At 43.7% G+C, this 121,896-nt stretch overlaps 1 protein-coding gene and 2 long non-coding RNA genes across 8 annotated transcripts; 2 read left to right on the top strand and 1 right to left on the bottom strand.

The window, feature by feature from the left end:
- Positions 1 to 1,319: 1,319 nt before the first annotated feature.
- On the bottom strand, positions 1,320 to 48,243 carry NT5E (5'-nucleotidase ecto). 6 transcript variants are annotated; one of them, XM_073336586.1, is made up of 9 exons: positions 47,458 to 48,243; positions 42,862 to 43,084; positions 32,758 to 32,946; positions 26,852 to 27,049; positions 19,439 to 19,593; positions 17,751 to 17,859; positions 15,753 to 15,902; positions 7,118 to 7,318; positions 1,320 to 2,507 (listed from the first exon to the last, which is right to left on the bottom strand). In XM_073336586.1, the coding sequence occupies exons 1-9, from the start codon at positions 47,812 to 47,814 to the stop codon at positions 2,344 to 2,346; spliced, it is 1,746 nt and encodes a 581-aa protein (XP_073192687.1). In that variant the 5' UTR covers positions 47,815 to 48,243; the 3' UTR covers positions 1,320 to 2,343. The 6 variants fall into 6 exon arrangements, 5 of the variants coding, with proteins under 5 accessions (XP_073192687.1, XP_073192688.1, XP_073192689.1 ...); XR_012157985.2 differs by having other exon boundaries at positions 2,418 to 2,507; positions 15,760 to 15,902; positions 47,458 to 48,241; XM_073336587.1 differs by lacking the exon at positions 7,118 to 7,318 and having other exon boundaries at positions 1,409 to 2,507; positions 47,458 to 48,242.
- Positions 17,356 to 23,452, top strand: LOC140908749 (uncharacterized). Its single transcript, XR_012157987.1, has 3 exons — positions 17,356 to 21,150; positions 21,927 to 22,013; positions 22,752 to 23,452. It is a non-coding gene; the product is annotated as an uncharacterized LOC140908749 (long non-coding RNA).
- Positions 47,395 to 68,270, top strand: LOC140908748 (uncharacterized). The gene is made up of 3 exons (XR_012157986.2): positions 47,395 to 47,722; positions 64,733 to 64,889; positions 65,137 to 68,270. It is a non-coding gene; the product is annotated as an uncharacterized LOC140908748 (long non-coding RNA).
- The last annotated feature ends 53,626 nt before the right edge of the window (positions 68,271 to 121,896 follow it).

Genomic DNA, 121,896 nt, shown 5'->3' with positions numbered 1-121,896 from the left:
GGTAGTGGTGGCTGAACCCCCTACAAATGGCATGCAGCTCATCATAGAAGCGGCATGTTTGGGGCTCTGACCCAGAGCAGCTGTTCGCCTCTCTGGTTTTCTGGTAGGCTTGCCTCAGCTCCTTCAGTTTCACGCGGCACTGCTTCGGGTCCCTGTTATGGCCTCTGTCCTTCATGCCCTGGGAGATTTTCACAAAGGTTTTGGCATTTCGCAAACTGGAACGGAGTTCTGATAGCATGGATTCCTCTCCCCAAACAGCGATCAGATCCCGTACCTCCCGTTCGGTCCATGCTGGAGCTCTTTTGCGATTCTGGGACTCCATCATGGTCACCTGTGCTGATGAGCTCTGCATGGTCACCTGCAGCTTGCCACGCTGGCCAAACAGGAAATGAGATTCAAAAGTTTGCGGTTCTTTTCCTGTCTACCTGGCCAGTGCATCTGAGTTGAGAGTGCTGTCCAGAGCGGTCAGAATGGAGCACTCTGGGATAGCTCCCGGAGGCCAATACCATTGAATTGTGTCCACAGTACCCCAAATTCGAGCCGGGAACGTCGATTTAAGCGCTAATCCACTTGTCAGGGGTGGAGTAAGGAAATCGATTTTAAGAGCCCTTTAAGTCAAAATAAAGGGCTTCACTGTGTGGACGGGTGCAGGTTTAAATCGATTTAACGTTGCTAAATTCGACCTAAAGTCCTAGTGTAGACCAGGGCTTAATCTCCTAGTTTAAGAGGAGCTTATGTCTGGTTTAAACACTGAAGCATAGTCAATCTCCATAAGAGGGGGCAAATTATCTCCTATTTGCTTCCTGTGTGGTTCTGCACCATCTGTGGCGTGTGGTGCTGGCCACTGTCACAGACTACAGGACTAACTGGACCCCAGGTCTCATTCAGTATGTTAATTCTTATGTTCCTATGCATATTTAGCAAAAGATATGAGCTGTCTCTCCCAACCCACCCTGGAAGGTTTTGGGGATGAGGATAAATATTGTTTGAGAAGGCTGGATCTGAGATGGATAAACAAGTAACAACTAACTTGTAACTAAATGTCTTAAGCGTACAAGAAGGTGGTAGCTATGCTAATATTTTACCTTATCAGAAGTTTAAAAATGCCTCTCTTAGAAACAGTGAGATGCAACCCCACATAGCTCAAGGTTTTTCCAGAACTACCTTATGTTGGAAGTTACCGATTTGAGAAGTAAATATTGACCATACAGAATAATTTATTTCCTGTTCATAATTTGCCTCTAGTATTAAATGTCCCATGTATGTAGTTCCTAGATAAAATGATTGGTTGTAATATAAATAGGTTCTGATTAACGTGGTGCCATCAGTTCATTTTTATTTTCTGGAAAACAGATTAAGTGAATTGAAAATCAATTACATACAGCTACACACAAACCATATGGAAACGTTTTGATATTAAGTTCCTTTATTAGTGGGAAGGTGATGGAAGGGTTTGCAATATCTGTAACTAAAAATTGTAACTAAAGCTGGTGCGGAAATGAGCTGATGTCATGCAATAATAGTGGTAAACTTGGTCCAGTTATTTCAGGCACTGACATAGCTAAGACAAGTGTTATTGAAAACTGGATACAGTTGTCACATTTAAGTTTTCAACCCTGCATAGGGGACAGAGGAAAGTAGTAATGCATCTATAAGTAGGAATTTACTTACACTACTGAAAAAAAGATTGTTTTCACTGTTTCAGCGTGCATGGGAAGAGTTGGAGGGAAAATTTTACACTGAGATGCTTGTAAATATTTCTATATAATACAAATTATTTTCTCCATGGAATAGGATGTTTTTCCTTTAATGCTTTGCTCTTTGGAACTTGAGTTTGAGGGTAGAAACATCAAGGAAGTGCACTTAAACCTGCTGTATCAAATTTGGAAACCGACTACCTGCCAAAATGTCCCATCATTCTGTATAGTATGCTTCACAGCTTTTTTTCAGAGCCAAGCATTGATAGCCAGATCTGGGCTAAAAACCTGTTAGAATGTGTCAACCTTCAGCAAAGCTGTTTTGTTTGTTCCCCAGAGAGATACATCTCAGGAAGCCCTTGGTCAAATGACCCCAAATTTGGATCAGTATTCCTACCTCAAACCCCTACAAAGCACACCAAATTTTAAGGCAACCTAGGTAACCAAGCACATAATACAGCATTTAGAAGAGCCGTGTTTTAGAGAGAGCTCGTCTCAATCTTGACTGTAGTACAGCTGCCCCTCCACTGTAATTACTGAATGCCTGCCGAGACCTAGGACCTGTTTAAACGTGTGCTGGGAGGTGCAGGCAAAGGGGAGGGGAGCAGGCATTCTAGCAGCAGTCTAAAAGCATCGCAAATAAGAATTAAAAAATAAAGTGCAGGAATGTCACAGTGAATAGTCCAGCAATCAGAGTAATACTTCCTTGGATGAAATTTCCTGCAGAAAACTTTACTCGACCTTCAACTGCTGGAAAAACACGTCCCATTTTAGAGATGTAATTGGAAACTACTTCAACATCGAGATCACCTAGATAAACAGAAGTTATACATAGATAGTGAAATTACAATTAATGTTAAATAGCACCCTCAAACTTTGTTTTCTTGATTCTCATTTTTAACTATAATTTCCCTTGAAGGAGGCATTGCTTTCTACTACATTTTCATATTCAGGAGAGCACAATTATTTATGACAGTGGTTTTCAACCTGTGGTCTGCAGACCCCTGGGAGTCCACAGACTATGTCTAAGATTTCCAAAGGGTTCCACACCTCCACTTGAAAATGTTTAAGGTTGCAAACCACTGGTTTAGGACATCAATGAACTGGGAAATCACAACTGATTATAAATGTGTGTTCTACAGGGATGGACAGCTAGAACAGTAAAACTTTTCACAATAGTTGTTCCTAGAATGTCCAAGGTGGGCATCTGAAAGTTTAGTGGGAGTGCATTGCCCCTGCCATAGTTACTCTGGTTTATCTTTGTAGGGTTCCTAGGGCATATCGAGTTTCCTGGCATGTTTACACAAAGAGTGATCCTGAGTTCCATTTCCAAAGGATTCTCTAACACTGTGCATTGTTATGCTGGTAACAGGTATGCATAGCTGACAGGTTATGCACTGTACCTTTCCACTGTTAAATCTTTAGTATGTTTAGGAGCTGTGCACTTCCTTCTACACACAGACTCCTTGTGAATTTTCCTTCAATATGTTAATTTATTTCTGTAGAGGGTTTTACTGGGAGTTGTTTTAACATTACAAAATAAGTGATAATTATGCAAATATGTTCACCTAATGACACTATAGATTAACTGACTTTGAAATAGCTATGGCTCAAAAGATCCCATCTGTGAGGGATGCAAAAACCATAGATTCTCAGACTAAGGTCAGAAAGGACCACCACTGAACTCTTGCACATTGCAGGCTACAGAACCTCACCCCCCCTTCCCCCAACAGACCCCTAGCCTCTGGCTGAGTTACTGAAGTCCTCAAATCATGGTTTAACGACTTCAAGTTACAGACACTCCACCATTTACACTAGTTTAAACCTGCAAGTGTCCTAGGCCCTATTCTGAAGGGGAAGGTGAAAAACTCCCAGGGTCTCTGCCAATCTGACTCAGGGGAAAATTCCTTCCCAACCCAAATATGGTGATCAGTTAGACCCTGAGCATGTGAGCAAGACCCACCAGCCAGACACATGGGAAAGAATTCTCTGTAGTAACTCAGAGCTCTCTCCAGCTAGTGTCCCATCTCCAGCTGTTGGGGATTTTTGCTACTGGCAGTTGCCAATAGGCCACATGCCATTGTAGGCAGTCCTGTCATACCAGTCCCTCCATAAACCTATCAAGCTCAGTCTTGCAGGGTTTTTGTCCCCACTGCTCCCCTTGGGAGATGGCTCCAGAATGTCACCCCTCTGATTATTAGAAACTTTTACCTAATTTCAAGCCTAAACTTGTTGATGGCTAGTTTATATCCCATTTGTTCTTGTGTCCACACTGGTGCTTAACTTTAAGTCCTCTCCCATGCTGGTATTTATACCTCTGATGTATTTATAGAGAACAATCTCCCTTCAGCCTTCCTTTGGTTAGGCTAAACAAGCCAAGCTCTTTGAGTCTCCCCTCGTAAAGTAGGTTTTCCATTCCTTAGATAATCCGAGTAGCCCTTCTCTGCATCTGTTCCAGTTTGAATTCATCTTTCTTAAACATGGGCAACCAGAACTGCACACAGTATTCCAGATGAGGTATGACCTGTGCCTTATATAATGGTACTAACATTTCCCTGTCTCTATGGGAAATACTTCACCTGATGGATCATAGGACTGCATTAGTCTTTTTCACAGCCACATCACATTGACAGCTCATAGTCATCCTGTGATCAACCAATACACACGTCTTTCTCCTCCTCTGTCACTTCCAACTGACATAAGTCCCTAGCTTATAGCAAAAGTTCTTCTTCTTAATCTCTAAACGCATGACCTTGCACTTTGTATTATTAAATTTCATCTAATTTCTATTACTCGAGTTTACAAGGTCATCCAGATCTCATACGATATTACAGTTCTTCCCCCTATTCATAGTATCTCCCACCTTTGTGTCATCCACAAATTTTATTAGCTCACTTTTTGTGCCAAAGTCAGTAACAAAAAATGTTAAATAAGATTGGTCCCAAGACCGCTCCCTGAAGAACTCCACTACTCCCTGAGGAACCTCCCTCCAGCCAGACAGTTCACCTTTCAGTATGACCCATTGTAGTCTCCCCTTTAACCAGTTCCTTATCCACCTTTCAAGTCTCATATTAACCCCCATCTTCTCCAATTTAGTAATTTCTCATGTGGAACTGTATTGAATGCCTTAGTGAAATCCAGGAAGCTAAAATTTGCATTTCTATTGTCTAAAAAAAACCCCCCAGGTATCTTCTCAAAGAAGATCAGGTTGCTCTGGCATTATCTACTTTTTGTAAAACCATGTTGTATTTTATCCCAATTATCGTTCACCTTTATGTCCTTAACTACTTCCTCTTTCAAAATTTGTTCCAAGACCTTGAATACAATTGAGGTCAAACTAACAGGTCTGTAGTTTCCTAGATCACATTTTTCCCCCTTTCTTAAAAATAGGATCTATATTAGCAATTCTCCAGACATAGGGAACAACTACCGAGTTTACAGATTCATTAAAATCTGTGCTATTGGACTTGCAATTTCATGTGCCACTTCCTTTAATATTCTTGGATGGAGATTATCCAGACCCCCCCCCCCCCCCCGAGTTAGCCCCATTAAGCTATTTGAATTTGACTTCCACCTCAGATGTGTAATTTCTACCTCCATATCCTCATTGCCATTAGCCACCCTGCCACTACTCCAAGCTCTTCATTTGCCTCATTAAAAACGGAGGCAAAATATTTGGACCATGCCTAGATAATTCTTCATCTCCACCTCATCCTCAGCGGTCCCACTTCTTCCCGTACTTATATGGCTATAAACCTTTTACTATTAGTTTTAATTTCCTTAGCAAAGTCCAACTCTGCTGGACTTTGGGCAGGTCTCACTTTATCCCTACACTCTCTGACCTCCAAGAAGTAGCTTTCATTACTGATCCCTCCCAGCTTCCATTGCTTGTAGGCCTTCTGCTTTCTTTTAATCACCTGTTTGAAATACTCAACCAGCTTGGTCTGCAACCCTTCCCTACAAATTTTTCCCCTTGCTTGGGATACAGGCTTCAGATAGTTTCTGCAGCTTTGGACTTAAGTAATTCAAAGCCTCCTCCACATTCAGATCTTTCAGTGCTTCAGTCCAGTTTACTTCCCTAACCAATTCCCTTCTTTTGAAATCAAGGACCCTTACTGCAGATCTATTTTTGTTTATCCTTCCATTTAGTTTAAATTGAATTAGCACATAATCACTCAAAACAAGGTTGTCCTCTACAATCAATTCTTATGAGGTCCTCACTACTCACCAATACCAAATCTAAAATGGCATCACCTTTTGTTGAAAATCAAAAGGGAACTTTCTTTATATTTTTGTGAATTGAGCTAACAGGACAGTAGCCAGTCTGGAACTGGGAGACCCATCAGTCAGATAACATTACAGACCAAATGAAAACTTGTGCTAGATCTAGAAGCATGCCTTTACCCAGGTACTCTGTTTTATGGGAGGCTCTGTCCTTTGTGTATCTTCAGAAATGAATTTGAATAAATAAGTGGCTGTTAACTATATATGTTAAACATTAAATCCTTTAAAAGTTTTCTTCCTAACAGATTTGGATGGCAGCTATACAGGGCAGAGTAGTGTACTTGGTAAACACTTAAATGCTGTTTTAAAATGGTGTTAGAAAAATCCATTCATTTTCTTTCCCTCGGGTGCTGGTTTGGCTTCTATTCTGGTATCATCAGCTGTGTGTTGATGCTATATACTCGTACGTGACTAGTCATCATCTGATACAAGGCTCCAATAGGAGCAAAAGACGCAGCACCAGCTTTTAAAATGCTGGCTCTGTTATGTATGGCATAAGGATTTTTTTCCCCCCTTTCTATAACTTGTTTCCATGTTGTCCGGTGGATGCCTCAGTACCTGGCGATGCAGCTTTGGTGATCCACACACAACAGACTCTCCTTTAGATTTTGGACTAACCTTTTTGGTAAAAGCTACTTGAGCAAATATATTTCTAGTTGGTAGCATGTTTGAGGTGTAGATGAAAGCAGCCACTCTCTCTTCGTTTATTACAAGCTGCATGGTGTACCTAGTGCAGATACCACCTGTGGCCCCTCCGGCACGCTTCTGCTTATTTCCGTAAAATGATACGTTAGTGACACTGTTTCCTGCTCTGTGCTAAACTAAGCTGTTACATGCAGCCAGAGAACCTGATTCTGAGAGATGCTGATTTCAGTGGAAGTTGCAGGTGCTTAGTTTCTCTCAGGATCTGGCTTAACACTTATCAACTGAAAGAGAAGGAGTTAAATCTGGATGATTAGCCCTCAGTGTTTAGCGACTCAAAAGCAAATTATATCCATTCTATTTAAGATTCAGCCGTGTGGTCTCATACTATAGAACATCTTTAACATTCTTAAAACTAGGGGGATGTTAGTCTTCGATGTCCACTACACAGCTAATAGCTTGCTACATGTTCAATATGGAGTGCCTATGCTTACCCTGATTGTGACTCAGTGATTTATTTTTTAGCATAGAATATCCATCTCCTCCCTGCTGCAGAAAAGAAGGAAGAATCACTTTGTATGTTTCATCCATTTGGAGTGGTACATAGGCTGGTACTCTACAGGCTGTGCAAAGAACTTCTGTACTGACAACTCTGCTTCCTGGTGGTCTGGAAAGATCATAGACCACGTGAATGCCTAGGAGAAAACACATTTTTAGACATCACTTTAAATAGCCCCAACGGAGCACCTCAGACCAATAAAATCGTTAAACTGACTACACTTCCGCATGTGAGAATTAGGCCTGACTTTTGAAAGAGAACATTCTTATTGTAAAAAGCTTCCTGCCCTGTCCCCCTCTTACACACAAATCAGCTCTTACTCTTTACTCCAGAAAATTCATGGTTACTGGAACTGTGAGAACAGAGGGAGCATCCCAGCTCAAGCTCCATACCCTTTTTCTTTTCCCAGTTCCCTCCTGGCTGCTGACACACACAAACAGTTCATTGGTGAGATTATGATATCGGAGGTCAGATACCTCCCCTCCTCACCTTATTCCTAGTCTGCCTCCTTGTCATGCATTTGTTTACATACTATTATCTTCCTGGTTGAAATGAGCTCGTATGAAGACACATGCTGACAACTATGCCAACACTATGGTTATTACAGATAATGGCTATCTTCTTCATTCTTTTTGTACCGTAGCTACTAACTCAAATTGATCTAGGCTCTGTGGACTTCTTGGCCTCATTGTACACTATGTACGGAAGTTGAAGTAGTGATGGTGTAACTCCGGCCATAACTCATTAATACAGTACTAAAATGCAGAACCATACAATGAAACCTACCAACCATGCAATTACATTAAGGTGTGTCTTAATATGAGGGCAGCAGCATGAGTGAGCAGTAGAGCTAGCATTAAAGGAAGTACAAATAGGTCAAGATAATCGCCGATCTAGTATAGGAAACAATTCCCTTCAAAAGGATTAGTAATCCAATCAATATAGTTATTAGGGTACCTCACAGTTAGATCATAGCACAGTGACACTGTGACAAACTGATGAGAGAAAGGACAGTTGAGGTAATCCACTGGACTGATTTAGCGCAGTTTGTTTACCAAAGGACTGAAAAGAGGAAATAGGAGTCTGCAGGGAAACCAGACACAATTTTAGGCAGAATGTCATTTTACCCTCCTTAGAGGCAGGCACCCTAATTAGTCCAAAGTGCCAGTCAAGCCATTGCTATAACAAACAGATTATTGAAATAAACGTGAGTACCCTACTCACTGCTCTGCTCTGGAACTGCTACAGCACAAGATGTATTACAGAATCTGGTGCAGCTGCTCCCACGTCTCCTCAGGATAGTTAAGAATGTTCTTATTTGAACAGACATGAATGAGATGTTTCTTATCTGGTCATTCTCTTCCTGTTAGCAGTTTCTATCCTCATTTATTACTAACGGGTTAATGCCCCCCATCTATGGTATTTGGAGGTGGTCCGGTGTTGTTGCTGAAGGCTCTAGAACTAAGCCCTGCCCTTCAGATCAGGCCACTTGAAGAGTTGTTCCAAAGCTAGAGAAATGCTCCAACAACCTATTATTAGCATTAAGAGAACAACTTGATATAGTGTATTAACATGAAGACAATACATGTCTAAGTCACCCGTCAGAGAAAATTTTCAATTTTGTATTCTGGTCATTTACCAGATTATCAAGCCAGGTTGAATTCAGAGAAAAGTTGTTAACAGAAAAAATTATCTGGTAAGAAGTTTCTTATTCTGTTTCACAGCTTCTGTCCTCATTCATCATTAATGGGAAGTAGTAAGTAGTAAATCCTAGAAGTGGGGGGGAGGGAATCATAGGGTTAGAAGGGACCACAAGGGTCATCTAGTCTAACCCCCAATTTTAGGAATAATTAAAAAACTCTGCTCATCCTTATTACATAGAATAATAGTCAGGGATGGATGCTCTTACTATATAAAGCAAGAGATTTGTAAGCGAACGAGTTACATGGGAATCAACCTAGTAGCACCTTCCTATCAAAGGATGCTGCGGTCGAGGAATGGAAACTTACTTTGCACGTCTTCCTCAGATAAGGCTCAGACATATATTCCCCAGTGCCCACAGGGACTTCTGGGAATAGTTTCCCAGACGCTCAGCATGCAAACTGGTGCAGAATTTAATGTCTTGCCTGTGGCAAACTTGAGGCCCAAAGGCCCTGGCTTTTTGGACGGCCAAAATGATGGCACTATCTCCCGGAAATTGTGGAAAGAACTTACCTTGAATAGAAAAGGTTCTGGAGTTCTAAGAATAACCTTTTCTTCATGACATCATCAGTGTGGTTCTTGTATAGATTGAGCAACAAATTCCAAAGCTTGCCTTTCAGAGGTAATAGCAATTATTAAAACCAGCCACAGGACTGGTCTAATGTGTCATTGACTCATTTTGGCATCTGATGATACTCACATGGAGAGTCCAGTGAGCCTACCTACAGAATGCCACTAGGGCTGGTACCTGTTTTTATGGTGCTTGGGCTGTAGGACTCCAACCTATCATCCTGAAGAAACCCTAATGTAGCTCAGATCACCAGGACTTTGTAACTATTTTAATGTGTATCACAATAGCATCCAGAGGTTATGATCCCGATGTGCTGGGCACTGCACAAAGAGGCAGTTTCTGCTGCTTCCCCTTGCATTAGAAACATACATTTGACCAGATCAATACATGATCCTGGCTGAGTTCTGTCAAGATACCAAACTGTAATGGAGAATCCATGCTGAACTACAGTTTTCTTCGGATGCCCAGGCTGTTAACTGTAAGTGTTCCTGGTCTGAATGAAGGAAGAGATTTGGTCTCTTCATCAGGTACAATGTGGGGTCCTTGACTATCTAGCAAGTCCAAAGTGCCTTCTGGGCCAATGGAGACCTTCAGCTCTCCCTTTAGCTTTATGTAAGCTGTCCTGAAAGACAGCAGATTGTTTTCTAACCAGGACATTATTTCCATTCCCACAGAGAAACTTTGACTTCTGGTTACTCCCTGGTTTTGGAAGGGATACAATCAATCATAAGACAACCTTGAATGGAAGGTAGTAAGAGACTTCTGCGTGAATGCCTGCTAGGTGGTCTCTGACACCTTCTACTGGTGCAGCTGGACTAGCCACTGTCACAGGCAATAATGGACTTAATGGACTATTGGTCCAATTCCATATGACCATGTTTGTGGTTTTTAGTTTTTTGTCCAGACACATTCTGACAGTGCTATCAAAGTGAACTAAAGGGATGTGTACTCTGTGATTTTGGAAGTCTGTCTTCCATATATGCTTCCCGCTCAGGCTTGCTTCCAGAGTGAGTATGCAAGGTCTAGAGTGAAAATTGGGTTGACTCTCAGCATGTTGCTTGCACCTACCTGCGCACAAAGGGGCCTTCAGATGTGATCTCAGAATGACACCTCATTTTCCACTGCATCAATAGCATGTTTCTAGGTCCTCAAAGAATTTCTTCAGGCACATTTTCAGAAACCTACTCGGGATGGAACTGATGGACGATACCAGCAATCCTACTCATTGGAGATAACTGGCTACTGATGACCCCCTCAGGATGTGATTGATGCAAAGTTTTGGATCTTTGCAAATCTTTACCATTATGGTAAAATTATAACCAGAGCCATGTCTGTTTTGACATCTGGGTGAGCAATTTTCTGCATTGGGATCAAAAGCTCTTCTTGATTTTGAAGGACTTGTAGCTATGAATCCTTTCCAGCAGCTTTCCAGTTATGACTGAGTCTGTGTAAGGCGATGAGTCATCCCTGAACCAGAGCCTGATTAAACCAGATGCGTAGATGACTCATTCTTGTGCTAGTTTCCAGCCAAGCCACATGCCAGGAGTTGGTTTTGTGACTCTCAGGACAGCCTCACAAGAGAAACAGCAACTCAGTCCGCTCAGCATCACTTCATGAGTTGGAACTCTTCTCTACCTGATAGCGGAGACAGAATCCACAAGCCTTAGCCTGCTCCAGGCTTCCTCTTGCTCCAGCCTTGTTCCTCATCCTGTCCCTGCCTTGCTCTTACTCTGGCCTTGTTCCAACACTGTTCTTGACTCCTGATCTTGGCTCTGTCCCCCTGGCTCCAACCACTAGGCTGCCACAGCTCAGACTATCAGAAACTGTGATGGGGATGGTCAGGCCTAGTGGTCAATTTCCCTGCACAGGGTACTGATTGGTATGCTATCTATGCAGGGGTATAGGATTAATGTGTGACCTGTGCTTTGCTGTGACTACTACCAGCCACTTAAGACTCGGGATGCAGAGGATGAATCAGAAGGAAGAATCTTATGGTGGAATTGTAAGCTCTTGTACACAAATGCTTTTTTCCCCCCGTCATACTGAGGATTCTGTTGGTTTGGAAGAAAACCTACCTAGGCTTCCTTGGAAGTTTCTGTTTGTACTATAAATATGAAATTGAAGAATGAGTCAGCTTAAGTGTTGTTAAGGAAATATATGCGTGTTGCAAAGAAAGGCCCTGACTCACAAGCAGAAGGGGGGCCTTGAAAACCATGAGTGATAAGGCCAGAAGGAATGAAGTAGATAGGATATTTGGCTCAAAGAATAACTGAGATAAGGGAATGCTTCTAAAAAGAAGGCCTCTGGCTGATAAGGGTGACTGCAGGTGGTTTTAAATAAGACAGGGAATCTGTCTAAAAAGGAACCAACATAAACATTCCCACCCCACAGACCAGCGTTATTGTAAAAGTAGAGCCTATCTGAAGCTAGGTGCAATGGAAGACTTTTGGCCAGAAAGGCCTTGGGAAGAATGGTGGTTGTAAATCTTATCTGAATTAAGACTGGAACTAAGAAGGAATGGTCTCAAATTGGTTTTTTAGCTGAAGTCAGTAACTGGCAATGACATCACTTGTTTGTTAAAGGGTATAAAAAGAGTTTTGAATTTGCGGGTTCTTTGTCAGACCCTACCTGATCTGCCCAAATGAGATGGCTTTCCCTAGGTCTGGCCTACTTGTAAGTATAATGATCATGTCCATGAATACTTTGTTACTGTACTGGGTGTAGTGACTTTATTTTCAGGCTGTTAGGCATGTTTAGAGCAATTGTATAAAATACCATTTGGCCTTTGGACTTAATATAGGAATTTATGGTTAACATTTGGTTTTAATGAGGAGTCAACATTTGGATCTTATGATGTACTAGGGAGGTATCCATGAGAAACTGTATCTACTATGGCATTTTACTAAATTAATGAGTTCCTTGCTAGCCACTAGCATCCTGTACTGAAAAAGTCTTGCAGGGTATTTGTTTATTTATTTATTTATTTGAGGGGGAGGGAGGTTCTTTGGTGATGTGTGCGTGGTACTTGCCCTGGATGTTAGAGGCGGGAGGTAGCTTGGTATCTGTCCTGGTCTGGAGGATCACACCACCAAGGAAGGCTACTGGTACACATCTTGATTGTGGGAATAGCTTGCTAAGGGAGCTTGAAAGGCTGCCTGCATTGCTCCTCCAGCCTTGCTAGCAGCACCCAAGTAAGTAGGAGCAGTCTAGTACCACTCGGGTCTTCACTCAGATCTTGCCCATTACACCACTGTGTAGACAGGATAAGGTTAGGATTTCTAACATTCACTAATATGATGCACATTATTTGGTCCGTGTGGACCCTGCTGGTGCATACGAGAAGTGCCCTAGTGTGCTTTAACTTAGTGCTGTTAACACACACGAGGGAACTCTTTGTGAGCACTAATGGTGTATGTGGACTAGTTAATGTGCAGCACATTAGTACATGTTAGGCATCCCATGCCTGTGGTGCCCATTCCCCCACCGTGCAGTCAGGCAATCAGTCAGGATCATTTTGAACATGGGAAGGGATCTCACACTTACACCTCCGTAACCCTATGATGGTGCAGCATGGTTGGGAGCGGAATCCTTATCTCTTCTGGTCAGACTGCCTGAAGTACTTTTAAGGCTTTAATGTGGAGACAGAGGAGGATGGGGAGTGAGAGACTCTTTCCTACCTTCCAAGCCATTTTCAGGCAGTTCAAGGGTTTATAGCTAGGGTGACCAGATGTCCTGATTTTATAGGGACAGTCCTGATATTTGGGGCTGTCTTATATAGGCACCTATTACCCCCATCCCCGTCCTGATTTTTCACATTTGCTATCCGGTCACCATATTTATGGCTGATGATCAGAAGGCACAATTCCATTCTGCTGCTGCGTGAAATCTGAGTCCCTGTCCCTGGCAGAGTGATGGTTGTGGGTGGAAGGCCAGACAGCCACAATTCCTGAGGCAGGACTGCACTGGAAGGATGTGACAGGACATCTGGTCACCTGGAAAATCAGGACATCTGGTCACCCAGACATGCTGTAGGGTGGGGGAAGAGGTGGTGAGCATGATACAGAACACTGCAAGAGCCTCTGTGTAGCAGAAGAGCCCCAGCAGACACTGCCTTGGGGAAGGCAAAGGAAGAGTTTAACTCCTGTTTGCAGCCATTGTTCACTGACAATATTAACTGCTGCGCTGAAAAGGGGGATGCTTGCTTTGCCTTTTTGGGACCCATGAGGAGTTTGCCAGACTTACTTTTGAACATCATAAGAATCCCTCAATTCACAGGAAGAAGCAGGAGAGCTTATAGGAGCCTTTTTTCTTTCCCTCAGGGAGAAGAGACCCCACTTCAGTGGCCGGGGGTCAGGGAGGGACTGTAGCTCCTTTGAGGGGGGTTTCTCCCTCTGGCACAGGTCCGTTGAGCAACCTACCTCCTGAGCTGGCTGGGTAGCATCCTTCACTCTCCCCAGATGCTCAGGGCTTTTCTGCATTAGAGTCACGGCTCCTTGGGGCAGGGTGGGGACCCGAGCTGCTGGTCTGACTCTGAGCTCTGTATCTGGCAGCGTGGGGCTCAGCTGGTTGGGAACAGGCAGGGCACAATTTGCCCTCAGTAGAGCATCTAAGTCGGGATGGGCAACCTTTTTGGCCCAAGGGCCATATCGGGGTTGTGAAACTGTATGGAGGCCTGGGTAGGGAAGGCTGTGCCTCCCCAAACAGTCTGGTCCCTGCCCCCATCCCCTGACTGCCCCCCTCCGAACCTCCAACCCATCCAATGCCACCCCTGCTCCTTGTCCCCTGACTACCCCCTCCGGGGACCCCTGCCCCTAACTGCCCCCCAGGACCCCACCCCATATGTTCCCTGTCCCCTGACTGCCTCGTCCCCTATCCACACCCCCGCCCCTCACCGCTCCCTGGGAGCTCACCCCCTATCCAACTCCCCTGCTCCCTGTCCCCTGACTGCCCCACAGAACCCCCTGTCCCTTATCCAATCCCCCCACTCCCCACCCCCTTACCATGCCGCTCAGAGTGGCAGGAACTCGCAGCCACACTGCTGCGCTACCCGGCAGGAGCAGCAGGCCGGAGCGTGTGAGATGAGACTGTGGGGGAGGGGGGAAAGCAGAGGAGGGGCCAGGGCTAGCCTCTCTGACCAGGAGCTCAAGGGCTGGGCAGGATGGTTCCGCAGGCCACATGTGGCCCACGCTGATCTAAGTGCTGCCTCACACAGGGAACATCACTTAGTTTTAGCCAGGGACTGAGAGGGCAGAGGAGTCCTGCAGAGAAGCAGTGGAACAACAGGTGCATGTGGTTGAAGCCACCATGCTGCTATTTACCTGATCCAGGGGAAGAGGGGGAAGACTAATGTTGCAGCCGCACAACAATGAATACAAAATAAAAAGTTTAAAACTCGATAAGTTTATGGAGGAGATGGTATGATGGGATAACATGGTTTTGATAATTAAATATTCATGGTAAATAGGCCTAATGGCCTGTGATGGGATGTTAGATGGGGTGGGATCTGAGTTACCCAGGAAAGAATTTTCTATAGTATCTGGCTGATGAATCTTTCCCATATGCTCAGGGTTTAGCTGATCGCCATATTTGGGGTCGGGAAGGAATTTTCCTCCAGGGCAGATTGGCAGAGGCCCTGGAGGTTTTTCGCCTTCATCTGTAGCATGGGGTATGGGTCACTTGCTGGAGGATTCTCTGCTCCTTGAAGTCTTTAAACCACAATTTGAGGACTTCAATAGCTCAGACATAGGTGAGGTTTTTCGCAGGAGTGGGTGGGTGAGATTCTGTGACCTGCGTTGTGCAGGAGGTCAAAGTAGATGCTCACAATGGTCCCTTCTGACCTTAGTATCTATGAAAAAAAAAAAAACCAAAATGGTGGGGGAAATTGAACTGCCAACTTGTTCCACTCCCGGAGGCAAAAAATCTGGTAGCCTGAACAAAGGGGGAGAAGTAGCAAAGAGCCCTGTGGTACCTTATAGACTAACAGATGTATTGAAGCATAAGCTTTCGTGGGTGAATACCCACTTCGTCGGATGCATGTTGGAGAAGTTAGTCCTGTAGTCTCCAGCAACAACACTGACCTGCCTCTAGATTTCATTAGTGATGAAGGAGGAGAGAAGCTGTGCAACAGAATGGTGCATAGAACTAGCATGAAGATAAATGTATTTTCAATTTTATTTCATTTCCATTTGAGGCAGTGCAGCTGGTTCCCCAGAGGTATAAATGCCAATACGGGCAGCATGAAGTATGGCTATATTGGAAAGAGAATAATAATAATTAATGAAAAAAGAGAGTAACTAACCCCCAACCTGCAGCAGCTCGCCAGTTCCTTGTCCATGTCTGCGTACACTGTGCTCAAATGCTTCTTTCAGAGTGGAGCCTTTTAACTCCATCAGATCAAAAGTACCTCCAAACGGCAGCACAGCAAGCAGGTCCTCCATCGTAATAGTACCTTGGATAGAACAACACTTTATGTAAACAAATGGTCTTCATAATAAAGCACCTTACATATCTTGTTTAAGATCACTTAATAGTGTGCTACATAACCTATAAAGCCGTGTATCATTTGAAGCAGTGTCATTTAATAGTACAGCAGTATAGACTCAGTCTTTTGATCTGTGTCTCAGTTTTCCAAACTGGCCAGCTAGACATATCTAAGGATTTTCTACCTCTGTTTATATTGTGATGCACATAACCCACCTATACTGCAGCTTCACTAGTGGAAATGGGAGCAAGGCGACAACCTTTATGTGGTGCTTCTGCTACATATTAATAATGAACACAATGAATATTGTCAAAAGGCTACCAGACGTCAGTTTGTTGATCTCCTGCTATGGATTAGTAATGCACAAATCTGTCAAGAGTCCTTGTCTGGGACAGAATCAGAAAACCATTGGACCAGCTTTACACGTGTACCTACTTAATGTAGGAGGTCTGTCCCATGCTATGTTTGACTATTTTCCAAAAGTTCTCAAGGAGAAGGACACAGACACTGCTGAGGACTTCCAGAACTTCCCAAAGATATGCCTGAAATATCACAAGCCTTTTTCGGATCAGGCTAAAGCCCTTAAAGCATCGTCATGCAATCCTGAGGCACACAGGAAAGATTTCTGGGACAATGCCAATGTCCCAAGCAATCACCTTCCTGCCAACTCCACAAAACGTACTTCCAGGCTTCAGCCTACCCTGGAAACAGCGCACAAATGACTCTGGACACCAGTTGCAAATGACAGACCACACGGTAAATGAATACTTGCTTCAATGTTTGCCAGCGACATCTCAGAATTTACACCACGCCACTTCCCACGCTACCTGCTGGCTCACTACTCTGAATTCGGTTATTTGAACCTTGTTAATCACCTCTCTTGCCATATGAAAGAAGGTAAGTGGAAAATGGCTACCTGTCAATCTGGGGACAAGAAAAACAGAAGTTCTTACAAAATTTAGCCAGTTTATCCAGTTGCTTTCAATTGCTATAGCAGTCCTACAGAATGAGTTATCCAACATTAAAACAAATTGTTCTTAGATTTTATAATATTAGACTGAATTTATGGCACCATAAGAGTATACAGAATTCACTTACCTGTGTGGCAGAACATAAGAGGTTTCTAACAGACATAGCCTCCCTACAGAAGTTTAAAATAGGAAGTGAAGAATACCATCTCCACTTCTTCTGAGCGTAATGACAAGCCATAGTGGTAAAAACATCAGTGACCAAACCCTGCTAGTGCTGTCACCAATGCCAGCATGGCTGCAGCTGCATTAGTGCTAGACTAACTGGGAGAAGTTGAGAATAGCCTCAGTGCAGATGCAGCCTACGTGTCTAGGCCAGACTTACAAGAGGTAGTATGGCTGTAAGTTATTTCAGATTTTTATATGATCCAATTTTATCTGTTGGTGGAACTCTATTTTGATAATGCCTAAAATATTAAAATGGATAAACTCTATTGAGAGATTATTATTCATTATTCTTAAAGTCCAGTATTCTATTGGTGCTTGCTCAATTAATTTGTTACTTCTGGGACTACACTGTGCACCCTCAAGCATTGAAATATAGATATTAGTTGTTTCTGATTGTGTTTCAGAATCAGTTATGTATACAATGTGTTTAACTTTTATGCATGTTAGTGGTTCCAGTGAAACTACTGACATGAACTAAAAATTATAAGCATTGGCAGGATTAGGGCCATAGTCCTGAATCCAGAAAAACTGTTCTTTGTAATTGGTATAGTGCAGGATAGCAAAATATGTAAAAGTACAGGCAACAGTATAGAAAGCCTCATTAAACAAGCTAACTTACCATTATTGTTGCGTTCATCAATGGGTGACCGTATCCCACCACCATTCATGATGCACATTGAAACATGATTCCATGTATTTTCATCTCGACGTTTGAGATTATTGTAAATCTGTAACATTAGCATAAAATATTTTTAACCACTTTTTAATCTTTGCTTAATTTATATGTAGGAATTTTACAAGTTACAAAATCTGAGTTTCTGGGAGTTTTTTCCAGGTTGGTAGGCCTGTATTTCTCCCCAGCAGTTAGGGAGAAAATCAATCAATTGTGCCATTTACAGTTATCTTAAAGAACAAACTTTTAATAATTCTGCATCCACAGTTTTATTATTTATTATTTTTACGAACAAATCAAGTTTAAAAATAAGCCCCTCTGTCTTTTCTCCCTGCAATCTCTGGTATTCTTTGAAAACCAGAGTGTGACATTATAGGAGATAGAAACCTAAATTGCACCCTCTAAAGCCAAAACTAAATGAAGGAAGGGATGATTCGTAGACAGTGTCATAAAGGAAAAGTAAAGGGTGATGTGTTATTTCAGAAAATGTTGAAATACAGAGCAATAATTTACACCTATCTCAAGGATTAGGCAATGTCAGAGACCTTAAATATAGCTGCTCATTAAAACCTTGAAGGGGAATAATTAGAAAATCCAAACACATAAAATCAGTCTAATGATGTGCCTTCAAGATTATTAAGGGACCTGACAGAGCAACTTACTGTATCACTAGCATTTAATATTTGAAACAGTCTTAAAAATCCTGGGAAGGTAGAGAACTAGAAGATTGGAGGAAAGCAAATGGAGTGCAGATTTTTCCAAAAAGTAAAGCCCAATCTATATACCTGTTGCTCAGAGGACCAAATTAGACCCTGACTTAAGTCAGAATGGTTGCACGAGATCCTCCTGCATTTATCTCTAGTAAAGTAATGGAAAACACACACAGCAAGAGAATCAAAAGACTGCTATAGAATAAGGAGGTAATAATCAGCCTGATTTAAGAATAAACATTACCAGACTAATCTAGTATCTTTGTCAGGTAAATTACAAACATAGTGACTGAAGGGAAGAGAAAGCAGCGATCACTGTACTGGAATTGCCTTAGTTCTTCAGCAAATTTTCAGCATAAAAACTTGTTTATGAATCAGAAATTGGCCTTCTGTGAATATTGGGCACCATCCACAATACTAATAATCATAGCAAATTTGATTAAATATTCAAATGACTACTCCCAGAGAGTTTGCAGTATCCACACAACTTTGTGCAACAAGTGCCAGGGATAAATGAACAATTTCTGATCTGTTCTCTTTTTTGCTCTATTGAGAACAGCCCTGGCCCCACATAAGGAGTTTCATCCAGAAACTTGCATAGCAGTGAGTTCCTGAGAGCTATTCATTGACTTTAATGGGTATTGTGGGAGTTTTGAGACTCTCAGGATCAAAGTCCAAAAGGGAGAACTAAGCACATTCCAGACCTATCCAGGAACTGGTAGATCTTCTATGTCAAACACTTCTAAAAGGAGAATTCCACAGAATTCTATTAACTCCGCTAGGGATCTCACTACTACCAGTCTTTAACATGAAAGCAATACAAAACCCTAAGAATCATAGAACTCTCTAGAGTCCACTAAAGTTGAATTGTCCCAAAGCCCTCAAATACTAATTCAGATTAAATTATAGTCTGTGGTTTCTTACCATGGCATCACAAATCAAATTTCCCATGTTGCATTCTTGGAAACGGCATGCCTGACTTGTACCATTTAGGTAAACTATAGTTTTCCCAATCACATGGGAAGAAAAATTATTTAGCTGTATCTTCCACTTGTCAACTTCTTCTCTCAAGACTCTATCTAAAATAGAAGCATAGAATGAGGTTAAAATGGTTACTAACCTTTTGTAACTGTTGTTCTTCGAGTTGTGTTGTTCATGTTCATTCCATACTAGGTGTGTGTGCACAGTTACTGGAGGTTTTTCCGCTCAGTGGTATCCGTTGGCCAGCACTAGCGCCCTCAGGAGTCATGCGCATATGCATTGGTAAAAGGGGCACCCCCGGACCCCACACCTTTCAGTTCCTTCTTGCCGATAACTCTGACAGAGGGGCAGGAGGGTGGGTCATGGAATGGACATGAGCAACACATCTTGAAGAACAGTTACAAAAGGTTAGTAACAGTTTTTTCTTCAAATGCTTATTCATGTCTATTACGTGAGTCAACTACCATAAGCAGTACCCCTGGAGGTGGGCTTGGAGTTCATGGACATGCTGACTGCAACACTGTCTCCCAAAACCGGGACATTGCAGGCCTGCTGGGTGATGGCGTAGTGTGAAGTGAAGGTCTGAACACACAACCAGGTCGCAGCTCTGCAAATGTCCTGGATAAGTACCTGTGCAAGGAATCCTGCCAACAAAGCCTGGGCTCTTGTGGAACAAGCAGTCACTGTGCCTGGAGGTAGAACTTTTGCCTGCTCGTAACAAGCTCAGATACAGTCAGTTATCCAGGATGAGATTCTTTAGAATGACATGGGTACCCCTCTCAGTCTTTCCACGACTGCTACAAAGAGTTGGGTGGACTTGCAGAAGGACTTAATTCTCTCAATATAAAAGGCGAGGGACCACCTTACATCCAACGTATGAAGGCACCGTTCCTCTGCGGGTCTTGTGAGGTTTTGGGAAGATGACGTAGAAAAATGTCCTAGTTGTTCTGGAATTGTAACACCACTTTTGGTAGGAAAGGTGGATGGGGGCAAGGCTGGACCTTGTCCTTGGAGAACACTGTTTAAGGGGATTCTGACATCACAGCTTTGATCTCAGAGACCTTTCTGGCTGAGGTAATTGCCACCAAGGTGGTGACCTATCACGAGGGGAGGAGCAGTAGAGAGCACGATGCTAATGATTCAAAGGGTGGCCCTATGAGCCTTGACAGGACCAGGTTTAGGTCCGCAGGGGTAACTTGAGGGTAGAGTGTTTCCAGCCCCATGAGAAATCGAGCCATCATCTTGTGGGAGAACACCATTCTGCCATTCACTACGGAGGGTGGAAGGCAGAGATGGCTGCCAGGTGAACCTTAATATATGAGGGAGACACTGATGTTTTAGGTGTATCAGATAGTCTATGGTTGACTGCAGAGAAGATTGGGGTGGAGAGAGGTTCAGCTCAGAGGCCCAACAAGTGAAACGGTTCCACTTGCCTTGTCCTGTTTGATTTTCAGGAGGACCTTGTGAACCCATAGAATTGGTGGGAAGGCATACAGTAGGTGGTCTACACCTGAGAGCTGGAAAGCGTCAGAAAGGTCGCCAATGCTGTGCCCATTCAGTGAGGAGAACTGATGGCATTTCCTGTTCTGCCTTGTGGCAAACAGGTCCTCCAGGGGAAGCCCCCACCTCTGAAAGATGACACTGACAACCTCCAGGTAAAGAGACCACTCGTGGTGAGAAGAAAGTATCTGCTGAGGTGATCTGCCACGGCATTTTGGGCTCCTGGGAGATGTGATGCCTCAAGGTGAATGGCGTGTTTCATGCAAAAGTCCCATAGCTGGAGGGCCTCCTGGCACAGTGCTGAAGGCACAGTGCTCCTCCCTGCTTGCTGATGGACAACACTGCATCAGTGTTGTCCATCAGGACCTGCACCACGCTGCCTGAGATCTGGGGAATCCAAGCATACCTGACATTTATATGCAGGGCAAGTTCCTCCTGGGACCAGAGGTCTTGAGTCCTGAGACTGCCAAGGTGGGCTCCTCACCCCAGGTCTGATGCATCTCAGATTAGAGTAATGGATGATTGAGGGGCAGCAAAGGGTACGCCTACCATTACTGATCCGGGGTCTCTCCATCAGGTCAACAAAGTGATGACTGGGGGGTGGAATCATGAGTGTTGAGTCTAGGTGATGTCTTCTCGGGGAGTAGACTGACGCCAGCCACATCTGGAGGGGTCTGAGGCATATCCTTGGGTACTGTACCACATAGGTACATGCTGCCATGCGTCCCAATAGTTTGAGGCAGACATGAGCGGTTGTTACTGGGAGGGTCGTGACATTGGAGATCCGGTCTGACATAGCTCAGAATCTGGCTCTGGTAGGTAGGCCTTGGCCTGGGTGAAATCCACTACGGAGGGTGAAATCGAGCACTGTCATGATGAATTCTATTCTCTGAATCAGGACCAGAGTTGACTTCCACTCGTTTATCAACAGACCCAGGGCCTGGAAGGTAGCCCATACTGTACTGATGCTGTGCTGGACCGGAGCTTACAAGTGACTCTTGATCAGCCAATTGTCAAGGTACCGGTAGACTTGCATGCCTCAACATCTGAGAGAGGCTGCTACCACTGCCGTACACTTCGTGAAGACTCGTGGGGCTGCCAACGGGCCAAAGGGAAGCACAGTGTATTGGTAGTGGCACTGACCCACTACAAACCTGAGAAATCTCCTGTGACCATGGAAAATTGAAATGTGGAAATAAGTGTCCTTTAAATCGAGGGCAGCGTACCAGTCTGGATCCAGGGAGGGAATGAAGAGGCTAGGGAGACCACGTGGAACCTCAGTTTGAGATATTTGTTGAGGTGACACAGGTCCAGGATGGGCCATAGACCGCCCCCTTGGGCTTCAGGATTAGGAAATATCGGGAGTAAAATCCCTTCCATTCTCAAGTATTGAGGAGCCTGCTCTATGGCCCCTACACATAAAAAGGCTTGCACCTCCTGGACAAGAAGTTGCTCCTGAGAAAGGTCACTGAAGAGGGGTGGGGGGAGCGGTGGAAGAAAACTGGAGGGTGAAACCAACTGTTATAGGGCTGAGCACCCAACGGTCAGATGCTATATATGACCACACTAGGCTGAAGGGTGAAAGGTGGCCAAAAACAAAATGGGGGATGGATCTGGCGTCGAGACCGGTATACCATCCTTGGGCGTACCTTCAAAAGGCCTGCCTGGCCCTGCTGGGATAACTATGCAAGCCCGACAGAGGCAGAGGTAGAAGGTAGGGGTTGGCGTTGCTTATAACCCTTCTTTTTTTTTGTAGGGTCTTGGAGGTGCCATGAACCTGGGAGGCTGCTGGGGCCTAAAATGCTTCCTGGAGGCAGGATAAGTGTAAAGGTCCAAGGAGCGAAGGGTGGCCCTTGAGGCCATGAAGCTTGGAATTCGTCTGTTCAGAGAACAGGGACGTACCCTCAAAGGGGAGGTCCTGGACGGACTGCTCCACTTCGTGAGGAAAGCCTGATGAATGAAGCTATGAACAGCACCTCATGGTGACCACTGACGCCATAGTCCTGGCTGCTGAGTCAGCCGCATCATGAGCCTCCTGGAGGGAGATCCTGGCCACTGCCTTGCCCTTCTCTAGGATGGCTGTGAACTCCTGCCTCAACTCCTGCGGCAGGCAATTCTTAAATTTGGACAATGAGTCCCACAGGTTAAAATTGTATCTTTCCAGCAGAGTCTGCTGCTTGGAGATACTCAACTGGAAGCTGCCCATCAAATAAACCTTACGTCCCAACAGGCCTCTTTGCCTCTTTATGTCTGGGGGTAGCACTCAACTGCCCCATCTGTCCCACTCATTTGCCACCAACACTACTAGGGACCCCAGGGGAGGGGGTGTTGAGTAAGGTACTCAAACCCACTGGCTTGGACATAGTATTTCTTCTCTGCCCTTTTTGAGGTGGGGAGCAGAGAAGGAGTCTGCCATAGTGCCCTGAGGGGTCACATCACCACCTCATTAACAGGCAGGGCCACTCTGGAGGGAGTCGCTGCAGCCAAGATGTCAATTAGGCTGTGTACAGACTCCGTGAGCTCCTTGATGTCTAGTCCCAAGTTTGCAGCGACCCTTTTCAGGAACTCTTGGTGGGCCCTGAAGTCATCTGGCAGGAGTGGATTACTAGGGCCTGCAACTGGCCCATCCAGGGATGATGAGGAAGAGGCCTGTACCGGAGGAGGGGCTTTCTCCTCTTCCTCCACCTCCACCACATCCATTGGGGCCATTTGTTGGACTTCAGCACCAGGGTGAGTACCGGAGTCAAGGTTCAGTGCCGGACAGGAAAAAAATGGTAGCTTGCCTCTTGGACACCACCAAGTCTGAGTGGTGGGAAGGGGGGCCCAATACCAGGGGAACTTCCATGGATTCCAGTACTGCCACCCCAGGGGCCTGGTGGCCATGCACGAACTAGGGGGATGGTACCGAAGTCTGGTGTGTAGCCTGGGTACCAATAGGAATTAGGTGGAGCAAAGGATTCCTTTTCGGACTCTGAAGAGGATTCTTCCCTTGGAGACCCATGGCAGAGCAGTACGTGCTTCCAGGTGGTGCCGGGGAGCTGGCGACCATTGTATCGGGACCATGGAAGGTTTGCCCCTTGACAGCACAGCAGTGATCGATGCCACAGTGAAGCTCACTGCCCCTTGAGAACTTCCATCCCCAGTCACCTTGGCTGGCAGGGGGCCTGAAGGGGTCAGCGGCATTGGAAGAGACATCAGGTCCTTTGCTGCATGGAAAGCCTCTGGGGTCGAAGGGGTCTACAGGCGTGTGGTCCCACGGCTGCTCCCAGGAGTTGGAGGCAGGTCCCAGGCGAGACTTGGTGCTCTAGGCAGCAGTCACCAGAGCCCTCAGTGGCTTTGGGGAGGACGAGTGGCTCAGTGTGGGTCTCACTATGCTGGTCACTCCCTACTCATCCCTCTTGGGCACCGGAGAGTGCCCCCTCTCGGTGCACTGTTTCTTATGCTTCTTCCTTGGCACAGAGGATGGAGAACGGTAACGGGGAGCGCTTCTCTTAGAAGATGAAGTGCTTGGCACCAATTCAGAGTGGCTCGGCTCCAAGACTGATCCAAGGGCTGCCTCCATGAATAAGGCTTTTAGACGGATATCCTTGTCCTTTTGTGTGCACGGTTTGAAGCACCTGCAGATCTGGCACTTCTCTTTAACGTGAGATTCCCCGAGGCACTTTAGACAGCTAGAGTGTGGGTCACTCACTGGCATCAGCTTGCCACAGGACGCACACAGCTTGAAGCCCGGGGACTGGGGCATGCCCAACCCCTCGATGACAGAGACAACTGTTAATGGTATTACATAAACTAAACTATACACACTAAGTCCAATAACTATACAATATACGACAGAGAAGTCCAAACCACTTCTGGGAAAGAAGCCTTGCAAGATGAAGAAGGATCATTCCAGGCAAGCATCATGGACGGTAAGAAGGAACTGAGAGGGAGTGGGGCTGGAGGTGCCCCTTATACTGGTGCATGTGCACGCAACTCCAGAGGGCACTAGAGCCGGCCCAATGGCTACCACACACGGAAAAATCTCTGGTAACTGTGCTCATGACGCACACACCCCTAGCATGGAATGGACATGAGCGTCATGTCTCAAAGAAGAACAAGTCTTCCATTAATTAGAACCCTACGTTCGTACAAATTTTATGGAAAATTTGCTCCATAGTGATTCTAAAATATATTAACCTTTCCTTGCATGAGAGCTCATTGAACAATATCAAAATTTACTTTACATGAAATCCAATGATGAGTGAAATTACAGAGGATCCTAATTGTTAGAAGATTACAATATTCATCATCATAAAACCTAGAAATAGGGGAAAATACAGTTAGGTGAGTGAATTGATCCCCTGCCACTGCAGGATTTATTCCCTGTAGTACATTTACAATTACTTTTGCCCAGTCTTGTTTTAAACTGCCAGTGAATGGGACTTCTAGCACGTCCTTTGGGAGACAGACAGACTCATTGCACAGTCCAGCAGAGGGTTGTTTTTTTTTAAAATATTCAAACTAAATTTTCTCTTACTTATGATCTCAGTTACTCCTAGTTATAGCAGCACTAACTTACAAATTTGTTTAAAACACTATTTGCATATTTCAGCATTGAACAATCTTACCAATAATCACGCAAATAACCATATAGGATTACTGAACTAGAAATTAATTTTATATGCATAGCTGTCCTATTAGTAGCAAATTGATGGTTTATTTTCAGAAACCAAACATAACTTGGATACAGCCATCACACAATTTCTCTGATGATTTTGTATTGTGTACATCATTTGGCATGTTACAAGGTTAATTTGCAAGCAACATATAAACATTAAGCATACTTCACCATGCAAATATCTAGTAGTCTGAATTATAACATTCACTGACATTGCAGAATTACTATAATGTTCAAGGCTTGGTTTAATTAAACTCATTAAATTTGTGAAAACCATGTGACTGGCAAAGCTGAAACACCATGTCAATTTTGAAATGACCTATTCTTCTATTTATATGCTGGTAGTGCCTAAGAGCTCCAACCCACGATCAGGGCCCCACTGTAGAAGGCAACGAACAGATAAACAACAAAGAATACACACCCAGAGAACTCGTAATCTGTACATCAGACAGGAAGCAACCACTAAATGAAACAAATAAACAGGGTGGCTGGGCTGGAAGTATGAGAGATCTATTTACAAAACAAACCATGGAAGGATTTTCCTCCTTCATAGTTTTATGATGTTTGATGAAAAACATGTTCTTTTTGTATATTACATTTGCACATTGATGCGCTTTGCCTGAATGTATTTAAAAGGTCATGAGCAACCCACATAAAACTACTTAGTTGTTTTTACAATTAGAGTGAACTGAAATGCTTAAGAAAAGTGCTGGCTTGATAACCTCCGAGATCAAAGCCCTTTCTTTGTCCACAAACCAAGTGCAGAGATACCAAGAGTCCAGAGTTCCCCATCCTGCTGGAAACTCTGTTCTGAAGGATAAGATGTTAGTTTACTCTTTATGCCCATTTAAGCAATATTAAGATTAAATGTTTAGAGAGTCTCCTAAAAATGCTAAATGTCATGGAAATATATCACCTGAATGTCATGAGGAAGCTATTAGTGATTTTACATAGACCCCAAAAAAACCCGAACACCTGAAATGTGATAAACTGGAAACTTGTTTGATTGCTGAGAGGAGTCAGTGAAGAAAGCAGGTTATAGCATTATAATGTACCCAGAACTTGATGCCAAAGATGACCAAATTAAGAGGAATGCTAAATTCTCCTGTAGCATTGTACTTTACTTTTAAAAAAAGCAATAAAGCTAAAAGTTTAGCTGGGTGATCTATAGGAACTCAAATCTCTGTTTCACATACCTTCAGGAATACTGCTATTTAGCAGAATAGGGTTTCCAGATGTATTAATTACTTTTCCTTGATCATCAAATGTTACATTTAAATAACCAAGATATTTTCCAAAAGCATAGGCTTGTACCACTGGCACCTGCCTCCCATCATCTGACTTCACCAGGAATGGATAGTTGCCAGCTGGCATTTCACTAGAAGGTGGGGGGCCTGAAACAAAATAACCACACAAGTATTTTATCTTCAGAAAATTATCAGCAAGGACTTTCAAATATGTTTTTCTTCCTTAAAAGAATATATGCAATATTTAATATCTATTAAGTAATAATTTGGAAATAAAATAAGGTTCTTCAGGACTTGAGTGCAAGGGTGTATTTTCTCCTTGTAGAAGTGAAAAAGTTGAGTTGATTTTAACCTCTTACTTTGCCGTAAGATCTCTAACTCACAGCAATTAACTGAGAATTAAAACTTTAAAAGAACAATGATTTTTCCATCATATATAAATTGTTGGATTTTTGCCTTCTGCTTTATTGATAAATTGGCTTCTCAGGTGACATTTTTCAGGAACCACGAAGCCCAAAAAGCATACATTTAAGCAGGTGAGTCCTCCAAACCAAATTACTACGTCATTATATTATTCCTTGATGAGATGGACTTTGTACTTTTGTATCATAAGATATTCATCCAAAAAGGAGAAGAGGCTTATCAAAGCTCCACGCACACTTCTCAGTTGAAGGCTTAGATTCTGTTTCATTAAAAAATATGTTTACAGAGGATAACGTAAGAAACAGTAACACCTCCTAATTTTTTAAACTCCTTTTAATTAAACTTTTGTCTGAAGGTTCTACCGAAAATCACCTCACTACGAAAAGCATTCCAGTCCCAGATTCCAGTTGCCACATAATTTGTGAAAACAAGGGAAGAACAACAATTGTACTTTGGGTCCCCGAGTCAGCTCTCTTCTGCCAGCTATACGTACTTCTGTGAACGTTGGGCAGGACAAATGGAGCTCCTGGAACAGTTCCCAGATGTAATTGTAATGCTGCTAGAAGACTCAAGTGCATGTTTGTAGCTAGTCTGCCAGAGTATGCATTTCCAAAAATCAAAGCAGAATCTTTGACTCTGCCAAAGTAAATTTTTTTTGTCTGAACAGATAATGCATTTGCGCGGATTTGGTGTGGACAGCTCTCAGAGGTCATTTTAGGCTATCCACTTCTTCCGTGTTTACAGAAAAAGTGAGGTCTTTCCAAATTAGAACCCACCTAGATATCCTGGAAACGCACAACATTATTTCATATCCAAGTCAGGGGGATTTCTTGCCTTCATGTGTGAACAAGACCAATGAAGTAGAGTGTGAAAGTAGTTTCTGTGTTTAAAGTTATTCATGTGTTGCTTACAAAGGTTCCTATCTCTTAATTCAGAACTCAAGGGTGTGATTCTTTCTAAACAACTAGAATAATAAAAGGAGGCAGAGGCTGATGGAGAAGAAACTGCAGGGGAAGAGAGAGGGAAATGGAACAGCAGTGTGGTGAGAAGGAACAGGACAGTTAACTTAACACACACTGTTAAGTAGGTCCCAAGTTACACAGTGATGGCTGGGTATGTGGGCCGTTTTTTCCTGTAACTCATAGAACATTTCCTTTTTTTTTTTTTTAAACATGCCTCTTCTGGCTACCTTAAATTTGGCAGAGACTTACAACTATTTTTGATTGCTTTAAAACAAGCCACTGTCACTTTTATTCATATGCTATTTTTATTAATAATAAATGTGGGTTGTGCTTATTTTCAATAGATTGAAAAGACGTGAGAGCGAGAGAGAGAATGTGTATATATAACACTAAGATGAGGGGAAATTGCCAAAAGAGTCCCTAGAACACTGGGACAGGGAAAAGAAATCAGAATCTGAAGGAACAGGGAGAGAGAGGGAAAGGGAACAAGAAGGAAGAGCGATGTCAAGTCACACTCTGTGACAATTTTGTGGAAACTTTATAGGCTGCTGACAGGAGTTCAACATTCTTGGTAAAAAAAAAAAATGCATGCCAAAGGACAACCACTTCCTTAGCCCTTGTCTACACTACAGAGATATGTCAACATAAGACAGCTTACATTGACCTTATTCAGCAAATATCTATGCTAAAATGCAGCTCTCATTAATGTAACTCACCCACTACACCAACTTAACTCCACCTCCACGAGTGATGTCGCACTTAAGTCAATGTAGTTAGGTCAACGAAGTGTCAGTGTAGACATTACATTGCTTATGTTGACTGTTGCTGTCTCTGAGAAACTGTCCCACAATGACCCACACTACCAGTTAAATTGGTACAAGCACTCCTAGTGAGGACCCACACCAGACAAAAGAAGCGCAGTGTGGACATACAAAAGCAGTTTAATTACTGTGGTGGCTGTAAGTCAATGTAACTTAAGTCGACTTAATTTAGTAGTATAGACTTGCCCTTAGAAAAAGGGTTAGTAAATAAGGGCATGTCTACACTTACCTCTGGAGCAATCAATCCAGCAGGGGTCGATTTATCGCATCTAGTGAAGACGCGATAAATCAACCACTGAGCACTCTCCCATTGACTCTGGTACTCCACCAGAGTGGGAAGTGTAGGTGAAGTTGACAGGGGAGCGGCAAAAAATTCTGGGAATTTTTTTCCCCACCTACAAATTATTAAAAGAGTAACAGCAAGTATTTTAGACTTTCCCACAACCGAGCCAATATGGCAAGACAAGCTAGAGGGATATGAAGAAAGAGTATAGTGGTCTTACAGATTAATTCAGGGGCAGTGGGGTTAGCCAGAGTGGGGAAGTGAACCAACAAGAGACAAGATCAGGTGAGTAAGCAGGGGCAGAGTGGTGAGGGGTTTTAACAGCTGAGGTCCAGAAGCTTGACTTTGAATCCCTCCACTGGTTACTGCTTTTCAGCTCAAAGAGGAGTTGATAGACTTGCTATGACATTGTATTAATAATAAAAGGACGTCATTGTATATGTAATGTATCTCCACCTCCAAATTGCTTTGCAGACATTAATTAATCCTCAAAATACCCAGGCCTTATACTAAAAGCTCCTGAGTGCCTCCTGTGCATCCTCACACCCTGTTGTCTTCAAACAGAAGTTAAAGGCAATTAGCACACTACAGAATGAGGCCCTCCTCTAAAGTGGGGGTGTGTTTGGGGCGAGGCGGGGGGGGATCACTAGCTTCCTCTCACCTGTGTTTTTCCTGTATTTTTGAAATAATCAAAATTCAAAACATTCTGACCAGCTCTATAGTTGGCTGAAAGATTAGAAAAGAACTTCAAATAAATATTTTGTCAATTTTTTCCTCTAGGATTTTTCATTGAAATTTCTTTTTTGTTTTAAATTAGAAAAAAAAAGTGACCAGCTTAGGGAGCGAAGTAGAAGTACTCAGAGTGGGCAACACAGAGTCTGTGACTTGCCCAAAGTTACACACAGACAAGTTGCCCAAAGTTACACTCAGGAAGTTCTGGCTCCTAGCATTGTGCTCAGACAACAATGAAACAGAGAAGCTTCATACAGTACTCTGAAGTGACACAGGTTCACTAAGTGGTACTGACAGCTAATCTATACTGCCCAAGTCTTTTCACACACACCAAGTAGCACTGCAGTGTATAGCCAAAACATCTATCATCCTTACCTCTGCCATCTGGCTTGCTCCTAACCCATGTAACCTGCTGATGAGGATCCTTTCTCCAGGATAGGTGCACAGAGTTTTTATATACACCATCCTTCAAAACGCAGAGATAAGTATATTACCTACAGTTTTGCACTATTTGTTTGATGGGGATCCATCGTTATCTGTAATCTACTACAGACTTTTTTATGAATAAAAATATCATTTCCTTTAAAAGTCTGAAATCGCATAGCCCTGCAAGACTAGAAATGGAAGTTTAGATTATATTGCAAAGGGTGATTTCTCCATTTCAAATGGAACTATGCACTTGTTTCTAGTCCTGAAAGGTCCTATAATGTTATGATTTTAAAACTGATGTTGTTACCTAAAAAGGTCATTTAAAATAAATTTTAGGTGGATTTTTTTTTTTAACTTTTTCTGAGGCTCTCTACATTTGGCCTCATGGTAACTTAGTCACCTATCTTAGCAAGCAGACAAATGAAGGGGGAAAAAATCCTAGTAGCATTTAAAAAAAAAAAAATTCCCTAAGGCATATACAGAATGTGACAGTGAGAGATAAAGGTTCTACTGGTACTCATTTGGGATGATCTTGCATAACTTATTTATAGAGTCACCGTTCACTAACTGTGCCCATCCCAAACTCACACTGAGAAGTCTTTGCGGCATGCCACAGCACCATGCATTTTCCTCACACGCAGTTTGCACACATGTATAATTTCTATAGAATATCTGGAACTTTGTAAATAAGAGCTACAATCTGGGCCAATGTTCAAAATGGAATTTTTTTAGGCATAGGAAGACAGTGTGTGTACTTTTCATTTTCTGTCACAGTGTGACAAACGTTCATGCTAGCACAATGCTTGGCAGTAGCTGGGTAGGCAAGAACATAAAAATTTTCTACTCTTCTGTCACTTTGGGTATATATTCAGGATCTGTCGCTACACAGATCCATGTCTCAAACACTTCTAAGTGTTTTTTTCTGAAATGTTTAAGATTTTATTTTCTTCCTCTTAAAACCCAATATCAGTGGAATTCTTTTTTAAAATAAATGTTTTCCCTCATGGACTAAATAATACCATCACTAGGCCACCAAATATTACAAACTACATATGTTTTAAAAACCTATACATACAGAAATAAGTTCTACAGGATAACAATCAACTACAGGATATTTTGAAAAATAATCAAGTAATATGACTTGTTTTATATTGATTAATTTGTTTCACTGATTCCTTTAATGCATGTATCATAGACAAGGTAAATTAAAATATTTTATTTATTTACTCCCTTATTCAGTAAACTTGTAAAACATGTTAGAATCACAGAAATGTAGGGCTAGAAGGGACCTTGAGAGGTCATCCAAACCCCCCCCCCCGGGAGTTAGGACCAAGTATACCTAGGCCAGCGGTTCTCAACCCGCGGTCCAATTAGCACACAGCTGCAGCCTAAGTATTATCTGCAGGACTAAGTATTATCTAGTACTTTGCATTTGTCCTCACTGAATTCCATCTTGTTGATTTCAGACCAATTTTCCAATTTGTCAAGGTCATTTTGAATTCTAATCCTATTCCTCCCAGCTCGGTATAATCTCAAATTTTATAAGCATACTTTCCAGTCCAGTATCCAAGTAATTACTGAAAATGTTAAAAGTACCAGACCCAGAACTGACCACTGCAGGACTCCACTAGATATATCCACACAGTTGGACAGTGAACCACTGATAATTGCTCTTTGAGTATGATCTTTCAACCAGTTATACACTCACTTTATAGTAATTTCACATAATTAGGGAAATGTAGTCTCTCTTATGAGAATGTCATGTAGGACTACTATTAAACAAGCTGCACAATAATTTAGTAGCATTACTGTTTGTGTTGGAGTGGGTCTGTGTTGCACAGGTCATCCTGAATAAGTTCAAAGAGTTAGGACACTTCTTACTCACAAAGAATGTAAAAACTGGGAATGGACTTGTGTCATAGTCTCAGTGTCATTTGTCTTGCTTATGGTAAGGACTGCAAAAGAACTACATCTCAATGTGATATGTACTACATATAGTTGATTGGTTTTAATCATACAGGGTGCCAGATCCTCAGCTGCTCTCAATCAAGGTAGTTCCACTGAAATGGCAGTTGAGGAACTGGCCACAGTGCTTAGTTACACGTAAATAACATTTTTACAAAGTCATCTCAGTTCAGTGAGAATTTTCTTTCAATTAATGATCAGTTTTGGTTAAAAGCAACATTTTACTGAGAGCTGTAATACCTGTATAAAGAAACGTGTTTGTATGTCCTCCAATTACAACATCCACTCCTCTCACTTTTTGAGCAATCATTTGATCTACAGTGAAGCCGGAGTGTCCTAGTGCAATAATTTTGTTAACTCCCAGCATGGTAAGTTTATTCACATGTGGCTGCAATGCTTCAATTTCATCTTCAAAGTATATATCCGTTCCTTTTTAAAAAAAAAAAAGAAGAGAGAAAGGAGATTAATATTTATGAGGTATCTAAAAATACTTGTGTTTTCACAAGATCAGATTATTGAAACAGCTGATGGACTATGGCCAGAGTCCCACAAACTGTTGGGAGCTCTGGCCTCTCTCATTATTTAAATGCCCATTTTCGCCATCAAACACGGGATTCTAGGGTGAAAGGTTTAAATGATCTCTGAATTTTAGTGGCCCTAGGGTCCCACATTCCTTTACAGAATGAAGCAAATGAGTCTTTTAATTAGCTTTATTGGGAGTTAGTTCAGACTTTTAATCTGGCCAGTGTTTTCAAGTATTGTATAAGCAACATGAACATTTGTGCTCAGTCTACCAACATTTATGAATTGAATTATATACACTCAACTATATATAACAAAGCTGTAATTCCATGAAAAGATGCTGGTGATACCAGCCAACAAAGTTCCAATGGTTTTTGACTGCCATTAGAACGAAGAAAGAGTTACATTCAGGTTTGTCTCATATGCATCATTTGGGTGTAAATAGAATATTCTTCTGCAATATTACTTCCTACTGATTTTTCCTTAGGCTCTTTCTTCTTCTTCCCCCACGTTAATTCTTCTCCCATAAAAATCTCCCCTCATCCTGGCTTATTTTGTTTGTCTCCTCTCTATTTCCACAGCAGTTCCCTCAGAGTCCTGCTGCACTAAATCTGCAGGCTCAGGGCCAAATCCTACTTGCCTTCCATATGCAAATTATCTAATTGAATGAGATGAATCATAGGATTTCTGACGGTCAGTGGTACATAGCAATAGCAAAGACTGAAGTGGAATTACTTCACTGAAGGGAGAACCCAAAGACAGAGATTAAAAAGGGTAATGTTTACCCAGCTCACAGTGTTGAGAAATCTTATGGTTTCTCTGAAATGTTTCTATTTTATCATTTCAGAATAATTTCATTTACAATACAAACATGTACACTCTCTCGCTCTCTCTCTACTGTATTTGCTGTATCTCGGTCACACTTTTGATTTCTACAAAAAGGATAAAAGAGCAGCTATCCCAGGTGCTAGGTTCCTTTGACAAAGTTTTAAAATACGTTCTTCTAAGTTACAGATCAACAAATTCCCCTTAAACTCTCCAGCCAAAAATGACCAACTAGAAAATAAACCACACTAATTCTACCTCCCATCCCTCACAATTTGCCTCCATTCCCAGGCATCTTGGGAGAATACAGGAGCCTTGCAGCATACCCCAGCGATCAACAGATCTGGCCTATTGCATAGCAAAGGGGAGAGTGAGAACTAGTCCAGAGTCCAATGCTAAATGTTTCAAGAAATAAAGAGTTACCGCAACAGAGGAACATTGACAAAGCAGTATTATGGGGCTACGTAAGTTTTCAAATTGCAACAGTTCTGTTGTTGCCCAAGTGTAACCCAGGATTCAAAATAAAACACACAACTCATTGCTTAGTACTTGGTCACCCACTCCTCAAAAGTTTAAATTTAGTTTAAAAAAGTTTTTTATACAACAGTTATTCATCTTTTTCTTTGTGGCTCAGCAATTCCATCATTTCTTTTTCAGTGTGTTAAACTAACAGGAAATAAGTTTTCTAATTTCTTTAAACTTTAGAAAGAAAATATAGAAAAGGCAACTAAACAGCACTATTTTTTAACAAGAAGAAAAGATAATGGGCTGGGTGCCAAAAGTATTAGGCACGTGTCCAAGGATAAAATAGTTGACAAATGTTCTCCATTGAATATTTCTACTATTCTACAGACAGGAGAAGTTATCAAGATACCGAAATAAAAAGTTATGCGCAAAAATGTGATTTACTATTTTGCAGCACAAAATGCATGCTAAGCACCTCACAGTACAAATACAGAGACATGGTCCCTATTCTACAGATCTTACAATACAACGAATAAATAAATACTGTCTTGCTTATTTACCACTACTTGGGCAACTGTTGTAGGAAAAAACCTAGTAGGGTGACTCAAATCTGGCAGGTGGATTTAGTAGTGCATAGGACATCTTTAAAAAAAGTTACCAGTTAATAGCTTCATCATTTGTGCTATGAATTATTAAAGTAGCCTTCACCCACTGTTTCCAGATATTTATTAGCAATCCTTATTGAGGGAGAGAGAGAAAGCGAGCACTATGGGAACCTCCATCCCAATGTTTCAAAAGATTTATGATTATAATATGGTGATAGTTATGAATAGACTGTGAAGGTGACTATGGAAGCAGTAGTGATGAAAGACAACTAGATTAATGGTTAACTCACCAACCCACAATTTCAGCCAGGAGTTTATCAGCACTGCAGATTGCTAAGTCATTTCTGACAAACCACAGTATGTAGAAACTGAATCACCTTTTGAAAGCTACTGAAGGCTTCATACACTAAAGTGGTGTACAAGTAAAAAAGGAGAGAGTTACAAAAATTGCAGAGCCATTGGCCATTATCTTTGAAAACTCGTGGTGAACGGGGGAGGCCCCGGATGACTGGAAAAAGGCTAATGTAGTGCCAATCTTTAAAAAAGGGAAGGAGGAGGATCCTGGGAACTACAGGCCAGTCAGCCTCACCTCAGTCCCTGGAAAAATCATGGAGCAGGTCCTCAAAGAATCAATCCTGAAGCACTTGCATGAGAGGAAAGTGATCAGGAACAGCCAGCATGGATTCACCAAGGGAAGGTCATGCCTGACTAATCTAATCGCCTTTTATGATGAGATTACTGGTTCTGTGGATGAAGGGAAAGCAGTGGATGTATTGTTTCTTGACTTTAGCAAAGCTTTTGACACGGTCTCCCACAGTATTCTTGTCAGCAAGTTAAGGAAGTATGGGCTGGATGAATGCACTATAAGGTGGGTAGAAAGCTGGCTAGATTGTCGGGCTCAACGGGTAGTGATCAATGGCTCCATGTCTAGTTGGCAGCTGGTGTCAAGTGGAGTGCCCCAGGGGTCGGTCTTGGGGCCGGTTTTGTTCAATATCTTCATAAATGATCTGGAGGATGGTGTAGATTGCACTCTCAGCAAATTTGCGGATGATACTAAACTGGGAGGAGTGGTAGATACGCTGGAGGGGAGGGATAGGATACAGAAGGACCTAGACAAATTGGAGGATTGGGCCAAAAGAAATCTGATGAGGTTCAATAAGGATAAGTGCAGGGTCCTGCACTTAGGACGGAAGAATCCAATGCACCGCTACAGACTAGGGACCGAATGGCTAGGCAGCAGTTCTGCGGAAAAGGACCTAGGGGTGACAGTGGATGAGAAGCTGGATATGAGTCAGCAGTGTGCCCTTGTTGCCAAGAAGGCCAATGGCATTTTGGGACATATAAGTAGGAGCATAGCGAGCAGATCGAGGGACGTGATCGTTCCCCTCTATTCGACATTGGTGAGGCCTCATCTGGAGTACTGTGTCCAGTTTTGGGCCCCACACTACAAGAAGGATGTGGATAAATTGGAGAGAGTCCAGCGAAGGGCAACAAAAATGATTAGGGGTCTAGAACACATGACTTATGAGGAGAGGCTGAGGGAGCTGGGATTGTTTAGTCTGCAGAAGAGAAGAATGAGGGGGGATTTGATAGCTGCTTTCAACTACCTGAAAGGGGGTTCCAAAGAGGATGGCTCTAGACTGTTCTCAATGGTAGCAGATGACAGAACGAGGAGTAATGGTCTCAAGTTGCAGTGGGGGAGGTTTAGATTGGATATTAGGAAAAACTTTTTCACTAAGAGGGTGGTGAAACACTGGAATGCGTTAACTAGGGAGGTGGTAGAATCTCCTTCCTTAGAGGTTTTTAAGGTCAGGCTTGACAAAGCCCTGGCTGGGATGCTTTAACTGGGAATTGGTCCTGCTTCGAGCAGGGGGTTGGACTAGATGACCTTCTGGGGTCCCTTCCAACCCTGATATTCTATGATTCTAATTGTGTTTGCTACAAACAGTGGCCCCTAGAAAACTCCCTATTAATGCCAACTGCTTTTGGATTCCTCAGTTATACCACAGTATGTACTTACAAAAAGAAAAGGAGTACTTGTGGCACCTTAGAGACTAACCAATTTATTTGAGCATAAGCTTTCGATGAAGTGAGCTGTAGCTCACGAAAGCTTATGTTCAAATAAATTGGTTAGTCTCTAAGGTGCCACAAGTACTCCTTTTCTTTTTGCGAATACAGACTAACACGGCAGTTACTCTGAAACCTGTCAGTATGTACTTAGTCTGTCACTGCTTTAGCTTTGCCTAAGAAAGTAATAAGCCTTCTGTCTTACTACTACTACTCCTCCTCTTTTGGCTCCTTATTGGCCCTTTCAGTACAATTATAACCATCTTTAGTTTTTGCTACAAATTTATTAAAATATGTCCTTTTACTTAGCAGCAGTTGTAATTCACCACCATCAAACTTCTGCTCTAATATTTTTCCCAGCTACAAAAAGGTAATTTGAAAGTCCTCTCAAAACTCTCAAAATAAACTCTCAAAATAGATAAATTATGACACTGTTTCTCAATAACTTATTTTAATTCCTAGCATGTCCAATTTAGCCAACTTTCTGGATTGCCTGGATGAGAAACCGGCGCTCAGAGGATACATAGGCTCTGATCCAGGAGCTTTCCCACATTGCTTCATGGATATTATACAAGCAGGGATATTGTGCAAGCAGAAATGCAAGGGGCTGAGACTGCCAACCTCCCTGGTTGGGTCAACACTCATAGGTAAACATTTAGAACATATCAGTTATATTATGTTAAGAACTCTCTTCATACCCTCAGCACTATAAGCTTCTCATTTTGCACAGGCAAAGGAAGAATAAATTTTCCTTGTTATTCCTTAGAGGAAAAGGATGGACTCAAATAACTCAGCCTCTTGTGTCCGAAGGCAGATTAAAAGTTTCTGTTGACCATAGAGAGGTCTCCTCTGTGGATGTGTTTAACCATTTGCATTGGACTTTAGACTTTTATGTCAGTTGTACATTTGAATACTTGGTTTAAATATTATCATACCTTCCCTATTCTGGGCTAATTTACACCTTCATTTTTACAGTTATTATGTTATTTCAGTAAGTAATGGACAGAAAAGTAGTAATATCTTCCTTGTATTGAAGAGTGATTTTTTAAAAAAATGCTGTGTTCAATGCATTTTAATTCCATTGTGTGTCTAGTTTAAAACCAGAGGAGAATGCAAGGTCCTTTTATTAGGCGTGAAAGTGGCTCTTTTGCACCTATAATGATGTCCTACATCTGATTAAAAGGGCGAGGTGAGAAACTCTAATGTGAAAATGGTGTTTTTATTATTCTAAAATACAATTATCTGTTCTTAAAATCAGAAGTAGTCTGTTTTTATCTCATTGCTTTACACTAATTAAATAAATCTTGATCACTGGAACAACTTCTTTGTCAGAAGAGGATGAGTCTATGCTTCATCACTTCTGCTATCAATCACTGACAGAAAATAATTGTGATTCCTTCTGTAGTCTAATTTCTGGTATATACTTGAGATGCCGAAAAACAGCGGGGAACAAATTCTTCCTTCAGATACACATATGCAATTCCCACTGACTTTAGTGGGATTTGGGCATGTGTCTGTCTACCTGAAGGCTGAATTATGTTCCTCAGAATTCAAAATTGTCAAATTTTAATAAAATCTGTAAAAAAACACATTTTCCTTAATTATACAAGATATATTCATGTCTTTAGGCTCTCGTATGTGGCCAATAAGGAGAAAAATATATAACCTTTTTTTTTAACCATTGTAAACTTAACACCCCTTTAGAGCAGTGCTTCGTGTGTTCTAAATGGATCTGTGAATGGAACACATCTTTTCATATAACTCGAACATCTAGCAGTTAAAACCAGTCAACTGGCCAGGGAGCTGAATAATACAAAAGTTCTACAGGCAACTAAAACCCTTCATCAATATTCATTAATTCATACTAAGAAACGATATATAGTTAAAATTTTAGCATTTGACCGTTTAAGAACGGCCATACTGTGTCAGATCAAAGGTCCATCTAGCCCAGCATCCTGTCTTCCGACAGTGGCCAATGCCAGGTGCCCAAGAGGGAACGGACAGAACAGCTAATCATCAAGTGATCCATGCCCTGTCGCCCATTCCCAGCGTCTGGCAAACAGAGGCTAGGGACACCCCATTCCTCTCCATCCTGGCTGTCAAGATTCCTTCCCCACTCTGAACTCTAGGGTACACATGTGGGGACCTGCATGAAAGACCCCCTAAGCTTATTCTTACCAGCTTAGGTTAAAAACTTCCCCAAGGTACAAACTTTGCCTTGTCCTTGAACCGTATGCTGCCATCACCAAGCGTTTTAAACAGAGAACAGGTAAAGAGCCACTTGGAGACGTCTTCCCCCAAAATATCCCCCCAAGCCCTACACCCCCTTTCCTGGGGAAAGCTTGATAAGAAGCCTCACCAATTTGTACAGGTGAACACAGACCCAAACCCTTGGATCTTAAGAACAATGAAAAATCAATCAGGGTCTTAAAAGAAGAATTTTAATTAAAGAAAAGGTAAAAGAATCACCCCTGTAAAATCAGGATGGTAAATACCTTGTAGGGTAATCAGATTCAAAACACAGAGAATCCCTCTAGGCAAAACCTTAAGTTACAAAAAGACACAGCTTATTTTATCAGCCATTAAACAAAAGAAAATCTAACGCATGTTCTAGCTAGATTACTTACTAACTTTACAGGAGTTGTAATGCTGCATTCCTGATCTGTTCCCGGCAAAAGCATCACACAGACAGACAAACCCTTTGTCCCCCCCTCCATATTTGAAAGTATCTCGTTCCCTCATTGGTCATTTTGGGTCAGGTGCCAGCGAGGTTACCTTAGCTTCTTTACCCTTTACAGGTGAAAGGCTTTTGCCTCTGGCCAGGAGGGATTTTATAGCACTGTATACAGAAAGGTGGTTACCCTTCCCTTTATATTTATGACATTGGCTAATAAGCCATTGATGGACCTGTCCTCCATTAATTTATCGAGTTCTTTTTTGAACCCTGTTATGGTCTTGGCCTTCACAATATCCTCTGGCAAGGAGTTCCACAGGTTGACTGTGCACTGTGTGAAGAAATACTTCCTTTTGTTTGTTTTAAACCTGCTGCCTATTAATTTCATTTGGTGGCCCCTAGTTCTTGTGTTATGAGAAGGAGTAAATAACTCTTCCTTATTTACTTTCTCCACACCAGTCATAATTTTAGAGATCTCTATCATATCCCTGCTTAGTTGTCTTTTTTCCAAACTGAAAAGTCCCAGTCTTATTAATCTTTCCTCAAACGGCAGCCGTTCCATACCCCTAATAATTTTTTTTTGACCTTTTCTGAATCTTTTCCAAGTCCAATACATCTTTTTTGAGATGGGGCGACCACATCTGCATGCAATATTCAAGATGTGGGCATACCATGGATTTATGATATGATCGAGGCAATATGATATTTTCTGTCTTATTATCTATCCCTTTCTTAATGATTCCCAAAATTCTGTTCAATTTTTTGACTGCCTCTGCATATTGAGTGGATGTTTTCAGAGAACTATCCACAATAACTCCAAGATCACTTTCTTGAGTGGGAACAGCTAATTTAGACCCCATCGTTTTATATGTATAGTAGGGCTTATGTTTTCCAATGTGCATTACTTTGCATTTATCAACACTGAATTTCATCAGCCATTTTGTTGCCCAGTCACTTAGTTTTGAGAGATCCTTTTGTAGTTCTTCACGGTCTGCATGGGAATTAACTATCTTGAGTAGTTTTGTATCATCTGCAAACTTTGCCACCTCACTGTTTACCCCTTTTTCCAGCTCATTTATGAATACGTTAAATAGGACTGGGCCCAGTACAGATCCCTGGGGGGACACCACTATTTACTTCTCTCCATTCTGAAATGGAGACCATTTATTGACCATTTATTCCTAATCTTTTAACCAGTTACCAATCCATGACAGAACCTTCCCTCGTATCCCTTAACAGCCTTTGGTAAGGGACCTCGTCAAAGGCTTTCTGAAAATCTAAATACACTATATCCACTGGATCTCCTTTGTCCACATGCTTGTTGACCCTCTCAAAGAATTCCAGTAGATTGGTGAAGCATGATTTCCCGTTACAAAAACCATGTTGACTATTCCCCAACAAATTATGTTCATCTATGTGTCTGACAATTTTGTTCTTTCCATAGTTTCAACCAGTTTTCCCACTACTGAAGTCAGGCTTACCGGACTGTAATTGCCGGGGTCACCTCTGGAGCCCTTTTAAAAAATTGGCGTCACATTAGCTATCCTCCAGTCATTTGGTACAGAAGTTGATTTAAATGATAGTTACAGACTAGTTAGTAGTCCTTCAATTTCACATTTGAGTTCCTTCAGAACTCTTGGGTGAATACCATCTGGTCCTGGTGACTTATTACTGCTTAATTTATCAATTAGTTCCAAAACCTCCTCTAATGACACTTCAATCTGGGACAGTTTCTCAGATTTGTCACCTAAAAAGAACGGCTCAGGCTTGGAAATCTCCCGCACATGCTCAGCTGTGAAGACCAATGCAAAGAATTAATTTAGTTTCCTCGCAATGGCCTTATCATCCTTGAGTGCTCCTTTAACATCTCAATCGTCCACTGGTCCCACTGGTTGTTTCGCAGGCTTCCTGCTTCTGATTTACTTTAAAAAATTGGTATTACTTTTTGAGTCTTTGGCTAGCTGTTCTTCAAATTCTTTTTTGGCCTTCCTAATTATATTATTACACTTCATTTGCCAGTGTTTATGCTCCCTATTTTCCCCAGCAGGATTTAACTTCCACTTTTTAAAGGGTGCCTTTTTGCCTCTCACTGCCTCTTTTACTTTGCTGTTTAGCCACTGTGGCTCTTTTATTGGTTCTCTTACTAGGTTTTTCAATTTGGGGAATACATTGAAGTTGAGCCTCTACTATGGTGTCTTTAAAAAGTTTCCATGCAGCTTGAAGGGATTTTACTTTTGGTGCTCTATCTTTCAATTTCTGTTTAATTAACCTCCTCATTTTTGTGTAGTTCTCCTTTCTGAAACTAAATGCTACAGTGTTGGGCTGCTGTGGTGTTTTCCCCACTACGGGGATGTTAAATTTAATGATATTATGGTCACTATTGCCAAGCTGTTCAGCTATATTCAAATCTTGGACCTGACCCTGTACTCCACTTAGGACTAAATCAACAATTGCCTTGCCTCTTGTGGGTTCCAGAACTAGCTGCTCCAAGAAGCAGTCATTTAAGGTGTCAAGAAACTTAATCTCTGCATCCCGTCCTGAGGTGACATGTACCCAGTCAATGTGGGGATAGTTGAAATCCCCCATTATTATTATTTTTTTTATTTTAAAAGCCTCTCTAATCTCCCTGAACATTTTACAGTCACTATCACCATCCTGGTCAGGTGGTCGGTAATATATCCCTACTGCTATATTCTTATTATTCAAGCATGGAATTACTATCCATAGAGATTCTATGGTATAGTTTGGTTCATTTCAGATTTTTACTTCATTTGATTCTAAGCTCTCTTTCACATATAGTGTCACTCCCTCACCAGCATGACCTGTTCTATTTTGTACCCTGGTATTACTGTGTCCCATTGATTATCCTCATTCCACCAAGTTTTTGTGATGCCTATATCAATATCCTCATTTAATATAAGGCACTGTAGTTCACCCATTTTATTATTTAGACTTCTATCATTGGTATATAAGCACTTTAAAAACTTGTCACTTTTTAGCTGTCTCCCATTACATGATGTAATTGCATGAGACATTTTTCATTTGACTGTTTCTCATCAGATCCTACCTGTATTTTATCATCTTCCATCCTCTCCTCCTTCTTAGGACATAGAGAATTTCCATTAATAGATCCTCCCCCATTTAAATGTATATGGTTTGTTCCTGCTATACTAAAGAAAAGCATACCTGGATTTGAAAGGAAAGATGTTTCCTTAGTGGTATAGCCAACAACTCCGATTTTTTCTGAACCAACCTGTAGTATTTTATAAGGCTGAAAATATCCAGTGATCCTGGATGCTACTGATTTGCTTGCCTGAATGTTTGCACTCAGAATTGAAAAATTAACATTTTTAAGTAGTGGATCCAATAATCCATCCAGACCATTATCAAACTCATGGTTCCCCAAAGCCTACGAAAAACAAAAAGGAAAATTATTAGACACTACCCCCAAATAATAACTATAAGTGCTCTCTCAGAAATTACATACTGGGCATTTCTGATAGTACAAAGTTTTATTCTAGAAAAGCACATTCCTACCATTTTCCAAACAATATTCTATTGTTTTGCACTAACACAATCATATTATATTCATTTTTAATACTTTTTCTTCTGCCTCCGAATCTCCCTTACACCTATTCCAGCTCTGATGCTAGCTTCTGGTACCAAGGAGATGCACCAACCCTGCAGCTATTCAGTGCTGTGTGTGGAGGTATGAACGTCAAATTTAAAACTAGTATAAAACATGACACAAGAGTGTGCGCTGATGAATATTATTGGACTAGAAGGTGAGCAACCTGGTTTTGTTAACTGCTAATCTTGTTCATATGTAAGAAATTAGCAGTTAAAACAACCAGGCTGACATTTTCAGTAAACAAACTACTATGGTTGTTTACCATACTGACAGCCACATTTTGGTAAACTTTCATTTTATTCTAACATATTATAACCCCAATAATAGCTAACATGAAAACACACTATTGTATTTGTGGCAGATACGGAAATTTCCTGCAATATCCTTGGCAAACCTTATCCAAAGAAACTTAATTCAGTAGGATTTAACTTAAGTGTTTTAGGAGTTCATTGTATTATTATTAAATATCATTGCATTATTAAAAATGCAAACGTGTTATTGTAAGATTGTATGCAGCAACTCTGGTGCAGTGGGGGAAGGGGAAAAACATGCCTAATATCTCTCCAGGAAGTGTTATGAGCTTCAAAGAACAAATGTCCCAGACAAAAATGAACTTTTAAAGTTAATTGAGTTTCCCAGGAAATATCTAATGGGAGGTATATGCAAATGTCCCTTCCCCTGTTATGCAAGAACTCAGCCTTTTGAAGCTTCACCCTGAGGAGGGGACTTTTGTCTGCTGGTCACCTGTTACATGAGTACAAGATCAGAGGCCCATAAAGAAGTGACTCACTGATTCATGGCAGTTCTTGCTCTGAATGTAAGATGAAGACAGAAACCCCCCCGGTGGGGTTTAAAGACTGATCACCTGCCAGACCCCTTCTTGGAGCTGGGGTGATTTCTGGGAAGCTTATTAACGTGTGTTAGGCTTGGTTATTGTTTTAATATGTTTTCTCTGCAATGCTTTCAGCATAAGAATAAACGTGCTTGCTTAGAAAGGGCTGTGTGATAACTTACAGAGGAGGCCAGTTATGCCTCTGAGGAGAAAGCAAAGCAGGGCTGTTGAGGCAGTTTGACTTTCTGGGGCACTCACAGTGTAGGCAGGGAACTATGCAGCCAGGAAAAGCCCCCCGTCAGGACAGGAGGCAGAGAGACATAGGTCTCTGTCCAAGAGAGGTGACGGCTGGGAATCGACAGCCTAAGAGTAGGTGCCCTTGCAGGATTATCGAGGGGGAATCCGGATGCAGTTGCCCTAAACTGTGACAGTAGCCAGCAGCATATTTGTATGTTATCACTTATTTATATTATATCACCTATTCTTACAAGAATTAAATGATATCCCTAAACTCTTGCCATCTGTGAAAAAGAAAACTGCACCAAAACCAAGCTGAAATAATGTCATTGACTTCAATGAGGCCATGATTTCACCCTCAGTGTTAACCTGGGAAGTGGGTACCAATGATCAACGAATACCGTATGTATATCCTCTACTGAGTTGAAGAGTCCTTCTGTATCCTGAAGAAAGCTGTGCCAGGATACTACAAATTTAGGGCAAGCTTTTGTTGCTGAGACAGAGCAGTCTTATGCAGAAAGGAACTAAAATCACTTCACATTCTCATTGCATCATCCTGCTTTTCAAAAAGAAATAAGGAACATATCTATATTGGCGAGTACCAGGATAGGTGTAAATAAATAAATATCAGATTTTTTTTATTTAAAATCAGATTTTTAAAATACAAATTAAATACATTTTTCTTTTTTTAAAAAAACCCATTTAAAGGGGAAATTCTGACCGTCACATTCCAGGGCAACTGCACCCGCATTCCCCCTCCATGGTCCATCAAGGGCACTCACTCTAGGCTCCCGGCTCCTCATCCATTACTTCTCTTGGGCAGAAACCTCTCTCTCTCTCTCTCCCCCTCCTGACCAGAGATTTTCCAGGCTGCACAATTGCCTGCCTAAACTGTAATATTCTCAGCAAGACAAACTGCCTAAACAGGTCTGCACCTGCACTTGGTTGTCTTTTTGAAGGCTACGCACAGCTTTAATTGACAGCAGTTACAACACCACTCTAAGCAAGCACATTTATTCTTAAGGTGAAAGCATTACAGCGAAAACATAAAAACCTCACACATGCTAAAAAGCTTACCAGCAATTACCCTGGCCCAACTCCAAACTTGGGTTCTCATAGGAGTCAGTCCTTTAAAACCCACAACTGGGTTTTTCTGCATGGTTACAAGTTCATAGTTATGTCAGATTCAGAAACAGAACAAACATGAATAGGTCAGCCTTCCCTTGATACAGCTTGGGCCTTTGATCTTACCAGGTGATCACCAGACAAAGGCCTCTGCTCAGGGCGCAGCTTCCAGAGGCTGGGTTTTTGCAAAACCAGAGATGGGAAATTTGCATTAACCTCTCCTCAGATACTTCACATATATTGTCCCAAAAGTCCACTCTTTTCTTGCACATTGTTCAATATAGATCTTTGATCATCCAGGCCTTACAATATCAGGATATTGTAAGAAATTGCCTTGTCACAACAACTTACATTAAGGCCTACACTTACTATACCCTATTACAGTCATTTAAATTAAACACAAAATAATATTAAGCAGTACAAACAGTACAACTGTTTGAAGTTGTAGAGAAAGTCAAACCACTGAACTGCTGGAAGTCACAGGCTAAGCACCTGGAACCAGAATGTGTTGCAGTGCTAAACCAGCATTTGACTGCAGTAGCCTCTTTGGCAGTTGCAGAGAATATATTTTCTTCATTGCAGTTGATTCAGTTCAATGACTAGTTCATGCAAAGTTACAAAATGGATTAGGAGTTCAAAATGCAGGAAAGCTTGTTTTCCTCTTCCAATCTATGAATAAAAATGAGGTGTGATGAGGGCTTATCTACGTTACCCGCTGGATTGATGGGCAGCGATCTATCCAGCGGGCGTCGATTTATTGCGTCTAGTCTAGATGCAATAAATTGACCGCCAAGTGCTCTCCCATCAACTCAGGTACTCCACCAGAGCAAGAGGCAAAGGCAGAGTCGACGGGGGAGCATCAGCAGTCAACTCACCACAGTAAAGACACCGCAGTGAGTAGATCTAAGTACATCGACTTCAGCTACGTTATTCACTTAGCTGACGTTGTGTAACTTAGATCGACCCACCCCCACCAGTGTAGACCAGACCTGAGAATGAGAGTTACAAGTTCTACAATCTTGAAAGACACGGTAACCAGAAACAAATCACTACCTATAGCTAATACTTCCTTTATTTAATATATCAGTTAGTTTTAAATGCAAAACATGTTTTTAAAAACATTTTTTCTCATGTATCCAGCACATTTAAGATAGTTTTATTTAATTAATACAAAATTAAAATGCAAATACAGCACACTATCGTGTTAAATGTAAACTACTAAAAAATAAAGGGAAAGTTTAAAAAAAGATTTGACCAGATAAGGAAACTGTTTCTATGCTTGTTTCATTTAAATTAAGATGCTTAAAAGCAGCATTTTTCTTCTGCATAGTAAAGTTTCAAAGCTATATTAAGTCAAGGGTCACCTGTAAACTTTTGAAAGAAGAACCATAGTGTTTTGTTCAGAGTTAGGAACATTTCAGAGTTAGGAACAACCTCCCTTCCGCAGGTGTTCCTAACTCTGAGGTTCTACTGTGGTACCTCCCCTACCTTGTCTCGCCAACATTCAAGTGACCAGGCTTTCAGATCAAGGCAAATATTGCCTCGCCTTTTGCCACAGGATCACAACACACTTCACTGCTTCACCAGGCCAACCCCAGGGTTCAGCTAGGAGCTCTGCCTGCCCCTGTCTCCCAGGGGCCCCGGTGGTTCCTACTGAGCACCAGCCACTGCCCAGCAACCTGCGCACCGGGCGAAGCGCTGCGGCGCCGCGAGCTTTGGAGGGTCAAGTTCAAAACACATGGGGCCTATTTCCCTGCAGCTACCCCCCTCCCCTCCCTGCGCCCTTCCCTGGCACCAGCCCCCTGCACCCTCCCTCTCCGGCCGCCCCCCGGCCCGGCAGCCCCCCGATCATGCACCACTTATGCGCACACACCTCCGCTCCCGTAGCCCCAAGTTGCCCTGGAGCCGCCCGCCCTTGCCTGAGCCCGTGGCCCCCCGCGAGGCGCCTGCCCCTTACCATAGCGTCGTAGCCCAGGAAGTTCATGAAGCGGGCCGCTTCCCGCCCCTTGAAGTAGCTGAACCACACGGTGCCCTGGTACTGGTCGCCGGCGTCCAGGAGCAGCACGTTGGGGTGGGTGGCTCGGATCTCGCGGATCTTGGCGTACCTCCGCGCCACCCCGCCGTAGCAATCCGGGGGCCCGCCGCCGGAGCGGGTCTGGCACTTGCCGGAGTCGCGGCTGGTCTGCTCCACCCGCGCGTGGACGTCGTTGGTGTGGAGGACGGTGAGCTGGAAGGCGGCCCGGGCGGCGTGCGCCAGGCACAGCAGGGCGGCCAGCCCCGGCCAGGGGCCGGGCGCCCCGCGCAGCCTCCCCATGCCTGCCCCGCGCGCGGCTGCTGCGGCTCAAAACGGGGCCCCCTCGGGGTGGCAGCTGCGAGGAAGAGCCATGGCAGGTGCTGGGGTTGACGGCTCCACCACCCTCCCCACAGGGGTTGAGTGTGGGCGGTTAAAATAATCCGTTGTGCTCCTGCAGCTGCGGAAGTGAGGGCAGGGGTGGGGAGAGATACAGGATGTCCCCAGAGTGCTCTCTCCGAGGTAGTAAAGTTACACACAATGTTCCTTCCCCTGCCTCCCTCGAAACGGGGCGAGTCCGGGCTGCTGAGGAATTGTGTGGAAACCGCGCCGTGCCCTGCAACCGCCGGAGACCGGGCAATATCCTATGTAGTCCCGTCAACAGGACGTGATTCAGGCAGCGGGGCGGCTTGGCCAGCAGAGTGTTTGGGTTGGAGATCACTGGCTCTTTGCAAGAACTGTCGTGGTTGGCTGCTCCTCCTAGAACACCTGCAATCCCCGCCCACTTCCTCAACAGGGTGACAGGTTTCAGAGGGGTAGCCCTGTTAGTCTGGATCACGAAAAACAATGAGGAGTCCTTGTGGCATCTTAGAGACTACCACATTTATTTGGGCATAAGCTTTCCTGGGCTAGAACTCTAGAGTAGCAAGTATAAATACCCAGCACATGAAAGGATGGGAGGCACTTGGTAAGGCAAATCCCATCCTTTCATGTGCTGTGTATTTATACCTGCGACTGTGTTTTCCACTCCATACATCAGATGAAGTGGGTTCTAGCCCATGAAAGCTTATGCCCAAATAAATTTGTTAGCCTCTACGGTGCCACAAGGACTCCGCGTTGTTTTTGTCAACATGTTTAACTTGTAAGCACGTGGGCAAGAGTTCTCCCTGGGGCTGCATCAATGTGCCTAAATCCCTCATGAAAATACAGCCACAGATCAGGTGGGGATGGACTGGTCCTCAGCAATCCCCTGAGAGGAAAACTCCTGCAAGAACTGTCCCGTTCTCACAAGAAGCCTCAGTGTGTCTTTAATGTGCAGGCAGAGCACGCAAGACCTGTTTTTAAGGTATTTTTCCCCAATGACCCCATAATACTCTGGCTGTCAACTCGGGCTGTCAGCATGATTTACACACAATCTCTCAGCAGCCCGGACTCGCCCCGTTTCGAGGGAGGCAGGAGGCAGGGGAAGGAACATTGTGTGTAACTTTACTTCGGAGAGGGCACTCTTGGGACATCCTATATCTCTCCCCACCCCTGCCCTCACTTCAGCAGCTGCAGGAGTACAACTTGGGGCTGGGGTGGGCTCCAGTTGTGAGCCCCGCAGGGCTGACAGCTTGGGGCAGGGGGTTTGGTAGCTGGTGGCTGGCAGGGGGCTCCAACTGTCAGTGCCCCACAATGTCCAACACAGGTAAGTCAGTGGAAGCACTCCTGGTGAGGATGAGCACTGCTGACAGAGGGAGCATAGTGTGGACATGAAACATTGCTTTAATTACTGCTCCGACTCTACGGCCCTTAAGTTGACTTAATTTTGTCGGGTAGGGCAAGTCTATACACTTCATAATTGCTTAAAATGAAGGTGCCATTTCAACCTTAAATAGTGTCAACAGTACAATGGTCTATTTAATGATAGCTTTAGTGATCTTATTGTAGTTTAACTAGATTTCACATACTGATTTAAAAATAACACTTTCTGTTCTGTGGTGGGATGCTAAATTTATAGCTGAGGCTTGAGTATATATAGTGAGGTAGAAAACAACAGAGGGTTTGAAATGATAAACAACTTTAGAGGATAGATTTAAGTTGCAAGTGACAGCTGGGATGAAAATTATAATAAAGCTTCCTTGTAGTTGGTGGATGTAGCTCCACATGTTTTATACTTATCACACATCCAAATTACCAGAGATCAAAGAAAGACTATTTGGTAGTTTTTGTGTAAGTACTGTAACTATTGTATGTCAAAGCATTTCTTCACACAATCTGATTTTGCAAGTCGTTTCTTTCATAAATATAAAGGGAAGGGTAAACCCCTTTAAAATCCCTCCTGGCCAGAAAAAAAATCCTCTCACCTGTAAAGGGTTAAGAAGCTAAAGGTAACCTCGCTGGCACTTGACCAAAATGACCAATGAGGAGACAAGATACTTTCAAAAGCTGGGAGGAGGGAGAGAAAGAAAGGGTCTGTGTCTGTCTATATGCTGCTTTTGCTGGGGATAGACCAGGAATGGAGTCTTAGAACTTTAGTAAGTAATCTAGCTAGGTATGTGTTAGATTATGATTTCTTTAAATGGCTGAGAAAAAGAATTGTGCTGAATAGAATGACTATTTCTGTCTGTGTTTCTTTTTTGTAACTTAAGGTTTTGCCTAGAGGGATTCTCTATGTTTTGAATCTAATTACCCTGTAAGGTACCTACCATCCTGATTTTACAGGGGTGATTCCTTTACTTCTATTTCTATTAAAAATCTTCTTGTAAGAAAACTGAATGTTTTTTCATTGTTCTCAGATCCAAGGGTTTGGGTCTGTGGTCACCTATGCAAATTGGTGAGGATTTTTACCAAACCTTTCCCAGGAAGTGGGGTGCAAGGGTTGGGAGGATTTTGGGGGGGTAAGATGTGTCCAAACTATGATTCCCAGTAAACTCAGTTAGAGTTTGGTGGTGGCAGTGGATATTCCAAGGACAAAGGATAAAATTAATTTGTACCTTGGGGAAGTTTTAACCTAAGCTGGTAAAAGTAAGCTTAGGAGGTTTTCATGCAGGTCCCCACATCTGTACCCTAGAGTTCAGAGTGGGGGAGGAACCTTGACAGTTTCCTTGCTTTGTCTCCACATCACTCTTGAAAACAAAAATTTGTAACTGGAAAAAATGATACTTTATCCCAAGGTTGAGTAAGGCTGTATAAATTGCTGTCTTTTTCTTGTTGGGATGGTGTCAGGCCCTTGTCTCCTTGGAATCTGAAGTTGCTGAGATGGAATTTGAACTCAATTTGGTCTATGTCTCCTGCCCTCCTACCTCCCCCCCCCCGAGCTTACTGAAAAGTAAATGAAGTTTCTTATTCTTCTGCACTGTTATGTCCTGTGTGTAGTTTTTGAACATTGACTGTAGTATCTATCCAAGTTGGAATTTAGATGATGGGGATTTCTACAGGCATCAAAGAATCCTGCTATAAAGTGAAGTGATCTGTGACTACCAGAACAGCATAAAAAGCTATCTAATTTCATCTACTTCTCAGCTGTTTGGGTGTCTCTTTCCTCAGACCTGGTCTTCACTACAAAGTTAGGTTGATGTACGTCACCTTTAATCAACCTGTTTGTGCTTCTGTCTACGCTGAAAATTGTCTCTGACCAATGTAAACACCCTGTTATGGTTAGGGTGACCAGACGTCCCTATAAAATCAGGACTGTCCAGATATTTAGTTGTTTGTCCCGCATCCTGACTGATATACAGTTGGGACGCCATTTGTCCCAATATATTGCTTCGGTGACACTCTGGCTTTTTTTTTTTTTTTTTTTGCTTCAGCGGCACTCTGGCTTTTCTTTCTTTTTTTCTTGGGGCGACAAAAAACCTAGAGCCAGCCCTGGTGGGGGGGTGAGCCTGTGGCTGCCCCCACAGGTGTCCCGATATTTTGTTCTTGTCATCTGGTCACCCTAGTTATGGTGATGCTGTAAAACTACCTCCCCATATGGTGCAGAGCCATGGTTGACCCACCGAGGTCAATGTAGTGCTAGTGAAGACACTTTGCAACCTTTGTTGATCCTAACAGTCCACCAGCAGCTGTTCCACAATGCCCCATTCCCTGAGACAGTGACCACTCTGATCACAATTGTGAACTCCACTGCCGAGAGCTCACAGAGATCAGAAGCCACACACCCCTTAAAATTCCCCACATATATTTGAAATGCCTTTTCCTGGTTGCTCAATTTGGCAAGCATACCTACCAGCACTCCCTCTCAAATAAAGTAAAAATATTAAATGAATCAAACTGTACCAGAGAATCTCTCTGGATAGAAATTCCTTGCTTGCACATTCAGAGTATAGAAGTAGGAAATTTACTACCAACCACCTTACCAGGATGGTGATGGTGACTGTGAAATGCTCAGAGAGATTAGAGAGGCTACAAAGGCAGAAAACAATATAGTGGAGCATTTTACCTATCCTCCTATTGACTTGGCACATATCACTTGAGGAAAGGATAGATGACTGCTTTGTAGAGCAGCTTGTCCTGGAACTCAAGGGGAAAGGCAAGAGGTAAATATAGCTGAACTGCTCCTTAATAGAAACCATAAAGTAATTAAACCATAAAGTAATTAATGTCTTTGTGGGCAGAAGTGCCAAAGAAATGTTACTGTCATGGGTTTAACATCAAAAAGGGGAACTACACACAAATGAGGAAGTTAGTTAAACAGAAAAAATAATCCCAACTATACATGCAAAAATAATGAGGTCTAAATTAGTTGTTACCACTCCAGAAAGAGATCTTTGAGTCATCATCGATAGTTCTCTGAAAACATCAGTTCAATGTGAAGCAGCAGTCAAAAAAGCTAACAGTGTTAGGGACCATTAGGAAAGGTATAGGAAAAAGAGACAAAGAGTATCATAATACCATTACATAAACCAATGGTTACTCCTGGGGGAATTCTGTGGCAAAAAATTAAAAATTCTGCACACAATATTTAAAAATTCTTCATATTTTATTTGTCAGAATAACACAGTCTAATCACACCAGTTTCAATTATTTTTGGCCATTTATTTCAAAATACCTGTCAGCAAGTATCTCTGTAACAATACAGACAACCAAAAAAATTCAGGAAATGTTTTTTGATGAATAGATTCCTTACCAGGCATATTAAAACAGAACTCTTAGTAATATCCCATTTAAACTACAGTACAGAACCATATTTCCTGCACCCCTCAGAAGCAGTGCAAAGGCTTGGGAGAGTCAGGGATAACGGAGGAGCTGAGGGAGAGGGAAGTAAATTGCTGGAAAGGAGCCTGGCTGTGAACTTGGAGGGCTATTGGGTATGGGTGGGAAAAGTATAGAATGGGTTTTATGGGGGGGGAAGGATTGTTAGGGAGCTTCCCCCATGCAGACCCTGGTTGACCTCTAGCCTTTCCCATTCAGTGAGGCACATTTACCCCTGTTCCCATGTGTCCTCGCACCCCCTGTCCATGTGTCCCTCCACCTGCACTCAGACACCCACTCCCCCGCCATCCCCATGTGTTCCTGCACCCCTCTCCCATCCCCATGTGTCTCTGTTCCTCCACCCAGCCACTTCCCTGTTCCTATGTGGCTCTGTACCCCCTCCCCCTGTCCCTATGTGTCTCTGTGCCACCACTCAGCCACCCTGTGTCCCTGTCCCTGCTCCCTGTCTCTGTACCCCCCTCAGCAACTCCCCAGTTCCTATGTAGTTCTGCACCCCCACCCCCATAACCATGTGGCCCTGCACCTTCCTCCCCCCGTGGCCCTGTGCCTCCACTCCCATTAAGCCGCTGCCCCAGTCTGTCCTCCCCCATTAGCCCTTATGAGCCCCTGTCTGACCCCGCCAGCACCGCACTGTCTCCCCATAGTCCCTGTCTCCTGACCTTGCCTGACAGGCGCTACAAAGAAGGCAGGCTCTTTCTCTTCCCTCACTGGAGGGGAGCTGCTGCTGAGTTCTATTGCCACAGTTTCCTCTGGTGGGCAAAAGGCGGAAATGCAGCAACATTGCAGCAGAAGCTTTTTTCTGCGCAAAAAATTAAAAATATGCATGGCTTATTAATTATGTGCACATGCAGTAGCACAGAATTCCCCCAGGAGTAAATGATACACTCACACCTTAAATACTGTGTGCCATTCTGGTTGCCCCATCTCAAAAAAGATACTTTGGAATTGGAAAAGATACAGAGAAGGACAACAAAAATGAGTAGGTATGGACCAGCTTCCATATGAGGAGAGATTAAAAAAGACTGGGACTGTTCAGCGTAGAAAAAAGACAGCTAAGGAGGGATATGATAGGGGGCTATAAAATCATGGATGGTAAGGAGAAAGTGAATAAGGAAGTGTTGTTTACCCCTTCACATAACACAAGAACAACGGGTCACCCAATGAAATTAGTAGAGAGCAGGTTTAAAACAAACAAAAGGCAGTACTTCTTCACACAGTGCACAGTCAACCTGTGGAACTCGTTTCCATGGATGATGTGAAGACCAAAAGTATAATTGGGTTCAGTATAACTAAGGATAAGCTTATGTCACGGAAGTCACAGATTCAGTGACTTTCAGAGTCCTCCATAGCATTTTCTGCTTCAGCCCCACGGTGATGTGCTGGAGCTGTCAGCCAGCAGGGACTCTGGAGCTCCCAGCTTCGGTGGGCTGCAGGGGGCAACTGCAGTTCTCAGCCTCTGGCCCCGGAGCTTTGAGCCACTGCAGGTGGCAGAGGGACCCTATGCTCTAAGCCGCTATAGGTGGCAGGTGCTGCCCCCGCTTCCGTAACGGTGCTTGGGCTTTCATCCCTCCATCCTCTAGGGCTTCAGTCCTCCTCCCATCAGCCCCATTTTGTCACAATTATTTTTAGTAAAAGTCAGGGACAGGTCAAGGGCTTCCATGAATTTTTGTTTATTTCCCGTGATCTGTCTCTGACGTTCACTAAAGATAACCATGACAAAATCTTAACCTGAAGTATAACTGAACACTAATGTTTTTAAAAATAAAATAAACAATAGAATATTTCAACAATTTATATTATGAAATATCAGTAATAGTGCATATTATTATTCACTACTACACCATTAAATAAAGTAAAAATGTTATAAAAATAAAAACAAATGAAAACTAAAAACAAATTTTGAAATTCTGAAACAATCTTCTAAAATTTCCCAAAATGAAATTTTTTCCTTGGGAATTTTTGCCAAAATTTATACTTTTCAAAATGTTTTTTTTGACAAAAATAGCACATTTTACTAGAAAAATGTTTTGATGAAAAATTTCCAGCCAGTTCTAATGGACCTATTAATCCCTGGTTTGCTATATTCAAAGTAATGTCTTCTTGTCAACGTATTGTGTTTACATAATATATGAATTGTTCACTTTAATATGTGAAAGAGCAAAAAAGTTTTATAGTACTAAAAAAAAGCTTCTAAATCAGTTTATGCATGCTAATACTGACCATTCTGAATGCCTGGTCTCACCATGGAAATGCTAATATCCTGGGACTGACATGGATTTAACAACACAGTATACAAGATAAACTCTTGTATGCAGTGTTGTTAAAGCCGTGTCAGTCCCAGGATATTAGCATTTCCATTGTTTTCTTACCTTTTAGAAATAACTTATTAGCTAATCTATGTACTTGTGCAATCCCAGTCACTATAGTATTTTTCTCAAGTATTTGAAAATAGAACTCAGTGTAATAGTTTCACTCTTTCTGTCTTCTCAGCCTGTAAGAAAAATAGCTTGATTAGTTCATAGATTGTTGCGTGTGAAGAATAGACTGAAGGAATGTCACGGAGTAGAATTTTTCATGTACTTCTGAACATGGTGAGATTATGACAGATCTTCTGACAGCAAGTTCTGTGGATTTGGTCCAGCTCCTGTGATCAGAAGCCTCCTCATATTGGCTGACAGTTTCATCATTCCAGTGGGTTATCATGGAAGGGCATAATCATAGCAGTGATCTTTCAAGTAATTAGGGATAGCCTCAGAGAGTGTTTTTAATATCTGGCTGGACGGGCCCTGAACTGGTCTCTGTATTACTTGGGGTGCCAGTGCAGTGAGTGGAGCACTGAGATGATGTGTACACAGTGTCTTGTGCTGCTAAGTAGATGGGCTGCTGCATTTTGTACCAGTTGAAGCTTTCTTGAGGATGTGCAGCTTCACTCCTAGATATAAGTGGCAATAATCCAATCCAGAGGTCATGAATGACTGGGGCCATGATCTGTGTTTGATAGTATGGGGCACAAACTTCTGGCCAATTGTTTGTGAGTCTGTGTGTTTTGCCACAATAGCTATTGGAGCATTCAGTGGCATTGGGGAGTCCAGAAGGAACTTGGACTTGCCAATTGATTTAACTGGTTGAGGGCAAATGATCTCAATAAAGGAGGAGGCAAGTTCTTCAAAATGCTTGATTAAAAGACTATTATTTTCTTAATAGTAAATAATTAAGAATCAACTATATAATAAGGTTCCAGGACTGATACCAGTCTGTGTGTCACTCTGAAGCCTAGAATGTCTGTTGAATCAGTGTGAAATGATAGAAGCATCTACAAGCATGGTTGACAGCTTTTTTTGTTAAGAATATGACCAGGTGGAATCATCACTGGGATTCACAATCTGTTATTCTCTCCTCCCCCATGACTTTTTTTAACCACACACACACAGCTTTACAAATTACACCTGGGCAACAGCATGTGCTTTCAGCTTCTAGTAGAAAATAATTTCCTTGGATGGTCATAGTAAATTAATTTTAAGGACATCTTTAAAGTGAGCACATACTATGTATGACGTGCACAATGGTCACAGCAGTAAGGCAATTTAAAAAAAAGATTAAAGTAGATAAATGAAGACATTATTAAAGGTATAATTAGTTGTTTACCAGAGAAATAAACCACGTCAAACAAGTAAGCATGTGCAGTTTGTTGTCATTTTTGCCAGGGAACTTTTGCCCTAACTCAAGCTTTCTTTATAATGGCCTGCCCTCGTGCTATTTTTGGCAACATATTTATATTGAAATAAGGAAATACAAGACCTGTACAAAACAATAAAGAACATCAAGTCACCTTAAATAAATCTGAATTACATACCAAGCCATATTATTTTTTTGCTTTGTTCTTACAGTTAGGTAAAAATTAAATTTCATTAGTTCATTCATGACAAACATTTTAAGTGCACATGCTGAAAATTAAATGCTGATATTTTTCAGATGTCAGTCTTAATGGTGCTTAAAGGATGTGGATAAATTGGAGAGAGTCCAGTGAAGGGCAACAAAAATGATTAGGGGTCTAGAACACATGACTTATGAGGAGAGGCTGAGGGAGCTGGGATTGTTTAGCCTGCAGAAGAGAAGAATGAGGGGGGATTTGATAGCTGCTTTCAACTACCTGAAAGGGGGTTCCAAAGAGGATGGCTCTAGACTGTTCTCAATGGTAGCAGATGACAGAACGAGGAGTAATGGTCTCAAGTTGCAGTGGGGGAGGTTTAGATTGGATATTAGGAAAAACTTTTTCACTAAGAGGGTGGTGAAACACTGGAATGCATTACCTAGGGAGGTGGTAGAATCTCCTTCCTTAGAGGTTTTTAAGGTCAGGCTTGACAAAGCCCTGGCTGGGATGATTTAACTGGGAATTGGTCCTGCTTCGAGCAGGGGGTTGGACTAGATGACCTTCAGGGGTCCCTTCCAACCCTGATATTCTATGATTCTATTGTCTCTTTCTTCTCCTTAAATCTATCTCCACTTCTCTCTGTTCTGCCTCTTTTAGTTTCTTTCTAGTCTGCTTATCCTGTCCCTTTCAGTCCTATTTTCAGAATCTGTCATTGTGGTGTGCCACACTAGCTGTTTTTTTCCTTGTCAGCATCTCTGGTCAATTCCACAATGTTGGTTGCTCCTACTACTGGTCGTGCATCTTCTGATTGTTTTTGGAAAGATGTCAAAGCATGTGACATTTGATGTCCTACTGAATATGAATGCCATAGATTCTTGATCATGGCTAGAGAGATTTACCTAAATGGCAAGGCTCTGCTGTTAGTCATTGTCTTTTTCCTTCCTGAACCTCCTCCTCTCTTCTGGACTGAGGCTCATTCTGCCTGGAATTACTGCATTACTCTCTTTTTGTGGAAAAAGCCTCTAGAATTTAATAGAAAATGATAACTTTTTTGCGTTCCATGTTGTATGAAATATTCATTGGGTCAGAAAGAATGTGAACAGGGCTCGATAGCCCAGTGGTAGGGCACTCTGCTGGGAGATCAAGACCAATCCCTGCTCCAATGAATTTTTAAGTGTTTTATAAACAGTGGAACAACTTAATTATCATGGGGTGCATCTCCTCTCCCACCATCTCCCTGCAGAAACAGCATGGACTCCAGTGGTTGTTCCCTCACTGTACCCTTTTATTTTAAATTCCCTCTCCCATTTCCACAACACCCCCCCGTGCAACAATCTATTTACAGCACCAACAGCACTTTTTGTCCCTCTCCCCAGGACCTGAGGGGAACAGAGGTCTCCGTCCCTTGATGCCTCCATGTAACTGGGCTCACCCAGCCCTAGTCCCCTCTCTCCCACTTGGGACTTTCTTCCTGTCTCCTTACCGGCCCACCTAGCAAATCCCGCTAAATGTCACCTGGGCAAGGATGAAACAACGGACCTCCATGTAATGAGGCAGAGTGGCCTCATTCTGGATGTGCAGCTTCACTCCTAGATATAAGTGGCAATAATCCACTTGGTTAACTCACCTTGTTGGGCTCAGCTAACCCCACCCCACCCCTACACCCTCAGAGGAAGGGGAGAGGCAGGGCAGCAAGTATATGAGCGAGGCCCTGCAGCTCAGTTGGAGGCAAGTCAGGGAAGGAGCCAGACATCCTTCCTAGGAGCCGAACTGCCAGCAGAGCCATCGACTGGCTGAGGTGGGTGACAGTTCTCGGAGCCAGCCTGGTGAGAAGACCACCTGCTGCTCCATAAGACGGAGAGACCCAGGGCAGAAGTGGAGAATAGGCCACTCTGTGCAGACACGGGGAACCAGTCCCCAGCAGCCATGGAGCAGTCCCACCAGAGACCGGAAGGAAGTAGCCCAGGAAAACAAGGCGTTGACTCGGCTGTGTGGCTGGGAGGCAAGGCAGTGAACCCATGCTTCCCCGCCGACCATGCAACGAGATCCCCCATTGCTTCTAGGACCCTGGGCTGGGAACCAGTGGAGCAGGGTGGGCCCCCCTATCTTTGGCCCTGCTTTATGAGCACTAACCCTTAGGCCAGAAGGCCTGAGCCATTGACTGTCTACTTGCTTAGATCTCAGGCAGGAGCCCTGAGCCACTGTTTGTCTGCTTGGCTCCCACCCAGAAGGCCTGAGCTACCGGGCCTTAGCTGCAAGCCAGGATGCCTGATAGATCAACCCAGTGCAAGCACCAATTCCCTGTTGCCGCCAAAGGGGGCGCCCCTGACCTTAACTTGGGTACACTTTAGGAAAGGGCACAGTGTGACCCTGGGCCAATAAGGTCCAGGCGCTCCAGTTGTGCCTCACACCTTCCTCAAGGAAACAGATATGCTGGTTTTTAGGACTGGCTGGGTACTACCACCAATTTATTCTGGGTTTTCTCAACCATCACAACACCTTTCACTGATCTTCTCAAGAATGGGAGCCCAAGAAAATCCAGTGGACCAAAGCTTGTGAGGAGGCTTTTAGAGTCCTGAAGGCCCAACTCTGCAGAGAACCCATTTTGTACAGCCTTGACTTCACCAAGGAGTTCCTGCTACTGACCGAAGCATCGGACATGGGGCTAAGAGCCATTTTGTCCCAGGTAGTGTGAGGTGACTAACACCCCATCTTGTACATTAGTTGAAAGCTGTTCCCAAGGAAGAAGGCCTACTTTGTGATTGAAAAGGAGGCGCTGGCAGTAACGTGGGCAATGGACTTGCTCTGCTACTACCTTCTGGACACTCACTTCACATTAGTCACTGACCATGCCCTCCTATGATGGCTACATGCCATGAAGGATACTAACCCCCGAATTCTGAGATAGTACCGCTCACTCCAGCTCTTTTCCTTCTGCCTTCAACACTGGGCTGGAAGAGCCCACCTGAATGCTGACTTCTTTTCGCAGGATGAAGGACAGTAGATGGTGGTGAGAGTCAGACCCCTAAATGGGGTCATGATGGGGGGATATGTGATGAAGAAGAGAAACTGCCAGCCAGCACAGCAGGAGTTAAAGAGAGCCTTTGGGTCCAAGTAGCTCTACCCCATTATATCTGCAGCCAATGCCAGGCCTGGAGGGGGGAGAAAAGGAGGGATCCTGACCCAGTTCAGGGCTGACTGGCAAAGAGGCAGGAGCTAGCTGCCTCCTGCCTGAGTGGAAAGAGCAATAGCCTGCCACGGCAGCCACCTGGGAGTAAGCACTGTCTCCCCAGCCAAGGGAGACTGTGAAGGAGACCTAGGAGTCTCCAGCACCTGAGGTAACTTCACCAGCTTGCAGCTGCCCCGCCCAAAGGAGCCTGAGACTGCGGCAAGGCGCCACCCATGACACAAGAGAGGACCCTATGGGAACAAGCCACCTAGCAAATTGGACTGGAGGGGCTATGCCCCAAACTGGACAGACAGGTAGAAGTAGCTCAGGGCAGTGGATTTTGACTCCCTGCTGGGAGGCCCCCCACTTCAGGTGTTGATATACCCAGGGCCCTAGTCTGGGACCTGGTGGAGAGGGAGGGTCCAAGTCATCCTAACCCCCCTGGCCTTAAAGACTGTGAGGCTCCTCAATCAAACAGGGAGCTGAAAGCCATGCGCTCTAACCACTAGGCTGCCTGGCCCTCCAAGCTGCCTGTTACAGGGTAATACTCTCTCCATTTTACAGATGGGTTTTACAAAGGGGTTTAGATGCCTAACTGCCACTTTAGACATCTAAATGCAAAATTTAGATGTGGGGCCTGATCCAGTAGGCATGCTCAAAGCACACCTACCCTGCACAAACACAACAGTGAGGGCATCCCTGGTATAGCTTATAGCCCAGTGCTTAGTGCACTCATCTTGGAGGGATCGTAACACAGCCATCACATGTTTTAGATGGTCCTACCAGTTTAAACCATAGACTATGACAGAGGTTCTCAAACTTTAGTAATCCAAAGACCCCCATTTTGTTTGAAAATTTTTCAGGGACCACCTAGCCCTCCACTCAGCCCCAGGCCCTGCCCCCACTCCACCCCTTCTCCCAAGGAAAAATATTGGATAGCTGCTTGTTAATCGAGCGCTGTCCATTCTGTGCACTGAATAAGGCAAGGAAAAATAGTATGTGTTCATGTAATTAAAAGCTGTATCATAATGAATATGCACAAGGGGGCCAAATTAAGGTTTCACAGGCAACCTTAATTCTGGCATTTTGTAATTTTTGAGTGCTTGACTTTGCAACCTTAGTAATGTTCTTTTAACATAGTTTTTTGGCGGGGAGAGAGGTTGTAATTTGCTAGGTATTTAAAAGAGCAAACTGAAAAAATAGAAATTCCATCATGAGGCATGATATTGACAGCCCCATGGTTCAGCAGCAGATTGGAACCTCTATATCCACCCCACAGACTCAGCCACTTGAGCTAATGGAGTAACTGATAGATTGTCATCCTCTATATGGACCAGGACTAGATGGGGACAAGACATATACTTTGCTAGTGGGTTTCTCAGATTTGCTGACAGCACAGGAAGAGTGAGACTGAGGAATCTTAGATTCCATTCCAGACTCTGGAGGAGAGTGTTCTCTTGACACTTCTGCCTATTCCCCACAAGCTTGACCCCTTCTGCTCCATCCTGGCCCTGTCTCTTCATCACCTCTGATTCCTCATCCAATTCCAGTCTCCTTGCCCAGCCAATCCTAGTCTTCCCCTCCAAGATTGCTGCCTAAGTCCCAATCTCCTCCTTCCTACATCCATTCACAATCTCCTTGCACAGCCAGTCCCACTTCTCCCCTTGTATCCCAGCTCATCAGATGTTTCCACTTCCCCACTGCGCTTGTTCCTCTTACTTTGGTTTCTAGTCCCAATCTCCTTGTCCAGCCAGTCCCAGACATTCCCTTCCTTCCAGCTACTTGTCCAATTTAAGTGTTCCCACCTGAGCTGACTGGCTTCCTGTGTCCACCCCCCAAATTTCCCTCACCAGCTCCCAGTCCCAGTCTAGACCCTTCCAGTCTCAACCTCCCTACTCAACCAGTCCCCTTTCCCCTCCCCTCCACTCCAGTGCCCAGTTTCATTCTCCTTGCCCAGCCAGTCCCAGTTTCTCTCCTGCCTCAAGGCCTAGTCTCTCCAGACTTGTTTTAATCTACTCCTTTCCCTCCCTTGGTCCAGCTTTTGTTCCCTCTGCATTTGAATCAAATGGCTTCTTCGGCACTGCCTGGGTGCCAGAAAGTTGTGGGTTTTTTTGCAGGGGGGAGGTAGGCTCCTTGCTTTCAGTTCTAGTGCCCAGCCCCACCCTACTTGGAGCAGCAATTATGTGACTTCCACTCTGTAGCCCTGTGCTAGAAGGAGCTTGCACACTTGCTCTATGGGGATGGTGCTTTGCAGTCTGATAAGCACTAGGACCTGCGGGGAAGACGGAATCTTTGGAGATTTAGCTGTTAAACTCCAAGAAGTCTGTACTGAGCATGTGCACACTGAGATTTTTCAAAGGTTTATACCTTTGGGTGGATTTTCAGGAACAAACAACAGGACAATGTTGACACACAGGACAGCACCATGCCAAATTTCAAATCCCTTGTCTAAGGTGTGGGTGTGCTAGATCTCCTCAGAGAAAAGACTGCAAGAGTTTTTTTTTATTGGGGCAAAACAACGTATTTTCCCCTAGCCTCATTCTCAGAAATGGCTGAACTGTTTGATCAGAAATGTTCAAATAAATAAAACAGCCTGAGACAGACACCTGGCATGAAAATTTTCAGCTTCAACGGTTAAAGTCTGGTAAAGTTGTAAGCACCTGAAAACAGGGTTTTATAAAGGAAAGTGTCAGGCAATCTTAATAGGCAGCGCTACCATCCCCGCCTATAATATAAAAGTTATAAAACAGTAGCTACTATGGTCCCAATACTGCAATGAGGTGTGCATGCCTGTAGCCCTGCTCCTGAATATAGCTGCATGGAAGTTAGTGGGACTCTATTGGTGTGTGTGTGTGTGTGTGTGTGTGTGTGTGTAGGTATCCACCATGCAAAACAAGTTGTAGGATTGGGGCCTTGTTTGGATACAGCATGTTGCCTTCCAAAATTATATGATTTTGGTGCTCTGTCATCTCTAAGCACATCTTTATGGTATCTAACTTTGATATGAAACCCTACGTGTGGGTGTCAGGGTATAAAATATATATATAAATTCTATAAACACTGATGCACACATTGGCACGGCTCATGTATATAACATTTTTATGTGCATAAGTGTTTTTGGAATTAGGGCCTTGGCCACAAACCTGCAGCTTGTGTCCTCAGTTGCCTGCTATATCTTATAAATAGGCACATATTTGTAGTTTAATATTTACAAATTAGCTATAAATTTTTTTAATTAAAGCAGTTTTGAGGAAAAAAATATTCTCCAAAACATTTTCAGTGAGATATATATTTGAATGCAAAATAGTATCTGCATACAAAAAGAAAAGAAAAGGAAAAAAAAAGAAAAGAAAGAAAACCCCAAAGAAACCCCGGGGAGTAAAATGCCTTGTATTTGATGAAATGGGATATTTTTGCAAGCTTCATTTAGAAATAACATCTACTGTATAATGATAACTGTGCAGAACTACTTGCTATTTTTATAGTGTAATGCTTCACTCTGCTGGAAGTGAATGCTTCATTTTCAGTTTTTAGTTTAATTATGAAAATCTACCCTCTGCTGTATTATTTTTCTGTAATTCATTTGTCTTAAATAATTTTCAGTATAAATAACATTTTAGCACAAATTAAAGCTTTCTGACTTTCAGTTCTAATTTAGGATTCATATATACTCTGCAGGTTTTATATTATATTGTGAAAGCTGACTGACATATCTCATTTTGCCTCAGTTTCTCCGGTACCTTAATAGTCTGACAAGAGGGGAACAAAAGGGGGGACAATTGTACCAGTGCCACAAATTCAGGGGTCCCACTAGAACATATGTAACATTTGTATAAATAAAGTGAAATGGGAGAGGATTGGATCCCTGCAAACATGGGGTACTGGGGCCCCAAATGTCTTTAGATGGTCTTTCTCCTAACCCATAAGAAAATATAGGTAAAGGAAAAATATGAAAGAAGGGGGAGCATTTCGAGGCAGCTATGATCAGACAAGTATTTCTTCTGTGTTTGTCAGACCTCAGCCCTGCAAGTGACATCCCTTGTGGGAGAGGCTCCTTAGTCCATTCCACTTTGACCAAACATTCCTAATAGAGTATGTTCCAAAATAGTCTGAATGAAATTCCCAAACAATTTAAAATTCAAATTGTCTAATCAAAATAAAATATACTATGAATGTAGACAGAAAATCAGATTTAGCCAAAGGGAAATGGCTGGATAACTTATCTAATCCTGCTTGGAAAGAGTTAGGCCAGATAGGCGTATCTTGGATGCATTACAAAAGAAACAGTATCTTACTACTTCTCTGCCCCTTGGCGTGGGTGGATGTCAGGAAGACAATCTCTTCCTTCTACTTGGTTGTCATCTTTCCCTCTTTGATCCCGTTGGCCAGCCAACATCTCAGAGAAACAGCTTCTAGTGTCTGTCTTCCATCCCTCCTCCTCCTTCAGACACTAGTCCTTTATAGCTTGTGGCCATTTTTGATGTTCAGGTTGTGACAGAATTCATTACTCTATAAAACATGCTGGTTGTAGTTACATCAGCATTTCAATTAAATGTTTATCGGGTACCTTACCACTGGAGGGTAAGAGAAACTATATTATGGTTAATATCTTGTAGCACAATCCCTTTACCCCATGCCCTTCAACTAACTAGAATTTTTTCCCAATTTCCTTTGTCAGAAACTAGCATTTCAAAAGCCCTTTTGATATTGCATGCACCATAGTCAGCATAAAGGGTTAAGATGATCTAGTGATCCTGGTTTACATGTCAGTCTCACCTGCCTGGGGTTAGGCTGAGACAAGGTCTGTCCATAAAGCAACAGGATCTATATTTTTTTATGGTTTCCTCCTACTAGTATTTCTATACTATATCAAGAATTATTGACAGGCTAAAGTTAATCTTTCACAGAGGCTAAGGACTGATCTTGATTTACTTTGCTGTGTCCTAGTTTCATCCATGTTTCTTTGGTGATTTTGTATTTTCCAGACCTGACCCACTGGCTTCCTGCTTCTGCCTATTGTACTCCAGCTCACTGGCAAGAAAGTAATAGAGGACCCTAACAAAGAACTAGGAGAAAAGGGGCCATTTCACTCTTCTGAACCCTTGAGACAAGATGACAAAAATCACCAAGCCCTTCTTACAGGTAGCAAGCCCAGTCAGACTTGGAAACGTAAATTAAACCAAACACCCACAGAGGAACTTTTTGTGGTTTGGGTGGTAATTCCCAGAGTTCACTAAAAGTGTGTGTGGCATACTTTTAGCTATTCTGCTGACGTGTAGTAATAAATATTTTATTCTACGTATGTCCTGGTCATTTTGGAAAGCTATAGAGTTCATTGTGGGCCAAAAAAAATATTTTCAATTTACTTTCTTTCCTTTGTTTTCCACAGAATATATCCTGATCCCAAACAGGCCATACACTACTGACCCTGTTCCTTTGCATTATCCTTCCGCTTATGTAAAACCAACTGCTGTTTCCCAGCTGTTAGTGTAATGCCTAACCTGCATGCCATAATGTCCCCTCTTAGCAGGGGCGGCTCTACCAATTTTGCCGCCCCAAGCAGTCGCCGCTGAATTGCTGCCGCTGCAACAGTGGCAGAGCTGCCACCAAATTGCTGCCACGCCAGGAAGAACAGCGGAGCTGCCGCCAAATTGCCGCTGCGGGACACGGACGGCCACCCCATTCTGAATGCCGCCCCAAGCACCTGCTTGGAAAGCTGGTGCCTGGAGCCGGCCCTGCCTCTTAGAACATCAGGAAGATCTCCCCTCAGCTCAGCAGCATGTTTTAAGGGGGCCATTTGTGAAGCAGATGATAAGCTCCTTTTCTGATTGCTGGGGTATTGCACAACGTACTGAGACAATACAGCAGGTATTGCCAGTTGGTACATTCAATTATCCCAAGATTGTGTTGACCTCAGAAGGGATCATTGGTGTGCATGGTGCCAATTAAAGCTGGCTGGGAATTTTCCGATTACATGGTTTTCTGTAGGAAAATGCTGACTTGTCAAAACCAAAACTATTTGCAGGAAAGGGTCAGTTTCAACAAGTGTCCAGATTTCGGGGAAAGGAGTGTGTAAAGAGTTTTGAAATTTTCAAAACATCCTGTTTTGACAGTTTTGAAATGGAAAAATGCATTTTTGGTTTGAAATGACTTTTTGTTCAGAAATTTTAATTTACACTAAAGTAAAATATATTTAAGGGTTGAAATGGAAACACAATGATTTGAAATGATCACAATGAAACATTTTAACTGACTTAGTACAAAAAAATTCAGATTATTGGTGTGTGGAAAAAAATGTGAGATTTTGACTTTTCATTCTGATTTGGGATCTGAAATTTTTTCAAAACCTCAAATTCTCATGGGATGGGAAAAGCCTTTCCTGCCCAGCTCCACTGGTAATATATAATGCAAATTTGGTGCAAAGCCTCATCATACCACAATGCAGATCATTCTTGTTACACACATCATAATAATTCTGTGGGAGCCATCAGGGTTTAGTAAGAGTGCAGAACCTGGATAAGATTAAAATGAATCCTTTGCCAAGCAGAGTTGGAGCTAAGCTATAAAGTTCATATTTGGATTCAGATCAAACTAGAACAGACCCAGAGTTCTGGGGTATTCAGTTACAAGGCATTGGTTTATTATGTTGTAGTGATAAGGGCCAGCCATTAAATTTGGCTCTGCATCTGAACTTCTCTAAAAGGTGGGATTGATTGGATCTGTGGATTTATTTTGGCCCCATCTCTATGTACGAAGAACAAATACGGTATGTGGCCATTTTTCCCAGGGGGAACAACTCCACTTCTTCAAAAGTTTTGGTTTCCCTTTCTTCCTTTTGAGAATTCAGGAGCATACACCCTCATATTCTGTCCACTGGGTATGTGATGGACGGTGGATGCAGCTTTGCCCTTGTGAAAATTTAGGTCTTAATTTGTACATACTATAAAGCAGCTAGAATACTTTAAGAAGACATATAGCCCAGTTCTATCAGCCTTACTCACAATGAGTAGTGCCTTCTCCAAGAGCAGTTGATACTCACAGAACAAGTACCAAAGATATTACTCACTATGAGTAAGGCTGGTAGATTGGGCCCTATATAAATGATAATTTATTATTTTATTAAGATATGCTGTCTTTACCTATGTAACTTGTTAATTATTGAGAAACTGCCCAGTGCAAACTGAAATCCTCAGTCCATTCTCTCCTACCTCCCATCAGTAAACATACAATCTTCTCAGTTTTGTATCCTAAAAATAAATATTAGCTATAGGAGTTTATACTGTAAGTTATTACAATGGGCAGGAACCATCTCTTTCTTTTCAGAGTAGCAGCCATGTTAGTCTGTATTCTCAAAAAGAAAAGGAGTACTTGTGGCACCTTAGAGACTAACAAATTTATTTGAGCATAAGCTTTCGTGAGCTACAGCTCACTTCATCGGATGCATTCAGTGGAAAATACAGTGGGGAGATTTATATACACAGAGAACATGAAAAATGGGTGTTACCATACACACTGTAACGAGAGTGATCACTTAAGGTGAGCTATTACCAGCAGGTGAGCGGGGGGAAGGGGAACCTTTTGTAGCGATAATCAAGGTGGGCCATTTCCAGCAGTTGACAAGAACGTCTGAGGAACAGTGGTGAGTGTGGAGTACTTGTGGCATTCTTTCTTTATCTGCTGTGAAGCAAAAACTTTGTGTGCTATCAAGTAATAAATAAGCTGTTGACCATGACCTGCCATGCAATTGCTATATTGATTTGGCTGGAAGTGAAGTCTTTTAGTCCAGGGTGATGCCTGCATACTATGGTCTGGTGTTGGGACACCTAGAAATACCTGAAATAGATAACACCAGGCAGTCAGTTAGGCGGCAGGAGATTCTGAAATCTGAAGTGTTTTCTTCTTCATCTCCATAAGATGGGGCAATAGCTCCTCTTACAGGCTGATGTTTGAGTGCTCATACTTGAATCAAATGAACTGTAAGTCTCTCTTCAATTCTTACTGCTGTTGTTCGCAGCCTTATATGCCTGCAAACATCAGTCAAATCTTCCTTTGTGTAGATTAGGATTTTAAAAGGTGCCAGGGGAAACCTCCAGAGAAAGTTCAATTATCTTCATTTAACTTATAAGTGGAACCAGTTAAGGAGATGGCAAGAGAACAAGGAGAATTTTGCAATGTTTCGTAACCAGTTACTTTTGCTGTGTCTACCAAGGGAAGTGCTACAGCTTTTTATGCTGTGGGTCATTCAGTCAAATATTGTCGGATTTGACGGTAGGTTCTGTGCTGATCTGTAAGCTGTTTAGGTGGCTATTATATTATCATTATCATTATTATAATTTACTGTCAGTGCAGCACTGGCAGAGATGCTGGACAGCATGTTTTTGTCACTGTAGAACGGTGAGAATTTTGCTATGTATAGGGGAAATGGCTGTGGCTACCTCTAAGGGTATGTCTACACTACGAAATTAGGTCGAATTTATAGAAGTCGGTTTTTTTGAAATCGGTTTTATATATTCGAGTGTGTGTGTCCCCACAGAAAATGCTCTAAGTGCATTAAGTGCATTAACTCGGCGGAGCGCTTCCACAGTACCGAGGCAAGCGTCGACTTCCGGAGCGTTGCACTGTGGGTAGCTATCCCACAGTTCCCGCAGTCTCCGCTGCCCATTGGAATTCTGGGTTGATATCCCAATGCCTGATGGGGCTAAAACATTGTCGCGGGTGGTTCTGGGTACATATCGTCAGGCCCCCGTTCCCACCCTCCCTCCCCCCGTGAAAGCAAGGGCAGACAATCGTTTCGCGCCTTTTTTCATGAGTTACCTGTGCAGACACCATACCATGGCAAGCATGGAGCCAGCTCAGGTAACCGTCACCCTATGTCTCCTGGGTGCTGGCAGACGCGGTACGGCTTTGCTGCACAGTAGCAGCAACCCATTGCCTTCTGGCAGCAGACGGTGCAATACGACTGGTAGTCGTCCTCGTCGTGTCCGAGGTGCTCCTGGCCACATCGGCTGGGAGCGCCTGGGCAGACATGGGTGCAGGGACTAAATTTGGAGTGACTTGACCAGGTCATTCTCTTTAGTCCTGCAGTCCTATTGAACCGTCTTATGGTGAGCGGGCAGGCGATACGGACTGCTAGCAGTCGTACTGTACCATCTTCTGCCAGGCAGGCAAGAGATGAGGATTGCTAGCAGTCGTATTGTACCATCTTATGCCAGGCAGGCAAGAGATGAAGATGGCTAGCAGTCGTACTGTACCATCTTCTGCCAAGCAGCCATGAGATGTGGATGGCATGCAGTCCTTCTGCACCGTCTGCTGCCAGCCAAAGATGTAAAGGATAGATGGAGTGGGTCAGAACAAGAAATAGACCAGATTTGTTTTGTACTCATTTTCCTCCTCCCCTGTCTAGATCACACTGCAGTCACTCACAGAGAAGGCGCAGCGAGGTAAATCTAGCCATGTATCAATCAGAGGCCAGGCTAACCTCCTTGTTCCAATAACAACGATAACTTTGGTGCACCATTTCTTATTGGAACCCTCCGTGCAGTCCTGCCTGAAATACTCCTTGATGTACAGGCACACCCTTTGTTGATTTTAGCTCCCTGAAGCCAACCCTGTAAGCCATGTCGTCAGTCGCCCCTCCCTCCGTCAGAGCAACGGCAGACAATCGTTCCGCGCCTTTTTTCTGTTCGGACGCCATACCAAGGCAAGCATGGAGGCCGCTGAGCTCATTTTGGCAATTAGGAGCACATCAACCACCACACGCATTATCCAGCAGTATATGCAGCACCAGAACATGGCAACGCGATACCGGGCGAGGAGGCGACGTCAGCGCGGTCCCGTGAGTGATCAGGACATGGACACAGATTTCTCTGAAAGCATGGGCCCTGACAATGCATGCATCATTGTGCTAATGGGGCAGGTTCATGCTGTGGAACGCCGATTCTGGGCTCGGGAAACAAGCACAGACTGGTGGGACCGCATAGTGTTGCAGGTCTGGGACGATTCCCAGTGGCTGTGAAACTTTCGCATGCGTAAGGGCACTTTCATGGAACTTTGTGACTTGCTTTCCCCTGCCCTGAAGCGCATGAATACCAGGATGAGAGCAGCCCTCACAGTTGAGAAGCGAGTGGCGATAGCCCTGTGGAAGCTTGCAACGCCAGACAGCTACCGGTGAGTTGGGAATCAATTTGGAGTGGGCAAATCTACTGTGGGGGCTGCTGTGATGCAAGTAGCTCACGCAATCAAAGATCTGCTGATATCAAGGGTAGTGACCCTGGGAAATGTGCAGGTCATAGTGGATGGCTTTGCTGCAATGGGATTCCCTAACTGTGGTGGGGCTATAGACGGAACCCATATCCCTATCTTGGCACCAGAGCACCAAGCCGGCGAGTACATAAACCGCAAGGGGTACTTTTCGATAGTGCTGCAAGCTCTGGTGGATCACAAGGGACGTTTCACCAACATCAACGTGGGATGGCCGGGAAAGGTGCATGACGCTCGCATCTTCAGGAACTCTGGTCTGTTTCAAAAGCTGCAGGAAGGGACTTTCTTCCCAGACCAGAAAATAACTGTTGGGGATGTTGAAATGCCTATATGTATCCTTGGGGACCCAGCCTACCCCTTAATGCCATGGCTCATGAAGCCGTACACAGGCAGCCTGGACAGTAGTCAGGAGCTGTTCAACTACAGGCTGAGCAAGTGCAGAATGGTAGTAGAATGTGCATTTGGACATTTAAAGGCGCGCTGGCGCAGTTTACTGACTTGCTTAGACCTCAGCGAAACCAATATTCCCACTGTTATTACTGCTTGCTGTGTGCTCCACAATATCTGTGAGAGTAAGGGAGAGACGTTTATGGCGGGGTGGGAGGCTGAGGCAAATCGCCTAGCTGCTGGTTATGCGCAGCCAGACACCAGGGCGGTTAGAAGAGCACAGGAGGGCGCAGTACGCATCAGAGAAGCTTTGAAAACCAGTTTCATGACTGGCCAGGCTACAGTGTGAAAGTTCTGTTTGTTTCTCCTTGATGAAACCCCCCGCCCCTTGGTTCACTCTACTTCCCTGTAAGCTAACCACCCTCCCCTCCTCCCTTTAATCACCGCTTGCAGAGGCAATAAAGTCATTGCTGCTTCACAGTCATGCATTCGTTATTCATTCATCACACAAATAGGGAGATGACTACCAAGGTATCCCAGGAGGGGTGGTGGAGGAGGGAAGGAAAATGCCACACAGCACTTTAAGCACAGCACTTTAAAAGTTTACAACTTTAAAATTTATTGAATGACAGCCTTCTTTTTTTTGGGCAATCCTCTGTGGTGGAGTGGCTGGTTGGCCGGAGGCCCCCCCACCGCGTTCTTGGGTGTCTGGGTGTGGAGGCTATGGAACTTGGGGAGGAGGGCGGTTGGTTACAGAGGGGCAGCAGTGGCAGTCTGTGCTCCAGCTGCCTTTGCTGCAGCTCAACCATACACTGGAGCATTCTGGTTTGGTCCTGCAGCAGCCTCAGCATTGAATCCTGCCTCCTCTCATCACGCTGCCGCCACATTTGAGCTTCAGCCCTCTCTTCAGCCCGCCACTTACTCTCTTCAGCCCGCCACTTACTCTCTTCAGCCCTCCACCTCTCCTCCCGGTCATTTTGTGCTTTCCTGCACTCTGACATTATTTGCCTCCACGCATTCGTCTGTGCTCTGTCAGTGTGGGAGGACAGCATGAGCTCGGAGAACATTTCATCGCGAGTCTTTTTTTTTCTTTCTAAGCTTCATTAGCCTCTGGGAAGGAGAAGATCCTGTGATCATTGAAACACATGCAGCTGGTGGAGAAAAAAAAAGGGACAGCGGTATTTAAAAAGACACATTTTATAAAACAGTGGCTACACTCTTTCAGGGTAAACCTTGCTGTTAACATTACATACATAGCACATGTGCTTTCGTTACAAGGTCGCATTTTGCCTCCTCCCACCGCGTGACTACCCCCTCAACCTTCCCCCCTCCCTGTGGCTAACAGCGGCGAACATTTCTGTTCAGCCACAGGCAAACAGCACAGCAGGAATGGGCTCCTCTGAGTGTCCCTGAAGAAAAGCACCCTATTTCAACCAGGTGACCATGAATTATATCTCACTCTCCTGAGGATAACACAGAGAGAGAAAGAACGGATTTTGGTTGAATGCCAGCAAACATACACTGCAATGCTTTGTTCTACAGTGATTCCCGAGTACGTGTTACTGGCCTGGAGTGGTAAAGTGTCCTACCATGAAGGACGAAATAAGGCTGCCCTCCCCAGAAACCTTTTGCAAAGGCTTTAGGACTACATCTAGGAGAACCGCAAATGCCAGGGCAAAGTAATCCTTTCACATGCTTGCTTTTAAACCATGTATAGCATTTTAAAAGGTACACTCACCAGAGGTCCCTTCTCCGCCTGCTGGGTCCAGGAGGCAGCCTTGGGTGGGTTCGGGGGGTACTGGCTCCAGGTCTAGGGTGAGAAACAGTTCCTGGCTGTCGGGAAAACCAGTTTCTCCGCTTGCTTGCTGTGAGCTATCTACAACCTCCTCCTCCTCCTCCTCATCTTCTTCTTCGTCCCCAAAACCTGCTTCCGTATTGCCTCCATCTCCATTGAAGGAGTCAAACAACACGGCTGGGGTAGTGGTGGCTGAACCCCCTAAAATGGCATGCAGCTCATCATAGAAGCGGCATGTTTGGGGCTCTGACCCAGAGCGGCTGTTCGCCTCTCTGGTTTTCTGGTAGGCTTGCCTCAGCTCCTTCAGTTTCACGCGGCACTGCTTCAGGTCCCTGTTATGGCCTCTGTCCTTCATGCCCTAGGAGATTTTGACAAAGGTTTTGGCATTTCGAAAACTGGAATGGAGTTCTGATAGCACGGATTCCTCTCCCCAAACAGCGATCAGATCCCGTACCTCCCGTTCGGTCCATGCTGGAGCTCTTTTGCGATTCTGGGACTCCATCATGGTCACCTGTGCTGATGAGCTCTGCATGGTCATCTGCAGCTTGCCACGCTGGCCAAACAGGAAATGAGATTCAAAAGTTTGCGGTTCTTTTCCTGTCTACCTGGCCAGTGCATCTGAGTTGAGAGTGCTGTCCAGAGCGGTCACAATGGAGCACTCTGGGATAGCTCCCGGAGGCCAATACCATCGAATTGTGTCCACAGTACCCCAAATTCGAGCTGGGAACGTCGATTTAAGCGCTAATCCACTTGTCAGGGGTGGAGTAAGGAAATCGATTTTAAGAGCCCTTTAAGTCGAAATAAAGGGCTTCACTGTGTGGACGGGTGCAGGTTTAAATCGATTTAACGTTGCTAAATTCGACCTAAAGTCCTAGTGTAGACCAGGGCTAAGATACCCTAGAGCAGAGGATGCGTTCATACTGTGGTCCTTTTCATGCCCTGTTTCTACAGGAGGTCATGGAAATAGATACTGGGTTTTCTCTTTAAAGTGTTTCAACTGGATGAGGTTATGAAGCCAGGGGCCCACTGTGGAAGCCTCCGTGAAACTGTATTGCCCCAGGTGATTTTACCAAAGGATTGTATGTGAAGGAGTCAAAATACCTCCCTGAATAGCTCAGAGCACAGGGGCATTTGCAAGCCTGCTTTTTTTTAGTGAGACAAGTCTGTTCCTTCCTGCCCCCACTGAGACAACATGCACTTCTGGGGTGTATGGCTTGAGCAACTTCTGTGCTCTCCCAAGTCTAGGAACTACAATTGTAAGTGGCCCTTATGCAGGATGTTCAAGGGGTAAGGGGCTCCTCCTGTATACTAGCACAAGGGCCATGGATTAATGGCTAAACAGTTTCACTAAAGCAGTCAGCTATTAATCAGAAGTTTTGACAATAGCAAATGAAAGCATGGTATATAGACATTTACTAATGATTCCTGATTCCTTTTGTTGCACAGAGAGTACATAAAATGGAAAATATGCATTGAATCCATGAATTGAGTGACAGGTGCTCATGACCATGGATCCAACAAAGCTGGGCTTTTGTGCGTTCCATTTGCTGGCTATATGCATATATGTTAGTCTGTGTCCCAAGTGAAATAAGCTGTCACTTACACAGTGTAAGATTAGATAAGTATACAAAAAGTTATATTATCTTAGCTAAAGAAAATATATGCTTTGCAGTTTGTGTGGTCCTGTTAGCAGTTGTGGGAAGGCCTTGAAATAATGTGGCATAATTGGAAAAACTGGATTTGGAAAGTAATGGATAAGATGGAGAAAAAGTCCTTGAAGAGGAGGCTCCAGTTACCAAGGTTGGTTCCAACTGGTGTAAAGAAAGAAATTCCTCAGCAGTCACTTAAGGTCAGTAAAAATGTATAAAAGGGGGAGCTCTTAGAGAAGTTATATTCAATAGGTGGCCCACGGACCAAATGTGGCCAGCCAAAGCTTCCTGTGTGGCTAACCAACGGACCTTAAAAATGTTTATTATTAAATTAGACTGGCGGCTGTCAGCCCCAAATCGTGCCTCCTGGAGCTGAACTCAAAGAAAGGGCAGCAAAATACAAGTTCTTCCAGGGTGCCATTTTCCGTAAGGCCAGCCCTGGATCTCATTTTTTCCTTAGTGATGGAAATGAAGCAAAAAATGAATGCAATTGGGAGTAAATGTCGCAAAGTTGACAGCGAAAACTGAGCTTTTAACCCAAATTGGATACCTCATTATGCCATCTCATTTAAATGCAAAACCTTTGTGTTTAATATGCCATACCACTGTTATCATGTTGTAAAGTTATCAACATGAGGCACCACTTTGAATCAAAGCACAGAAACTTCAGTGTAGCCTATCCTTCTGACAGTGTTGCAAGATGTGACAAAACTGAAAATCTGAAATATTCATATCACATTTCAAATGTCTTTCTCACATCAGCGACTATATAGGAAAAAGCAATAGCTGCTTTTCTTCAGAGAATGTGGTTACTCGCAAAAAAGAAATAGCCTTTCCTGGATGCTGAGCTTGTGAAGGAGTGCACGTTGGAAATGGTGGAGGAGCTTTTTGCTGGCGATAAAAACAAAGATGACATGAACCGTGTGAAGCAAGTTCCACTGTCTGATTCCACTGCAGTGCAAAGATTGGAGGTTATTTACAAGGATTTTTTTGTCAGAACTGCTTTCTGATCTAAAAAATGCAAAATATTTGTCTCTTGCTGTGGATAAATCAAGCAATTTAAGTGACACGGTTACCTTATTTTTAGGTGCCAATTAAATTAGCCTACAATAGCACTCCTAATTTAACAAGAGGGTAACAAGATTGTGTCCTGCCCTAAAGAAATTGCCAGGGTGTTACCAGGGGGCTTGTCTCCAGCCCGCAGAGGGCTCCCCAGAGCCATAGGCGCAGACTAGAGCAAGCACGGGGAAAAATTGGTGGGTGCTCTGCATCCACCAGCAGCCAAGCTCCCCTCCCTGCCCCACCTCACCTCCGCCTCTTCCCCTAAGCGCACCGTGTGCCTGCTTCTCCGCCTACCTCCCAGCACTTGCTGCTGCAAAACAGCTGTTTCGCGGTGTAACAAGCTCCGGGGCGGGGGAGGAGTGGGAACAGAGTGCGCTCGGGGAGGAGGCGGGGAAGAGGTGGGGCTGGGGTGGGGCTTTGGGGAAGGGGTTGGAATAGAGGCAGGGAAGGGGTGGAGTTGGGGTGGGGACTTTGGGGAAGGGGTTGGAATGAGGGTGGGGCAGGAGCAGAGTCAGGGCAGGGCCGAGGGAAAGGTGGGTGGAGCACCCTCTGGCGCCAGCAGAAGTCGGCAACTATGCCCAGAGCAAGCTCGTCTTGCTAACCCTTGAAAGGACACGGATACAGCCTTCCGCTCAAGGATTGACACATGCAAGCAGAAATTCTTTGAAAATCAAAGAATTATTTATTTAACAGAAATAAAAAAAATTACAGTGAGTTTAATAAAACGAGGAAAAAATACATAGGATTCAAAAAATACAATAGAATTACATTTAAGAATTGTACAATAAAGTGATGCAACAAAATAAAAGACACAGACTGTATAAAATATCTAACACATACAGAGAATACAGTAGTTCCAACGTAATAAGCATATAAAGATCCTGGATCCACAAAGGCTTTAGTCTTAGACTGTAACACTAACACCATACTTAATACAATGTAGTATACACGGCCTCTACATACACAGAAACCATTATCATGTCACAGATTAAAACAAACATTTACTTAACCCTAACATGTAACACTAAACATTTAATATTTAACATCCTGTGCTCACAGGATAAGCGCCGCAGGATGGGCAGGGGAGATCTCATTCAGAAGCACTGTATTTTCCACTGAATGCATCCGATGAAGTGAGCTGTAGGTCATAAAAGCTTATGCTCAAATAAATTTGTTAGCCCTGGTCTACACTAGGACTTTAGGTCGAATTTAGCAGCGTTAAATCGATGTAAACCTGCACCCGTCCACACAGTGAAGCCCTTTATTTCGACTTAAAGGGCTCTTAAAATCGATTTCCTTACTTCACCCCTGACAAGTGGATTAGCGCTTAAATCGACCTTGCCGGCTCGAATTTGGGGTACTGTGGACACAATTCGATGGTATTGGCCTCCGGGAGCTATCCCAGAGTGCTCCATTGTGACCGCTCTGGACAGCACTCTCAACTCAGATGCACTGGCCAGGTAGACAGGAAAAGAACCGCGAACTTTTGAATCTCATTTCCTGTTTGGCAAGCTGCAGGTGACCATGCAGAGCTCATCAGCACAGGTGACCATGATGGAGTCCCAGAATCGCAAAAGAGCTCCAGCATGGACCGAACGGGAGGTACGGGATCTGATCACTGTTTGGGGAGAGGAATCCGTGCTATCAGAACTCCGTTCCAGTTTGCGAAATGCCAAAACCTTTGTCAAAATCTCCCAGGGCATGAAGGACAGAGGCCATAACAGGGACCCGAAGCAGTGCCGCGTGAAACTGAAGGAGCTGAGGCAAGCCTACCAGAAAACCAGAGAGGCGAACGGCCGCTCCGGGTCAGAGCCCCAAACATGCCGCTTCTATGATGAGCTGCATGCCATTTTAGGGGGTTGAGCCACCACTACCCCAGCCGTGTTGTTTGCCTCCATCTCCATTGAAGGAGTCAATACGGAAGCAGGTTTTGGGGACGAAGAAGATGATGATTGATAGCTCACAGCAAGCAAGTGGAGAAACTGGTTTTCCCGACAGCCAGGAACTGTTTCTCACCCTGAACCTGGAGCCAGTACCCCCCGAACCCACCCAAGGCTGCCTCCTGGACCCAGCAGGCGGAGAAGGGATCTCTGGTGAGTGTACCTTTTAAAATACTATACATGGTTTAAAAGCAAGCATGTGAAAGGATTACTTTGCCCTGGCATTCGCGGTTCTCCTAGATGTACTCCTAAAGCCTTTGCAAAAGGTTTCTGGGGAGGGCAGCCTTATTGCGTCCTTCATGGTAGGACACTTTACCACTCCAGGCCTGTAACACGTACTCGGGAATCATTGTAGAACAAAGCATTGCAGTGTATGTTTGCTGGCATTCAAACAACATCCGTTCTTTATCTCTGTGTTATCCTCAGGAGAGCGAGATATAATTCATGGTCACCTGGTTGAAATATAGTGCTTTTCTTCAGGGGACACTCAGAGGAGCCCATTCCTGCTGGGCTGTTTGCCTGTGGCTAAACAGAAATGTTCCCCGCTGTTAGCCACAGGGAGGGGGGAAGGTTGAGGGGGTAGTCACGTGGTTGGGGGAGGCAAAATGCGACCTTGTAACGAAAGCACATGTGCTATGTATGTAATGTTAACAGCAAGGATTACCCTGAAAGAGTGTAGCCACTGTTTTATAAAATGTGTCTTTTTAAATACCGCTGTCCCTTTTTTTTTCTCCACCAGCTGCATGTGTTTCAATGATCACAGGATCTTCTCCTTCCCAGAGGCTAGTGAAGCTTAGAAAGAAAAAAAAAACGCACTCGCGATGAAATGTTCTCAGAGCTCATGCTGTCCTCCCACACTGACAGAGCACAGACAAATACGTGGAGGCAAATAATGTCAGAGTGCAGGAAAGCACAAAATGACCGGGAGGAGAGGTGGCGGGCTGAAGAGAGTAAGTGGCGGGCTGAAGAGAGGGCTGAAGCTCAAATGTGGCGGCAGAGTGATGAGAGGAGGCAGGATTCAATGCTGAGGCTGCTGGAGGACCAAACCAGTACGCTCCAGTGTATGGTTGAGCTGCAGCAAAGGCAGCTGGAGCACAGACTGCCACTGCAGCCCCTCTGTAACCAACCGCCCTCCTCCCCAAGTTCCATAGCCTCCACACCCAGACGCTCAAGAACGCGGTGGGGGGGCCTCCGGCCAACCAGCCACTCCACCACAAAGGATTGCCCAAAAAAAAGAAGGCTGTCATTCAATAAATTTTAAAGTTGTAAACTTTTAAAGTGCTGTGCTTAAAGTGCTGTGTGGCATTTTCCTTCCCTCCTCCACCACCCCTCCTGGGCTACCTTGGTAGTCATCCCCCTATTTGTGTGATGAATGTGAAGCAACAATGACTTTATTGCCTCTGCAAGCGGTGATTGAAGGGAGGAGGGACGGGTGGTTAGCTTACAGGGAAGTAGAGTGAACCAAGGGGCGGGGGGTTTCATCAAGGAGAAACAAACAGAACTTTCACACCGTAGCCTGGCCAGTCATGAAACTGGTTTTCAAAGCTTCTCTGATGTGTACTGCGCCCTCCTGTGCTCTTCTAACCGCCCTGGTGTCTGGCTGCGCGTAACCAGCAGCCAGGCGATTTGCCTCAACCTCCCACCCCGCCATAAACGTCCCTCCCTTACTCTCACAGATATTGTGGAGCACACAGCAAGCAGTAATAACAGTGGGAATATTGGTTTCGCTGAGGTCTAAGCGAGTCAGTAAACTGCGCCAGCGCGCCTTTAAACGTCCAAATGCACATTCTACCACCATTCTGCACTTGCTCAGCCTGTAGTTGAACAGCTCCTGACTACTGTCCAGGCTGCCTGTGTACGGCTTCATGAGCCATGGCATTAAGGGGTAGGCTGGGTCCTCAAGGATACATATATAGGCATTTCAACATCCCCAACAGTTATTTTCTGGTCTGGGAATAAAGTCCCTTCCTGCTGCTTTTGAAACAGACCAATGTTCCTGAAGATGCGAGCGTCATGCACCTTTCCCAGCCATCCCACGTTGATGTTGGTGAAACGTCCCTTGTGATCCACCAGAGCTTGCAGCACTATCAAAAAGCACCCCTTGCGGTTTATGTACTTGGCGGCTTGGTGCTCCGGTGCCAAGATAGGGATATGGGTTCCGTCTATGGCCCCACCACAGTTAGGGAATCCCATTGCAGCAAAGCCATCCACTATGACCTGCACATTTCCCAGGGTCGCTACCCTTGATATCAGCAGATCTTTGATTGCGTGGGCTACTTGCATCACAGCAGCCCCCACAGTAGATTTGCCCACTCCAAATTGATTCCCAACTGACCGGTAGCTGTCTGGCGTTGCAAGCTTCCACAGGGCTATCGCCACTCGCTTCTCAACTGTGAGGGCTGCTCTCATCTTGGTATTCATGCGCCTCAGGGCAGGGGAAAGCAAGGCACAAAGTTCCATGAAAGTGCCCTTACGCATGCGAAAGTTTCACAGCCACTGGGAATCGTCCCAGACCTGCAACACTATGCGGTCCCACCAGTCTGTGCTTGTTTTCCCGAGCCCACAATCGGCATTCCACAGCATGAACCTGCCCCATTAGCACCATGATGCATGCATTGGCAGGGCCCAGGCTTTCAGAGAAATCGGTGTCCATGTCCTGATCGCTCACGTGACCGTGTTGACGTCGCCTCCTCACCCGGTATCGCTTTGCCAGGTTCCGGTGCTGCATATACTGCTGGATAATGCGTGTGGTGTTTAATGTGCTCCTAATTGCCAAAGTGAGCTGAGCGGCCTCCATGCTTGCCTTGGTATGGCGTCCGAACAGAAAAAAGGTGCGGAACGATTGTCTGCCATTGCTCTGACGGAGGGAGGGGCGACTGATGACACGGCTTACAGGGTTGGCTTCAGGGAGCTAAAATCAACAAAGGGGGTGTCTTTACATCAAGGAGTATTTCAGGCAGGACTTCACGGAGGGTTCCAATAAGAAATGGTGCACCTAAGTTATTGTTCTTATTGGAACAAGGAGGTTAGCCTGGCCTCTGATTGATACATGGCTAGATTTACCTCGCTGCACCTTCTCTGTGAGTGACTGCAGTGTGACCTAGAGGAATGAGTCCCCTAGACAGGGGAGGGGGGGAAGCAAATGAGTACAAAACAAATCTGGTCTATTTCTTGTTTTGATCCACTCCATCTATCTTTTACATCTTTGGCTGGCAGCAGATGGTGCAGAAGGACTGCATGCCATCCACATCTCATGGCTGCTCGGCAGAAGATGGTACAGTATGACTGCTAGCCATCCTCATCTCTTGCCTGCCTGGCAGAAGATGGTACAATACGACTGCTAGCAATCCTCATCTCTTGCCTGCCTGGCAGAAGATGGTACAGTACGACTGCTAGCAATCCGTATCGCCTGCCTGTTCACCATAAGACGGTTCAATAGGACTGACTGCAGGACTAAAGAGAATGACCTGGTCAAGTCACTCTAAATTAAGTCCCTGCGCCCATGTCTGTCCAGGCGCTCCCAGCCGATGTGGCCAGGAGCACCTCGGACATGACGATGACGGCTACCAGTCGTACTGTACCGTCTGCTGCCACAAGGCAAGGGGTTGCTGCTACTGTGTAGCAAAGCTGTACCGCGTCTGCCAGCACCCAGGAGACATACTGTGACAGTGAGCTGAGCGGGCTCCATGCTTGCCGTGGTATGGCGTCTGCCCAGGTAACTCAGGAAAAAAGGCGCGAAACGATTGTCTGCCCTTGCTTTCACGGAGGGAGGGAGGGAACGGGGGCCTGACGATATGTACCCAGAACCACCCGCGACAATGTTTTAGCCCCATCAGGCATTGGGATCTCAACCCAGAATTCCAATGGGCAGCAGAGACTGCGGGAACTGTGGGATAGCCACCCACAGTGCAACGCTCCGGAAGTCGACTCTAGCCTCGGTACTGTGGAAGCACTCCGCTGAGTTAATGCACTTAATGCACTTAGAGGATTTTCTGTGGGGACACACACACTCGAATATATAAAACTGATTTCTAAAAAACCGACTTCTATAAATTCAACCTTATTCCGTAGTGTAGACATACCCTTAGTCTCTAAGGTGCCACAAGTCCTCCTTTTCTTTTTGCGGATACAGACTAACACGGCTGTTACTCTGAAACCATTCAGAAGCAGGTATCCAACTTTATTAACCAACAGACCCAGGCACCCTTAAAGAAAATAATTTATGAAATTAGACTTACACTCTCACACCAAAATCTTTCTGACTCATCTTAGGTCCTTCCGCTCTGTCAATATAAAAGATTAAGATGTCTGCACCTAGAGAAGACGGTTGTTGCTGACAGGTCACAGCGGTTATCTGCCAGAGCTGCTGCAGTAGAAGTGGTTAGCTGCGTCATAGCTGCCTTATAAGCTGCTGCCCTCTTGAACAGTGGTTCTCAAAGCTGGTCCGCCACTTGTGCAGGGAAAGCCCCTGGTGCACTGGACAGGTTTGGTTACCTGCTGCGTCCGCAGATTCGGCCGATCGCGGCTCCCACTGGCCACGGTTCGTCGCTACAGGCCAATGGGGGCTTCGGGAAGGGCGGCCAGTACGTCCCTTTGCCCGCGCCGCTTCCCGCAGTCCCCATTGACCTGGAGCGGCAAACCGCGGCCAGTGGGAGCTGCGATCGGCTGAACCTGCGGATGCGGCAGGTAAACAAACTGGTCCGGTGCGCCAGGGGCTTTCCCTGAACAAGCGGCGAACCGGCTTTGAGAACCACTGCTCTAGAAGGTTCTACTGCTATTGCTCCTGCAGGTAGCTGTTTGAGTTGCTATGGAAGCTGTTGCCATGGAGACTTAGAAATCTGTTGCTGCTGCTGCTTCTTCCTGAGGCGTCTGATCTTCACAAACCCCCTCAAACCCTACACCTTCAGCCTGCTAGCTGTTGGTCTTATATACTGGTTGCTCTCTCAAGGTCAGCTCGTCTCAGTCAATCAGCTTCTAGCTTTTCTAGCTCCTCCCCATTATGTCATACCTATTTTTAGATACAGCTCCTCCCCCTGACACCATCTTGGGCAGAGCTCCTCCCCATTCTATTTTTTACATAGCAAAGTTCCTCCCTATGAGTTGCTGGAACCTTCTGGAATTTTCCCCTCTCTAAATTTAAACTATGTCATCCCAGTCTTGCCATTTTGATCCACCATGTTGGATTCTCTAATTTTAAACTATCACTAATTTCTACTTATTTAAAGCCTAAATCATAGAACTTATTACTGTTTTACGCAAATCAAAGTATCCTGATACTGTCACCACCTTAATTATATCAAATGTTTGCGATATTTAAACCCTTTTTCAGTTTTTCTCTGCCAGTGTTTATCAAGGTGCTGCAAGGTTTTTCAAAACAGCTAAAAGCAAAATCTCTTGTTACAACACTGCCCAGCTATTTTGTTACATTTTATGATGGTGACATTTTGAAGGAAAATTTTTTGTGCTTAATACCATTAGAAACCTACACCAGAGGAGAGATCATTTTTGAAAAGGTAAAAGGCTTTTTTGAAAAAAATGGTTTAGATCTGCAAAAGTAAACTTGCTTGTTACATATGGCGGTCCCTCCATGGCAGGGAAAGAGAAGGTCTTTGCTTCATATTTGGCTGTGATACACCCTTCATTAAATACACTTCACTGCATCATTCACCAGTGTCCTGTGCAGTAAGTTGTCTGGGAACTTGAAAAAAAACAGTGGGTCTTGTAATGAGATTAGTGAACTACATACGCTCAACTTCTATCTTACAACATAGTCTTCTTAAAGCTCTTTTACAAGACGTTTCAGCCAAATACAGTAACCTGTTGCAGCACAACAACATTTGCTGGTTAAGTAGGGAGCGTGTGTTAGAGAGGTTTTGTGTGCTTCAAAAAAAAAATATAGAATTTTTTGCAAACCACATGAGCAAAAAGGTTTGTGAGTTCCTGGAATTTATGAACGATGTCCCCTCTATGTCACAGGTAGCTTTTCTGTGCAATATTACTGGTCACTTGAATTCCCTCAACTTGCAGTTCCCAGGCCATGCAAGCAGTGTTGGGGATCTATTTGAAAAAGTGTGTGCCTTTCAGAGAAATCCTGAAATCTTTCAGACAGATGTAACAGGAAAGATGTTGCACTTTCCCATATTATGTGTTGTTGCTACAGGGGAAACTTAGATGAAAATGATGCAAGAATTCCTAAACAATCTGATTGGAAATTGTAAAATGCAATTTGAGAATGTTAAAATTTCAAAGGATTTGCTTTTATTTGTTTGTAATCATTTGTTATCTCTGCCGATGGACCTTAGCCTCTGAAGCAAAGAACATTCTCGATTCAATTGACGAAGGTGCCTTTCAATTTGAAATTGTAAGGCTCCAGAGCTCAGATGTTTTGAAGTCAAAATTCAGAGTAGGACTTTGTGATTTCTGGATTCTATATGCTGACCAGTTTCAGAATAGCTAGAATCTAGCCATCTGTCTTTTAACGATGTTTGGATCAACATACCTCTGCAAATCTGGGTTTTCTACCATAAACATTATAAAAACCCAACACCACAATTGCCTGACAGATAAGCATCTTCAACCATGCATGTGCCTTGCCTGGACCTCCTATAAACCACTCTTCACAAAGCTTGCCAGAGATCATCGATGTCACCTCTCCCATTAGAGATTGCCACAAATACAGGTAACAATGTTGATTTATAAACTTTGTTAAAAGATACTAACACTTATGTTGCAATCAAGGTCTTTATTTATTGGCAGCTGAAGTTTTTATTTTATTTTATTTTGTCACCCTTCTGCGCAAATGGCCTGCCTCTTATCATAAAGTTCTCAAATCGGTCCACAGGTAGATCTAATTAAGTATCACTGTCTGAGAGGGTTTGTTGCTAGCACCTGCCTGACCAAGTTGGAGCCAGCCAACATGGGTTTAAGTACACTGGGTCTAGTTCTGTTGTAAGTATCTGATCACTACGTATGACTACATGTGACTATATGTGTGTGATTACTGTGTAGACACTGAAGGCACGTTTGGAGCAGCTGAATAAAGACCAATTAGCCTTTGGATTAAATAAAGGAATTTATGGTTAAATTGGTGTCGTGATGATACCCTGTAATAATTCATTCCAACACCCAGTAAATTACGTAACTATGATAGGCACATTTACAAACCGGAAATAAAAATGAATTTTCCCATCCTTTCTCCCTCTGAAAGCTTTACAATATGAGTGAAGAAAAATAGTTTCAATGCCTCCACCCAGTTCAATATTCCCATATAGTTTAATGTTTTCCCTTTTTTTGTTATCTCTCTCTGGAGAGTCCTTAGCTTAACGTTTGTTTCCTTTCCATTCCAAATTCTGTGAAAGAACTTTAGCACATGCAAGGAAAGGAGAAGGGCAGCATAGAGAAACTGGCTCTCACTGCACACTACTCAGCAGAGTTGGTACCCAAATAACAGCAGACCCCCCATCCTCATAATGTGAGAGTGGGACTGGGGAGGAAAACATAGTCCCTTGGCATCAGCCTGATTTAGTGCAGCAGTAATAGAAGAGGGAAAACAAGCAGCAGTTTCTCCATCAGCAGGAGGCAGAGAAATAAAAAAATCAGGGATAAGTACAATTGTCTTGTAGCAATTTGACAACTATAGATGTTAATGAACAAGGCAGTGCTCAAATTCTGTAGGATAACTGGGGTGAAAACCTAGCCCCATTGACGTCAATAGTTTTGCCATTGACTTCAGTGAAGCCAGGATTTCACCTGTGGCGTATTTACTTGAACCAGAGATAGGGAACCCTTAAAAGGTTCACACTTCAGATTCAGGTTGGGGAGGCATCCAAAATTTGTATTCTCATCTGAAATTCATCCAGAGCTCTTGAGTCTACACAATTGGGATTGAAGTTTTCTTTGGAGATTTCTCTGACACTTCCATTTGCAGTCCTAACAGAAATGGTGCATGAATATCCTCTCTCATGGTATTGGGCACTTTCGGCAACAGTCTCAGCTGGAAATTGGAAGTTTAAAAAAAAATCCCATATCAGAATATTTCAAAACCTTATGGACAGGTTGGGAATTCCTTTGTGGTTCTAAACCTAGAACAAAGGGTGGGGAAGGAGTTGCTGCTGGTCTGTTTTACCTGAGATTATAACGTCTCTATTCTGCTTCCATAGATAGAAAGACGCCATCTACTTTCAGTCTAAAATGACATTTGTTTGTTTTAAATTTAAAAAAAGAAGAAAAAACAAAAATGTAATTACGAGAAAGCGAAGTGTGTGTGAGCATCTCTTTTGTAACAGACTGCAACAAGTCTGAGAACAAATGGTTGCTGTTTTTACACATTGGCAGGATTCTTAGAAATGTAGAGGTACAGTATACAGATGAACCAGTTTCATAGCTACATGTATCACAGTATCCCGTCTCAGAAGGCTAAAGTACTGGTTTTGCTTTGAAGCTTTTGGGGATTTGCCTATGTAATTTCTGATAAAGCAATGTGCAGTCCCCATGTATTACTAGAGTCATGTCTGACTAGTTGTTATAGGTAGAGCTGTGTGAAATTTTTTGGATGAAACCTTTTTTTGCTGAAAAGGATTTGGGTCAGCTGAAATCACAGGCGCTGGCTTCCTCCTTGCCCCAGGGGTGCTCAACCCCCGCTCCATGCCCCACCTCCACTCTACCCCTTCTCCTAAATCTCTGCCCCCACTCCACCCCCACCACGCCTCTTCCCCACTTTTCCTGTATAGTTCCGTCCCCTCCCCTGAGCGCACCCAGTCCCTGCTCCTCCCCCTCCCCCAGTGCCTCCTGCACACCATGGAACAGCTGATCTGTGCGGGCAGGAGGCTCTGGGAGGGAGTGGGAAGAGCTGACTGCCGGTGGGTGCTAAGCACCCACTAATTTTTTTCTGTGGGTGCTCCAACCCTGGAGCACCCATGGAGTCGGCGTCTATGGCTGAAATATTTCATGACTCTGGGTCAAATTTACCAAATTATTTTGGTTAGGGGAAAAAGCCATACCAAAACAAACAAATCTGCAAATATTGAAATGTTTTGTTCTGATAATTTCAAAATAAAATGTTTTGACTTTTCAATTTGAAATGACTTTTCATTTCAAATTTTATGTCAATTTTACTTTTAAATGTAAGCAACCCCAGAAAACAAAATAAAATATTTCTTTTCAGGTCAAACTAAACATTTTGTTTGACCCAAACATTTTTGACTTTTTTTGGTTTGGCAAAAAAAAAAATTTTTAATTTCATTTTGGCTTGACCCAATACAATTTTTTTTTCCAGTTTGGCCAATAAACTGAAAAATCAATTATTTTCCCACCTCTATTCCTGTCCTCAAAAGCACTTGCAACCTTTCCCAGTTTGTATTATCCATAGACGTTATGAGTGTATTCTCTATGCCATTATCTAAATCATTTATGAAGATATTGAACAGAACAAGTATAAGTGCATAATACAAGTTGCAAGCCTGGAGCTTAATCCAATGATGGGACTGTCAGACACTAATTCTATTTTTGATAAATTGTGCATATTATTATAAATAATATAGTTTAAATATTTGTATAAATAACACTAATGTTCTGAATAACTGAATCAAAACTGAGGGAAAAAATCTTAGCTGAAATCCTGATTCTGATTTTCAGCCTTATATCTGACTTTCCAGGCGTTGGTGAGTTTCAGTCAGATCCCTTTGATATCTCTCTTAGGCCCCATGACATATAAACACTTCTGGATGTACTTAACTTTGAAATCAATGGGACTATTCATATGTTTAAAGTTAAGTATGTGCATAAGTGTTTTCTGGATTGGGGCCTTAATGTGTGTGTGAATATAAAAATAGGAATGGAGAAAGAGAGATCTTAAAATCTTTTTGCTTCAAAAAATCTAAGTTGACAGAAAAATTGCTTATGTGTGCAGAAAAATACAAATTTATGGTGTTGCAACTGTAAAGAGATTTTGTATTGAAAAAGCACCCTAGGAAGTATGACTTTTTTCTAAAAAACAATTAGTTCTCAATACTGGACATCTACCTGCAGAGGGCACTCCTAATCCTCAATAAAAATAATGTGGTTCACTAGAACAATAGTGATATAATCAGACCTGCCTAATCTGGAAACGTGCTTTACATGATTTATATCCCATTGGCATCTGGATTATGAGTCAACAGATGATAAAGTCAGATATTTATGACACCTCCATTTACCACCATTTGCAGAACAGTGCTAAATACCCTATAACTGATGCATTTGATTTAAAAGTCACTTTCAGTATACTAGCTGTAGTGAAAAAATTTGAAATTTGTAGCGTTTCCACGATATGCATCTGAGGAAGTGAGCTGTAGCTCACGAAAGCTTATGCTCTAATAAATTGGTTAGTCTCTAAAGTGCCACAAGTCCTCCTTTTCTTTTTGCGAATACAGACTAACACGGCTGTTACTCTGATAGCTGTAGTGAGTTCTTCACAAAAGAATACAGTGCTAAACTCAGGCTGTGAAGGGAGTTTGCTAAAAGAAATAATTAACAAAGGGGTCTGTGTTTCTGTAGCAACCTCCTCAGCGTCCATGGAGTGTTAGTCCCAGGTCAAGATGCTATTTCTGGCTTAGTATATTATGTTGTTACTAATGAAGGCCTAGGAGTGGCTTATTTGGCTGTAAGTGAGGGGAGAGGCAGCTGATGGTGTAGGTGAGTGCTCTGTAGAGCTGTGAGAAAAGCTTTGCCACTTCCTTTTACAAGATCTTGCACCCCTCACAACTTTTTTGCCTTATGCAACATTTCAATCAAATGGTTATTTTTTGCATTGAAAAGCTCGAATTACATATTTTTTTACAGTTCTGCTCTATCTTCATTTGAAAAGGGACTGTTTTGTCATAGCAAAATTTGTCAGAATAATTATCTCATTTTTGAGTTTTAACAAAATGCTAAAAAAACCCACCAGGATTTTTTAGCAGCTTTTCATGTTGTTTGTAAATAATTGCCAAACCTCTAATGGCCAGGCTCTGGGTCTGGCCAAACCTGGGCTGGAAAGGAGGGACCCTACCTGCCTCTTTCTTCCAACCTCGACTCTACACTGTATTAGTGAAATCCTTCTGCCAGGCAGAGCTGAGAGCAACCAGGGCTGGATTCAATATCTAGAGGTTCCTTTCCATCGATACAACACAGAACCAGCTTGAGTCCCCCACGCAGTAACCTGGGTGCCTCTGAGGGGCAATACTTCCCCTCTCACAAGCACAGAGTCTGAGTGTAGAAAATAAACTTTTAATGAAAGGAGGGAAGTCACCCAACATTAATTAGGGAAAATGCCACAAGCAGGATTCATAATAATAAAACTGTGAGCAGGATACCCACCCCAGAGTGCATGGGACAGTGCCTTCTGCCTCATGCTCTTGAGTTCTACAACCAAAAGTTCCTTTTCTCTGCTCCCTCACCATACCCCACTTGCAGTGGTTGTCCTTGGTCAGAGAGGACCCAGGGTTCAGGGCTGCATCTGTGTGAGTTCATTTCCTACCCAGGGAAGGAGGCACCTGGCTTGCTCTGCCATCTGAGCACTTGCTTTGTCTGGCCGCCCCACCAGCCGCTGCACCTCGATGCCTGGCAGCCCCACCAGCTGCTGTTCCTCTCTGCTGGCCATCCCACCAGCCGCTCATTCTGCTTGCTGCCTCACCAGCCACTTTTTCGCCAACTGTCAGCCACCTTCTGTTGCCAGCTGCCTCTGCCGTGACCTCTGCACATCAGTCTCTTCGTAATTTTCAGCTCTTTGAAGGCTGGGCAGAAACATAGTCCCACCACAACTGATTTCAGCTCTCATTGAGCATTTAAAATAACAAAGAGGCTCCTTATGAAGTCTTTTTAGCTCTTTCTTTGAACAGTGGAGAGGAACAGATTAAACTAGAGCGGGGACTCTTGGGGAGAGGCTACACCTCCTAGCTGGAACACCTGCTCCCCACCTCTCTTACTTTCACAGGGTTCTGGCATATGAGCCTCTGGCTCAATGAGGTCCTTTCAGCTGAGGGTGACCCCCTTATTTGGGACAGGTTGAGCACAGTTCTGCTCCCCTTTATTCATACAATAATGACAACAACATTGATAGCAGCATTTCACTACCGCTGCATTCAGTACTAAAGTGATTTGTAAGCCAACACCAGCCAAAGTTGATTACTTTGAGCAACACTGCTCTATCTGCTGGATATCTAAGCAGAGTAGGTGTGGTCATGTAAATTCAGTTGGCTCCTGAAGTCTCTCCCTGTCCCAGCTAACTGTCAGGGAAGAATTTATTCAGATCCTGCTTACGTCAGCAATGCTTTTTGGTTGGGAATAGATGACCACCATGTTCTACTTGCAGCATTGTAAAGATTGCATAGCAAGATATGTGGGAAGAAGGAAGGCATTCAAGTCAGGGGAGTAGCAGGCATTCTGCATGGACGTCCCAGGATCTTAGGGATGGAAATGCCAGTGAATCTTTGGGCTGGGCTTTGTGTTTCTTCCAAATGTTCCCATCTAGTCTGCTTTGCTCAGGGAAGAGCTTCTTTCTCTGTGTGCGTATGACCCTGATTCTCTGCTTGTGGTTTCCTCTTAGCACTCCAAGGATTTCTGACTTCCACATTGAAGGATGGACCCAATTTCACCGTAATGATTTATGGGCTGTTTGTTCATGGTTCCTTTGCTTTGCCATTCAGATCAGTTTCAGTGTTTTGCCATTGCTTCAGCTTTGATGTCAGTGTGAAACAGCTTCAATGGTTTTGAGACATCTAGAGAGAAATAGGGAAAGTCACCTGAAGGAAAAAAAATATCAGCACTGGCCTTCTGCAATGGCATGTGTAATACTACACAGGGCATGAGGATATCATTTCTAAGGTATTGCTACACATAGGGCCAGATTCTGGTCCCAACTCTGCCTCGTTTGTGCTGTTCTGGTGGTGCAAAGCAGTTGGAAATCCATTTTAACTGACTGTCAGAAGACTCTTACTTTGGTAGGAGAATCCCCACTTGGGATACGACTGATGTAGCTGCTCCTGTGCCATCCCTTTCCTGGCCCCTCAGGGTGCTGGGAGTGTGTACAGTCTCCAGCTGCTCACCAGCTGCCAGAAAGGTCCTGTGGGACCTTGGGCATGTTTTTCAGAGGGCAAATATGCACATGTCTCAAGATCCATGAGTTTAGGGCTATGGATCACTGTGGATTCATCTGTGGATCATCAAGCTCTGTGTGATTAGAAGAGCATAGTTCTGCCTCTTTGGCATCACCTCTAATTCCTCCTTACAACAGATAGTGCAATCAGTTTTCCGTGACTCAAGATAGCAGATTATTTTGTATTAGTTTTTCTCTGCACATTTTTTGCATACGAGAAAGTTATGGCTCAGAGTGAGTATTATTGCTTGGCGAGGAAGTTATTTTAATCTCACTTCAGCAAGGTCTGGTGTTGACTGTACACTTTAAAAGTACTTCTCTTATCTGTTTTCCTTCTTTTCATATCCTCTTCACACTCCGTGACACCTTCACAAGATTCCTCGAATGCCTGCCTGCTGAGAGAAGTTCTGCAGAGATTTATCATAGAATCATAGACTTTAAGGTCAGAAGGGACCATTATGATTGTCTAGTCTGACCTCCTGCGCAATGCAGGGCACAGAATCTCACTCATCCACTCCTGTAACAAACCTCTAACCTATGTCTGAGCTATTGAAGGTCTCAAATCATGGTTTAAAGACTTCGAGGTGCAGAGAATCCTCCAGCAAGTGACCCATGCCTCACGCTGCAGAGGAAGGCGAAAAACCCACAGGGCCTCTGCCAATCTGCCCTGGAGGAAATTCCTTCCTGACCCCAAATGTGGTGATCAGCTAAACCCTGAGCATGTGGGCAAGACTCACCGGCCAGACACCCAGGAAAGAATTCTCTGTAGTAACTCTGATCCCACCCCATCTGACATCCCATCACAGGCCATTGGGCATATCTACTGCTAATAGTTGAAGATCAATTAATTGCCAGAATTAGGCTATCCCATCATAACATCCCTTCCATAAACTTATCAAGCATAGTCTTGAAGCCAGATATGTCTTTTGCCCCCACTGTTTCCCTTGGAAGGCTGTTCCAGAACTTCACTCCTCTGATGGTTAAAAACCTTCATCTAATTTCAAGTCTAAACTTCCTGATGGCCAGTTTATATCCATTTGTTCTTGTGTCCACATTATTACTGAGCTTCCACGGAGGGAGAAGAATTATTTATCCCTCTGATATATTTATCCCTCTGATATATATGAATTATTTATCCCTCTGATATATTTATAGAGAGCAATCATATCTCCCCTCAGCCTTATTTTGGTTAGGCTAAACAAGCCAAGCTCTTTGAGTCTCTTTTCATAAGACAGGTTTTCCATTCCTCGGATCATCCTAGTCGCCCTTCTCTGTATCTGTTCCAGTTTGAATTCATCTTTCTTAAACATGGGAGACCAGAACTGCACACAATATTCCAGATGAGGTCTCACCAGTGCCTTGTATAATGGTACTAACACCTTCTTATCTCTACTGGAAATACCTCACCTGATGCATCCCAAGACCGCATTAGCTTTTTTCACATCCATATCACATTGGTGGCTCATAGTCATCCTTTGATCAACCAATACTCCGAGGTCCTTCTCCTCCTTTGTTACTTCCAAGTGATATGTCCCCAGTTTATAACAAAAATTCTTGTTATTAATCCCTAAGTGCATGACCTTGCACTTTTCACTATTAAATTTCATCCTATTACTATTTACTCCAGTTTACAAGGTCATCCAGAGCTTCCTGTATGATATCCAGGTCCTTCTGTGTATTGGCAATACCTCCCAGCTTTGTGTCATCTGCAAACTTTATTAGCACATTCCCGCTTTTTGTGCCAAGGTCAGTAATAAAAAGATTAAATAAGATTGGTCCCAAAACCGATCCCTGAGGATCTCCACTAGTAACCTCCTTCCAGCCTGACAGTTCACCTTTCAGTGTGACCCGTTGTAGTCTCCCCTTTAACCAGTTCCTTATCCACCTTTCAATTTTCATATTGATCCCCATCTTTTCCAATTTAGCTAATAATTCCCCATGTGGAACCATATCAAATGCCTTACTGAAATCGAGGTACAGTAGATTCACTGCATTTCCTTTGTCTAAAAAATCTGTTACCTTCTCAAAGAAGGAGATCAGGTTGGTTTGACACAATCTACCCTTTGTAAAACCATGTTGTATTTTGTCCCAATTACCATTGACATCAATGTCCTTAACTACCTTCTCCTTCAAAATTTTTTGCAAGACCTAGTTTACTACAGATGTCAAACTAACAGGCCTGTAGTTGCCCGGATCACTTTTTTTCCCTTTCTTAAAAATAGGAACTATGTTAGCAATTCTCCAGTCATACAGTACAACCTTTGAGTTTACAGATTAATTAAAAATTTTTGCTAATGGGCTTGCAATTTCATGTGCCAGTTCCTTTAATATTCTTGGATGAAGATTATCTGGGCTACCCAATTTAGTCCTATTAAGCTGATCAAGTTTGGCCTCTACCTCAGATGTGGTAATATCTACTTCCATATCCTCCTTCCCATTTGTCGTCCTACCATTATCCCTAAGATCCTCATTAGCCTCATTAAAGACTGAGGCAAAGTATTTGTTTAGATATTTGGTCATGCCTAGATTATCCTTCACCTGCACTCCATCCTCAGTGTTTAGCGGTCCCACTTCTTCTTTCTTTGTTTTCTTATTTATATGGCTATAGAACATCTGATGAAGTGAGCTCTAGCTCACAAAAGCTTATGCTCAAATAAATTTGTTAGTCTCTAAGGTGCCACAAGTACTCCTTTTCTTTTTGCGAATACAGACTAACACGGCTGCTACTCTGAAACCTGTCTTTTACTACTGGTTTCAATTCCCTTTGCAAGGTCCAGCTCTACATGGCTTTTGGCCTTTCTCACTTTATCCCTACATGTTCTGACCTCAATAAAGTAGCTTTCCTTGCTAATCCCTCCCATCTTCCATTCCTTGTAGGCTTTCTGCTTTTTCTTAATCACCTCTCTAAGGTACTTGCTCATCCAGCTTGGTCTACAACTCCTGCCTATGAATTTTTTCCCCTTTCTTGGGATCCAGGCTTCTGATAGTTTCTGCAACTTTGACTTGAAGTAATTCCAGGCCTACTCTGCCTTTAGATCCACAAGTTCTTCAGTACAATCCACTTACCTAACTAATTTCCTTAATTTTTTAAAGTTAGCTCTTTTGAAATCAAAAACCCGAGTCACAGATCTATTTTTGTTTATCTTACCATTTAGTTTGAACTGAATTAGCTCATGATTGCTCGAACCAAGATTGTCCCCTACAACAATTTCTTCTATGAGGTCCTCACTACTCACCAAAACCAAATCTAAAATGGCATCCCCTCTTGTCGGTTCAGTAACTACTTGGTGAGGGAATCCATCAGCTATCACATCCAGGAGAATCTGAGCCCTATTATTATTATTAGCACTTGTCCTCCAATCTGTATCTGGGAAGTTAAAGTCTCCCATGATCACACAATTACCATTATATTTACTTCATTAAAAACATTAAAGAGGTCTCTATCCATATCCAGATCGGATCACGGCGGTCTATAGCACACCCCAAGCACTATCCCAGGGGAGGCTCTAGTAGCTTTCTTCCCCAATGTGATTTTTGCCCGGACAGACTGTGTCTTATCCATTCCATCACTTCTTATTTCTTTACAGTCTATCTCATCATTGATATACAGTGCTACTCCACCACCTTTGGCTTTATTTCTGTCTTTCCTAAACAGCATATACCCTTCAATACCTGTACTCCTATCATGACTACTCTTCCACCATGTTTTTGTTATCCCTATAATATCTGGTTTCACTTCCAGCACCAGGAGCTCTAGTTCCTCCATTTTGTTACCTAAGCTCCTCGCATTAGTGTACAAACATCTTAATTTTTGCTGTTTGGCCTCACTCACATTCTTTACCCGATTAGGCACAGACATTCTACCGCCAGTATCACCTATTAGACTGGTATCCACACTGCCCTTCCTCCTTATGTCCATTCTCCTACGCACGGCTGTATCCTTTTTTACTTCATTTTCTTCCCTCTCAATGTTAAAATCCGGTGTGGAGATTACCTGGATATCTCCCAACCATCTCCCCCAGATTCCTAATTTAAAGCTCTCTTGATCAGTTGTGCCATCCTCCATCCTAGAAATCTATTTCCCTCCTTACTCAGGTGAAGTCCAGCCCGAGAGAACAGTCCTCTGTCCATGAATGCTTCCCAGTGGCCACACATCCCAAAGCCCTCCTTATAGCACCACTGCTTGAGCCATCTGTTGAGCATCATAATCTTGTCACACCTTTGTTGCCCTTCTCTAGGAACAGGCAGAATCCCACTGAAGATCACCTGAGCCTCGATTTCCTTAAGCATCTTCCCCAGCCTGGCATAGTCTCCCTTGATATGTTCCAGCGAGAATCTAGCCGTATCATTTGTTCCCACATGAAGGACAATCAGTGGATTCTTTTCCGCTCCCGTTAGGATCCTCTTCAGCCTCAGGTCCACATCCCGTATCTTAGCACCCAGCAGACAGCACACCCTTCTGTTCTCTGGATCAGCTCTTGTTACAGGCCTGTCTATTCTTCTCAGTAAGAAGTCCCCAATCACATAGACCTGCCTTTTCCTGGCGATGGTGCAATTCTCCAGTCTTTCCCCTGTTCCCTCTGGCCGCAAGTCCTCTCGATTCCTATTGTCCCTTGCAATCCTCTGCAACCCATCCCGTATCCTCCTGGGGCTCATATTTGGTGTTGTTATCTCCATTAACTCTTGCCCTCGTCATATGGGACTAGCTGCTCTTCTCTTCTTCCTTGCCCTCTCACTTTCAGTGACCACCTGCTGTGCCCGTTCTTCATTTTCCAACTCCGCAAACCTGTTCCTGAGCTCTGTTTCTCCTTCACTAGCCCATCTTTTCCTCTGCTTGGTTCTCTTAGTCACATGCTTCCACTGTCCACTTTCCTTACCCGCAGTATCCCCTCAGAGTTCTTCGGTCCTGCTTCCATCTGCAAGTCTGAGCTTTTCCTTTCAGCCTCCTCATGTCTTTGCTCCACCATCTGCTCGAATCCCCTCTAAACTCGACCAGAGTTTCCACCTGCATCTCCAGTCCTCGGATCTTTTCTTCCATCAGCTCTATCAAGCGGCACTTCATGCAGATGAAACTCTTTTCAGGTACCCCCTCCAGGATCATGTACATGCTGCAGCTTCTACATCCAGTCATCTTCATTGTGTCTTCCGCTACTCGGGTCACAACCACTGCTGCCTCTGTATCTGTCATGGCCTTCTCACCTAAGTGCTGTTAGTCCGGGAAACACAAACCAAACCAAAACACCACCACCCGCAACAAAACAAACCCCCAACGAGCACCAAAACACTGCCAGACCAACCCACACTCCCTTCACTAGCCTGTCTGTTCCTTTGCCTGGCTCTCTTAGTCTTCCCCCCGCAAACTCCCCTTACAAACTCCCACTCAAACTCCCCTGTTTACTCATGAGACTGCCACCACATCAGATCATAGGACCACTTTCTTCACTCATCTCCTGGGAAAGTCCCGTTTGGTGTATGAGAATGATTCAGGCAATTGGATTTTGTGACATTCTGTGACAAAGACCACAGGGTTAGCTTAATAAAAGAAGGCCACTTGTAGGTAGATTTAAGCTGTTGGGTTTTCCAAGTCACCAATATCACATGACTGTGGCTTAAAGCTAGTTGAAAATTTTTGAAATGTTGTCAGATGTGTCATGATAACTGTTTGCTGTCTTTCAGCCAGCTAGTCCCATGGTCAGTTTTTTTTAAATCTTTGAAATGTAGACAAAAAATGTTTGCAAAAATTAATGTATTCCATATTACTTTATTGAGCTCTGAGGTTATAGTCCTTTTTTTAAAAAAAAAAGTCTGTTCACTTCCATTTGGAATAATCCTGAAAATGGAGCTTGTGTAAATGAGTCTTAATTCGCACAAAAAGAGGTAACTTTTCTTTTCTCACCACCAAGTACTGTAGTTGATTAGCTACATCCCTTTGTCCAGTATGAATAGCTGTTGTTCATCCATATGTGGATTGGATATCTCTAGAAAGAATAAGGGAAACATTTTTCCACTCACCAGACTGCTAGCTCTCAGCTGTCACCTCATAACTATAAATAATAGCTTTGGGGCTAGGTATATTTCAGACACAGGCACAGAAGGAGAGAGAAAATAGAGTCATTTCCCCTCCTTCTCCCTTCCCCGCCCCATATCACTGGCCTACTATTGTTCCTCTGTGGTCAGTGGCAGGACGTACAAGTAGTGTTTGAGATTCCATAAGAACCTGTTTTGTATTTGTGCTAGGCCAGCATCATGTGCTTCTCAACTGATTAGAGGGACAGTAATGATGACTAGCAGCTTGCTGGGGAAAGAGAGAAGACAGGGCTTTTCATAATTAATAAACAGACTAAACTAAAACACAAAATCCTACCGATACTTAAAAAAAAATTATTTACCTATCTCAGATGTGGTTTGCCACAGTAAAGGCGCAAATGGACATGCGAAAGCACATTGGAAGGTTTGATTCCATCCAAAATCTGTAACAAACATTGAGAACATTTTAACCAGAAACTGTACTTTAGCCACTTTGTGAGTCTCTTAGATGTTAACACATCTATTGCAGAAATACTGTATTGGTGTGCCTTTTCCTCAGTGCATTTGCAGGAAATGCCGACAGTAACAGTCTCCAGTCTAAAACATAAAAGGGTCTCATGGCAAAAGAAGCAGCATGTGTAAGGCTAACTATTTTTTTAAGCTACTGTTTTTCTTCTTTCCCTCTTTTAATATATTTGAATAAAGAACTTAGTTTTGTTTTTCTTCAAGATCACTTTTTGACGTACAGTTTTTCTGGCTGATAGCCCTTGGGCCCCAAGGCATCACTGGAGCACAGCACTCTGGTCATGGGCCCTCTGCTCATGCACATGGGGTGGCATAAAGCTGACTATGCCACCCAGGGATTCCACTGCTCTGGAGAAGGTAATTATGGAAAGTAGTGCCTGACTGATTGTTCAAGTTCACTGAAATACATAGGCAACAAAGCAATAAAATTGGAGGCATTTTTACTATAAGCTCCAAATCTGTCATTTAGCTGCATGAGAACAGTATCTTTAAATGGAAGAAATAGTCAAAGTCATTAGTGACTTTATGGCTGCAACTGCCAGTGCCACTTCTATGGTATATTAGGTTTTTTTTTTTCATTCACTGTAAATTAGGAGCAAGTTGTAAAAGTTGTATATAAAACTGAAATATCTTCATTTAAACATGGAAAAAACAAACCCTTTTCTCCTATCCATCTAGGAGCTCAAGGGCATAGAAGTAGTAATATTGTTGTTGTGTTCTGAATCTGAATCAGTGAAAATTAACATTTTGGTATTATTCCCAGCTAAATTAAGATGATTTGGTGATGAGAAGTAATGTACATTCTACTCTTAAAGTGATTTCCTACCAGCTCATAGTTATGATAAGATGGAGTATTCAGGCATAGAGGAACTGGATGTTTATAACAACATGCATAATCATTGGTTGAAAATTTTTGAATGATTTTGTAATATGCTGTGTGTTTTGTATAAATATAACAAACTATTTTCAATGGTAAATATTTATTAGCTGGTTTGAACTGATTCTTGTATTTCCACCTGAAGACTTTAGTAAATAGAAAGATATTTAAATTGCTCATGCGCTCCTATATGTTGTATCTTCTTTTTTGTTTTGTATTCATATTTTTCTTCTTTTCCTTTTTCCTTAAGAGAATTGTTTGAAAAAAATATAAACAAAATGGTTAAATATAAATTTCAGTAGCAAAGGGCCAATGGTATCTATGTATATTACAGTAAGATCATAGAAGCTTAGGTCTGATCCTTTGTCTATAACTGAGATCCACTTGGAAGGCTTTGGAAAGCTAAGAGGTTGTAGGGTTAGCTTGGCATCAAATATCAAGGCAACGAAGCCCTGATCCAGCAGGCCATCCTTATTTAACAAAGCACTTAAGCACATATTGATCTCTGGGCATGTGTTAAGTTCCATTGACATCAATGGGACTTAAGTAGATAGAATCATAGAAGTGTAGGACTGGAAAGGACCTCAACAGGTCTTCAAGTCCAATCCCCTGCACTCAAGGCAGGACTAAGTATTATCAGATTCTAGTCCATCTTTACTTTAAGCACATACTTAAGTGCTTTGCTGAATGGGGAGGGTATTAAGTGCCTACTTAAATGCCTGGCTGAATTGGGGCCTGATCTCTCTTTTATACCACTGACCTGCTCCAATTGCAAAACTTCACTCACTACTCTGTCACTCATATTGGCACGAAATTCTGGTTTCTTCCTCCATAGCGTTTCCTTTTTACTCTGCTAGCCAGATCTATCACATGGTCCCCATTATCACTCACACATGGTCTTCATTAGCGCTTCATTGCTCCACATTACAAAGTCGAATACCCGGTTGGTTAATTTAATGCTTTCAATGAAAGTGCTTATCTATTTATTGTTTTCTGCAATTTTGGAGTCCACTTATTGGGAAAGTGATGCCAGTAAAACAAATGTGCAAGATGCTGTTCACAGTTCAAATTATTTTGAGATTCAGTACTTTCACAATGACTCTGTAATATTGGTTGCATGTACTTTTGCTGCATTATTACAATATTATGCAGTGAACCTTTCTGAGTGATACTACTAATGATCAACTTTTCCATTATAAAACACTATTTTAGAATTTGGAACTCAACAGTGGGGGGAAAAATCATTCCAATATTAAATCTAGACACAAGCCTTCAACCTAGGAATATGTTTGTATCCTATATTGAGATGGGAATCAGTTGAGTTGTTTTCATTTTGATGGAGGAGGAAATTTTTCTTTTCAATGTTTTTTCTCCTTTAGTGCAAACTGCACTGCTTCTTTTAAAACGTCTGACAATTACTCAGGGCCAAATTCTGCCCTTGGATGTACATGATCAGCTCCCAATGACTTAAGTTGGAGCTCTGTTTGTCAGTCTGAGAGTGGAAGTTTGCCTTTATTTCCTAAAGCCATTTTAATACAGCCACAAAATATTTACAAATGACAGTACAGCTTTTTCTCCTCAATATTTTATTGAAGCTTGGGACCCAATCCCTTTATTCTTCAGGCTAAATCTTTTTTCCTTAACTGTATAATGTCTAATGAAAAGAAAAAGATAATTAAAATCTCTCGTTGTCTAATTGAAATAATTTTAAACATATAATGAAAAGCCAGGAACTTATCATAGAATCATAGAATATCAGGGTTGGAAGGGACCCCAGAAGGTCATCTAGTCCAACCCTCTGCTCGAAGCAGGACCAATTCCCAGTTAAATCATCCCAGCCAGGGCTTTGTCAAGCCTGACCTTAAAAACCTCTAAGGAAGGAGATTCTACCACCTCCCTAGGTAACGCATTCCAGTGTTTCACCACCCTCTTAGTGAAAAAGTTTTTCCTAATATCCAATCTAAACCTCCCCCACTGCAACTTGAGACCATTACTCCTCGTTCTGTCATCTGCTACCATTGAGAACAGTCTAGAGCCATCCTCTTTGGAACCCCCTTTCAGGTAGTTGAAAGCAGCTATCAAATCCCCCCTCATTCTTCTCTTCTGCAGACTAAACAATCCCAGCTCCCTCAGCCTCTCCTCATAAGTCATGTGTTCCAGACCCCTAATCATTTTTGTTGCCCTTCGCTGGACTCTCTCCAATTTATCCACATCCTTCTTGAAGTGTGGGGCCCAAAACTGGACACAGTACTCCAGATGAGGCCTCACCAATGTCGAATAGAGGGGAACGATCACGTCCCTCGATCTGCTCGCTATGCCCCTACTTATACATCCCAAAATGCCATTGGCCTTCTTGGCAACAAGGGCACACTGCTGACTCATATCCAGCTTCTCGTCCACTGTCACCCCTAGGTCCTTTTCAGTTAAATCTGAAACATAACATTGTCTGTTTCCCACATTCTTTAGCCAAAGTGCAACAGACTGTTAAATCATTCTTGATGTATTTTGTTATATTGAGGTATTCATAGATTTTTAAGGCCAGGAGGGACCATTATGATCCTCTAACCCGATCTCCTACATAACAACACAGGGCATCAAGCCTCACCCAATAATCTCTGCATCAAGCCTATAACTTCTGTTTGAGCTATGACGTATTTTTTACAAAGACATCAAGTCCCAGTGTAAAGACTTCCAATGATAGAGAATCCACCATGACCTGTGTAAAATTATTCCAATGGCTAAGTACCTCCACTTAAAAAATTTCAACTTATTTCTAATCTGAATTTGTCTGGCTTCAGCTTCCAAATGTTGAATCTTGTTACACCTTCTTCTGCTAGATGAAAGAGCCTTCTGCTATCAGAAATCTCTTCTCTGTTATACAATATATGGTGCATTTAGACAAAGGAAGGAGCCAGTAGCTGAAATGGAAAATAAATAAGAATGGGAGGACAGATAACCTAAAGAAGGCTACAAACATAAGGAAATGGCACTGACCTGCTGGCTGCTTGGGCTTGAAGGTATCAGAGTGGGACCTGAGATTCATTCTTTGGAAGCTTGTTCATCTGAGGGGCTGAGGCCCTGAGGTGGTCTTAATTTTTGTGGAGTTTTTATGCTGCACAATGTAAACTAAAAATTAAGTGAAATAAATGCATGGGGAAAATGTGACATTCTTAGGGCCTGTCTATACTGTGGTGCCACAGGCTATGGGGGTGTGAATTGCAGAGCACACCAAAATGTTGCACACTAACTGTCCCATGTGAACACTGCTGACATGAACAAAAAGGTACCTAGTTAGCATTAACATAGTCCGCCTTCAAACAAGAACTATATTAACACAAAGTATTTTAATTTGCTCCAGCAGGGTCCACATGGGCCAGTTAGAGCACTACTTTTTGGTGTACTCTGCAATTTACACCCCCTTGTCCTCACTGTGCCACAGTGTAGACCGTGTCTACACCACAAACTTATGTCAACTCAAGTTACGTTGGCATATATCCACCACAGTCCTTTCATCACTTGTGCATGAGCATACTTGGCTCTTTGTGTCAGCGGTGTACATATCAGGAGTGCTTGTATCGATGCAGAGTGCAGTGCATCATGGGTAGGCATCCCACTGTGCAATTCACCACCATCCATCACACTGACATTTGGGAAGTTTTGGAAATGCATAATGGGGCCAAAACAAGTTGTGCAGGGGTGACTGGGAGCATGGGGTCATCCCAGTTCGCAACTGTCTCCATACCATGGTATCTGTATCCCATAATTTTCACACCTTTTTTTCAAAAGCTCGCAGACCACCATCTCCGACAAAAGCATGGATCCTGCACAGCTCTGCACTATTATCATGAAGTTTGCAAACACAGGCCGCACGATTCTGGAGTATTTCCAGAGAGACAAGAAGAACCAAATGAGAGGGGAACTTGAGGATTCCAAGGAGGCCAGCTTGCTGTGGGACATAGCAAGAACCAATCCAAGATTGTTGGTGGCTTTCACGGAGCAATTGGAGATGGTGGAGCTGTTTTGGGCCCAAGAAACAAGCACTGACTGGTGGGATCTCATCAAAATGCGGGTTTGGGATGATAAGCAGTGGCTGCAGAACTTTCAGATGTGAAAGACCACATTCCAATTGTGAGACACAAAGATGAACATGATTTGTTGGGGAAGAGTCAACATGGTTTTTGTAAAGGGAAATCGTGCCTCACCAATCTACTAGAATTCTTTGAGGGGGTCAACAAACATGCAGACAAGGGGGATCCTGTGGATATAGTGTACTTAGATTTTCAAAAAGCCCTTGACAAGGTCCCTCACCAAAGGCTCTTAAGTAAAGTAAGCTGTCATGGGATAAGAGGGAAGGTCCTCTCATGGATCGATAAGTGCTTAAAAGATAGGAAACAAAGCATAGGAATAAATGGTCAGTTTTCAGAATGGAGAGAGGTAAATAGAGATGCCCCCCACGGCTCTGTCCTGGGACCAGTCCTATTCAACATATTCATAAATGATCTGGAAAAAGGGGTAAACAGTGAAGTGGCAAAATTTGCAGATGATACAAAACTACTCAAGGTACTTAAGTCCAAAGCTGACTGAAGAGTTACAAAGAGATCTCAGAAAACGGGGTGACTGGGCAACAAAATGGCAGATGAAATTCAATGTTGACAAATGCAAAGTAATGCACACTGGAAAACATAATCCTACCTATACATGTAAAATGATGGGATCTAAATTAGCTGTTCCCATTCAAGAAAGAGATCTTGGAGTCATTGTGGATAGTTCTCTGAAAACATCCATTAAATGTGCAGCAGCAGTCAAAAAAGCAAACAGCATGTTGGGAATCATTAAGAAAGGTATAGATAATAAGACAGAAAATACCATATTTCCCCTATATAAATCCATGGTACACCCACATCTTGAATACTGCTTGCAGATGTTCTCACCCCATCTCAAAAAAGATGTATTGGAATTGGAAAAGATTCAGAAAAGGGCAATAAAAATGATTAGGGGTATGGAACAGCTTCCATATGAGGAGAGATTAATAAGATTGGGACTTTTCAGCTTGGAAAAGAGACGACTAAGGGGAAATATGATAGAGATCTATAAAATCATGACTGGTGTGAAGAAAGTAAATAAGGAAGTGTTATTTACTCCTCAGAACACAAGAACTAGGGGTCCAGAAATTAAATTAATAGGCAGAAGGTTTAAAATATACAAAAGGAAGTATTTCTTCACACAATACACAGTCAACCTGTGGAACTTTTTGCCAGAGGATGTTATGAAGGCCAAAACTATAACAGGTATGATGGGGTGCCTGCCCCACACTAGCCTGAAAGGGGTTAAAGCAAGCCTAGGGAGGTTGTGCAACAGGCAGCCAATTGAAGAGGACCCTAGGGAGGCTGTGCAGGAGACAGCCATTGGAAAGGGTCTGTGAGGAGCAGCCAATCAGGGCCAAGCAGGCCCATATAAGAAGAGCCGCAGGGCACAGCAGGTCAGTCACTCCCTGGAGCTTGAGGAGGGAGCAGGATTGGCTGCCTTGCAGGCAGAAGACAGCTAGCACCTTGGACAGAGCAGTACTAGACAGGATCAGTGGAATGAGAGCGAGTTCCCGGCTGACTGCTGGTATGCTGAGGCCCTGAGACAAGGGCGAAGAAGGTGCTGGGGCTGCAGGGAAGTGGCCCAGGGAACTATACTGCAGCATGTAGCTGACATCTACAGGGTCCCTGGATAGGACCCGGAATAGTGGGCAGGCCCTGGTCCCCCGTCTGCCCCCACTTCCCACTGACCAAGTGGCTGTACAGTGGACTACGGTTCCCCTGGAAGGTGGGAGAATGTGACACAGCCAGAGAGCTGTGTCCTGAAGACAACGCTGTGTTTTTTGGGACAACACACTTCCTGGAGCAGATATGACAGTGGCAAGGTGTCACCAGATGAGGGCACACTGGCAGCCTAAGCTAATTCCCAGGACAGTTAACAAGAGGTGTCATAGCAGTGAGTTGAACTCCATCAAAACAGGGTGGAAAAAAAGAACTAGATAAGTTCACGGAGGATAGGTCCATCAATGGCTTTTAGCCATGACAGGCAGGGAAGGTGTCCCTAGCCTCTGTTTGCCAGAAGCTGGGAATGGGCGAGAGGGGTGGATCACTTGATGGTTGCCTGTTCTGTTCTGGAGCACCTGGCATTGGCAACTGTTGGAAGACAGGATACTGGGCTAGATGGACCTTTGGTCTGACCCAGTATGGCCATTCTTATGTTCTTATTCCTGGATCTGTGGACTGAGTTTACCCCAATCCTTCAGTGCAGGAACACAAAAATGAGAGCTTCACTGACAGTGGAGAAGTGGGTGGCAATCACACTGTGGAAACTTGTAACACCAGATTGCTACCAGTCAGTCAGGAATCAATTTGGAGCAAGGAAATCCACTGTGGAGGCTGTTGTCATGCAACTGTGCAGGACCAATAATCATCTCCTGCTATGGAGTACTGTGACTTTTAACAATATGCAGGACATAGTGGATGGCTCTGCAGCTATGGGGTTCCTGAATTGCAGTGGATCAATAAATGGCATTTCACCAGACCACTTTGCCACTGAGTAGGTCAACAGAATGAGCTAATTTTCTATGGTTATGCAAGCATTGATGAATCACTGTGGACACTTCACCGATATCGGTGTGGGCTGGTCAGGAAAGGTGCATGATGCTTACATCTTTAAGAACACAGGACTGTTCAGAAAACTACAGTCAGGGACTTTCTTTCCCGATTGGTGGATTACCATTGGGAATGCTGAAATGCCAGTAGTGATCCTGGGGCACCCAGCCTACCCCTTGGTCCCCTGGCTCATGAAGCCGTACAGCCACCTCAAAAGCACCAAGGAATGATTCAACTACCGGTTCAGCAGGTGTGGAATGACAGTTGAATGTGCTTTGTCATTTGAAGGGTTGCTGGCATTGTTTACTCACAAGATTGGACCTCAGTCAGAAAAATATCCCAATGGTTATAAATGTCTGCTGTGTCCAGCATAATATCTGTGAAGCAAAGGGAGGAAAGTTTCCGCTGGGGTGGAGGGCAAAGGTGGAGCAGCTGTCTGCTGAGTTTGAACAGCCAGATACAATGACTATTAGAAGAGCTCAGTGCAGAGCTATACAGGTCAGGGAGGCTTTGAAAGACCATTTTAACAGTTAGCCAGAGTAATGTGTGGTGTTGCATGTAATGTGTAATGTTGTAATGGAGTAATGTGTGGTTTCTGGCTTCTGCTATTTTCTGGCCTGGTAGGAATTGTGTTGTGATTGCTGTACATGTAGGAATATAACATTGCCATACATCTATTATTTAGTTTGTGACTGATCCTATGAGTTGTGTGACACTGTGCAGGAATAGGTATTTGGTTGCTTTCAGAACAGCTGAGCACTCGGCAGCATATGTTTTGAACTAATAAAAAGAAATTACGTTCCAAATAAAATTGTATTGTGTAACAAAATCAGTGCAAAAAAGCTCATGCAATTTGAAAACAAAAACATTAAAAATTTAATAAATTAATAGAACAAAGCTTAGGAAGGGGAAAGAACATTCATGTCCATTTCAGCTACCCATACACCAACCGTGGCTTTCACAGGTCAGTGTTTGTGAAGCTGTAATTGTCTTTAATGTCCCCCAGGGTGGAGTGGTAAGGTTAGTGCAGTGAGCCCTGATGCCATGTGTTGCAAGGGGTATAAGGAGTTCCCGATATTGAGTTCTCAGTGGACTGCAGAGGGAAGCGAACTGGGGTTTTTGAACCTGGGGTTTTTGAACCTGCAAGTCCACCAGCATCTCTGTTAGCTGCCTGAGAAGCCCCATTATGTCCCAGTGCATCTCCCTCTCCTTTTCCTGCTAGGACTCCTGGACCTTTCTCCTCTCCGCTCTTTCCTTCTCCAGGCTGTCAGCATCTTCCCAGCTCTGTGCTCATGGTCTGATGCAGCACTGGCTTGCAGGATCTCATTGAACATGTCAGCCCAAGTCCTCTTCTTTCTCCTCCTTATTTGGTTCAGGCATTCTGTGGGTGAGGAGGGAGGGAACTGTGAAGGCCACAATGGCAGCAGCTGCAGATAAAACATACAGAGGTTCTATGTCAGTGTATTCACTATGGAAAGTGAAACTTCAGATGCCAAACTTCCTCCCCTAAAGTTTTAGGCACTACACTCTCACTTCTGCTTGGATTGCTTGTGCATGGCTCCAATCACAGCTCTAGGGTTGCCAACTGTCTAACCACACAAACCAGAACACCCTTGCCCCACCCACTGCCCTGCTCCTTCCCCACAGCCCCGCCCTGCTCACTCCATCCCCCCCTTCCTCCGTCACTCACTCTCCCCCGCCCTCACTCACTTTCACTGGGCTGCGGCAGGGGGTTGGGGTGTGGGAGGGAGTATGGGCTCTGGGCTGGGGACAAGGGGTTTGGAGTGTGGGAGGGGGCTCCAGGGTAGGGAGCCTGGGGTAGCGAGTTGGGGTGCAGGAGGGAGTTTGGGGTGTAAGCTCTGTGAGGGGGCTCAGGGCTGGGGGAGGGGGTTGGGCTGCAGGAGGAGTTTGGGGTGCTGGCTCGGGGAGGGGGCTCAGGGCTGGGGGAGGGAGTTGGGGTGCAGAAAGGGGTTTAGGGTGCTGGCTCCAGGAGGGGGCTCAGGGCTGGGGCAGGGGGTTGGGGTGCAGGAGGGGGCAAGGGGTGCGGGCTCCAGCCAGGCAGCGCTTACCTTGGGCAGCTCGTGTTCGGGAAGCAGCAGGGCTAAGGCAGGCTCCCAGCCTGCACTGGTCCCGTGCTGCTCCCAGAAATGGCCAGCACATCCCTGTGGCCCCTCTGGGGAGGCCAGGGTGCTATGTGTGCTGCCTCTGTCTGCAGGCACCACCCCCGGAGCTCCCACTGGCCGCAGTTCCCAGCCAATGGGAGCTGCAGAGTCTGCGTTCGTGGTGGGAGCAGTGTGCAGAGACCCCCTGAGATTCCCCGCCCCCCCCCCCCCCCCCGCAGGGGCTGCAGAGACGTGTCAGCTGCTTCCGGGAGTGATGTGGAGCCAGGGCAGTCAGGGAGCCTGCCGTAGCCCTGCTGCACCGCCAAACTTTTTGCGACCTAAAATCTCCCGGTTTGGCTTCAGTAACCTGATTCTGGGAGACTCCCAGCGAAACTGGGAGGGCTGGCAACCCTACATAGCACCAGACATAGTGAGAATAACTGGTGGGGATTGGGGAAATGAGGAGGAAATTGCTTGGTTGCATAAATCTAGACGCATAGGGGACTGACCTTGAATACTGGTACTGTGTTTAGCTGGTATCTTACTCCAGAGGGTAACAAAGACAGAGAGAGAGCACCGCTACTGCTGGCATCCCAAAGCTGCCCGGGCCTGTATGCTGCTAGCCTGTGTATTGCAATGGTGCTTGCTGAGCTATTTTCACTCCACAAGGCAAATCAGGATATGAACTGTTTACATAAATTCTTTGGATGAATGCACAAAATCCAGCAATCACCATATTTAAATTCAAGCTCACAGTCTAGTTGTCAAAGACATGCCAGATCCTTTTGTGGTTTACAGTTACACCAAATCAAAATAAACTGTCAATACCATTTCATGCTTAATTGACTTCAAATAATCCCAAAATGTTCTCTTACACTTTGATTTTCTTTGCATTTGAATTTGCTACACTAAATACTGCAAATCTTGTGGTTTGCTTCAATCACTGCCTTTTGCTAATATAATAATATATGTCACACCCCTTTCAGATAATAAACAAGATAAATATTTTTTATGTAAGCATATTAGTTCTGATGTAGCCATATTTTCATGGCTGTTACTATCTGGGACCCTGATCCTGCAAGCAGAGTTTAAAGCAGCCTGAAAAAAGTGTGTGTACTGGTGGGGAGGGGGAATCATAATCTGGGAGCAGAAGCTTTGATAAAACAGTTCTTAAGTGCACCCCTCAGTGACCTTGCTCAATTTTTTATTTTGTTTTTTGCAGGGTCTACAACCCCTTGCAACTCCACTTCCCTGCACTTTAAGCACTACCTGCAAGTTGTTTCATGCAGGTGAACTCCTGTGCCTACAAAGGGCCCCATTGTCTTCAGTGCAGAGGTCTACTTGTGAGCACCAGTGGCTTGCAGGATCAGGGCTGTGAGCTTCTAGGAGGAAGGTATTCAATTGCATATTAGGCTTTGAGGATAGGCCAGACCCTAACTCAGCCAATTATTTGCAGCTCGATTAGAATGTGCCTATCTATTCAGAAGAGTTTTATGTGGCTTTCTGGCAAAACTAACCAATATGGAACTCATTGCAGCCTTCTCAAATGTAAAAAGAGGCAGGATTTGCCCTTCAGTTAAAGGCATTCTACTATGCACGGGTTCTGGTGTTTGTATTTGGATATACATTTAATAGTGGTTTTCATGGTCTTTAACACACACACACACACAAGGCTCCCAGAACTAAAGCAGACATGCTGTATATTCAAAAGAAATATACTAGAAATAATGACAGGTTTCAGAGTAACAGCCGTGTTAGTCTGTATTCGCAAAAAGAAAAGGAGTACTTGTGGCACCTTAGAGACTAACCAATTTATTTGAGCATAAGCTTTCGTGCATCCGATGAAGTGAGCTGTAGCTCAAGAAAGCTTATGCTCAAATAAATTGGTTAGTCTCTAAGGTGCCACAAGTACTAGAAATAACTTAACCTCTTTTTCTGAGAATTATTTTCTTGTTTACTAAAGGGATATATTTGAAAGAAAACTATAAATGACCATGTTAATTGGACTGAACACATTGTTAACATGGTGGCAGGGCTCTTCTGTTGACCCATCTTGTTAGCAAGTGTTAGACCCTGTATAAAGTTGTTGACGGGCTCTGCTGATTCACTGTAGCAGCTGCAGCATATTAATTCCATCCTGGATATAAGAAAGGTGCAATTAACCATTTATATAACAGGAGCTGGGGTCTAGGACAGAGGAAACTTTTTTTTTTTTTTTAAAAAGCCAAGCTTGATAGCTGTTTATGTTATTTGGGTTATCAGTAAAGCCACCAGAAGGGGGGTAAATTGGGACTATGTACAGTATATTATAGATCCTGTTCAGAGCAGGTTGGGAATGGTACTGCTTATATGTGGTACTAGAAATGAGACATCAAGACACGCTCTCTACAAAAAGGAAAATAGGATGGAGTGGGAAGGAGGGAATGGAATTGCAGGTGAGAGGGAAGTGGTGCAGAGTCTCTAATGAAGGATGGGACAGGAAGGGAGTAGTTAAGAGACAATAGGTGAGAGAGCAGGGCTCTCACAAGGGGATGGGGGAAAAGGTCGCTGAGGTGGGAGGGAGGCAACAGCAAATGTGTGTGTGGGCAGCTCAGACTCTCATTGGGACATGTGGAGAAGGGTAGGGAATGGAAAGGGCTGTGGGGGGCATGGCTTGCATGAGGGACTGGTGGAGGAGGATTGAGAGAGAGTAGGGAGGCCCCACATATAGAACTGAAGCTTTCTTGAGATGGGAGCAAGGTGAAATAGGGGCTGTCACATGGGGGCAGTAATGGTGGCCTACCTTGTTGTGAAGAAGTAAGAGGGTGGGTGTGGAAGTAGGGCAATGGCCAGGTGGGAGACTAAGGAGAGGGGGAGTGGCAGGGAACTGTGAGCAGATGAGGCAGGCAAGAGTGGGCAGGAACAGAATGAGACCTGTTATTGAGGGATGGGCAGAGGGACACTGGTTATTGTGGAGAAGATGAGAAGAAGGGGAAAGGGAGACAGTAGTGGAAGTTAAAAGGGGAATGGGACTGGGCTCTTACTTAGGATGAGTGGAGAAGGGAAGTGGCAATGGATTGATGGAGGAAAGAGCAGGGTCCTGTTATTGATCAGGCACAGTAGGAGAGGATAGGAAGGAAGCACCAGAGGAGTAAGCGCTAGGGCGGGGTGGCCAACCTGTGGCTCCGGAGCCACATGCGGCTCTTCAGAAGTTAATATGCGGCTCATTGTATAGGCACTGACTCCGGGGCTGGAGCTATAGGCACCAGCTTTCCAATGTGCTGGGGGGGTGCCCACTGCTCAACCCCTGGCTCTGCCACAGGCCCTGCTCCCACTCCACCCCTTTCTGTCCCCTCCCCTGAACCTGCCATGCCCTCGCTCCTCCCCCCGCAGAGCCTCCTGCACGCCACAAAACAGCTGATCAGGAGCTGCGGGGACGGAGGGAGAGGTGGTGATCGACGGGGCTGCAGGTGGGTGGGAGGCGCTGAAAGCTGGGTGGGGGAGCTGATTGGGGGCTGCTGATGTATTACTGTGGCTCTTTGGCAATGTACATTGGTAAATTCTGGCTCCTTCTCAGGCTCAGATTAGCCACCCCTGTGCTAGGGGAAGAAGCAGAGGCTGCAGTGTTTCTCATGGGACTGCTGGAGGTGAAGCTGCCAGGGTTCTGCCTCCTCTTTGTTATACTTTCTTTACATGCAGCCCCCACACATCTATGGGTGTTCAGGGAACCTACAGAGAGACATTCTTCTTTTTGCCTTTTTTCAAGCTGACCCGAACCCTGTGACTCACTTTGTTTCAGGTTTCTGGGGCACCTAAGTGCATAAGTCCAAAGTGCACGCATTGGGACCCTGAGTGCTTAGCTTTGGAGAGTGAATATTTAAATATTGATAACTTTGGTACGTCTGGGAATGATGTCACAACTGGCACTAACAGCACAGGTTGCAGAAATAGCCATCTACTCTTCTGCTTGATTGGTAATTCTAACTTTGGAAGTATCCAGGTTCTCTGAGGGATATTTGTGAATTCTCCATCTATCTACTAAACTTTCATAATGTCAAATTCCACTCAACACTAGTTTAGGGTCACCCTTGACATTTCTTTATGAAGGGCAGGAAAATATCTGGATAGAGAGGAAAGCAAGTGTAACTGCAGTATTGGAGTAAATTATGTATTACTACTATTGCACTCCTCCTCCTGCACTTCAGCCTTGCTTTGAGCTAAAGCCCTGGCTAGAGTTCAGTTTTCTACATGTTTTCTGAAAATTGGTGAAAATTCTTGAATCTGGCATGCTGTTAATAGCTTGTCTTCAAAGAGAATGGCGCAAGCGCTTACTATATATTACTTGCATTTGGGAAGAAATTTTGCTTTGTGTTTAGGTGAGCCGTACTGAACAGGACCATGTCTCCACTTAGAGCTGGAGGTCTGACTCTCAGGTCGAGGAAACATACCTGAGCTAGCTTTGATCAAGCTGCCACGTTAAAAAGAGAGTATAATTTCAGGAGCATGAGTGATGGGAGAGGCTAGTTGCCCTGAGTATGTGTGAGTCCTTGGGGTGGCTAGCCCTTCCCACCACTTGCGCCTCCATGGCCACACTGTATTTTTACCATGCTAGCTTGATCGAAGTGGTGCAGGTGTATCTCCTCGAACCAGACTCCCAACTCCAAGTTAGATATACCCTGCTCCATAGAAAGAACACCCCACTTGCTAGATTTTACAAGCTCTTCCCCACTTACGCAGAGGATGCCATCTAACACTGTACTTCTACGTGCCCATCATTTAAATCAACAGACTACTCTCATCTCCCACCTCACTGGTGAGAATCCCTATGGCAAGGAGACACCTGTACTCTGCCATTAAAGCAACCTACAGAACTCCGCACTGAAATGATGCATACTGGATCCCTGAAGTTACACATGCACCTTTTCCCTTTGATCCTTTGAGGGAGGACAGGAAATGGATTTAGATCTCCCCTACAGAAGGGCAGCTTCCCCCACAAACTGATCTCCTCATAACACAATCACAGCTTTGCTGAGATGCTGTAATACAATACAGCTACACCTAACTTAGTGCTTGCTGTTGAAGAGCATCCAGATAATTCCTAGTGGCTATTTCCAGCTCCGAGGGGATAGGATTAAGGTTGTGTTGGCATGAACCTGAGCTCTGCATTTCCTGATTTTCAAAGGCTTCAGTTTTGCTGAATTCAACAAAAGTTCTGAGGAGCCACCATGCAATCTTAACTCTGTGTTAGTGAAGCTTTTTGTCAGTGAATTCCACTTACAGGGCAGCATCCCTTTCCAGTGGGTCTATTTGAATCTGATAAGTGATTTATAGATCCTCATTGCATTCAGCTGTGCCACTATTCTTTTCCACATTAACTTAGACCAGCGGTTCTTAAACTGTGGGTCAGGACCCCATTTTAATGGGGTTGCCAAGGCTAGTTTAGACTTGCTGGGTTCTGGGGCTGAAGCTCAAGCCCTTCTACCTGGGGCCAAATCCTGAGGGATTCAGCCCGAGGTGGTGAGGCTCAGGTTAGGCCCTTTGGCTTTGGGGCCCCCCTCACTGGTGCCATGGGGCTCGAGCTTTGGCTTTGGACCCTTCACCCAGGGCAGCGGGGTTCAGGCTTCAGTTTCTCCTCCTGGGGTCATGTAGTAATTTTTGTTGTCAGAAGGGGGTCGCGGTGCAATGAAGTTTTAGAACCCCTGACTTAGACAAATTTTCACAGAATTAGCTTGTTTCATAGGTTTGTATCATAGAATCATAGAATCATAGAATATCAGGGTTGGAAGGGACCCCAGAAGGTCATCTAGTCCAACCCCCTGCTCAAAGCAGGACCAATTCCCAGTTAAATCATCCCAGCCAGGGCTTTGTCAAGCCTGACCTTAAAAACCTCTAAGGAAGGAGATTCTACCACCTCCCTAGGTAACTCATTCCAGTGTTTCACCACCCTCTTAGTGAAAAAGTTTTTCCTAATATCCAATCTAAACCTCCCCCACTGCAACTTGAGACCATTACTCCTCGTTCTGTCATCTGCTACCACTGAGAACAGTCTAGAGCCATCCTCTTTGGAACCCCCTTTCAGGTAGTTGAAAGCAGCTATCAAATCCCCCCTCATTCTTCTCTTCTGCAGGCTAAACAATCCCAGCTCCCTCAGCCTCTCCTCATAACTCATGTGTTCCAGTCCCCTAATAATTTTTGTTGCCCTTCGCTGGACTCTCTCCAATTTATCCACATCCTTCTTGAAGTGTGGGGCCCAAAACTGGACACAGTACTCCAGATGAGGCCTCACCAATGTCGAATAGAGGGGAACGATCACGTCCCTCGATCTGCTCGCTATGCCCCTACTTATACATCCCAAAATGCCATTGGCCTTCTTGGCAACAAGGGCACACTGCTGACTCATATCCAGCTTCTCGTCCACTGTCACCCCTAGGTCCTTTTCCGCAGAACTGCTGCCTAGCCATTCGGTCCCTAGTCTGTAGCTGTGCATTGGGTTCTTCCGTCCTAAGTGCAGGACCCTGCACTTATCCTTACTGAACCTCATCAGATTCCTTTTGGCCCAATCTTCCAATTGGTCTAGGTCCTTCTGTATCCTATCCCTCCCCTCCAGCATATCTACCACTCCTCCCAGTTTAGTATCATCCGCAAATTTGCTGAGAGTGCAATCCACACCATCCTCCAGATCATTTATGAAGATATTGAATAAAACCGGCCCCAGGACCGACACTTGGGGCACTCCACTTGATACCGGCTGCCAACTAGACATGGAGCCATTGATCACTACCCGTTGAGCCCGACAATCTAGCCAGCTTTCTACCCACCTTATAGTGCATTCATCCAGCCCATACTTCCTTAACTTGGTGACAAGAATACTATGGGAGACCGTGTCAAAAGCTTTGCTAAAGTCAAGAAACAATACATCCACTGCTTTCCCTTCATCCACAGAACCAGTAATCTCATCATAAAAGGCGATTAGATTAGTCAGGCATGACCTTCCCTTGGTGAATCCATGCTGGCTGTTCCTGATCACTTTCCTCTCATGCAAGTGCTTCAGGATTGATTCTTTGAGGACCTGCTCCATGATTTTTCCAGGGACTGAGGTGAGGCTGACTGGCCTGTAGTTCCCAGGATCTTCCTTCTTCCCTTTTTTAAAGATTGGCACTACATTAGCCTTTTTCCAGTCATCCGGGACTTCCCCGGTTCGCCACGAGTTTTCAAAGATAATGGCCAGTGGCTCTGCGATTTGGCCCTCCTGATAACATTCCTACACTTATCCTCTAGTGGTGGCAAAAGCTTCCCTCTAATTGTTTCCTCTAAGGCTATTAAGTACATTGCTATGTACCACAAATTTTACAAGAGCTTCTTTTCTTATTTACAGTCTTATTTATAGTGATACTGGTAGTTTAGAGCCAGCCATAAAAGTAGCAATATTTTCTCAGCTTCATCTGCTTTCAGGATTCCATGTGTTCTATTCACTCTTCTGGGTGGCTTCTGCCTCATCTTCTGTACATTGTTTTCTTCCCCTTCCTCTTGTTGAGCTCTCCATCAGTTTCTGGGCTAAGAGTGAGTGAGTCATAAACTGCTCAGCCTTGAAGAGTCTAGCTTCATTTCAAGCAGCTCCTGAGCATGGCCCCTGAATTTTCTGGGCACTTGTAGCTTTCCCTGCTCTGCTTTTTTCATGTAACTACAGATTGATCAATAAACCTCCCATTTCTGCTCTCTATTTCTCTGGACTTTAAGAAATAAAATAAAGCACTGTAGAATATAAAAGTAGAGATGAGCCTGATCTAAAGCCTTGGAACTAAACATACTCAATTTTTTTAAAGGGTTGATGGTAGTAGTCAGAATTTGACTCTGGATCTGGATCTAAATATGAAAAATATCTCCTTACTTATCAACTGAAATTTGAGAGAGAAAGAGTTAAAAATCTGGATTCAGATCTAAATTTTTCAGCTTTGACAAATGTCCACACTAAGCAAATTAAAATGTGAGTTTTAAAAAATATTATGCAGTTCACAAAAAATCTCCAGATTTATTTTAGCAAAACAGTAGCTTTATTCAGACTTCTTTGTAACTTTATAATACCCCTAATACTTCTTGCAGCAAACTAGAACTTGATCTTCAACTATGACGAAGAACTTGAAAATGTATTTGAAAGACAAAAGGAGAGGAAACTTTGACTAGAAATTCCATAGTACAGTGTAAGTCTGAAGCAGGTTTCCTCTTTTAAAATTAGCATAATTCAGAGAGATTTAAGAACAAGTCCATACACTTGGCAGTCACCGTCCTAAATGATATTCATCCTGTGCCAGTGTGAAATGTCACATCGTAGGCAGGTAGTCCAATTCCCTAACCTGGTCATTTTTTCCACTTCACACAGAAAAATGGCAACTCTGGTTACTTTTGCACTTTGACCAGTAAAATAGCTGTAAAGCAGTGTTTCAGTTTATTTCACTTATTCTCCATTTACTAGGGCACTGGCCCTACAGAATGCATCCAATCAAACTGAGCAGTTTAACATAAGTATCGGTTTCATAACTCCGGGCAAATACTGGAGCTGCAGATTTGCAAACAGATGTGGGAGTGCATCAGACCCTGTTTCTGGAGAGGTCAAACTGTTTCGGAATCTCAGCTTACACACCACATCCAAACGTTTGAAAATATTTAGCTTGTCTGATAAGTGCTCCTCACCCACTCCCTGTTCTGACCCCTTAGCTTGGCTGATTTCCCACAGACTCTATGATGGATTTTCAGCAAATCTGGCATTCTTTGCTGGGTCTGCTGCTGTGATAATATCTGGCAGGCTCTGGCTTCCCTAGTGTCAATGGCAGCCAGCAAATGCTGGAACATCTCTGTGATAAGATTTGAAATAGAAACATACCTGAGCCTAGGACTAGTTGCTGTGTGTACTGAGAAAAAACCACCAGGGATTTGATAGAATATCAAGAAGGGGAGTGGGGATAGCACTTGGGTCAGAACATAGAAGGAGTGATGAACCGAATACATTGGGTACAGGCTAAGGAAATATGCTAGCTAACTTAGGGAAGGAGGAGGGTGGAATTGTGGCTCAAGTCCAAGAGCAGGGTCAAGCAATAGTTCTGGGTCTGATGAGAGCTGCAGTGCATGATATTGGGTTGTACCACTGGCAGAATGGCTAACGGCACATTTTGCCGATTTTACTTCTGTGATAACTAGGAAAGATATTAAAATGATGTTACAAAATGCTGTGTACTGAAAATACAGAATTTCACTCAACATAAAGATGTGAGCAGGAAGGAGGAAGGACCAAAATATATTCCACATGGGTGAAAAATGTTTGTAGGGTGTGGGTGGAGGGACTTAACATTTCACTTACAGATTTTAACAAATAAGTCGATTATTCTTACTAGAGAGAGTTACTTAGTATGATTTAATTTTCATTAGTATTTGCTATTACCACAAATACTGTATTTGCTTGTAATTATTTTAAATAGATAATAGATATTTGAATTATAATAACAATGCCTATCTCTTATGCATCCTTTTTTCATCTGTAGAAGTATATTATGACTAGGCAATGTGTCCTTACTTGTGCTTTCAATCCCATCTGTACTGTCATTACAACCAATATACAACCAATATTGGGGCACCCAATATAACATGCTTTTGCCTCAACTTTATAATAACAGGGTTTGATTTTGCTTCTGTAATGGCACCAAACTACATTGTAACCATGCTACAGGAACTGTGCTTCAGACTTTTCTTTATCTTTAGTTGAATAGGAATTGCCATACTAGATCAGACCTGAGGTACCTATAATATAATATGTTGTCTCAGACAGTGACCAGTCCCAAATGCTTCAGAAGAAGGTGTCAGAGCCATAGAGTAGGCAGATAAGTGTTAATCTACCCCCCAAATTATGTCTCTCCTGCTCTCTAAAAGTTAGTGAGAGATTGTCTAAAATCCTGAGGTTTAATATGCCTTCCAAAATTTCATTGTTCCAAAGATAACTTTGAATTTTTGATACCCATCTAAATGTGCAACCCCTTTTTTACAGTTAAATATGGATGCTACTTCACAAAAATAGATAAGAACTACTACACTAAGCAGAAAAACAGGCTCAAGCAGTGAGGAGATGAAAGTCTAGAATGCAGGGGGTCAGAGCACTCTAGTTTTGACGGATGCTATTGATTCCAATTATATATAGTATATCTATCCTAAGAAAAGGAGTACTTGTGGCACCTTAGATCTTCTCCACTTTCCACAGTATGCATCCGATGAAGTGAGCTGTAGCTCACGAAAGCTTATGCTCAAATAAATTGGTTAGTCTCTAAGGTGCCACAAGTACTCCTTTTCTTTTTGCAAATACAGACTAACACGGCTGTTACTCTGAAACCTATCCTAAGAAAGGCATCCTAAAGTGCAAGCAGATAAAATATTAGCAGTTGAGTTAATGTAAATTAAGAGCATTCTAGGAAATTCATACATTTGTTTGCTTGTATACTACCTATAAGGAGACTGTTAATAACTTGTGTCTTTGAGGTTATCGATAAAACTTGAGACTTTCTTGCATATTGAGGAAAAAATTACCTTTCCATATATATATGCCATATACTTCCATTTCTGATTTGACAGGGAAAAATCAAGTTTGAATATGTCATTCAGATGGCCCTTAATTCTGTTCTTTAATTCACACTCTCCATTCCCTATGATTATAGTGCTGTGGGGAGCGTTATTCTTTTAAAAGACATCTCTTCCTATCAGAAATTACTCAAATATTTGTAAAGCTTTTAAAAATAGGATAGGAATAGAGGGCAGATCCTAAGCAAACTGTAAACATAAACTGGCAGGGCTTCACTGAAATCAGAGGAATTTTATCATTTTACATTTATTGAGGCTCTGGCCCATGCTATTTACTTATTGATGCTGTTTAACATTTCGTAATCAAGTGTGTTATGGTAGTGCCTAAGGACCAACCAAGAACAGGGCCCCATTGTGCTAGGCACATTGTACCAACATACAGTAGTAGATAGTCCCTGCCCTGAAGAGCTTACAGTCTAAATAGGCAAGACCGACGCAAGGAGCGGGAGGAAGAAGGGATATAACACACCAGCAGAGTGAACCAAGTGATGGCAGCAAATGTTACATTAGTTCCTTTTTGGGGGTGTGTGGAGGTTAGACAGAAAAGTAAAGGGAGGGGGGATAATGAAGGGAAGGGGAGAAGAGGGTAAGAGGTGCAGGGGTGGAATGAAGCTGAGGTGAAGAGACTGTGAGGGAGGGAAAGGTTTGGAGCCAACTGTCAATCAACACAGGGCAGAGAAAGTCCAGTCAGAACTGTAGGAAGTTCTCTGAATGGTCAAAGGTCCCTGCTGTGGCCTAGTGTGGATGGAGTGTGCGTGACATGAGTATGTGCGTTGCGTGTTGCAACGGAAGTGAGAACTTAAGGTTTCAAGCAGTCAAGAAATATTTGTACAAAACAACTTTATGTCCCTGGGAAATATATAAAGAATCAGCAGATAAGGAAACAACACCAGCTGGACTGCTATAAAAAATGTATAAGAACTGGAGGAAATGGCATGCCTTGGATCATGGCGGCCAGCCTGGAACTGTCTCCTTGGAGTTGTGGGTGAAAGGTCCAGACAACAGAGACAAAAGACTAATGATGCCATGAAGTGGATTGTAAATGGAGGCTTCACACATTTGCAGTTTGGAGTCTTTCAACAACCCAGAGCCCTGTTTGGATATAGATGTGGTCTTTCTTCCAGCTCCCCACACCTGATCTGATCCGACTGAACCTTGACTGGCCATCGGGACTTCATTCTGATCTGCAGACTCTGGTGTAGTACGTTTGGGGTACGAATGTGGAGTGAATGAGGTTTTATTTTGTAAGCAATAAAGAGTACTTAAAGTATTATAAACCAACACTGTGTCTGGTATCTGCCTGCTCCCCCATCCTATAGGGAGGCCCCTGCTTCAGGTCTAACATAATGACTCTAACACCTGATTGTGATGTCTACAACTGTGCTTTCCATATGGTAAATCAAACACCCAAGAAAGTGGTACCTTCTGTGCTATGATGCAACCTGATAACCAGCGAGGGCCATTGCAAAAATTAAGAGCATATGCTTCATTACCTACACCTAATGTTCTTGGTGATGCTAGTACATTGTAATATAACTTTTGTACTGCCTGCTTTTCCCTCACCTTAGCAGCTTCATTAGGATGTAGAGAGTTCTTAGTTTCCTTCTCATTAAGAGTTCTGCAGGTGACTTGCTAGTGTGGGTCATGCAATACTGGAAAAGAAGCCCGGCCAGTTTAGCTTCTATGTTAGCATATAACATCTTCTTCATTTTCTCTTTTAAGATTTGCACAAACTTCTCCACTAGGCCATTTGAAGAAGGGTGGTCTAGTGCAGTTCTTATGTGTCTGATCCTGGCTTTTTTTCATAATTTCCTGAAACACAACACCAGTGAACTGGGACTGTTGTCACTCACCACTGTCTCAGGCAATCCAAGAATAGAAAAGGTAAGTCAAAGTTAATCAATTTTAGCCCTGGCTGTAGAGGAGGGCATTATGTGTGTCTCAGTCCATTTTGAATGAGCATCAATTATTATTAAAAACATTTCCCCCATAAGTGGACCAACCCAACATACATGAAGCGTCGTTCAGGGTTGCTGAGGGCATTCCCATGGGTTCAAAAGAACTTTTGGTGCAGCATCATGGATAGATTAGTAAACCACACAATGTTACACAACAGCCTCGATTTCCTGATCCATTCCTGGCTACCATGCATAACTGCATGTGAGCCCCTTCATGCACACAAGGCCAGGATGCACTTTATGTAATAGCTTTTGCACCACCGGTCTACTTACTGGAGGTACGATCACCAAACATTCATCCTGTAGACTTAAAGACTCCTTTTGGGAGTAACAAGATTGGAATTCTGTACTTACCCTCTCTGTCTAGCCATTTGTAACCATTCTCTGCACGTGAGACAATAATGGGTCTCTCTCTGTCTCTCTTTTTATCTGTGCTATGTTGGTTAGAGAAATGGACAGTAGTTCAATAAGCAGGATGGTTTCTGTAGGCTGAGGTACCTTGTGTGGGGGCTATCTGGTAAATGCTACTTAGCGCATTCACATTACCCAATGGTTTTCCAGGTTTATAATGAAATTCGTAGCCATAAGCTGATAAGGTGAAAGCCTTATCTATGATTCTATGATTCACTCAGAAACCTCAGCTGCTGGCTCCTCTTCCTCTTCTGAAATATGAGGAGCCTCCTTCTTGTGATCCACACTTTCCCTTCCATGTGTCTGTTTTTAACAGCATGTTTTTGCAGGATGACCTCGTTTCCAGCACACCCAGCTCTCCATATCTCTGTATGAGCAGGAGATATGGTCCTGTTTCTCCCCACATTTAAAGCAGGTTCTTAAGGAGATACCTCTGTTTATTTAAAGATTCATTTCCTTCGTGTGGAATGCTGGACAATTTGCGCATGATGCCCAAGACTTTTTAGCTATCTATGTGCCACATAGTGCTTCTCTGTAAATCCAAAGCATGCTGTGCAGCTACTTCCATGCCTTGTGCTGTTCGGAGAGGTTTTTTTTAAATCTAAGGTGGACTCCGTCAACAAACATCTCTGAATTGTTTCATCATAGATACCACAGACAAGTCTATACCAAATCACAGTATTTAATGTATCTCCAAACCCACCATGCTCTGATAAACGATGCAGTTCTGCTACAAAAACTTGACACAGACATTCCAGGTTGGCAGGAGAAACGATTAAATTTACAACACTGAACAATCTCTGATGGGATTATGATGGTGTGACAGCTTTACCAGCTCCTCAATGGATTTGGCTCTGGGCTTTTCCAGTGCCACTAAACTTCTAATTAAATTATGTTTTTGCTCCACAAATGCTCAATAAAATGGCATGTTTCTTGTTGTCATCCTCTATAGAATTTGCAGTGAAGAGTCTCTTTCTGAGTGCTGAATCCCATCCTCCTGCTCTGCATCATACTTTTCATCTTTACATTTGCAGGCAATAAAAAACTTACTTTCTTTGCAATAAAAAGTTACTTTCTAACAAAGTGTGTAAAACTTGCTGCGGGTGATTTTCAGTTTCTTTGTCACCAGTGTAATATATGGAGACCCAAAAGAGATTTGAACTGAAATAGATCTTTTAGTCTGGTACACTTAGACAACTTCGGAACCTCCTTGAAAAAACCTCTCACTCCCATACGCTCCCCCAACAACTAGCTGGAGCATGCTCTATACAATCTTAGGGCTTCTAACAGTAAATAGCTATTCTTACATTGGCCACCAGGTGGCAATAAGTATAACAAAAATACCTACACCATTACCCCTTCCTTGATACTAGCACTGACATTCCTGCAGCAGGGCCTTATGCATACGTTGCACTCCTCACTGAGTTCTTGTCTCAAGGGAAATCTTGGGATGTCAAATTGAATGAATTTCTATTTCCATTCTCAGCACTTGCCTGTAGCAAGGGCCTTCATGTAGCTTCTTCAACACTTTGAAGCTTCTGTCGTGAGAAAGAAGGAAACACAAATGCTTCTGTCTTTACTGAAGCTTAGCATCTGGAGGCAGGATTGAGCTGCTTCTGTAAAGCATCACAACAGAGGCATGTGGGTAATTTTGAGGTCAGCAGAATTCAGTGATCAGGAGTGGATATCTGTTCCACTCCTTCGCAGTCAGACGTGACTCATAGCCAGTCAGTAAAACACAGGGCTCAGCGGGGCTGTGACCCCTGGCCCAGCCAACGAGAGGAAACAGGTCCCACTCCCTTCCCCAGCAGCTGAATCCCAGACCGAGGAGCTGAGGGAACTTGCTGGCCACAGTGCTGCAAACCCCCTTGGGGAAGGGTGCTGGGACAGATTCCTGTGGGAGAAGGGACTCTTGTACTGGGAATGGACTCCCCAAGGGGAAGCAGAACTGTGGGGGATCAGGAGCCAGCTGGTGGTGCCCCAGAAGTATCACTGCAGGCTACTGTACCTGGCCCACGATGTCCCTCTCTCAGGACACCAGGGGATCCAATGCCCCAGGCAGCAGCTGCTGCAGAACTTTTTATGGCCCGGAGTCTGTGACACAGCCCAGCCGTACTGCAGGTCTTGCGACCCCTGCCAGAGGGTGGGGAAGGCCCAGGATAAGAGTGAAGCTCCCTTGAGACCCCTGCCCATCATAGTGGGGCCCCTCAGCAAGGCGACCCGTGCAGGGAAGAAATACATCCTGATGGTGATGGATTTTACCACCCACTACCCAGAGGTGGTGGCTTTGACCTTCACCGAGGCAGACACACTGGCAGACATGCTGCTGACCATCTTCAGCAGAGCAGGGGTCCCCAGTGAGGTCCTTACAGACCAGGGGTCCACTGTCATGTCAGCCCTGCTCCTGGGCTTGTGGGAGAAATGTGGGGTCTGGCCCACTTGGACCTCTGCATATCAGCCTCAGTCCAACGGGCTGGTGAAGAGGATCAGAGCTTGGCCCTTTCTCCAGACCAAGAAACAGGTCCAGGCCTTTATCGTGATGGTGGGGTACTACTGGGGGTTTGTACCCCACTTTAGCCCCCTAGCTACTCCCATCACTGAGCTATGTAAGAAGGAGAAGCCAGACAAGGTGGTCTGGACCGAGCAGTGCCAGAGGGCTCTCTGTGTGTGCACTGAAGGAGGCTCTAATCAAGGGCCTGGTAAATCTGGTAAACCCGGACAGTGCCAAGCCCTTTTCAGTGTTCACTGACACCTCAGATGCAGGGCTGGGCACGGTGCTAACGCAGGTTGATGCAAGGGTGGGGGAGACACCCC

This window comes from Lepidochelys kempii, chromosome 3 (assembly GCF_965140285.1).
Source record: "Lepidochelys kempii isolate rLepKem1 chromosome 3, rLepKem1.hap1, whole genome shotgun sequence".
Classification (NCBI taxonomy): domain Eukaryota; kingdom Metazoa; phylum Chordata; order Testudines; family Cheloniidae; genus Lepidochelys; species Lepidochelys kempii.
This window is presented reverse-complemented; position numbering and strand designations above follow the sequence as displayed.

Excerpts from the sequence above, each read along its gene's own strand:
- NT5E (XM_073336586.1), bottom strand. The coding sequence starts at position 47,814 with ATGGGGAGGCTGCGCGGGGCGCCCGGCCCCTGGCCGGGGCTGGCCGCC. Across the intron at positions 43,085-47,457 it reads TCCTGGGCTACGACGCTATG|GCTTTGGGGAACCATGAGTT; the intron begins GTAAGGGGCAGG and ends TGTTTTTCGTAG. Across the intron at positions 7,319-15,752 it reads CGAGCTGCTGCAGGTTGGGG|GCATTCACGTGGTCTATGAT; the intron begins GTTAGTTACTCT and ends GTTTTCTCCTAG.